This window comes from Mytilus galloprovincialis, chromosome 4, assembly GCF_965363235.1.
Source record: "Mytilus galloprovincialis chromosome 4, xbMytGall1.hap1.1, whole genome shotgun sequence".
Classification (NCBI taxonomy): Eukaryota; Metazoa; Mollusca; class Bivalvia; order Mytilida; family Mytilidae; genus Mytilus; species Mytilus galloprovincialis.
The window spans coordinates 1397817-1519712 of NC_134841.1; the positions used below are offsets into that span (position 1 = coordinate 1397817).

The 121896-nt window shown below is 33.0% G+C and overlaps 2 protein-coding genes across 2 annotated transcripts; both read right to left on the reverse strand.

Moving 5' to 3' along the window:
* Nucleotides 1–44028: 44028 nt before the first annotated feature.
* On the reverse strand, nt 44029–121658 carry LOC143071091 (structural maintenance of chromosomes protein 3-like). The gene is made up of 32 exons (XM_076245185.1): nt 121558–121658; nt 117914–117989; nt 117340–117378; nt 103276–103415; nt 98660–98739; nt 98140–98218; nt 97548–97665; nt 96674–96788; nt 96109–96169; nt 87621–87701; nt 86377–86541; nt 85604–85725; nt 84790–84934; nt 84213–84281; nt 82964–83067; nt 78260–78359; nt 77711–77871; nt 75765–75906; nt 73764–73914; nt 73048–73267; nt 71488–71569; nt 70693–70884; nt 69880–70063; nt 65407–65477; nt 63630–63719; nt 62977–63063; nt 61431–61574; nt 54957–55025; nt 47121–47210; nt 46441–46687; nt 45432–45538; nt 44029–44866 (listed from the first exon to the last, which is right to left on the reverse strand). The coding sequence occupies exons 1-32, from the start codon at nt 121570–121572 to the stop codon at nt 44795–44797; spliced, it is 3618 nt and encodes a 1205-aa protein (XP_076101300.1). The 5' UTR covers nt 121573–121658; the 3' UTR covers nt 44029–44794.
* LOC143071089 (zinc finger protein 862-like) lies at nt 48495–51002 on the reverse strand. Its single transcript, XM_076245184.1, has one exon. It carries the CDS (start codon nt 50868–50870, stop codon nt 49638–49640), a length of 1233 nt encoding a protein of 410 aa, XP_076101299.1. The 5' UTR covers nt 50871–51002; the 3' UTR covers nt 48495–49637.
* Nucleotides 121659–121896: the final 238 nt, after the last annotated feature.

Sequence of the window (121896 nt, forward strand, 5' to 3'; positions counted from 1 at the left end):
TCTGCTTTTTGTGTTTTAGCATCTTACACCTTTCTTAAATGTTCTCTGAAAGATAACTGTTAATAAACATATTATGGACCACAGTAATTATAAAGCCCTTAATATGACAAGTTGCATATACCATGGGTACCTCTATATGTATATTGTCCCTTAAACGAAATTCGTTGAAGAGATATCTTTTTATTTTTTTTTTGTTTTTGAGGGTGACATTCCTTACCGTGATTTTTCCTGAGTTTTATTGCCAGTTCCTATTGGTATAACCATTCTTTAAATGTAGTCGTCAGTTCAAATACATATGAAATAAATTTAACCTTTACAGTATACGAATAAGAAAATTGCGGTCTGATTAAAAATGAGAAAACTGTAGTAACTATAGGTCATTTCACAGCTTTCAAAAAAAAAAGCCAACCTAAAACTGAATTGAATCTATTCAAGGCCACGAAATGACAAATGTAGAACAGTTCAAACGAGAACAAATGAAAAACAAAACCAACAACTTTGATAACTATCAGCATACCCCAACCGCTTAATTACAGACCAGTATTTTATATTTCTTAAATATTATAAAGGTACATGTTTAGGCTCATGGCAATGTATTTCATTTCGTTTGAAATTAAGGTTTTCCCGTTCGCTATTTTTAGTAATTATTTATATATGGGAACTAGTATAACTTGTTCTGATATTGGTTCTGCAACAGTATGTTCTATTTATAAAGTTTGATGTTATGTGCATACGGCACGAGCAAAGTTTTTGCGGTTTCCATGGGTGGGGTTTAATGGTACTATATATAAAGTTTGTCATTTAAATGTATTAGTATCGAAGGTGCTCGCAGTTACGTCGAATTGAAGTTGGTATATATACAGTTGCTGCTATGTTTATTGTCCGTACAGTCGTACGAGGTATAAACTGAGGAACAACAAACGATGCGAAAGAGGAACAATGTTATGTGTCATGTATTTATATGCTGTTTGAATCGAAGAAATCTGTACAATAAAGTAAAATAAAATATTGTATCGCAAGAGAAAATAATATCTCACTGTAAAAAACTAAAGCATTATCTGTGTTTGTCTTGTTTATAGCCTATTGAATTTAGAGATTAAGTTCTTTAAATTCGGACGACGAGCAGGGCGAGGGAGAAAATAAAAATCTGATCCTTGTCACTGTTGTCATTATATAGATATGTACGTTTGTTGTCATTCATTATTACATTCATTTAATTTCAATTTCTGATTCATCTTTGGTTGGGTTATAGATTGTCTTTTTTACATATTCCCCATTTACATTCTCAGTTTTATTTCTTATATGTTGGTCTTTTTTTTAGCCATGGCGTTGTTATATTATTTTCAATCTTTTAGTTTTAATGTTCCATTGGTATCTTTCGTCTCTCTTTTATCATACTCGTTATGACGTTTTCATGAGACTGGTGACACTTCAAATACACATCACTGCACAATGTCAAATACACATCACTTAACATACGAATACAAATGCGGTAGCTACTTTAAACATATAATTGCACCCAAGCGGGACATTACACGCTATGCATTATAAGTTGCATTAATGTAAATATCTACAATATATACGATGACTGAAACTATTGCCAGCCTACCCTATGTGCATGTTTTCTGATATGACATATCAAGAAACTGTTTGAAACTATTCTGATAACACATTGAAATCATTTCAGAATAGTAAAAATGTAATTTTTAACAGTTAATCACTCCAATATTCAAGATTATATACTGTATTCAATCCTGCTTCTGTCTCCAGTCAACATCTTTCTGTAAATAGATATAGGAAGATGTGGTGTGAGTGCCAATGAAACAACTCTACATCCAAATAACAATTTATAAAAGTAAACCATTATAGGTCTATGTACGGCCTTCAACACGGAGCCTTGGCTCACACCGAACAACTAGCTATTAAGGGCCCCACAATTACTAGTGTAAAACCATTCAAATGGGAAAACCAACGGTGTAGTCTATATAAAAAATGTAAGCCTATTTGTCAATAAAAGTTCACAATTTTGTCCTCAAATGGTCAGTTTCGATCTCTTGTCACGGATGTATAATCTCCAATCATATAATTTAGCTCAAGCATGAACTAGAAGTGTTTATTCAAAGCCATATTTGCAAAAGTTGTATATATATATATGAAGATACCAGTCTGATAAAATTGAGAATGGAAATGGGGAATGTGTAAAAGAGACAAAACCCGACCATTGTGCAGACAACAGCAGAAGGCCACAATGGGTCTTCAATGCAGCGAGAAACTCCCGCACCCTGAGGCTTCCTTCAGCTGCCCCCTAAACAAATATGTATACTAGTTCAGTGATAATGGACGTCATACTTAACTCCAAATTATAAACAAGAAGCCAAAATTAAAAATCATCAAGACTAACAAAGGCCAGAGGTTCCTGACTTTGGACAGACGCAAAAATGCGGCGGGGTTAAACATGTTTTTTGAGATCTCAAACCTCCCCCTATACCTCTAGCCAATGTAGAAAAACAAACGCACAACAATACGCACAGTAAAACTCAGTTCAAGAGAAGTCCGAGTCCTATGTCAGAATATGAAACAACAGAAAATAAACAAAATGACAATAATACATAAATAACAACAGACTACTAGCAGTTACTGACATGCCAGCTCCTGACCTCAATTAAACTGATTGAAAGATTATGTGTTCATCATATGAATATCAGGCACAATCCCTTCTGTTAGGGGTTTAGTATTATACCATCATAAATATATGAGAAGAACATAACCCGTGTCATGCCAACAACTGGTTTTAGAATAAATGTATTTAATTCCGATGCAAAGATCCTATAAGTGAATCAATATTAAAGCCAAAATATGCAATCTTTAATGACCTGACAACAGTATCGTAACTATATCCCTTCTTAATAAGTCTGTTTAAAGGTTTTGTTAGCTTTGAGGTTAATACTGATATTTTTGTGCTTTGTAAAGAATATTACCATAAAAGATTGGATGTGAAATACCTGAACGTATAAGATGTCTGCATGTTAAGTTATATTTACGAATCATTCCCTTATACCGATGATAAAATTTAGTAAAAGTTTGACTAGTTTTTGAGATCGGAAACCCTGGTGTAATAATTTTTCAGTAATACATAAATTTCTCTCGCTAAAATCTAATACGTTGTTACATACACGAGCGAATCTTACAAGTTGAGATATATAAACACCATAGGATGGTGACAAGGGAACGTCACCAAAATCGATAGGAAATGAAAAATCATCTCTTTTATCATATTTTTTTGTATTAAGCTTCCCGTTAATGATATAGATATCAAGATCGAGGAAAGGGCAGTAGTCATTGTTAGTATTAGTTTTATTTAAAGTAAGTTCAACAGGATAAATTTCTTTAATGTACATACTGAAGTCGTCATTGTTGAGAGCCAATATATCACCCAAATGTCTAAAAGTATTGTAAAATTTTTGTATCAAATGTTGTTTCGATGGGTCTTTGCTGATTTTAGTCATACATTGTAACTCATAACAATACAAAAACAAAACTGCATATATTGTGGATTTACTTTGCATCCAGGGCTTTTAGTACACCACGCATACTGTGAACTGTGAATCTATGCTGAGTCATCATGGTTCAGGTCAAGGATTTTCTTAATTCAACGTTTTGATAGAACTAATTTCAGAGAAAGATCGAAATTTCAAAATTATCCAGACGTTATTTTAAGTCTTTCAGAATCAACATATGAATAATACCACTACGCGAGTAAACAGTTTCGCAGAATTTTGAAGACCCTTTTTCACTGCGCCCACAATAATGACTGGAGAATAGAAATATGGTCATTCCAGGTCTTCTTTCGAACCAGTAGAACCATGGCCGTAGATGGGCGTCCGTTTGGCTTGTTAGAAGCATCAAGTACGTCCGATCAGAATGAGGACGTTGAATCCAATACCTCGTGTAGAACACGTGTCACGCTCTCTGCACGTTAAGAACCCTTGCAACAACTCTTCGTAAGATCCGTAAGTAACCTGTTAGAGTAGTTTGATTTGTTTTCCTATCCAATATAACCTCATTTTTCAGTGGCAATCGAAAATTATCCAATCTTATCCCGGTCGGCCTCAATTACAAGACCTTCTTAATGTATTCATTATTAAGGTTTTTTCGTCCTGAACAAGCATGAAATTTTAACAACTGGACATTGAACAACCAGCAAGCAATTAATCATTCACTGCTGCTGAGAGAATTTTTGTCATTTAAATGGACGATCCCTTTGTTGAACATGGCGATGAGGTAATATACTTTTGGCATGGCTCGGTATTATACATTCCACCATTGTATCATCGTTTTATGTTTTTTTTAACGGTATTCTTTCATTTTCGCTTACATACTCTGCTTATGGAGTATCTATATGCAATTGTGTCGTCCTATGATGAATAATTTGAAACTCCTGCAATTTATTACTTTTTTAAATATTATGTATGTTTATTTTTCTCAAACATTGCTGTCATTTTAAAAGAAATTCTATGCAACTGTTATATTAATGTGAGATTTAGCTAGCCACTAAACCTTGTTTTATCCCGTATTTTCTACATATAAAGCAAATGCCTGTACCAAGTCAGCAATATGTCATTTATTCATTCGATTGATGTGTTTGAGGTTTAGCCTGATATTTTGTCATTTTCGAAAGACTTTCCATTTTCAATTCCCTTGGAGTTTGATATTTTTGTTATTTTTAAAATTTTCGTTTTTTAGATTCCGTTTGATAAAGTTTGCGCGATAAACAGAAACTCTAATTTATTTCAAACGAGAATGACAACTGTTAAGGAATAAAATCAGTTACGGATATCAAAATTTTCAGTTGCCATTATCATTACATATTTTTTGAACGGCTGATTTTTCTGCTTTGAACTATGGACAACCCTTTTGTATTTCAGTTTCCAATTTAGCAATACATGAGGTATGTTTTTAAAATTCGATTTATTAAGTTTAGGTAAGTATGTAAAAATATTAAAATCTTCCTAAAATAATATATACAAATAAAGGCAACAGTAGTATACCGCTGTTCAAAACTCATAAATCCATGGACAAAAAACAAAATCGGGGTAACAAACTAAAACCGAGGGAAACGCATTAAATATAAGAGGAGAACAACGACATAACACTAAAATTTAAATAAAAAAAAGAATATTGTTTATAAACCTATTAACAAGAAATTCCCCCAAAAAGGTAAAGTAGAATATACTATAACAAAAGAATCCTATTTATAGCAAAACAGGAAAGACAATTGACTCTGCATTTCTTTCAACATATATATATAAACCATGTTTGTTCATCTATACTGCAACGGTGTCGGCACCTATAATAATTTGATGCAAATTAACAAGCAAAAGAGCTTCTTCAGATAACAATAGATCGAGCCTTCAATATGCTTTGTATCTGATATAAAACTATATGCAAATAAATCAGACCTTTGAAATGCAATATGTTAGACAATTGAGTGAATGATAAGCTTATATTAAGATCTCTATCAGTTACGCGATTATAAGTAATTCATACATAGTATCATTAGTTCAGTATAAAAACAAACAAATATGTAAACAAACATTAGCGCAATAACACAATGACGGGATGTATGAGTACAGAGCCACGATATGTATGAAGGAAACTATTTAACACACACAGACAAAGTATTTTATCAAAAATGAAATATAACAATACACAAATTATCATATAACAATAACACAATGACATAAGAAGACATATCATATGAAAATATACATTAGATAGAAAATGTGTTACTTAAAGTGAAACATGTTGCCGTACAATATGTCATTATTAACGGCGAAAACTACATTAAATCTCAGCATCAACACGTGTATTTAATTAATAAATGTATCGCTTCAGATATCCTGACAATGTGATGCATATCATTAAGGGTAGCAGATGATGTTCATGTTATCAAGCTAATTATATTTTTAAGTTGGAAACTTCTCTTAATTTGGTTATGTTATAGTTAGTGTAAAAAAACACACAATATTAGTCAATTTAATGAAATACACTGTTAGCTCCTTACACAGAAACTGCTCCATTTGTCTTTGTATAACTAACTAAGGACATTTTTACCTGGTCTTAGATTGTGTTTGTTTTTGCCATTTATGTCGTTTGGTCTTTAAGTTATGGTTTGAAGTTGTTTTTCTTATTTTTTTATTTTCTGTTCGTATGTAAAAGTAAAGATTATTAATCACCCAATCATTTATAAAGTTTTAGTTTGGGCAACTAAATGTACACGATTTATTTGCTTTACAGTTTGATTTAGAAGAAATACAGACAAAGCTAGATAATACAATTAATTATGTTATTGCTAATCCATTTCTATATCAATAGTATTGTAATTGTTATAAAATACCTCAAATACTATAATTACAAACCTGATCTTGAATTATGTGGCGTCGATCCAATCGTGTGACGGACAATGTGTGGTCTGTTGTGCTGTCCTTGATTGTTTTACGGGTTCGTTTTTATTCTGTGGTTAGTCAGCACTTTGGTGTTGACATATATATCAATCATCTGGTAATTATAAAAAAATTACTGTTTGTTAAAGTATGAATTATTCTAAATACTAAGGATTTTCTTATCTCAGTCATAGATAACGTTAGCCGTATTAGACACAACTTTTGAGAATTGTGTGTAATCAATGCTATTCAACTTTATACTTGTTTGTCTTTCTTCACTATTTTGATATAAGAGTCACTGATGAGTCTTATGTAGACAAAATGTGCGACTGGTGTATTAAATTATGAGCCTGGTAACTTTGATAACTGGAAGCATGCCGAAATGTTCTACTGTATTGTTTATTTGTTTATTTCTCTGTCCTGAATGTTCTTGCATTTATTTGTACTGTAGTCCTGCAATGTAACTTTGTCATTTTAGTATTATGTTAACATCATCATTACAGCGCGAGGTTTGGCTAACCACAACACTATGTTCAACCCACCATATTTTAAAATATCCTGTACCAAGTCAGGCAAATTTCAGTTGTTATTTTATATATAAACAAAAAAGATGTGGTATGATTGCTGATGAGACAACTCTCCACAAATAACCAAAATGACACAGAAATTAACAAATATAGGTCACCGTATGGCCTTCAACAATGAGCAAAGCCCATACCGCATAGTCAGCTATAAAAGGATCCGAAATGCCAATACAAAACTAACAGCCTTATCTATATTAAATAAATGAACGGAAATTAAGTATGCAATACATAAACAAACGACAACCACTGAATTACAGGCTCCTAATTAGTTCTTTCTGTGTGTGTTGCATTGTCGTTTGTTTTTGTGTTGCACTTCAGTGTTTCTTTTTTCTTTTTATAGTTCATGTGTTTCCTTTAGTTTTAGTTTGTAACTCAGATTTGTTTTTTTTCTCAATCGATTCTGATTTTCGAACAGCGGTAAACTAATTTTGCCTTTATTAATGAAACATGCAGCATTTTGCTGGATTTAAATATTTTGAATTTTTTATTTGGTTAGGACATAAACATTAATCATTCATTCATAATACAATCAAGCTGATGTTTAACTCTGCAGTGATTAACTAGAGATAAAAATGATAAGAAAATTAAAAATGTAAAAAAACTGTCTTGTATCTGACACTATAGACAATTGATAAATCAAAGTCTTTGTCATTCCTAATCGGATATAAATAGGTGGTCTTCATGACTTGTTTCGATGCCACAAATGGCCAATTCATTTGTATAATAAAGGAAAAATGCGTAGATGACCGCAGACTAAAAGGCAAGGGTCATGCTTTACCTTGTTTTTTTATATATGAATCAATTCATATACTTATAAGGAAAATGTCAACATAAATCAACCATATGTCTTTAGTTTGTTAAGATGTTGACGCGCAATTTACATTTCGTTTGCGGTGTCCTGATGTAGTGTTGTAGTGATATCGTAAACCTAAGAGAGATGTCCCTCTCGTTTCATAAGATGGTATAAAATATCAAGATTATATTTACCTCATACTCATAACTCATATTACGTCCTGGCCCGATGTTGATGGAAGATAGTCGTTGTTATTCTGCAGTTTACAGGTTGTAGTGTACTATAGTATGTCATTTTATTTACGTATGTTTTTCTCCGTGCTGAGTGAACTTACGTTTATTTGAATTAAAATCCTGTCACGAAGGGTTGTCATTTGAGCGATCAGTTTTAACATTGAAATATAAGAGGAACTAGCATAAAACCTGCTTAAACCCATATTTGTTATGTACCTAGAGAGGAATATGGCAGTTCTATACTACTGGTACCTTTATCTCTGTTTTATTTTTGTAATGTTTAATTATATCATTTATGTATGTATTTCCCTGTGTTTAGTGTTCTTACTTTCTTTGTATTGTATTCCCGTCAAATTGTGTTGTCATTTTCATATTGTCATATAAGCAGTAAGTTTGGCTTGCTTTAAAACCAGGATCAAAAGTTGTTTTAGTTCATTAAGTTCATAAGTTAAAAAATGGATTTTCTCTGATAAAATTAAAGCAATAGAACCTATGCATCCTTTTCCTCTCTCAAAGTATTCATTTGCTTATATATCATCATATGTTTTATTATTTTATGATGTATGTTTATTTATTTCTGTATAGCAGCCTGTAATGATAACTGGTACGTCTAGAAGCAACTTTCTACTTTGGAATGTTCAAAATGGCTGCCGTTACACTGGCAATTTGGTGACGAGGGTGCCATCCGTTATTGCTAGCAATTACAAATCTAGTCATATTTGAATTTATACAGTTTGGACATTTCTGCTCGCTACAATAGGGATTTTGAGTTATCTAAAACGTTTTTGTTTCTCAATGAATACTACACCAACATTGCTCACATACACTTTGTTAATGAATAAATGAATTTCAGCTTATTCAATACTGTAAAGATCCTAAATCAGCAAATAAAATTTGTCTCGTTGGTAATCATACAACAAATATGTCTCGTTGGTTAATTTCAACAATGATGTCTCGTTGATAATTAAACAACATTGTTGTTCCGTTGGGAATTATACAACAATGTTCAAATATGTTGTCTCGTTGCTAATTATACAACAATTTTGTCTCGTTGGTAATTGTACAACAATGTTGTTTCGTTGGTAATTGTACAACAATGTTGTCTCGTTGGTAATTGTACAACAATGTTGTTTCGTTGGTAATTATACATTGTTGGTAATTGTACAACAATGTTGTCTCGTTGGTAATTGTACAACAATGTTGTCTCGTTGGTAATTATACAACAATGTTGTCTCGGTGGTCATTATACAACAAAGATGGCTCTTGATTACTGAATTGTTTTTCATCACGGAAAATGTAAATTTCCATTCTTTTGATTTTACGATTAAACTGCCCTGTAAAATTGAATATTTACAAAATATATATAATATAATGCAGCAAAAACTTATTTCATATTCGTTGAACGATTTTTTGTTTCCCATTTTTATCAAGTGTTAACATATAATTCAAAGACATTATCAGCATGATTGTGTAAATTTATAAACTGAATTGATTACAAAAGGTCACGATGACCAATAGTTTACGTATTTCTAACTGAAAATACATCTATAATATAATACAAAGAACACACCGGCTGGGACGTCGCCCGGGTTACCAAGGTCCTCTTTTGCAGCACGGAACACTGTAGCATTTGATTTGTGTGTTCCACGGAATATCCTCCAGGATACCCCTGATTTGACTTATGTTCAGCCAGAAAGTAATTTAACATTTAAAACATATTACATGTATACTAAATCTTTCGAGCCTGTTCCACGGACAATGTCGTGTACGGAATCTAATGTACTTTGTGTGGACTACTTTATGTTGGTTAAACTCGTCAAACTTTGCGTAAAAGAATGAAGCAACACCGGTCTGATAATAAGGATCCGCAATTTAGGGTTCTTTATAACCATTTTAATCAACCGGACCATAATAGTATGCATCATCGAGAAAATTTATCACCACACAAATAGCCCTGTACTAAGTACTCCTTTCCGCAAAGATAGAGAAACATTCTAGATAAGGGAATTAGGGATTGCAATGCCATATATTTGCAATTAAAATATCAAAGGGGTAGGAAATTTGTCAAGTCCTGCCTGCAGTGATGTCAATGTAATGAGTTTATTTGATACTACCTTACGACAACAACGTCTTCATGGGCAAAAACATTACAATCGACCTATGTAAAAAAAGAAAGTCTTCCAAGTCTAGATCACCCTCTGGGAGCTTTGATGACCTTTTTCACATGTTCATCATCCACTAACGTAACATTAAATTTGAACTATTCTCTTTTCACTGCCAGTTAATTTTCTAAAATGTTTGAGAGATTATGCACTTGACAAAGGAGGCACCAATACATTTTCTTCATTATACAGACTAGTCATATTATTTCTGATGTAGCTCTTTTTTGTCTTTTCAAACCAGTAAGATCGGAACCTTTACATGCGTAAAAGAGGAAATTTATTCTTGTTGGCTTTACCAATAGAGGAATTGATGCAATCAACATCTGCAACGTTCTACTTCACAAGGAGGTAACATCTGAAATCCCTATTTATTTTCAAAATCAATCTGTTCCTATTGTATCCTACAGTTACATCGAAACCATTGCACCTAAAATATTTAACTATAAACAAGCAGGACCTTGACTTAGAACAATACCTAAAATACCCTCCGAAATGTGACTGTTCTTACTCGCCTTATAATTACAGCCCCTCTGGTCATGTTATAACAGGGGATCTAAACATAATTCAACATGAAAATCTCCGAAAGGTGATTTCTCATGGTCCTAAGTTTAGAGAACCCCAACACATCAATTGGAACCGTAACTTCAAAATAATTATGGATTCCATTGAGAACTACGCCCGAGCATGGGCTAAGCGAGAAGAAGTTGAACGTGACACTTTGTCAGAATGGGTTTAAACTATCAGGTCTCTGATAAAACGTCGCATTCAGAAGTTGAAAAACTGTGTGAACGATCGACCAAAGTCCGTTTTCAGAGACAAAGAAGCTATGAAATGTCTATCATTTCTTCATGATAAGTATGTTGTTGTTCCTGCGAACAAAGCTTCAAATAATATTGTCTTTGTATGTAAATCGTATTACTACGAACGTCTTGTAAAAGAATTAGGTATAAATGAGCACTCAGGTAATCCCACATACAAAGACATATTATTTGACAAGGATGAGATGTTAGTATATCATAAGTCCTCCATGGCTTTAATAAACATTGCATTGAACACCAAATTGGAGAACCTACCTTGATTGTATTAGATACCAAAGCTTCATAAAATTCCGTACAAACAACGGTATATTGCTGGCTCATCTTCATGTTCCATTAGATTGACTAAAGTTCTGTCCGCAGTGAAAGAGGGTCTTCAGAAATACTGTGAAACTGTTAACTCGCGTAGCGGTATTAACCATATGTGGATTCTTAAAAATTCTAAAGAAATTCTAGACAATTTTAAATCTCGGTCTTTTTCTGTAATTAGTTCTATCAAAACTTTTGATTTTTCAACCCTGTTTACCACCATTCCCCATGTGAAATTGAAAAATCGCTTAAAGGAAATAATCCACAATGCCTTTCAACATAAATATGGCAGCATACGCTATAAATTTATTACTTTGAGATATCATAAGGCATATTTCGTTAATAGTGTCAAACAAAAAGATAAAAATACTACACAGAAGAACAAGTGGTCAGTATGCTGGAGTTTTTTATCGACAAAATATTTGTTCATTTTGGAGGTAGACTTTTCCAAAAAATTGTCGGCATTCCTATGGGAACAAACTGTGCGCCTCTTCTTGCCGACCTCTTCTTATTTTCATATGAATCGGAGTTCCTTCAGACACTTGTCAAAAACAACAGGATCAAAGAGGCCAGATTATTTAATTTCACTTTCAGATATACTGATAATGTTCTTTCCATAAACAATCCAAACTTTTCTAATTAGGTTCCTTCCATATATCCACCAGAACTAAAAATTAAAGAAAACAAAAGACACGGCTTCCTCCGCCTCATTGTTAGACTTATATCTCGAATTTGACTTACACAGTCATCTCAGTACCAGAATCTATGACAAACGAGACGATTTTGATTTTGAAATTATAAATTTCCCCCACCTTAGTAGCAATATACCAACTTCACTTGCGTATGGGATATATATTTCCCAACTTAATCGATATTTAAGAGCTTGCAGTTCCTACTCAGACTTTGTAAAACGTCATCAGTGTCTGAGTAGAAAGTTGATGAACCAGGGGTATGTCAAAGAACGTCTCGTCCTTTTTCTAAAAAAAAGTTCATCGGAAGGTACCAAGACCTTGTTGATAAATATTCCGTATGTTGTTTATCATCTTAACAACGTGTTATATTGTTCTTTCGTTTGTCCTTGTTCTATTATTTATTTTACTTTTACTGTTGGATTGTTTTGTGTGATATCCATTCAACGTGGCTCAGTACTTAAACATCCCGTCAATGTATTTGTATTTCATTTTTTGCTGGTGTGTTTTGTATATACAGTTCTGGTGGATATACAAAACCTCAGTCTAACAGTGTCCTGGACTCTAGACCACTCGACCAACTAAGAACCTCAGCCTAACAGTGTCCTGAACCCTAGAACATTCGACCAACTAAGAAAACCTCAGCCTAACAGTGTCCTGAACCCTAGACCACTTGACCAACTAAGAAAACCTCAGCCTAACAGTGTCCTGAACCCTAGACCACTCAAACAACTAAAAAAACCTCGGCCTAACAGTTTCCTGAACCTTAAACCACTCGACCAACTAAGAACACTTCAGCCTTAAAGTGTCCTGGACCCTAGACCACTCGACCAACTAAGAAAACTTCAGCCTAACAGTTTCCTGAACCCTAGACCACTCGACCAACTAAGAACCTCAGCCTAACAGTGTCCTGGACCCTAGACCACTCGACCAACTAAGAAAACCTCAGCCTAACAGTGTCCTGGACCCTAAACCACTCGACCATCTAAGAAAATCTCGGCCTGTCCTGAACCCTAGACCATTCGACCAACTAAGAAAACCTCAGCCTAACAGTGTCCTGAACCCTAGACCACTTGACCAACTAAGAAAACCTCAGCCTAACAGTGTCCTGAACCCTAGACCACTCAAACAACTAAAAAAACCTCGGCCTAACAGTTTCCTGAACCTTAAACCACTCGACCAACTAAGAACACTTCAGCCTTAAAGTGTCCTGGACCCTAGACCACTCGACCAACTAAGAAAACTTCAGCCTAACAGTTTCCTGAACCCTAGACCACTCGACCAACTAAGAACCTCAGCCTAACAGTGTCCTGGACCCTAGACCACTCGACCAACTAAGAACCTCAGCCTAACAGTGTCCTGGACCCTAGACCACTCGACCAACTAAGAACCTCAGCCTAACAGTGTCCTGGACCCTAGACCACTCGACCAACTAAGAAAACCTCAGCCTAACAGTGTCCTGGACCCTAAACCACTCGACCAACTAAGAAAACCTCAGTCTAACAGTGTTCTGGACCCTAGACCACTCGACCAACTAAGAAAACCTCAGCCTAACAGTGTCCTTGACTCTAGACCACTCGACCAACTAAGAACCTCAGCCTAACAGTGTCCTGAACCCTAGACCACTCGACCAACTAAGAAAACCTCAGCCTAACAGTGTCCTGAACCCTGGACCACTCGACCAACTAAGAAAACCTCAGCCTAATAGTGTCCTGAACCCTAGACCACTCGACCAACTTAGAACAGCTTTCATAAGTTTTAAATGCATGCATGATGTAGATATAGAAGACAAGGTTATGATTACGTAAAGTTTAGGATCAAGGTTCCGCGTAATGGTAGAAGTATGAAAAGAAGGGACAGGTACAGCGGTAAAAATTATTATTCTAACTATTTCTAATAATTGGACTTTTTGTTATCAATTACATTTAAAAAAAAAATTCACATATATTTTATCAAATCAGAGAGAAAAAACAATTTGTGTACCTCAGTGAAAAACAAGTTTGATTGATCATTATTTGTAAAAAAAAAAAAAAGTACATATTTCAAAATATCATTTTACTGTCGGTCCTCCATATTCAATGACAGTGCATACTCTATTCAAAATAGTTGCCTTGGCTGTATCAACATCACTAAATTATAGAGTCGATAATACAACGGTTATTTGAGCATAAAATTAATACAATCTTGTTTACCAAAAAAAATATTTTGAATAGCACAATTATGATTCGCAATGGATTCGCAATGGATAAATGTTAGTATGTGAAAAAACACAAAATAATGAACTCCGGTAAATATTCAGAAAAATAGAGTACTTATTGGTTGTGGGCTAATGAAATCTTTAAGTATATCAAATCTTAACCATTGTGCTTATGCTTTTATTTGTTACTTTACATATCTGGTTGGGCTTCAAAAAGAGAGGCGAAAGATAGAACAGGGACGTCCAAATTAATTAATTGAAAAACGGACAACGGCGGAAAAATTCCTGCAAACATTATACAAAACAAAACGTATAAGCGTATGAACACCACCATCCCCAACACGGAAGGGAAATCATGTGCTTTGAAAGGTTACACAAGTCTTTCCTGTACCCTTTGTCTCGACAGTAAGTTCAAATCCGCTGATATGTTTAATTAGGTAGGTCACACTCAAAGAAAAGAGGTCGACAATTGAAACTCATTTTTTTTGTAATCTTGCCAGATGTCCTAATATATCCTGAAAGGAATTATAATTATCTACAAATTAGAGAGGCGGAAAATACCACAAGAACATTCAAAATCATAGATCGAAAATAAACTGACAACACCGGGCTAAAAACGAAAAGAAACAGACAAACAATATCTTAAAAATAGGTATTTCATTTAAACATTATGACAAAAGACATTTTAAAAAGTATTTTAATATGGTTTGTTTTAAAAATATTAAATGGCAGTAAGTTAGTATAATGGTCATTTAAAGTGTTTTTGTTATTATAATTGCACATTGAAAATTTCGTTAAGTCTTCATTGATGTTTTATGTTGTTCCTATGGGCGCTCGAGGGTATAAATCAAATTATGTTTTTAACATAGCATTTCGCTATTTATTTCTACAAATGAACTTTATCATATACTTAATAGAAAAATAGGGTCACCGTTCATTTAAGCTCACAATCTGCCTTTGAAAGACGCATGCATTTTGAGGTATGTTTCTTCTGTTGAACTAATAGGGAAAATAGTGGTAACATCGAAATGAAAAAAGACATAAATTGTTTCTTTGCCTTATACGTTCTCCTATTTATTTGTGTATTGTAGTCCTGTGATATTAATTATGTTGTCATTTTAATATTATATTTAACAATGTCATTAAGTTGCGAGGTTTGGCATGCCACAAAACAAGGTTCAACCCACCATTTTTACTTTAAAAATGTCCTGTACCAAGTCAGTGTGTGTAACATTTTAACGTTGTGTTTCAGTTATATCGTTTGTTTTCTCCTATATTTGAGTGTGAATACACATTACTATAAGACGTGTCACGGTACTTTTCTATCACAAATTCATGTATTTGGTTTTGATGTTATCTTTGTTCTTCAAATCGGATTTTGTCAAATGCTTAGTCTGTCGTTGTGTGTGTTACATTTTAATGTTGTGTCGTTGTTCCCCTCTTATATTTAATGCGTTTCCCTTAGTTTTAGTTTGTTACCCCGATTTTGTTTTTTGTCCATAGATTAACGAGTTTTGAACAGCGGTATACAACTGTTGCCTTTATTTACAGAAATCGCTTAAGTTTGACAATTGTTTAATTTAAGTACAGCTTATTTGAAAACAATAATAGAAAATATAGGTCACTTATGAGTTAACAAGATATTTCAATTTAAATGCAAATTAGTGGCCTTTTTGTACCAACGGGAGATAATTTGGAACTTTTTCAATGATATAAACATATTTTAAGCCATTTAGGGCCAAAACGAATTGATTTGTTTTTTGTGTTTTTTTTTTTTTTTGTTTTTTTTTTGTTTGTTTCTTTTGTTTCTTTTTAACCATATCATAAAGCAACAACTTATAGTGTAATAAATAAAATTTATAATGAAAAAAAAAGTTTTAATTTTTGCTGAAATTTTTGTACCCACGATCCTCCTTAAGGAGTTGAGTGGACTTTTTCCTCTTTACAAAACTTTGAATTTTTCGAAAAACTTATGATTTTCTAATGCCAGGCAAAGATTACCTTAGCCGTATTTGGCACACCTTTTTTGGAATTTTTTATCTTCAATGCTCTTCAACTTTGTACTTGTTTGGCTTTATAAATATTTTGATATGAGCGTCACTGATGAGTCTTATGAAGACGAAACGCGCGTCTGGTGTACTAAATTATAATCCTGGTATCTTTGATAACTATTAAACCAAAGGAAACACATCAACTATAGGAAAGCAATAAACCAACAGAAACACTGAACTATAGCAAAAGCAAACGCCAACATACAAAGAAACGGACTATAGATAACAACTGCCATTTTCTTCACTTGGTACAGGACGTTTAAAGAAAACATGGTGGGTTGAATATTGTTTTATGACTAGCCAATCCGCCTGTTTTCGTGGCAGTGTTATATATTCCGCTTAAATGACATCACTTTTTGACAGTACAAACAAACACAAGAACACTCAGCAAATTATTCACAACAGCACACCAGGACAACACAAATGAAATATATAATAAAGATTCATATGATCGAACCAACATATAATATAAATACAATACCTGTTATATAAGGCAAGGTCATGTAAGACAAAACAGTGAAGACACATAAAAACAAACAACTTATAACAGAAACCCGTAGTCGAACCACAAATAACTTTGAAGAAAAGACAAAAACAGTCACAAAAAAAAAGAAAATAAAATAATGAGCAACAAGTACTCCAACAAAACCTGGGATGATTTTGCTTTCTCGGAAATGGTGAGCAGATCCTGCTCTAAATGTAACACCCGTCATGTTGCTCAATTTTGTACGTAAACCATAACGTGATGACGTCAATAAAATTTACAAAAGGATGATTTCGTCTTAATCACTTGGTGCTTTCCTTTTGATAGCATCCTTCTAATCAGCTACGGCTACCGTTAGTCAAAGAAATAGAAGCCCGGAATTATCATATCACTATTGAGATATATTTTTCTCACGCAGGCGCTGCTTGAATGTTGCTACATACATGTCTAAACTGTAATAAGCAACAAGAAAAATAATTTATATTCTTTTTGTCTATAAGTTGTATATGTTCGTCGAATTTAGTCTATGAATAAAAACAAAACCAAGTAAATAATGTCTCACCAGACTAATTCCAAAAGTTAATCCCTTTACTCATTCTAAACATTCTAAGCTAATACGGTTAGTTTGATAATTCTGAATAGGTTTGTATATCACCTATATTGTATACACAATGTGATTTACATACAAACGATAATAGCGAAACAATCGATGAAAGCTATAATGTTGATAAAATGTAACATATGTTCGAACACAAAATGTAATTTATAGATTAACTCATTCATTAGTAATGTTCTGAAAATACATAGTTTGGGTGAATATGTTTATTGTCATTTTATAGCTTGTGTTATCTGTGTATTTCGATAGTCCCAGAATTGTACTTGAAGCAAAATAATACAATGCATACACGTGAAAATCTAAATAAGAATAATCATCATTAGGAAACAGCATCTCCACGGTAGATTTTTGATAAATGTATAAGTACTTCAGCGTTAAGACTCAAAAGATACAACAGTCGGCAAAAATGTATTATATATGTTATCTACCTTTAACTCACACACATACGGTTTGGTTTGCAGTTGTCATTCTCTGCAGGGTTAAATATCTTTAACAAACATTTACGTAGTGTTGAGGCTCCCACAGGGTACCCCCTCATGTCGCAAGGTTGCTTTTAAGTTCGTCGAGAGGTCGTTTTTAAGGGAAATGTACAGGTCGCAGGTCGTTTTTCCTAACACAGAGGACGGAAGTTGGTCGGAGTTCGTTTTGTCAAAATTTCACAGGTCGCAGGTCGTTTTTAGAAGGCCCTCAGGTCGGAAGTCGCCTCTAAAAAGCCCAGAGGTCGCCGGTCGTTTTTGACCCTGCGGGAGCCTCAGTGTTCATCCAAGTGTGGGTATTTATCTAGAAAAACATTGTTGTATTTTTATCACATTAATTGTTCTTGTTCTTATATGCATGCGATATTTGCCATTCGACGTTAAATACAAATTCATCATCATCATAAAACTTTTAAACTAACTATAGATATTGGGTCTTGCGTTTTCTCGTTTGAATTATTTTATATTTGTCATTTCTAGGTCTATTATAGCTGACTATGTGGTATTGGTTTTACTTATTATTGAACGTTGTACGGTGACCTATAGTCATTAATTTCTGTGTTATTTGGTCTCTGATGGATAATTGTTTAATTGGCAATCATACCACATAGTTAGCTATAAAAGATAATGAATTGACAGTTCTTCTTGACTTATAAGTTTTGAATGACCCTCGGCATTGTCTGTTTTCTTGTTTAAATAATAGTTATCCCTCGATGACGCGGTTTGTCAGTGTCAGATTACCCCCGATGACCGGACACACCAAGTCCGAGTGGGATAACTATTTTAAATCCCAGCTGTTACAGATGAGATGACAAACCATTCACAGTTCATAAAATATAGTTTAGAACGCCACAAACCCTTATAATATACCTTATACATTACTATATAATGTATACCCTTAATTAATAATTAATTATCAGGTGACTAGATATGAACCATGTCAACTCGCCCCACTGGCCAATCGGCCCACACTAGATAACCATTAAATACAATAATCGCCCCATTCTTGTTTACCGACTCGCCCCACTTTTGAAAACGTGTTCAATAAAATTGAACAATCAGTTTGACAACACATTTATTGACGAAAAGGGTTTAAACCCCACTGAATACAGGTCTGCCAACTTGCCCCACTTATAAAAAAATCTTGCTTTCTTTAAGTATGTTAAATTACTGATCGTTGGTATCCAGTCGTCCTGGTGTAGTGGTATGTGTCGTGGGTTGATATGCTAAAGGTCTAGAGTTCAAATCCCAGGATAGACACTGGAATTTTTTTCTACGTAAAGTTTGATAGTCTTTTCCGTATAATTAATTATGAGTTTTATAGTCGATTTGATATTCCCACCAAAATGTCACAGAACAAAGGAAAGCATGCAAAACAAAGAAACTCAAGCTGTGGTGATCTTGATGGGGTGATCCAGCTCAGATCACCATTGTTAGAACAAAGGAGCTGGGATGTAAGGATAGAGTTAAGAACATTAAAAAAGGTAAACGTAATACTTACTTAAACTTACAACGATTAGGAGCTTAACATATTTCATAGGAATCACAGACTGTTGTTTGGTTTTTCATTGGATTTTTGTATGATTGAAGCATTACCGTTACTATTTTGAATTATATAAAATAAGACGATACAATCAAAACCAAGGAGTAAACAAAGACTCACAAGACTAAAGGACATTTACATCAACAGTTATAAATAATAAATAAGAAACAACACGAACTACACTAAAAACCGAGAGTAAAATCAGATAATAAACTAGTTCAAAATTAGTGTTAAAAGTTAATCACAAAAATTAGATTTTTGAAAAAAATCAATTAAACCTTAATTAATCATTAAAATGAAACGGTTATCAAATGAATACCATCTGATAGAAAAGTATTTCAAATAAACGAACTAATAAACTAGAAACGTGGTATTCCAAATAAACGAACTAATAAAATAGAAACGTGGTGATCTAAATAAACGAACTAATAAAATAGTAACATGGTGTTTCAAATAGACAAACTAATAAAATAGAAACGTGGTGTTTCAAATAAACGAACTAATAAAATAGAAACGTAGTGTTCCAAATAAACGAACTAATAAAACAGTAACGTGGTATTCCAAATAAACAAACTAATAAAATAGAAACGTGGTGTTTCAAATATACGAACTAATAAAATAGCAACGTGGTGTTCCAAATAGACGAACTAATAATATAAAAACGTGGTGTTCCAAATAAACGAACTAATAAAACAGTAACGTGGTATTCCAAATAAACAAACTAATAAAATAGCAACGTGGTGTTCCAAATAGACGAACTAATAAAAAAGAAACTTGGTGATCCAAATAAACGAACTAATAAAACAGTAACGTGGTATTCCAAATAAACGAACTAATAAAATAGAAACGTGGTGTTCCAAATAAACGAACTAATAAAACAGTAACGTGGTATTCCCAATAAACGAACTAATAAAATAGCAACGTGATGTTCCAAATAGACGAACTAATAAAAAAGAAACTTGGTGATCCAAATAAACGAACTAATAAAACAGTAACGTGGTGTTCCAAATAAACGAACTAATAAAACAGTAACGTGGTATACAAATAAACGAACTTATAAAATAGTAACTTGGTGTTCCAAATAAACGAACTAATAAAATAGTAACGGGGATGTTCCAGATAGACGAACTAATAAAATAGAAACGTGGTGTTCCAAATAGACGAACTAATGAAATAGTAACGTGGTGTTCCAAATAAACGAACTAATAAAATAGTATGTGGTGTTTAAAAAAAAAATAATGCAAAAGAAATGTGGAATTAAAAAGAACGAACTAACAAAATAGCTGCATTTTACATATACTAACTTCTATGAACATTAAGTGGTTTTGCAAATAAAATGTTAAATTAGTTGATCACAAACGCGACAATAGATTGAAAATATTACGTATTTCGACTATGTCATCTGTACAGTTTTAATAATAACTATAAATGTTTTTATAACATAATAAAGCTGTGAGAGCAACTGAAATCCTCAGTAAATATCAAACCTCTTTAAAAGACAATGTTTCATAAGGAATAACATTCAGGGCTACATCACTGTTACAATATAGCATATCACAAAGCTGAGTATCAATCATGATTGTATATCATGTCAATTCATATACGTTTAAAAAACCTTTAAATTACACTTATTTTAAAACTTCAAATCATAACACAAAAATTCACACAATATTATGAAAGACTACAAATTTCTATTTCAATAACAATAAACATTTAATATCTTACCTTTTGATTATGATTCAAAAGCGATTATTAACACATGAACTAAGTTATCCTTCAAATCCTCCGAGAAATATCGATCTTTCTGTATCAAAAATTATGATTTTTCAACCCAGTATTCCACCATTCCCAATGTGAAATTGAAAAATCGTCTAAAAGCAATAATTCACAATGCTTTAAACATACAAATGGTAGCATACGCTTAAAATTTATTAATTTTTGCTACCATAATACATTGTTTGTTAATATCGAACAAAAACATAAAACAAACTACACAGAGAAGAGGTAGAACTGCGCACCCCTCCTTTATTTTTTATTGGGTTCCATTAATTGTTCCTCAAGAACTAGAAATTTAAACAAAACAGACCCGGTTTCCTCCGTCTCATTTTTAGAATTATTCCTCGAATTTGACGTAAGCGATCATCTGAGTACCAAAGTCTATGACAAACAAGACGATTTTAATTTTGCAATTATCTTTTTCCCCGATATTAGTAACAATATACCAACTTTCCCAACTCATTGCAGCTCTACTCAGACTTTGTTTAACGCTACCAGGGTCTAAGCAAAAAGTTGATGAACCAATGGTTGTCAATCTAAGTAAGATCCAACATCATCAGGAAATATTAATTCAACTGCAGTTGTGTGATCAATGTTCTTCAAAGTTAACACTCCAAAGATACCTGAAGGAAACATTCATAATATAACTAACGCTACTTTCATTTCTTTGAAACAAACCGTTGCAATCTTAGGAAACAATAAAGTGCAGATCAAATCTTAAGCTACAAGTAAAGCATTTACGTATTTAAAAAACACCCTAGTGTTCCTCGCATGAACTGTTCGATCATTTCGTATTCGCATCTGCCCGCTTAATAACTTGTATATGCTGCATCATCTGCGTAAGGCGTTAGCTAGTTATAACTGAAATACATGTGGGTTGGTTTGCATACTGTCATACTGTACATGGCTAACTATCTCTAATCGGACGGCAACTATGAGTGCTAGCACATTGAAAAGAAAATAACACATATACCGAATTCCGAGTAAAACAGAGTTTCACTCTTTCCACATTAACTGTTATCGTTCTTATATGCATGCGATATTCACCATCTGACGTTGAATACAAATTCATCATCATCATTAAATTCTAAAACACTACAGAAATCGGCCCGTGAGTTTTTCTCGTATGAGTTGTTTTATATTTTATTTCGGGACATATTATAGATGACTATTCGGTCTGGATTTTACTTATTTTTGAAGGCCGTGCGGTGACCTATAGTCCTAAATTTCTCTGTTATTTTGGCATGTGTTATGTGGAAAGGTGTCTCATTGACATCCTACCACATAGTCAACTATAAAAACCACCAAGTTGACATATATATAAAACAATTGAACAGTGATTACGAGCTTGGCATATCATAGACACGAAATAAAGGCAAAAATAGCATACATGTACCTCTGTTCGAAACTCATAAATCGATTGAGAGAAAACAGATCCGGGTTACAGACTAAAACTGAGGTTATCACATCAACTAAAAGAGGAAAACAACAAAACAACAGAAACACTAAGATGCAACAAAAAGCAAACACGACAATGCAACACACACAGAAACGAAATATAATATAACAACTGCCATTTTTCTGACTTTTTTAGAAAAAATAGTGGGTTGAACATGGTTCTTGCGGCTATCCAAAACTCGTGCTGTAATGGTAATGTTATATATAACACTTAAATGACAACATTACATTACACTACAAACTGCTCAGAGTCTGAAAAGACCAGTTTTTGTGCTCGACCAGTAAAATCGAGCACACATTTTACTCGACTAGTCTCGACTTTGTCTCAACTGTACTTAACTGAACTTAAGTGTACTCGACTAGATCTCGACTTTACTTAATTAGTCTGATTCAGTACTTGATGATCGTAGTGTAGTCAGAAATGGTCTCGACCGATCTCGAATAGTCTCGACTAAGTCTCAACCAGTCTCGACCTGTCTCGACTAGTATTGACCTTCAAATTTAGTCTTGACTGGTGTAAATCAGCCCATCTTACTAAATTAAATATTGATATTACAAAATTTAAGCTTATTTGGTAGTTTGATTTATTGCTGTGAAATGAAAGGATTTTATTTTACAATAGGTAAAATAAAAAATGATTTAATTCAGATAGGCATCTTTAATTTTTTTTATAACTTTTTCATCAAACTATGCAGCTATCATAGATATAAATTAAGCTTACTGAATCCCGGGTCATTTTATTTTTTGTTGTATTGCTGTCAAATTTAAGAATTAAATTAATCTAGGTAAAAAGAAAGCTAGGATTTGCAATTTCAGACAAAATAGAGATAGTATATTTTAATTTTTTTAATAACTTTTTCAAATCAACTTTGATTTTCATCAAACTATGCAGCTATCTTAGCAATATATATTGATCTTACTGAATCACAGGTCATTATGTAGTTTGATGTATTGCTGTCAAATTTAGGAATTAAATTAATCTAGGTAAAAAAAACTAGGATTTGCAGTTTCGACAAAATAGTGATAGTACACTTTAATGTTTTTCAAAACTTTTTCAAATCAACTTAGATTTCCATCAAACTATACAGCTACCTTGGTGATATATTCATCTTAATGAATCCCAGGTTGTTATTTAATTTAATGTATTGCTGTCAAATTTAAGGACTTAATTAAGCTAGGTCAAAAAGCTAGAATTTGCAGTTCGGATTAAATTAAGATAGTACACTTTAATTCTTTTTTAAAACTTTTTTCAAATCAACTTGGAGTTCTATTTAACTATACAGCTACCTTGGTAATATATTGATCTTACTGAATAATAGGTCATTATGTAGTTTGTCGTATTGCTGCCAAAGTGAAGAATTAAATTAATTTAGGTAAAAAAGGCTAGAATTTACAGTTCAGACAAAATTCAGATAGTAAACTTTAGATTATTTCAAAGCAACTTGGATTTTCATCCAAATCTACAGCTATCTTTATTATATACTATTCTTACAAAAAACCGGTTATTTGGTAATTTAGTTTATTGCTGTCAAATTTAAATATTTAAATTATAGGTAGTTATCTGAATTTTGTCAAAACTGAAAATTTTATTACCCATTACCTAGGTCATTAAATTTGACAGCAAAACACCAGTACACAAAACAACCGGGGTTTTTGTATGATAAATATATAATAAAGGTAGCTGAAAAGTTTCATTACGATCCAATCTGATCTTAAAAATTATGAAATCTTAAAAAAATCTTTTGTGAAAAGAAGAATTTAATATCATGAATTTTCATAACAATCTTTGATAACCTTTTAAAAAAAGGAAATGTTTTCGAAAGTAACAGTAAAATTTGTTTTAATCAAATCTAAAAATATTTTTTTGTCAAATTTAATGACATTGTACTTTAACATGATTTAATTACATCAGTACAAGTGAGATTTACAGATAAAAAGAAAGTCCTACTTTTCTTAAACTCGTGTACTACTTATCTAGTGTATTCAAAAACCCTTGTGATTTAGACTAACCACAAAATTATTATTCTATTATTTCACTTTTATTAATGATTGAACAAAACGAAATCATATTTTTCATATCTCGTAGCAAATCCCCTTAAGGGGGCTCCTGGGTATAAATCAATTTTTTTTTCTAATATAGGATTTCGCTATATTTTTTTATAAATGAACTTTATCATATACTTAAAGGAAAAATGAAATAAAAAGATGGAGTCACCGTTCATTTAAGCTCACAATCTGCCTCTGGAAGAAGCATACATTTTTGTTAATGTCCTTTTTTTCTGTTGAACTAATAGGAGAAATAGATGTAATATCGAAATAAAAAAATAACCTAATTACAGAAATCGCTTAAATTTTACAATTATTTAGTTTATGTACAGCTTATTTGAAAACAATAATAAAAAATATAGGTCACCGTTGAGTTAAAAAAGTTATTTCAAATTTAATGCCAAAAAATGGCATTTTTGCACCAAAGGGAGATAATTTGGAGCTTTTTCAATGATATAAACATTTTAAAAGTCATCTGGGGCCAAACTGAATCAATTTTTTGGGTTGATTTTTGTACCATATCATAAAGTAATAACTAATAGTGTAATAAATAAAACTTATAATGAAAAAATAAAGGTTTAATTTTTTGCTGAAATTTTTGTACCCAGGAGCCACCTTAATGTCTTTCATGTCGGTATTTTTTCAATCTTTTCATCGTCGGACATTCTCAGATATTAATTTTATTCATTTCTATATTATATGTGACTCGATACATTGTTTGGACTTGGACCCGTCTCTGCACACTCTTCTTTAAGTACTGCTCTGTTTCTTTTATATCCTATTTTTTTTATTATTGCACGTGTCTAAAATACAACAAATCTATTCTACTTCTAAAAATATACTTGTGATAACACAAACGTCACAAATAGTACACGTCACTTTTTGTGACGTTGATTCGTTCGTGTGACGCACAGTTTAAACTTCTCTTGTGGTGGTCGTACATTTATTTGGTGTGTCAGTTGTTATTCTGAGGTTTTATGTTGGTATGTACTACTCTATCAATTATTCGTGTTTTTCTCTGTCCGGAGTGCTCTTACGTTCATTTGTTATGTATTCCTGTACCTTATTGTTGTTATTTAACGTTATTTTAAGATTACCATATAAGTGGGAGGTTTTGCTAGCTATAAAACCAGGTTCTACCATTGTTTCAAAAAAAATCTCCTGAACCACGGCAGTTGTTATCAAAAACTCGATGTATATGCATGGAGGCGTTTATTTTTTTTCTGCAATTCAGTGTTTCTGTCTTACTCTTATAGTTGATGCGTTTCTCACTGTTTTATTTTTTAACATAGATTTGTTTTTCGTTTAATCGATTTATGACTTTGAAACAGTCGTTTATTTCTGTTACCTTTATTTAACTGCCAACTGCAGAAACCAGTACTCTAATTTGGAATACCTACATAGCCACTACGTACATAGGTGATACATTTGTCATTGGTTTAGCGCATTTATTTTCTCAATTGCTCTCAGAATGATTATTCAAGAGCCTTTAATTGCCTCATAAAGTCGTATACGAAATAGACCCCAAGTTTGAGGTCAGGTTCTTGTTGTTCATTCTTTAGTGAAATGTTCTTTTGTTTGATAATAAGTTATACAAAAAATAAAAAAATAGTAGCAATAATTCAATGATTCTTTCCTGGTTTTTCTAACTTCTTGAAATTACAGTAAGCTATAACCAAATCAAACTTGGTACCTCTCAGCTGACAAAGTAAGTATTATTGATACCTGTCGTTAATGGTTCAATTACAAAGTAGACTGATTTGATCATGACTCAATAAAAAAGAATATACTATGAGTAATCTTGATCATTAAATGCATTAGTATAATTAACTTTTTTTTTTGGAATTTAACAAATTATTTTGATGTTTTTGATAAACAATGTGCGTTAAATTTTGTTGGCTGTTTGGACTTTTCAACTGCTCTACTGGAATTCAAGACATTTTTTTATACTTAAACCATATAGAAGACGCACGACTTTCAGATTCTTTTCAGTGGTTTTTTTGATAATCTGCCAAAGAGTTCCTAGGAATTTAATTTTTATATTGCATGTCTTTCAACGCACAAGAGGACGGGATCAAATAGTTTTGAAAGGGCACAAGTTAACAACTGTTTTTCCTCTTTTTTCCGTTGACAATTGTAAAGTTTTGAAATGTTTGTGGTTGTTCTTGTTTGAAGTCGTCCATCGATGTCACTATCGAGAACACAATCAAGATATGAAGCTGATCATTTACTTTCCGTAGAATCCTTTGTTTTCAGTTCGCTGGAAAATATGAGATGAAAGCAGTTAACAAAATTTATGTTTTTGAATCCACAAAACACAACATAGAAAACTGTAGTAACGACATGAGGAACATATTCGATATCATCTGTGAAACAATTATTCCATAACGGTCAACCAACAAGTGATGGCGTCTGTAAAATTTAAAAGGGATGATTTAAACTTCTCCATTTGGAACAACTAGCATCCTTGTGAGCAGCAATCCTCTCTCTAAGAAATCATGATAGGAAATACAAGCACGGCGATATCGTATTAATTGAGAGATATATACTCTGTATGCAGCCGCTGCTGGAATGTTACTACATAGAAATGGAAAGTTACATAGTTGTAACATAACATGTTATATAATCACGATGTTATCTCAACTGTTAAACTAAGATTTACGGTGTGGTACATTTTGTAAAAGCTGGTTCTTTTGCGTTTACTATACAGTATGAATGAAAATATGAACGAATGCAACGAAGAACAGATTATGACAAAAATCATATTTCATAATCAATACATTTTCAGGAAACGAGTAAAATTAGAACAATCAAATAAAATATCTTATCTTTTAATCTTTACCAAATACTTTTATTTTTTCAAAAATCAATAACACCTTTATTTATCAATAAATTGAAAAAAAATCCAAAATATGTTACAACTGATTGATTAGTTTTTCGGATAAACGAAGTAATAAAAGTTATGTTGCATTTGAAATAAACGAACTAAAAAATATATGTGGTATTTTAAATAGGCGAACACATAAAAGTTATGTGGTATTTTAAACAAACAAACTAATAAAAAATATGTGGCATTTTAAATAAACGAACTAATAAAAGTTATGTGGCATTTCAGCTAAACGAACTAATAAAAGTTATGTGGCATTTTAAATAGGCGAACTTATAAAAGTTATGTGGCATTTTAAATAAACGATCTAATAAAATGTATGTAGTATTTGGAATAAACCAATTAATACAGATGTATTGTGGTATTTAAAATAAACGAACTAATACAAAAGTAATAATGCATTTTGATATACTAATATATACAAAAAGTTATGTGCTGGTTTTTTTTACAAAAACCCTTACTGAAAAAAGGCATTACAAATGAAATACTTTTAAATTGTTGTTAACAAACACGATTATTAGATTAAATCTTATCTATTTCGACTTCATGACAATTTTGATGAAAACAATTAGAATAAATGTTTTTGTTAAACGATATAACCATGAATTCAATTAACGGCGAATTGTTTTTACAGAAACAATTGAGAGCTTTGTCTCTGTTGCATTTATACCACGCCGTAAATCTTAGTTTAACAGTTGAGATAACATCGTGATTATATAACATGTTATGTTACAACTATTTAACTTTCAATTTCTATGTAGTAACATTCCAGCAGCGGCTGCATACGGAGTATATATGTTTCAATTGATACGATATTCCCGGGCTTGTATTTCCTATCATGATTTCTTACAGAGAGGATTGCTGCTCACAAGGAAGCTAGTTGTTCTAAATGAAGAACTTTAAATCATCCCTTCGTAAATTTTACGGACGCCATCACGAGTTAGTTGACCGTTATGGAATAACTGTTTCACAGATGATATCGAATATGTTCCTTATATCCAGGGGTCGAATTTAAGCTTTTTATTGTACTGGCCAGCCGGACCAGTGGACTGAAAACTCTACTGGTCCGGCTCCAAATCTACTGGTCCTGCAAAAATTCCGATCTACTATATAATTCAACCATTTGTGATCTTTTTCCCATGATTTTTGGTATTTGCGTTTCCTTTTGTCAATTTCATATACTTAATTTCGATCGTCCTCTTGATTTTCACTTATTTCAAAATTTCCACATTTTATATTGTTGTGAAGGACGCTCACCCGAGATATCAATTAACTTGATCGATTGTAATACCCCGCAGTACGTGTAATTGATTTCACAGGCAAATTGTTTTGAAACAAACGGAGATTGCGATGCAATCAGTGATTTTTATCGACAAATTTCTACTTGTCCCGGACCACCGGACCAGCGCTAATTTCGACCCCTGCTTATATCGTTGTTACAGTTTTCTATGTTGTGTTTTGTGGATTCAATAACACTAGAACACACCCGCTAAATCGCGGGCAGTCAGAGCGTGGTTAAAGTATGAAAGAGTTATAGGAAGAATTTTGTAAAAGATTTAATGACTATAGAACTTCAGGAAAAGTATCAAAAGTCATCAGTCTTATGTAGACGAAACGCGCGTCTGGCGTACTTAATTATAATCCTGGTACCATTGATAACTATTAACACCACTGGGTCGATGCCACTGCTGGTGGACTTTCGTCCCCGAGGGTATCACCATCCTAGTAGTCAGCACTTCGGTGTTGACATGAATATCAGTTATGTGGTTATTTTTATAAATTTTTTGTTTACAAAACTTCGTCGGAAATTTTCGAAAAACTAAGGATTTTCTTATCCCAGGAATAGATAACCTTAACCGTATTTGGCACAACTTTTTGGATCCTCAATGATCTTCAACTTTGTACTTGTTTAGATTTATAACTATTTTGATATAAGCGTCACTAATGAGTCTTATGAAGACGAACCGCGCGTCTGGCGTACTAAATTGTATAATTATAAGAGTAAAATTTATCTTAAGATTTTGTGGAAAGGGCTACTGGTACCTTTGATAACTATATAGGTACTTGGGGACAGGGAAATGTTTTTTTTTCATTCCTCCTCCTTTATTTCTAAATTTCCCATTTTTCTTTTTCTATTAATTTGAGTATGGAAATACATTTAATATGTTATGAACATTCAAGCCAGGAGCCTGTAATACAGTGGTTGCCGTTTGTGTATGTGTTAACTATTTGTTTGTTCATTTTTTGTACATTAATAAGGCCGCTAGTTTTCTAGTGTGAATTGTTTTACATTGTCATTTCGAGGCCTTTTATAGCCGAATATGCGGAATGGGTTTTTTCATTGTTTAAGGCCGTACAGTGACCTATAGTTGTTAATTTCAGTGTCAGTTTGGTCCCTTGTGGAGAATTTTCTTATTTGCAATAATACCACTTCTTCTTTTTTTGTAATCAATGAATTTTTGTATAAGATTTAATGACTGAAAAATTTCAGAAAAGGTATCAAAAGTCATAGGTGATCAAAGGTTCTTTGGGACAGTATAATTATTTTTCTAGCCGGGCTCCTCCTTTTTTCCCCGAAATTCCCATTTTATTCTAATAATTTTAATAACACATGAATACTTTTCGTGCTTATCTGTATATTATGAAATAAAGTGTAGTTGCTTTTTACTATCAATTCCCAGTTTATTAATCGATCCACGGCGGTCATTGATATATAATTCAGACTCTCTCTATTTAATAAACTCTGTGACTGCAGTGGATAGTAAACTTGAAAATGATAGCAGATAAAAAATACACTTTATTCGAAGTATATGCATGTTAAAAGTATACAGAAAAAAGCTAAACCGGTAGTCTAGTCTGACTTAAAATTTCGTCCAATGACGGAACAATATCCGGATGCCTTATTTTTGTTTTTCGCCCAAAATAACTCAATCTGAATAATCATATGAATGACTGACAAATGCACTATGCACTGTACCTATATGATACAGAGGCTTAATGATTAATTTATTGTGGAAAGAAGAGAAGCGACACACAAAATGAGGTCTTCTCGTTTAATAGTATAAATATAAATTTTGATAACTGCTTTCATCTCATATTTTCCAGCGAACTGAACACAAAGTATTCTACCGAAAGTAAATGATCAGCTTCATATCTTGATTGTGTTCTCGATATTGACATTGATGGACGACTTCAAAAAAGGACAACGACAAACATTTCAAAACTTTCCAATTGTCATCGGAAAAAAGAGGAAAAACAGTTGTTAATTTGTGCACTTTCAGAAATATTTGATCCCGTCCTCTTGTGCCACCTATTGAAAGACATGCAATATAAAAATGAAATTCCTAGGAACTTTTTGGCAGATTTTTAAAAAAGTACTGAAAAAAATCTAAAAGTCGTGCGTCTTCCATATGGTTTAAGTATAAAACAAATGTCTTGAATTCCAGTAGAGCAGTTGAAAAGTCCAAACAGCCAACAAAATTTAACGCACACATCAAAATAATTTGTTAAATTCTAAAAACAGTTAATTATACTGATGCATATAATGATCAAGATGAGTCATAGTATATTCTTTTTTATTGAGTCATGATCAAATCAGTCTACTTTGTAATTGAACCATTAACGAAAGGTATCAATAAAACTTACTTTGTCAGCTGAGAGGTACCAAGTTTGATTTGGTTATAGCTTACTGTAATTTCAAGAAGTTAGAACAACCAGGGAAAGAATCATTGAATTATTGCTACTATTTTTTTATTTTTTGTATAACGTATTATCAAACAAAGAACATTTCACTAAAGAATGAACAACAAGAACCTGACCTCAAACTTGGGGTCTATTTCGTATACGACTTTATGAGGCAATTGAAGGCTCTTGAATAATCATTCTGAAAGCAATTGAAAAAATAAATGCGCTAAACCAATGACAAATGTGTCACCTATGTACGTAGTGGAGGAATTCCAAATTAGAGTACTGGTTTCTGCAGTTGGCAGTTAAATAAAGGTAACAGAAATAAACCACTGTTTCAAAGTCATAAATCGATTAAACGAAAACAAATCTGTGTTAAAAAATAGAACAGTGAGAAACGCATCAACTATAAGAGTAAGACAGAAACACTGAATTGCAGAAAAAAAATAAACGTCCCCATGCATATAAACCGAGTTTTTCATAACAACTGCCGTGGTACAGGAGATTATTTTGAAACAATGGTAGATAGTCCGGCCGATCGGTGAAAAAATTGCTCAAATAATGAGGAAAGCACCAATTTTTGCATGATGGTACATGTTTGTGTACTTAGCAATATTAGCTATGGACCCACCCTCAAAATTCAATATGGCGGCTTATTTCAAGATGGCTGCCGTACGTTCTAAAATATTTTCCAGTATTGCACAAACCACAGTGGATTTGATGCTGGAAGCACAAAACTAAACATATTTGAATGACTTGATGTACTTAGCAAGATTTTGTTTTGATCTTTGAAATACAAAAATGGCGGCTATTTTCAAAATGGCCGATTTTGAAAATAAGCAAATATTCATTATTGAGAATTGACCTGAATATACGCATTTATTGATGTAAAGTGTCATTTAGTTTCTGTCCCAGTTCTGTCCTTTTTGATTTTCCCTTGCTTGTCATTTCATACACACAGTAGTAGCTTTCATAAAAAGCTGCAGTAGTAGTTGTCATTAAAAGCTGCACTATTTGATGTCTTGGCTCACACATAAAAGCTGTGATTTGGGATTTATCTGCCTTAAGATATTTATAGGTGCTTATTGTATTTCTTGGGTCGCAATATTTTGCAATTTGAGATATTAAACTGTGAATTGAGAATCATTTAAACAGATATCATTGAAATGGCAGGAATTTAAGGACAACAAGGACAAGAACATTGAAATGGCAGAAACTTAATCACTTGGGGATATGGAGAAACCCACAGCTGAAAACGCTTTAGCAGAGGACAGCTCAGAAATGACTATATAACAATAGGACCAAAATTTTTAGCAGATAGTAAATCTAATGCTCAAAGAACAGCTGATATTTACCGCAATATAAAACAGAGCGTAGCGCGAATTGATAAAATATGTGTTGGTCTCATTACGTTTCAAGCTGAACAGAAAGAGGCAATGAATATTAATAACGAACAGATGAGACCAATATCTCAGCAACTTCAGCAGTATGAAGACAGGATAGACCACAAGGCTAGTAATAATTGCTTGGTGGAATTGATAGTCAGATCAATAAGATATTCAATGTTGTGGTGAGACGAATGGACAAGCTGACAACAACTAAGGAAGGAGACACAGTTCAATTTAAAAGTGCATTTGAACAGCAGGATAACTTCCAATACGGATTATCATAGAGTTTGTTCTATTCTATACTGCAGAAACACGATGTGTTGGGTCCTGGAGAATAGGCAAACGTGGCTGATAGGTACTTCCAGACATTCAGGCGGGAATTTCTCGCTACATTGAAGACCTGTTGGTGACCTTCTGCTGTTGTTTTTTATTTGGTCGGGTTATTGTCTCTTTGAAACATTCCCCATTTCCATTCTCAATTTTATTCAACATGAAATATGAGCAGTCCTTTGGATAATGAGGTGCATAACCTCACACAAATTGTCACAAAACTAGTTGATGTTATGCTTTCAACTAATCAGCATAACCGTGGATTGGCCGATCAATATAACCTCAGATCTTCTGATCAAATAATCATGGAAGATCACCAGTTCAATGGAAGATCACCTGATCAATATACACGTGGAGGATCTCCTGAGCATTACAATCGCGGTAGAGCGCCAGATAGAAATACACCAAGCTTAATGCCTATCGATCAGCAACACCCCCACTAAGCTAGAGATCATATAGTCCCTAAAGACAACGGTTAGCATCTCCACGGACAAACTCCAGAGATCCCGGTTATTTCAGACAACGGTCACCTGCACCAGCTGGATACGGAGCAATTGGAGTCTTTAAACAGCGAAGGATCGGGCCAGTAGGCCAACGCACGTTTCAAAAGTCTATTGTCCATGAAACATCACCTCATCACAAAATTGAACAGAGGCCCACGGCCTCGTCCGATATTGTCATCAGACGAACCATTTGTAAGAGCTTAGCAGTACGAGGAATTATACATGACCAGAATGTGTGCATAGTTTTGGACACTGCTGCAATGATAACAATAGTAAATGAGAAATTAATTCCACCAGAAAATTGAGATTTGGAGAACGTAACCCTACGTGGTTTGGGTTAACAGCTTGTTATTGGGAAGATTATAAAGAATGACCCTCGACATTAATAGAGTAAACATACAATGGGATGTTTGCAAAGAGCCATTAACAGACGATTTTATATTTAGGCTAGTTATTTTGGACACACTGAGCGTAGTGATAAACCTGAGTACTCCCACAATTACCATCAACAATAAAGTGATAAATGCGGCATTTGTTAACAGTGGAAACGAGATTTCAGCTCAGCAAGTTTGCATAAAAGGAACCATCACAGTTCCGCCAATCTCTAAAATGACTGTTACCATTAAAACTAATAAAAGTGCTGACCAGGAGTGCATTTTAGGACCATGCTCGCTGAATAGTTTCGAATTGGTTTCGCACGTAGTTGGAAAAGACAATAGTTGCCCCTTAACTGTTTTAAATGATGGTAATCGTCTTATCCACATGAAGAAAGGTACACCTATTGATTACATGTAAAAATTTGACAGTGTAGTGGGTACTGCAGATGAAAACGCAATAAGTGACGTAAGACGTGGCATTGAAGAGACACAAGACAAGGTGCCCTCGGCACTGCCTCAAAGTTCAGATGAGTTACCAACTATTCCACCATATTTAACCGACCTATATTAACGTTCAATCGACTCGTTTCAACCTGTTTCATTCCAACCATTAAAACTGAAAGCGTTTAAAGAACAATTACAACAACATGTAACATATTGATTAACATTTTGATTTTCACTATTTGTTTTTGTATTTGCAGCCATATTTGCAAGTGTATGTGTTATAGAAATAACCAATTTTTTTTTTATATTTTAAAATTAATTGATAGCAAATTCAAGAACATGAAGTTCATTTTTAAAGAATCATTACTTTAATTTCAGAAATTATATAGAATACCTTTAGGACAATCTTGATATTTATACCGTTTTTCCCCATCTTGAAAATGGCAGCCATTTTGGATTTTTCAGAGTGGGTCCATAGCTGAAATCAAAGGGTATATAACCAAGAACTACTATGTAAAGTTTCATGCTTTCCTCATCAAGTGAGCAATTCTGCTCTATATCTGCACCAATCGGCCGGACTAAGAACCTCGTTTGATAGCTAGCAAAACCTCCCGCTTATATGGCAATCTTAACAAAACGTTTAAATAACAACAATAAGGTACAGGAATACATTACAAATGAACGTAAGAACACTCCGGACAGAGAAAAAACACGAATAATTAATAGAACAGTACATAACAACATAAAAACCTCAAAATACAACTGACACACCCAATGAATGTACGACCACCACAAGAGAAGTATAAACTGTGCGTCACACGAATGAATCAACGTCACAAAAAGTGAAGTACTATTTGTGACGTTTGTGTTATCACATGTATATTTTTAGAAGTAGAATAGATTTGTTGCATTTTAGACACGTGCAATAATAAAAAAAAAAGATATATAAAAGAAACAGAGCAGTACTTAAAATGCAGTGTGCAGAGACGGGTCCAAGTCCAAACAATGTATCGAGTCACATATAATATAGAAATGAATAAACTCAATATCTGAGAATGTCCGACGATGAAAAGATTGAAAAAACACCGACATGAAAGACATTAAGGGGCAATTGCTACGAGATATGAAAAATATGATTTCGTTTTGTTCAATCATTAAGTGAAATAATGGAATAATACTTTTGTTTAAATAAGCAAATACATCGCTGATGAATTATTCACTTGTAAATGAATAATTCGAACTCATTATATTCGTAATCATGTGAATTTCAACTTATCTCTACATATAAATACGTTTGTTTACTATTTTTTTTTTAATATTATGAAATCTGACCTATAAAAATCCGACTGCACGAGGTCAAAATTTTTTATGTTTATGCTTCATCGGCTTATGTGATCATCGGTAGTATTCGGAAGTCATCTCCAAAGTCAATTAAATGGCGACTACACTAAAATACATTCTAATATATTTTATCGAGCACATGCTTTCTTAACTGTTTATTTCAGACGTATTTTTACACTTTTTAGTATGTTGTAGATTAAATATGAGAAATTGAGTCAAATCGATGAGCATGTATTTGAGAGCTAGGGTGCTGGATATCATGATTTTTATTAAATACGGGTACGTTTCGAATATTTGCAAGCAAACTGTTGTTTCTTGTTTTCTATCACAGGTATATTGATAGTGCTGGACAAGGTGTTATCAAATACAGGTAGGTTTCAGATAGGTTTCAGATATTTGCAAGCGAACTGTTCTTTGTTGGTTTTTTTTTTACGGGTATGTTAAGGGTGCTGGGCATCAGTGTTATCAAATATGGGTGCTGGCTAATCTGAAATGTGTTACTAAATATGGGTACGTGTCTGAAATCTGCAAGCGAACTATTGTTTGTTGTTCTATTATGGGTATTTTATGTGTAATAGCCAGCAGAAATGTGTTATTAAATATGGGTACGTTTCGAATGTTTGCAAGAAACCAGGTGTTTGTTGTTTTCAATACGGATACGTTAAGGGTGTTGAATATCATGACTTTTAGTTTAAACGTATTTATTTATTGTGGATTGGGAAACAAGTTATTGCAACTTATATTAATCCCTTTCCACTGCGCGGGAGCGACTGCTGCCTTGTAGTGCTATTAACCTGTTCTTCTTCGAAATCTAAAAGTGTGTCTTATACGTGCAAGAGATATGGATCTCTCATAACATGAGTCAGCCATTTATTGTCCTCTTTCGACGGACTATCATCGTTCCCTCAAGATCATACTCGCATATGGTGTCAAGAGAGAGCCAAAAATTCAGTAACCGTAATTTTCATCCCGGAACGGATTTCGAACCAGGAACCTTTGTGTTAGTAGTCCGATGCACTAATCACTACACCGCGGCTCTCTTTTTATGTAAAGGGTGATGACCATCAGGAATGTGTTATTAAATACTAGAATGTAAATGGAGCTGACCGGCAGGAATGTGTTATACTAAACTATAATCCTGGTACTTTTGATAACTATTCAAGCTAACTGCTGTTTGTTGTTTTCTAATACGGGTATGTTAAGGGTTCTGGTAATCGGGAATGTGTTATCAATATGGGTACGTTTCTGATATCTGTAAGCAAAATATTGTTTGATCTTTTTTAAAACGGGTGAGTTAAGGGTGCTTGAAATCAGGAATATGTTATTAAATACGGGTACGTTTCTGATTTCTGCACGCAAACCATTCTTTGTTGTTTTCTAAAACGGGTATGTTGAGGGTGTTTGACATCAGGAATATGTTATTAAATACGGGTACGTTTCTAATATCTGCAAGCAAACCGTTGTTTGTTGTTTTCTAATACGAGTATATTAAGGCTGTTGAACACCAGGAATGTTATTGAATAAGGGTACGTTTCTCATATCTGCAAGCAAACCGTTGTTTGTTGTTTTCTAATACGAGTATGTTAAGGGTGTTGGACATCAGAAATGTTATTAAATACGGGTACGTTTTTGGTATCTGCAGGCAAACCGTTGTTTGTTGTTTTCTAATACGGGTATATTTAGGCTGTTGGACATCAGGAATGTGTTATTAAATAAGGGTACGTTTCTCATATCTGCAAGCAAACCGTTCTTTGTTTGTTTTTTCTAATACGAGTATGTTAAGGGTGTTGGACATCAGCAATATGTTGTTTAAAACGGATAAGTTTTTGATATCTGCAAGCAAACCGTTATTTGCTGTTTTCTAAAACGGGTATGTCAAGGCTGTTGGACATCAGGAATGTGTTATTAAATACGGGTACGTTTCTGATATCTGCAAGCAAACTTTTGTTTGTTGTTTTCTAATACGGGTATGTTAAGGGTGTTGGACATCAGGAAGGTGTTATTAAATACGGCATGTTTCTGATATCTGCAAGTGAACTCTTGTTTGTTGTTTTCTAATACCGGTATGTAAAGGGTGTTGAACATAAGGAGTGTGTTATTAAATAGAGTTACGTTTCTGATATTTGCAAGCAAACTCTTGATTATTTTTTTCTAATACGAGTATGTTAAGGCTGTTGGACATCAGAAATGTTATTAAATACGGGTACGTTTTTGGTATCTGCAGGCAAACCGTTGTTTGTTGTTTTCTAATACGGGTATATTTAGGCTGTTGGACATCAGGAATGTGTTATTAAATAAGGGTACGTTTCTCATATCTGCAAGCAAACCGTTGTTTGTTTGTTTTTTCTAATACGAGTATGTTAAGGGTGTTGGACATCAGCAATATGTTGTTTGATACGGATAAGTTTTTGATATCTGCAAGCAAACCATTCTTTGCTGTTTTCTAAAACGGGTATGTTAAGGCTGTTGGACATCAGGAATGTGTTATTAAATACGGGTACATTTCTGATATCTGCAAGCAAACCGTTGTTTGTTGTTTTCTTATACGGGTATGTTAAGGGTGTTGGACATCAGGAATGTGTTATTAAATACGGGTACGTTTCTGATATCTGCAAGCAAACCGTTGTTTGTTTTTTTCTAATACGGATATGTAAAGGGTGTTGGACATTAGGAATGTGTTATTAAATATGGGTACGTTTCTGATATCTGTAAGCAAACCATTCGTTGTTGTTTTCTAAAACGGGTATGTTAAGGGTGTTGGACATCAGAAATGTGTTATCATATAGGGGTATGTTAAGGGAGCCCACCATCAGGAATGTGTTATTAAATACGGGTACGTTTCTAATATCTGCAAGCAAACCGTTGTTTGTTGTTTTCAAATACAGGTATGTTCAGGGTGTTGGACATCAGGAATGTGTTTTTAAATACGGGTACGTTTCTGATATTTGCAAGCAAACCGTTGTTTGTTTTTTTCTAATACGGATATGTAAAGGGTGTTGGACATTAGGAATGTGTTATTAAATATGGGTACGTTTCTGATATCTGTAAGCAAACCATTCGTTGTTGTTTTCTAAAACGGGTATGTTAAGGGTGTTGGACATCAGGAATGTGTTATTAAATACGGGTACGTTTCTAATATCTGCAAGCAAACCGTTGTTTGTTGTTTTCTTATACGAGTATGTTAATGGTGTTGGACATCAGGAAGTTGTTATTAAATACGGGGACGTTTCTAATATCTGCACGCAAACCGTTGTTTGTGGTTTCTAATACGGGTATGTTAAGGGTGTTGGACATCAGGAATGTGTTATTAAATACGGGTACGTTTCTGATATCTGCAAGCAAACCGTTGTTTGTTGTTTTCTTATACGAGTATGTTAATGGTGTTGGACATCAGGAAGTTGTTATTAAATACGGGGACGTTTCTAATATCTGCACGCAAACCGTTGTTTGTGGTTTCTAATACGGGTATGTTAAGGGTGTTGGACATCAGGAATGTGTTATTAAATACGGGTACGTTTCTGATATCTGCAAGCAAACCGTTGTTTGTTTTTTTCTAATACGGATATGTAAAGGGTGTTGGACATTAGGAATGTGTTATTAAATATGGGTACGTTTCTGATATCTGTAAGCAAACCATTCGTTGTTGTTTTCTAAAACGGGTATGTTAAGGGTGTTGGACATCAGAAATGTGTTATCATATAGGGGTATGTTAAGGGAGCCCACCATCAGGAATGTGTTATTAAATACGGGTACGTTTCTAATATCTGCAAGCAAACCGTTGTTTGTTGTTTTCAAATACAGGTATGTTCAGGGTGTTGGACATCAGGAATGTGTTTTTAAATACGGGTACGTTTCTGATATTTGCAAGCAAACCGTTGTTTGTTTTTTCTAATACGGATATGTAAAGGGTGTTGGACATTAGGAATGTGTTATTAAATATGGGTACGTTTCTGATATCTGTAAGCAAACCATTCGTTGTTGTTTTCTAAAACGGGTATGTTAAGGGTGTTGGACATCAGGAATGTGTTATTAAATACGGGTACGTTTCTAATATCTGCAAGTAAACCGTTGTTTGTTGTTTTCAAATACAGGTATGTTCAGGGTGTTGGACATCAAGAATATGTTTTTAAATACGGGTACGTTACTGATATTTAAACCGTTGTTTGTTGTTTTCTAATACGGGTGTGTTAAGGGTGCAGGACATCAGGAATGTGTTATTAAATACGTGAACGTTTCTGATATTTGCGAGCGAACTCTTGTTTGTTGTTTTCTAATACGGGTATAGTAAGGGTTCTGGACATCACGAATGTGTTATTAAATACGGGTACATTTCTGATATTTGCAAGAGAACTGTTGTTTGTTGTATTCTATTACGGGTATATTAAGGGTGCTGGCAATCAGGAATGTGTTATAAAATACGGGTACGTTTCTGATATTTGCGAGCGAGCTGTTGTGTGTTGTTTTCAACTACGGGTATGTTAAGGGTGCATGCTGGACTTCAAGAATGTGTTTTTAAAAACGGGTACGTTTCTGATATTTGCGAGCGAAATGTTGTTTGCTGTTTTCTAATACGGGTATGTTAAGGGTGCGTGCTGGACATCAGGACTGTGTTTTCAAATACGGGTATGTTTCTGATATTTTCGGGCGACCTGTTGTTTGTTGTTTTCTAATACGGATATGTTAAGGGTGCTGAACATAAGTAATGTGTTTTTAAATACGGGTACGTTTCTGATATTTGAGCGCGAAGTGTTGTTTGTTGTTTTCTAATATGGGTATGTTAAGGGTGCTGATAACAGGAATGTGTTATTAAATACGGGTACGTTTCTGATATTTGCAAGCGAACTCTTGTTTGTTGTTTTCTAATACGGGTATGTTACGGGTCCTGGACATCAGAAATGTGTTTTTAAAAACGGGTACGTTTCTGATATTTGCGAGCGAACTCTTGTTTGTTGTTTTCTAATACGGGTATGTTAAGGGTGCTGGCAATCAGGAATGTGTTATAAAATACGGGTACGTTTCTGATATTACAAAGCGAACCTTTGTTTGTTGTTGTCTAATACGGGTATTTTAAGGGTGCATGCTGGACCTCAGGAATGTGTTTTTAAAAACGGGTACGTTTCTGATATTTGCGAGCGAAATGTTGTTTGCTGTTTTCTAATACGGATATGTTAAGGGTGCGTGCTGGACATCAGGAATGTGTCTTCAAATACGGGTACGTTTCTGATATTTTCGAGCGACCTGTTGTTTGTTGTTTTCTAATACGGGTATGTTAAGGGTGCTGAACATAAGTAATGTGTTTTTAAATACGGGTACGTTTCTGATATTTGAGCGCGAACTATTGTTTGTTGTTTTCTAATATGGGTATGTTAAGGGTGCTGAACATCAGGAATGTGTTATTAAATACGGGTACGTTTCTGATATTTGCAAGCGAACTCTTGTTTGTTGTTTTCTAATACGGGTATGTTACGGGTCCTTGACATCAGAAATGTGTTTTTAAAAACGGGTACGTTTCTGATATAACAAAGCGAACCTTTGTTTGTTGTTTTCTAATACGGGTATTTTAAGTATCCTGGACATCAGGAAGGTGTTATTAAAAACGGGTACGTTTCTGATATTTGCAAGCCAACTGTTATTTGTTGTTTTCTAATACGGATATGTTTCTGATATTTGAGCGCGAACTATTGTTTGTTGTTTTCTAATATGGGTATGTTAAGGGTGCTGAACATCAGGAATGTGTTATTAAATACGGGTACGTTTCTGATATATGCAAGCGAACTCTTGTTTGTTGTTTTCTAATATGGGTATGTTACGGGTCCTTGACATCAGAAATGTGTTTTTAAAAACGGGTACGTTTCTGATATAACAAAGCGAACCTTTGTTTGTTGTTTTCTAATACGGGTATTTTAAGGATCCTGGACATCAGGAAGGTGTTATTAAAAACGGGTACGTTTCTGATATTTGCAAGCCAACTGTTATTTGTTGTTTTCTAATACGGATATGTTTCTGATATTTGCAAGCAAACTCTTGTTTGTTGTTTTCTAATACGGGTATGTTTAGGTTATTTGCCATCAGGAATGTGTAATTAAATACGGGTACGTTTCTGATATTACAAAGCGAACTTTTGTTTTTTGTTTTCTAATACGGGTATGTTTAGAGTGCTGGTCATCGGGAATGTGTTACTTAATACAGGTATGTTTCAGATATTTGCAAGCGAATTCTTTTTTTTTTTTGTTTTCTAATACGGGTATGTTAAGGGTGTAGGCCATCAGGAATGTGTTTTTATATACGGGTACATTTCTGATATTTTTGAAGCGAGTCTTTGTTTGTTGTTTTCTAATATGGGTATGTCAAGTGTGTTGGCCATTGGAATGATGTTATCAAATACAGGTACGTTTCAAATACTAGTATGTACAAGCGCACTGTGGTATGTTGTTCTGGAATACGGGTATGTTGAGGGGTCACCAAGAATGAGTTATCAAATACAGGTACGTTTCGTTTATTTGCAAGCAAACTACCTTTTACTGTTTTCTCAGACTGGTAGGTTTAGGGTACTGGGGTCGGTTTCACAAATAACTTACGACTTAGATTGGTCTTTAGTCATGAACAAATCAGTATACTTACGATTAGTCATCAGGACAACGTTATCAAATATGGATAAGCTTCAGATATTTGCAAGTTAACTGTCTTTATTTTTTTTTAATACGGATATGTTAAGGGTACTTGCTATGAGGACTGTGTTATCAAATAAGAGTATGTTTTATCTATTGGCAAGCAAGCTGTAGTTCGTTGTTTTCTTTTACAGGTAGGTATAGGATACTTGCCATTATATGACTGTGTTATCAAATACGGGCACAATTTTTATTGTTTTCTAATACAGGTATAATTTGGCATTTCTGGAGGAGCTGACCTTTGATAGACGAAGTTTTTAATTTAAGTTCATTTATATGTTTTGGAGTTTAGTATGACGTCCATTTTCACTGAACTAGTACACATTTTTATTTAGGGGCCAGCTGAGGCCCACCTCGGGGTGAGAGATTTTTCTCGGTAAGTTTAAGACCCATTGCTAGTCTTCGACTGTTATCTGCAGTTTGGTCAGCTTGTTGTCTCTTTGACATGTTCCCCGTTTATATTTCCATTCTAAATTTGACGTTTCAGATATTTGCAAGTGTTGTTTTCTAATACAGGTATTAAGGTGCTAGACATCAGGAATGTGTTATGAAATACGGGTACTTTTCAGTTATTGGCAAGCAAACGTGTTTTGTGGTTTTCTAATACAGGTTGTTTAGGGTGCTAGTCATTAGACATGTTATCAAATAGGGGTTTGTATTGTTGTTTTCTGATACAGGTATGTTTAGGGTACAAGCCATCAGAACCGAGTTATTAAATACAGGTACGTTTTAGATATTTGCAAATGAGCTTTTTTTTTTATTGTTTTCTAATACATGTAAGAGTATATTTAGGGTGATGGCAAACAGTATTCTGTTATGAAATTCAGGTATTTCAGAGATTTGCAAGTGAACTGTGTGTTATTGGTTTTTTTTCATACTAGTATGTTAAGACTGCTGGTCATCAAAATGTGTGATAACATAATGTTTTGTTTCAGATATTTTGGCAAATGTATTGTTTTGTTGTTTTCTTATACCTGTATGTTATTGGAAACTTATATACGGACTGTGTGATCAGAAGGTTTTAGATATTTTTATGTGGACTGTGTTCTAATACAGGTATGCAACATTTATACATTACATGGGCTGTTTTTCAGCTTCTTAATAATGGTATGTTTCATGTGCTTGTAATGGGTACTGGGTGTTTCACATTTCTAATATGGATATTGCACAGACATAAGTCTTTATAGGAACTGTGCTTTAAACTTTTCAAATATTTTTTTTATTGGGATTGTTTTTGTAATTTTACACATATGTTTTAAATTGATAAATCCAAGGTATTGCATTTAGAATTTTATAATAAGAATATGTTGATGATGTTTCTTGTCCAAACTGCGTGATCAGATAGGAAAATATTTTTTGTTTTTAAAACGATGCGTTTTTTTTCTGTTGTTTTTTTTTGCTATTAGTGTGCCAGAGGTATTTAAAGACAGATTTCTGATATTGATATGCAAGAAATATTTATTAGCACATTTCTAATATTGCCAATAAGACAACATTCCACAAGAGACCAAATGACACAGAAATTAACAACTAAAGGCCACATTACGGTCTTCAACAATGTGCAAAGGTCATACCGCATAGTCAGCTATAAAAGGCTCCAAAATGACAAATGTAAATCAATTAAGCTATTGAATAATAGATCAAAACACAAAAACTTAATCAGATTGACATATTACTTCTACAGGAGGATGCACCTAAACAACTAGAGGGTATTACACTGATAAGCAACACTTTCTCAGGTTTTATCTTTTATTGTTATAATTTTACTTTAAACATATGTAATTCTAATAATGAAAGATGAAAAATAAATGAACTTTACATGAAAATATAATACAACATTAAAACTCTGGATGACAATGAAATAATTTACAGGACAATGATATAAACATTTACAACATGTTTTCACAGAAGGTAAATTTGAACCTTGCGTACATTTGTGACTGTTTGTACATATGTGACTGTGTATGTACATATGTGTGATAATGAACTGTATGACACATGTGGACTTTCTGAGAACTACTATCAAACTGAATGAATCTTAATAAAAATTACACAATTCAAATTATTAAGCAATGAAGACTGCAGTAAATAATTCCACATTAAATTGTGTAATTCCATTAGTTTCTGGAGCTTTCATTCATCTAAATTTATCTTTTTAATTTTAGGACTACATATAATGGAAGATCCCAACTAATATAAATCATATGAACGTGTTGACCAGTATTGAACGTGTTGACCAGTATTTATTTTTTCAGCACATTTTTACATATCAGTTTTCAATTGCTCTGCTAACCACAAATCACACTAATTGTTTTCATAATTCTATGTTAAAAAGTTTTCTCAAAAATTCTGAAAACATTCTGATCTTTGATAAAAATGTAAAATAACCGAAGCACAAATTTTTCAACGAATAATTTTCCTCCAATACATAATCATCTGTTACAGATGTTTGGGCAGTGATAAGCTTCAACAGTAATTTAAGTTCTAATATCATTATTCAGCCATGTGTTGTGTCATCCTCTACAAAGTCCTCGGCTTCTTCACGACTCACACATTCAACATGACTTACCTACAAAATAAAAAATTCCTGTTAATTCACATATAATCTAATACATTACACCTCTCAAATGAATTTTAAAACCTTTTTTTTCTATAAATTTGGTGAACTTAATGTTCAAAATTTGAATCAAATCTTTATATTTTTTATAGAACTTTTGTGAGCATGCTCACAAATCCACATCCCCTCATTGTCACACGGCAAACAAACTTTTACCAGATTCATAAATTGAAAGACTGACATCACCTATGTTCAATTGATAGACTTAGTAGATATAGGAAGATGTAGTGTGAGTGCCAATGAGACAACTCTCCATCCAAATAACAATTTATAAAAGTAAACCAAGGAATGGACTGACAGGGTCAAAAACATTATACCCTATACATCATTCAATGACAAATCATTCCTAAAACAAACTAATCAATAATCATAACACAATTAAAAGAGTACTCTAAATGTGGATATTTTCCTATCTCAATGTATAAATTTCAAACTATGTTCTCTCATCATGAGGAAGATAAAAAAAAATAAGCCTCTAGGAAGATTCATGTTTTCTAAATCATATAAGTATACATACTTTGTTCCTAAATTTGACACCATAGAATTTATCTGCATGCTCTAATAATTCTGGTCTGAAGGTTGTAGTGATGAACTGGGCATCCTCTGATAACTCATTAATCATATCTAAAACCAAAAGTTTAAGTCTAAATATAGCTCATTTATCATATCTAAAACCAAAAGTGAAAGTTGAAGTATAGCTCAATAATTGTATCTCAAACCAAAAGTAGAAGTTTAAAGGGGCACTAGCTACGAGATATATCAAAAATATAAATTTGATTTATTTTATTCAATCATTAATGAAAGTGAAAAAGTGAAATAATAATTCACTTTTAGTAGCCAGTATGGTTCAATGTTGTCAAAATAAGCTTAGAAACATTGATGATGAATTATGTACTTGGAAGTGAAAAATTTGACCTCATTAAATCATGTGAACTTCAATTTAATTTCTTATGTAGAGATGGATAACCCATGAATCGTGTAAGTGTTAAATTATTAAAAAGAAAACTATGTAAACAAAGGTAAATTGTTTGATTGAAAGATTGGATTATACAGGTCAAATCAATGATTAACATATATATTTAATCAATAATATGAAATTAAACAGACCTAGAAAATTCAAGTTCCAAGAGAGTACTATCTATATCTATATTTATGTTTATATCGCATCCCTTATACGGTCATCATAGGTCAACTCGATATTTAATTAGATATCTAGACTTAAAATTCACAGGAAATAAAGTTACATATTATCAAGCCTGATGCCCTGTAATTTGTTCATTTTAAACTTTTCATAATTTGGATAAATGTTTTACATAGTTTTAAATCAAATATGAGAAATTAAGTCAAATTGGTGAACAAGAATTTGACAGCTAGTTCTCCTGTAAGTATAGCTCAATAATTGTATCTCAAACCAAAATTAGAAGTCTTAGTAAAGCTTATTAATCATAAATAAAACCTTAAAGATTTATGTAAGAAGCCACGGAATAAATCCTTAAATCCTAACATTCTACTGCCACTGATCTTACCAGCAACAGCTTTCCTATGGATAGAATCTAAAGCTTGGTCAATCTCATCAAACAGATAGAAAGGAGCAGGATCACATTTCTGTATGGCAAATATAAGTGTAAGAGCAACGAGAGATTTCTGTCCACCAGACAATTGCTGCATGTCTCTCATTTCTGCCTTGTTTCCAGTGAAGGATACTTTGATACCAACTCCTGTGAACTGTTCAACTAAAGGTACTTCCTGAGATGATCCTTCTTCATCGTCTCCCTAAAATTACATTGTATAACTTAAATATCAATCTTCTCCCTAAAATTACATTGTATAACTTTATCATCAGGTTTAAAGTTCAAGATAAAAATACATTGATTATATGGCATTATACAAGATTCTTTAAAGTGAAATCAGAAAATGCCTCAGCAGTTATAACAAGAACACTTGCAGGAAAATATTGCCTATGTTATCAAATATGACTTGGATACTTTGAAAAACTATGAGATCATAGTCAAACTGAATTTGTCAAACATAAAAGGCTAGTGGACATGTTGAGGCTCACATGTTGGAATCTAATGAATTATAAAAAGACAAACAATTTTTTTCCAACTTAAAATGTTATTTTAAAGTCATTAACCAACAGATATGTACTAAAAAAAGGGGATCTAAAAACTGATCTGCATTTTAATTATATACTTCTTTTTCTTACATTTTGATCCATATCCCCTTTCTTCATCACCAATACAGCATGACCCTGGGGCGCTAACTTCTTAAAGATTTCACTAAAATACTTAGACACCTACAATATAAATTCTTTTTCAATTAAAATACTTTAACAATTAATGACATCATTTTGTGGCTATTGTTTCACCTATATTGAAACAATGTTTTAAAAAGATGCGGAATCAAACTGCTAATAATATAAACCAGGTTTTGTTGTTTTCTGAAATTGTTTAATATTTCGCAGCGGTATAATACTTTAATTATTCATCCCTTATTTTATTGATTTTGTGTTTACATTGTGTCATACATCAAATTCATTTGTTCAGTGTATGTCATTTGTGTTAATATGTCTTTTGATTGAGTAAGGCCATTTTAATTGATATTTTATAGTGTGTCTTTCTATGTTGTGATATTACACTATTGTTTCATATAAGGGTGAAGGTTTGGTACCGTTAAAATGTTTAAACCCCTTTGTTGATGTGGTTCATAATTGTTCCTTGTTTTTTATATAGATTAGACCATTGGTTTTCCCTTTTGAATGGTTTAACACTAGTTATTTTTGGGTCCCTTTATAGCTTGCTTTTCAATGAGAGCCAAGGCTCCGTGTTGAAGACCGTACTTTGAACTATAATGGTTTACTTTTATAAATTGTGAATTGGATAGAGAGTTGTCTCATTGGCACTCATACCACATCTTCTAATAGCTATAAACAATGGAAACAAATGAAAATTCACAACTTTGCTGAACAAGTTTAAATCAAAGAGCTGAAAGCTCTGAGGAAAAATGACGCCACTGCCTCTAATATTGGGATATTTTTTATGCAAGTCTTGATTTTCACATACCGTAATAAGTTGAATATTGCAACATGTCTCGTAAGCATATAATTGATATTCGTATATGAGTGTGTGAAGTGAAGATGACAACTGACTGGTTATTTTTTAATACAAATGAATAGGTCAAGAGTCAAGACTACCTAAATGATCTACAGTATCCAATGACTACTGGCATGTTTTTTTTTGTACAAATAAATAGGTCAAGACTACCTGAATGATTTACAGTATCCAATGACTACTGTCTGGGTTTTTTTTGTACAGATAAATAGGTCAAGAATACTGGAATGATATACAATATCCAATAATTACTAGCTGTTCTTTTGTAATAATAAATAGGTCAAGACTATTTATATGATCTACAATATCCAATGACTACTTGCTGTTCTTTTGTACGTACTAAATAAAGACTACCTGAATTATCTAAAGTATTCTAATTAATGTGTATTTTTTTTTCTTGCAATTACATTTTTCTAAATTCAAGAGTACAGACTACTAGTATCCTTTCAAACCAAATGATTATGAGAGCCTGTTGTAATAAGCTCTTATACCCCACTAGTCCTATAAACATATGACTTCACATTCTTATTCAATTTTTAACGTTTTTATACTGATATTTTCATTTTTTTTTAATTTTTGAATGCGAAGTGTGACACATTGATAGTAAAAAAAAATTTATCAGAACAGTAAATAGAAATAGTAAATAATGCTCTGGAGGTCATATTTTATAGGACTAATTACCCACATACTCATTAAATAAGTTACTAGTGACATACACAAATGTAGTTATTTCTGTTACTTGAAGCAAATTCTATTTCTGTACATTTACACAATATTGTTATACTTGTTTTATTTCACATTGAAGATTAGACAAATAGGGATACTCCTTTGATTTTTTTATTTCATGTCAGTCAGGTCCAAGGATCCGGAAATTTTTCCATGTCATTTCGGTCATTTTTTTTTTGTGATGTAATATTATCATGATGCACAAAAATGCATGTTTCTGAGGGTGACAAGTCTTGCAAAAGGACAAGTAAAGACCTTTTCTGTGAAATATTAGTTCAAACAAGTGTAACTGTACCTTGAACTATCAGTAACAGTGATGTATTTGAGGTACAAACTACACGAGGAGACGTTTGTTGTTGTGTATTGCATCTCTGAGGTCATATGCATAACCCTATAAATTTGCATAAATTACAAGAGGAATAATTACGTACGGCATGTTTCATCATTTTGAAATAAAGTTATATAAACCAATTAATAAACTGTGTTATGTTTCTTTTTGTATGTACATATATCGTTTACGTTGTTCAAATTGTTGCTGTTTGGATGAGTGTAATTGATTACTTAATACACAACAAGATAAATGTGTATTCACCTGGTTTACGATATGAGGATCAAAAAGGGGAAACTTTTCTGTGAATAAATAACTCAAGTCTGGTATAGTGATAACAATTGAATTTAATAACAAAATTCATGATTTTAAATAAATAAATAATTTATCTGAATGATAGTTTGTAAACAATAACAACAATTCAATGAAACCAATTACATTGTAATACTCTACGAATGACAGTCTATAAATAATCAATACACGATATTAGCAGTCTATCAACGGTAACACATAAATACATGTACACAGAGTTAATATTAGTCTATCTAATGTTCATAAGCTATGAGAAGGCATTCTGTTTATTACTTTGGTATACTTGTCTTTGACGGTTAGACTGCCACTGACGGAGTGCTGGTTTTGGGTCGAAGTCTTTTACAGGAACACCCACTAATCCTATGCGCATCAGCTGATCTAAAGTGTCGGTGCTGGTCTTACATCGGAGCTTTGTCTTTATGAGGTTTTGCCTAGAAAACCCACGCTCACACTCTACACTTGAAACTGGTAGGACACTGGCGATCTCAATTAAGTTCACAATGTTCACGAATTGTTCTTTCATTGGAGTCACTTCTGTTAGTAGCTCAGCAGGGCTCAGATGTCTAAAGTTGTTGAAAATAATATACTTGATAGTACTCCATTCTTGTAAGGTGGAGTCTTCGTCGAAACTGGTGTAATGACTAGTCAGTGTGGACAGTTGACTGGTTCCGTAGTTGGGTAAGTCTGAAATGTTGACTGGAAATGAGGCTGGTTCAAATATAGTAAAGGCCTCAAATATCTTAGAGTCTGGAAATCTGTCTTTTATGTTGTCAGTCAGAGTTGATACCAGATGGACAACTTTGTCAGGAAGGGTGGCATCTCTTGGTGAGCGGCTGAAGTCGATACCTTTGAAGTTGTCTTGTTCACTTGTTGTTAGGATGAACTGGGACAGAAGTGGCCCAAAAGATGGTTCATCAGTGAGGTACTCGGCTGATAAGGCAGTCAGGAACCCGTCAACTTGCAGTCGGACAGTGCTGTAGGATAGCTCTCTCTGTTGTAGTGCCTTACTAAGGATGTTAATCTTGCTGAAGATGTCACTCAGGAAGTGGAGCAGGAAGAGGAACTTGTATGATGTCATGTGATGGACCATGGAACTGGCAACAATATCACTGTCACCTTGGTCTGATACCATATGGACGATGGAAACTAGGGATCTTCTCAAGTTGTCTAATGCATGGCCCATGGACAACCATCTGACTTTGTGTACATCTAATGGATTCAGCTGTGGATCATCTAGAATGGTTTGCCAGGTACGGAGCTCAGATAGGTTGGAAGGTGACCTCTTAAAATAGGTGTATACTGTTTTGATGATGCTCTCAACAAACTTTATTTCTGGGATCTCTTTGGATAGGTCTACACATGCTAGGGCCAGTCGATGAGCAACACAATGCATCTCTATCAGATATGGGCTGTTCTCTTTTAGGAGCTGGGATACACCTGTGTGTTTACCGATCATGACAGCTGCACCATCGGATCCCATGCCTTACATCTTAGAAAGGTCAACATCATTTGCTTGTAGGTAGGCTATAAGTTGGCTGGTTATGGCAACACTGTCGCAGGCAGTCAGGTTTATCAGTTTTGAGTAGGTGATGGTAAGTTTGGCATCTTTCAAATAGCTCAGATACAATATCAAGTGTTTCTGTGTAGATAGGTCAGTGGACTCGTCTATCATTATGGAGAACGCTGGACTGTCTTTTACATCTTGCAAAACCGTCTGCTCAATCTGGGATGAAATAATTTTGATGAATTCAGAGCAAGCCGTATCTTCTTGGTACATTGTCGATGTTATAGGTGCCCCATTCATCTTTGACAGCTCATTCAGGGACTGGTACTTGTCGATGGGTAAGTTTTCTTTGGCAATGTAGTAAGCATTTCTAAACAGTGTTGTCATGGCATCATCTGTTTTCTCGTAAACCTTCTCTACCATCGTCTTAAGTTTGTTGTCTTTGGCTGCTTCATCAGACTTTAAGGCTTGAACATGATCATTGGAACTTGCATGGTCTACTAAACTGGACTTTCTGAAGTTGGAGGCCCCGGGATATACAAAATTGTTTTTCTTTTTGTGTTTCTGGCATATGGTGCAGAACATAGCATTACGTATACTGTCAAAGGTAAGCCATGCGAACAACTGCAACCATTTGGCATTGAAAGATCTTGCATTTTTGGCAGGTTTCTGGTTTTCATCTGACGAGTCTCTTTTACGCTTATTCATTGTTGGATTTGGTTATGAGTTCATATTTAATATTCAAAGGTTTTATACCAGCAAAAAAAAATATTAAACAATTGAAGAAAAACGCCCATGAATTCTGTTGGCCTTCACAGTGAAGATGTATGGCTTCGACCGGGTAAAAATCGGAAGTTTAGCAGAGAAAACAAAAGAAAGGATAACGCCCATTACATTCTGTGAGTAGAATGGTTTCAAAAAATCGGAAGTGCAAAAAAAAAAAATCTAGATTGTTCATTCGCCGAGATATTTCTTTTAATAAATAGGCTGTATGGCTTCAAATGTAAATTACGTTATTTATTTTTAATTCTTATTTAAAACTTTTTTTTAATTCTTCATTTCTATAAACTATATGCTTTACCACTTTTGCAAATCTTTTAATATCTTTAACTACCATTGCCGACCGAAAAGTTAACAGTAAAATCAATCTCTCAAATAAGATAATTATCAATTAACCCATGTTGATCATTGTTGATCCCCAGTTTTCATGCGCAAACTCAGTAAACATAAATCTATATTTAACCAACAGTGTCCAAATCAGCTGATCGACTATAATGGATTATAAATGTTTTATTGGGATAAATATAGAAAGATTCTCTAGTCAACAGTGTCATTTGTCTTCTTTTATGAATAAAAAAATGACAAAATCTAGGTCAGAATGGTTAAAACGTTAAATTTGATGCACAGGAAATCGCCATATTGTTTTTATTTCTGAACAGGTGTTTCCAGGTGAGATTTGTGTACATCGCCTTTATGGCTTTAATCAAGACAATAACGACACCCAAGCCGAATTCAAACTTCCTGGACATTGATTACTATCCTCAAGTGGTGATAATTACTATGTAAACAAACCTAGTGGCTTCAACCCAGACTTACCCCACGCTGTGACTCGACAGAGTCCTGTTCATTGTTTTCACTTATATTATAGAATAAACAACCAACTAATGATAAATATTTATTAAAACACAACTCAAATCAGCAAACAGTTTATTTTGTCTCAAACAAATCTATTTTTCTTGATGACCTGAAAACGAAAATAAGTTCAAAATGGCGACCGAAAAATCCTGATCGTAATGAAATGACCGAAATTATTTCTGTAAAAAAAAAAAAAAGACCAAAATCCCAATAAATTATTTCGGTCTTCTGAGTTTCCAAATCAGTCATGACTGGCATATATGACCGTTTCCGGACCCTTGGTCAGGTCCCTTTATATGAAACTTGAAACCACTTCTCTGCCATATTGATATTGTATAACAACTCTGCCCATGACCCATATAATTTGATATTCATTCTTTAACCATATATTATAGAAAGCTAGTCTTTTTTAATTTTACACTAATCCACAATCTTTCATGTTAAATTTTGTCTCCTTTTAAGTTTATGCCATTGAACCATCATGGTATTAAACACAATCCCAAGTAATTATGCTGTTATAGTGGGTCACCATATATTCAACTTGGGTGGCATTCCAGTTATTGAAATTTGTGTCAAATTGGATAATGAACTAGACCTTTAGGAATTGATCTTATAATTTAATATGGAGCCATCGTATGCGACCCCTACCCGGTAACAAAAATAAACATGTCAAGCGGCAATATTTATCACCAGAGATTACAAGTCAAAAGAGGAAGGATAAGTCTCCAAAATGCTTGCCAAACTGGAACTACAACAAGATCTCCAGACAAGGACAAACAAAACGTTCAAGCCAAAGTTAGTATTTATGTACAAAGAAGTTGAGGGACTGATTCACGCTATTGCACCAGATGAATTCCTCTTAAAGACATGTCCGAAGAGAACCATAACTGCCGAGAATTTCAAAGAATACCACGAAACAATTGTTGTGGAAAAGCAAGTAAAGAATAACTCTTACTGTGAGTGTATTGACATTCCGCCAAGTAAAACACCGTACAATATTCAAACTTACTTTAGGGCCTTAATAATATGGTACAAGTCTGTCAAATGGGCACCTGGTTAAATCGACATCTAGTCAAATCGGTACCTATTTAAAGCCAATTAGGTATCCAATAATAAATATAAATAATTCAACCTTTAAAAATGTGAATAAACATGATAAAATTAGGTTAATATTTCTGGCCAACCCCTTCCTTATCTACCTTTTCTAGGGTAAAATACTGTAAAATTTCTGGACAACCCATTCCTTATTTTTACTGTTTTTGTTTAAAGTACTGTTAGAATATATATTAAACAAATCTAACATGGGTGCCGAATTGACTATATCAAGTGCCGATTTAACCAGGTGCCAATTTGACTAGATGCCGATAATTGAGTATACCGGGTGCCGAATTGACCAGGTGCCGATTTGACTAGAATTCCGTAAGACAGTGATCGCGCCGATCAGGGCGAACGATCCCACCCCGCCAATAAAATCGTTGTATTAAAGCCAGCATCGATATCGACAATTTATGCACATGTCATACAGATACAGTCTGTTCCAGACTCTACTGTTGTAACTTTGTAAACAAAGATTGAGTCGGATTTCCGGTACTTCGATCTGTCTTATAACCAATAGAAAGTGGACCAACACGGACACATTATATTTTCTTATAAAAAAGGCAGTGGTTTGTAAAAAGAAAAGACTATCAAGTTTTCCCCGATTAATTATAGATTTTTAATGTTTTAACAATGTTTTAGTTTTACTTCACATAATCAATAAAGTTATAAAAATAGATTTATGAGTATCTTAACAACATTGGTTGGTACACTTCGATCTTTTTGGTAATAAGAAGGACCGGAGGTATGTAAACTGGTTCCCGGTTGATTACTACACAAAAATCATAATAAAAGCAAATTCCAGTTTAAATGTAAAATAGTAGATACAAAACCAAGAGCAATAGACGGAGAAATGTAATGGAAAGTAAATACGAACCAAGCGCGGTAGGCAGAGAAATGTAATGGAAGTTCAGTTCACTAGTATAGAAACATGCCGCTGAAAGCGTCATTTTTCAAAAATATCTTTTTACAGCATACCATTATTATAAGAATTTTTATTAAATCTAGATTATTTAGTTCTACTCATATTACTACAAAATTAAGTATTTTTTTTAATTTACACAATTATAAACAATTCTCCTCAGAGGAGACTGATAAAAATACATTGGATATTAATAAATTGAGTCCACACTATGAGTTGGGTTTAACCTTGTTACCATACATCATACTGCTACACCAATGAGAACGTCTTAAATATAATTTGTGTTTAAGCAAGTTGCACCTCATGAACATTTCAACTCCTGGCAAAAAACAACATGGACTCAAATTTCATAAAAATTTGATAGTGAAGAAAATGCCATTGTTGGTGGGAGAAATAAATAACATCTTTACCTGTTTAAATGTTAACTGTATTGCTTCATACTTTCTGTGATCCAAAGCATTCATCAAATCTAAAATGGACTGAAACATAAAAAAATATTTGTCATTAAAACTGATTCTCTCTCTATGTTTATTATAACAATTATATTAGCTTGTGAGTCCATAAGAATGAGGCACGCTCTCTATGTTTATTATAACAATTATATTAGCTTGTGAGTCCATAAGAATGAGGCACGCTCTCTATGTTTATTATAACAATTATATTAGCTTGTGAGTCCATAAGAATGAGGCACGCTCTCTATGTTTATTATAACAATTACATTAGCTTGTGAGTCCATAAGAATGAGGCACGCTCTCTATGTTTATTATAACAATTACATTAGCTTGTGAGTCCATAAGAATGAGGTCTCTCTCTATGTTTATTACAACAATTACATTAGCTTGTGAGTCCATTAGCTTGTGAGTCCATTAGCTTGTGAGTCCATAAGAATGAGGTCTCTCTCTATGTTTATTACAACAATTACATTAGCTTGTGAGTCCATAAGAATGAGGCACGCTCTCTATGTTTATTACAACAATTACATTAGCTTGTGAGTCCATAAGAATGAGGCAGACTCTCTATGTTTATTATAACAATTATATTAGCTTGTGAGTCCATAAGAATGAGGCAGATTCTCTCTCTATGTTTATTATAACAATTATATTAGCTTGTGAGTCCATAAGAATGAGGCCTCTCTCTATGTTTATTATAACAATTACATTAGCTTGTGAGTCCATAAGAATGAGGCACGCTCTCTATGTTTATTATAACAATTATATTAGCTTGTGAGTCCATAAGAATGAGGCACGCTCTCTATGTTTATTATAACAATTATATTAGCTTGTGAGTCCATAAGAATGAGGCACGCTCTCTATGTTTATTATAACAATTACATTAGCTTGTGAGTCCATAAGAATGAGGCACGCTCTCTATGTTTATTATAACAATTACATTAGCTTGTGAGTCCATAAGAATGAGGTCTCTCTCTATGTTTATTACAACAATTACATTAGCTTGTGAGTCCATTAGCTTGTGAGTCCATTAGCTTGTGAGTCCATAAGAATGAGGTCTCTCTCTATGTTTATTACAACAATTACATTAGCTTGTGAGTCCATAAGAATGAGGCACGCTCTCTATGTTTATTACAACAATTACATTAGCTTGTGAGTCCATAAGAATGAGGCAGACTCTCTATGTTTATTATAACAATTATATTAGCTTGTGAGTCCATAAGAATGAGGCAGATTCTCTCTCTATGTTTATTATAACAATTATATTAGCTTGTGAGTCCATAAGAATGAGGCCTCTCTCTATGTTTATTATAACAATTACATTAGCTTGTGAGTCCATTAGAATGAGGTCTCTCTCTATGTTTATTATAACAATTACATTAGCTTGTGAGTCCATAAGAATGAGGCCTCTCTCTATGTTTATTATAACAATTACATTAGCATGTGAGTCCATTAGAATGAGGTCTCTCTCTATGTTTATTATAACAATTACATTAGCTTGAGAGTCCATAAGAATGAGGTCTCTCTCTATGTTTATTACAACAATTACATTAGCTTGTGAGTCCATAAGAATGAGGCACGCTCTCTATGTTTATTACAACAATTACATTAGCTTGTGAGTCCATAAGAATGAGGCAGACTCTCTATGTTTATTATAACAATTATATTAGCTTGTGAGTCCATAAGAATGAGGCAGATTCTCTCTCTATGTTTATTATAACAATTATATTAGCTTGTGAGTCCATAAGAATGAGGCCTCTCTCTATGTTTATTATAACAATTACATTAGCTTGTGAGTCCATTAGAATGAGGTCTCTCTCTATGTTTATTATAACAATTACATTAGCTTGTGAGTCCATAAGAATGAGGCCTCTCTCTATGTTTATTATAACAATTACATTAGCTTGTGAGTCCATTAGAATGAGGTCTCTCTCTATGTTTATTATAACAATTACATTAGCTTGTGAGTCCATAAGAATGAGGCCTCTCTCTATGTTTATTATAACAATTACATTAGCTTGTGAGTCCATTAGAATGAGGTCTCTCTCTATGTTTATTATAACAATTACATTAGCTTGTGAGTCACAATTACATTAGCTTGTGAGTCCATTAGAATGAGGTCTCTCTCTATGTTTATTATAACAATTACATTAGCTTGTGAGTCCATAAGAATGAGGCCTCTCTCTATGTTTATTATAACAATTACATTAGCATGTGAGTCCATAAGAATGAGGTCTCTCTCTATGTTTATTATAACAATTACATTAGCTTGTGAGTCCATAAGAATGAGGCACGCTCTCTATGTTTATTATAACAATTACATTAGCTTGTGAGTCCATAAGAATGAGGCCTCTCTCTATGTTTATTATAACAATTATATTAGCTTGTGAGTCCATAAGAATGAGGCCTCTCTCTATGTTTATTATAACAATTACATTAGCTTGTGAGTCCATAAGAATGAGGCCTCTCTCTATGTTTATTATAACAATTATATTAGCTTGTGAGTCCATAAGAATGAGGCCTCTCTCTATGTTTATTATAACAATTATATTAGCTTGTGAGTCCATAAGAATGAGGCCTCTCTCTATGTTTATTATAACAATTACATTAGCTTGTGAGTCCATAAGAATGAGGCCTCTCTCTATGTTTATTATAACAATTATATTAGCTTGTGAGTCCATAAGAATGAGGCCTCTCTCTATGTTTATTATAACAATTACATTAGCTTGTGAGTCCATAAGAATGAGGCCTCTCTCTATGTTTATTATAACAATTACATTAGCTTGTGAGTCCATAAGAATGAGGCACGCTCTCTATGTTTATTATAACAATTATATTAGCTTGTGAGTCCATAAGAATGAGGCACGCTCTCTATGTTTATTATAACAATTATATTAGCTTGTGAGTCCATAAGAATGAGGTCTCTCTCTATGTTTATTATAACAATTATATTAGCTTGTGAGTCCATAAGAATGAGGCCTCTCTCTATGTTTATTATAACAATTATATTAGCTTGTGAGTCCATAAGAATGAGGCCTCTCTCTATGTTTATTATAACAATTACATTAGCTTGTGAGTCCATAAGAATGAGGCCTCTCTCTATGTTTATTATAACAATTATATTAGCTTGTGAGTCCATAAGAATGAGGCCTCTCTCTATGTTTATTATAACAATTACATTAGCTTGTGAGTCCATAAGAATGAGGCCTCTCTCTATGTTTATTATAACAATTACATTAGCTTGTGAGTCCATAAGAATGAGGCACGCTCTCTATGTTTATTATAACAATTACATTAGCTTGTGAGTCCATAAGAATGAGGCCTCTCTCTATGTTTATTATAACAATTATATTAGCTTGTGAGTCCATAAGAATGAGGCACGCTCTCTATGTTTATTATAACAATTATATTAGCTTGTGAGTCCATAAGAATGAGGCCTCTCTCTATGTTTATTATAACAATTATATTAGCTTGTGAGTCCATAAGAATGAGGCCTCTCTCTATGTTTATTATAACAATTACATTAGCTTGTGAGTCCATAAGAATGAGGCACGCTCTCTATGTTTATTATAACAATTATATTAGCTTGTGAGTCCATAAGAATGAGGCACGCTCTCTATGTTTATTATAACAATTATATTAGCTTGTGAGTCCATAAGAATGAGGCCTCTCTCTATGTTTATTATAACAATTATATTAGCTTGTGAGTCCATAAGAATGAGGCCTCTCTCTATGTTTATTATAACAATTACATTAGCTTGTGAGTCCATAAGAATGAGGCCTCTCTCTATGTTTATTATAACAATTACATTAGCTTGTGAGTCCATAAGAATGAGGCACGCTCTCTATGTTTATTATAACAATTATATTAGCTTGTGAGTCCATAAGAATGAGGCACGCTCTCTATGTTTATTATAACAATTATATTAGCTTGTGAGTCCATAAGAATGAGGCACGCTCTCTATGTTTATTATAACAATTATATTAGCTTGTGAGTCCATAAGAATGAGGCACGCTCTCTATGTTTATTATAACAATTATATTAGCTTGTGAGTCCATAAGAATGAGGCAGACGTCTCTCTCTATGTTTATTATAACAATTACATTAGCTTGTGAGTCCATAAGAATGAGGCACGCTCTCTATGTTTATTATAACAATTACATTAGCTTGTGAGTCCATAAGAATGAGGCACGCTCTCTATGTTTATTATAACAATTATATTAGCTTGTGAGTCCATAAGAATGAGGTCTCTCTCTATGTTTATTATAACAATTACATTAACTTGTGAGTCCATAAGAATGAGGCACGCTCTCTATGTTTATTATAACAATTATATTAGCTTGTGAGTCCATAAGAATGAGGTCTCTCTCTATGTTTATTATAACAATTATATTAGCTTGTGAGTCCATAAGAAAGAGGCACGCTCTCTATGTTTATTATAACAATTATATTAGCTTGTGCGTCCATAAGAATGAGGCACGCTCTCTATGTTTATTATAACAATTACATTAACTTGTGAGTCCATAAGAATGAGGCACGCTCTCTATGTTTATTATAACAATTATATTAGCTTGTGAGTCCATAAGAATGAGGTCTCTCTCTATGTTTATTATAACAATTATATTAGCTTGTGAGTCCATAAGAAAGAGGCACGCTCTCTATGTTTATTATAACAATTATATTAGCTTGTGAGTCCATAAGAATGAGGCACGCTCTCTATGTTTATTATAACAATTACATTATCTTGTGAGTCCATAAGAATGAGGCACGCTCTCTATGTTTATTATAACAATTATATTAGCTTGTGCGTCCATAAGAATGAGGCACGCTCTCTATGTTTATTATAACAATTACATTAACTTGTGAGTCCATAAGAATGAGGCAGACGTTCAAATCTCACAATTCATAAAGAAACTTACAATTTAATGGTAAAACCAAAAACAACAACAAGATAAGTAAAAAAAACAATATCATTAAAAAGTTTTGGAAAAGTCAAGAGATATAAAACTGCATCTTAGGTTTTTGTTAAGTTGCATTGCATGCAAGTAACAACTAGAAATAAACAGTTCACATTCCACCTGATCAATGATAAAGTTAATATAACAGACTATCTTTAAAAATATAATACACATTAAAAAAAACCATTTATTGATATAATGGAATATAACCCTCATCTTTTTTATTACTCTAAAGCAATATCTGTGCTATAATGACACTGTATCCACAACAAATGTAGAATTAACAATGATTTACCTTATTAACAATGATTTACCTTATTAACAATGATTTACCTTATGTGCACTATCTAATTCCTCTACACTGTATCCACAACAAATGTAGAATTAACAATGATTTACCTTATGTGCACTATCTAATTCCTCTACACTGTATCCACAACAAATGTAGAATTAACAATGATTTACCTTATTAACAATGATTTACCTTATTAACAATGATTTACCTTATGTGCACTATCTAATTCCTCTACACTGTATCCACAACAAATGTAGAATTAACAATGATTTACCTTATGTGCACTATCTAATTCCTCTACACTGTATCCACAACAAATGTAGAATTAACAATGATTTACCTTATGTGCACTATCTAATTCCTCTACACTGTATCCACAACAAATGTAGAATTAACAATGATTTACCTTATGTGCACTATCTAATTCCTCTACACTGTATCCACAACAAATGTAGAATTAACAATGATTTACCTTATGTGCACTATCTAATTCCTCTACACTGTATCCACAACAAATGTAGAATTAACAATGATTTACCTTATGTGCACTATCTAATTCCTCTACACTGTATCCACAACAAATGTAGAATTAACAATGATTTACCTTATTAACAATGATTTACCTTATTAACAATGATTTACCTTATGTGCACTATCTAATTCCTCTACACTGTATCCACAACAAATGTAGAATTAACAATGATTTACCTTATTAACAATGATTTACCTTATTAACAATGATTTACCTTATGTGCACTATCTAATTCCTCTACACTGTATCCACAACAAATGTAGAATTAACAATGATTTACCTTATTAACAATGATTTACCTTATGTGCACTATCTAATTCCTCTACACTGTATCCACAACAAATGTAGAATTAACAATGATTTACCTTATGTGCACTATCTAATTCCTCTACACTGTATCCACAACAAATGTAGAATTAACAATGATTTACCTTATTAACAATGATTTACCTTATTAACAATGATTTACCTTATGTGCACTATCTAATTCCTCTACACTGTATCCACAACAAATGTAGAATTAACAATGATTTACCTTATGTGCACTATCTAATTCCTCTACACTGTATCCACAACAAATGTAGAATTAACAATGATTTACCTTATGTGCACTATCTAATTCCTCAATGTAGAATTAACAATGATTTACCTTGTGTGCACTATCTAATTCCTCTTTTCTTTTGATGAGTTTTTCTTTTTGGTCGGAGAAGTTAACAAACTGATCTAGAGCTTTCTTGTTCACATGACTGTATTTCTTTAGTTCTGTATTGCACTGTTCTAATTTCTTAAACAACTGAAATCAAAGGAAAATTTGTTAAAACCAAATATGTATTGGTTTAAAATGGAAAATGTTGGTTTAATGTTAGCTTAAAGTAAATGAAAAAATTGCAACAAATGGTGTAATAAATTTACCCAAATCAACGAGTTCAGCTGTCAGCTTCAGTTCACTAATAGATTCCTCAACTATATTCATTTGGTTCAAAAAATTGATAAACTTTGGATGTTAAAAAACAAAGAGCGCTTCGATCCAAAAGAATTGTCGTATAAGAATTAAAAAACATCACACATTCTAACATGACGTCCTTCAAACACTTTGAGTACACACCCGTGGTAAAATATGAATATATTGCCTGGGCTGTTCCAATCATACTCCCCAGTCATATATGTTTTTATGAATGAGCTTCCCCTCGTCATAGAATAATGATGTAAAAATATAAGCATTTTACAGGAAAATACACCCTTATGAAACCTAAAAATCATCACAAGGAAACGTAAACAAATGATGCTAAAATGTGTCATAAGCTTCTTTTTTCTTTTTAAACATTTTAGACATTTAAGTAAATTATCATTTAAATTCATCCAAAGCTATCTTAATACGTTATTGTATTTAAATTCATCCAAAACTATCTAATTACATTATTGTAAACAGTTTAAGCATGTCACCAATTCAGTTTGCTCCGTTCTTTTACACCAATTTAATAGTGCGTTTATTTATAGGAACAGCAAATATTAGCCTCAACCTTGAGCGATTCGATCCAAAAGAATTGCAGTATTTGTCCTATTTGTCCTGAATTATTTCTTAAGTATATCATGCTTAAATCAATCTTGATACCAAAGACTCTGTGATTTAATACATAGATTATAAGAATATACCAGTAATCAAAGTAAAGGAAGCTGACATTAATTAAAGCTATTATATCTTTGGGATTGTATTGAAATATTTTATTGGTTAAGAACTCATTTCTTAAACAAAGAAGTGTATTTATTTACAACAAATGTAGCCAATTTTAAGGGCAAAACCGAAATTACAGAACAACTTAGATTGTTTCCTCAAAATCAGGCCCTGATGAGTGTTGCGAAGGACTGAGACAGTCACAAAAATTTTATCAGTATTCCTCAACATGAAATTGTCATCACACACTTCATCAAACACTTTTACCCATGTTTTTCTTGTTTTCAAAACAATATAATCTGTTGGACTTTACAGGTTTTGATTTGAATCAAATTTTATTTAGGAGACAGTAGACTAATGTTGTCAGGCTCTTGCATCCTTATTAATTAAAACCTATTACACATAACACAAATTGTCATGTGATGAAGCACTCTCAGATAGGATCTGGTTATTCTATGCAACAAATTAAAGATGAATATAGACAAGAAAAAAGCTCCGTTTAAAATACTTATTAACTGCATACCTGTTTTGAACTCAGATTCTGGTATTTTTCGAATGCATCACTTGGCAAAGATCCTAATTCTCGAATCTTCTTCATACACTCATCTTTCTGAAAACAAAAATTATATCTATTTTAAATTGTGTAAAAAACTCAAGCTTTAGGTATATAATTGACTCACCACAGAAATCTTACAAGAAAGTTGTCCATATTTTTAACAAAATTGTACCTACAGGTAACTGTAACTTTGTTAAAAATTAAAACATGTATCAAATGAAAGTTTCAGAACTTTGGATCACTGCAGAACTCTTGTTGAAAGTTTCTCTTGAAAAATAAAATAAATTTATGACATTAAGATAGGTTGGCTTATTTGCCCTGTTGCTATGATCAGAAGTACCTGTGTTTGTACTATCAAACTTTCAGGAACCAGTGTAATATGCAATTCAAGGTATGTTGAATTTTTCAGCACAAGTATGGCTAACGTATAGTTTTCTATGAAATGAAAGCAACTTTAAATGAACTATCTTTTCCTATTTTTGTTAACAGTATATGAGATTGAACATTCAAAATAATCACTATCACTCTATAGGAAGTCTCTATTCTCTTTGTAGTTTATCAAGTACATGTGTACATTAATATATCAACATACAAGTTGTATTCTAAAAAATAAATTGTACCTTTTTTATAAAAAGACTCTGTTTATTTGTCATTTTATCCAGTTCTTTTGCATCATCACTAATCTTGTCTTGAAATTCTTTTTCTTGAGCCTGGAATATATATGTATAACTAACTAAGTTATTCAATATTTTCATTTTTTTAATTCTTATTAGATTTGTCCTTTTTCTGACCTTCTGATTATTTTTATTTAATCAACACGTGCTACATTTGATCTCAGTTCTTCATTAGTCAAAATTTGATTATGACAAGTTTTCATGCTTCCTCCGAAATTCTTATTGAGACTTTATTAAACATGAATGTGTCCATAGTACAAGGATGCCCCTCTCGCACTATCATTTTCCATGTTCAGTGGACCGTGAAATTGGGGTCAAAACTTAAATTTGGAATTAAAATTAGAAAGATCTTATCATAGGGAACATGTGTACTAAGTTTCAAGTTGATGTGACTTCAACTTCATCAAAAACTACCTTGACCAAAAACTTTAACCAAAACTTTATTCTGATCTTCGCACTATCATATTCTTTGTTCAGTGGACCATGAAATTGGGGTCAAAACTTTAAATTGGCATTAAAATTAGAAAGATCATATCATGGGGAACATGTGTACTAGATTTCAAGTTTATTGGACTTCAGCTTCATCCAAAACTACCCTGACCAAAAACTTTAACCTGAAGCGGGACAGACGGACGGACGGACTGACGGATGAACAAACAGAAGGATGCACAAACCAGAAAACATAATGCCCCTTTACTATCGTAGGTGAGGCATAAAAAGGTGATGTGACCATGTCTAAAGATGTCACATATAAAGAACACATTGTCAGTCATAAAGAAGGATTAATTGCATATTGTCCAATTTATATGAATTACGCGTTCTATAATATATGAAATTGACAAATTCAAATAACATTTATGAATCAAAATATGCTAAAAATAGTGTTTTTTAACTTAGTAGGTAAAGCAAACAATTGTATGATCTTTGGTTATATCCATATTACTCAGAATGTTTTAATGCCATATGGGTTGTTATTTTCTTTGTACAATGTAAGTTGTAAATTTTCTATCTATCAGCAAAAAGGTAGTGGCTTAAAATAAAATCATTCCCTTCAATAAGAGCAATGAGATATTAGACGAAAATTTTCCCTGTACATTGATCAGTCTTCATGCTTTAACCACAAGATCACCAGACCAAGCTTGGAAAATTAATTTCAGGCTAGTGGAATTCTACTCTACAAGCCAACAGTATCCAACTAAAAATTTTGTAAAATTGAGCTTAGAGTTTGTGGATTCAATAGTTTGTGGATTCAATAGTTTATCCTGAAGACTGCTGAATGAGTCTAAATATTAAATCATTTTCTTTCATAGAAGTCAAGAAACTTTTAATGAAAGTGTCCTTCCTGTTGTCTTTTGGAATGAAGGACAAATGGAAGTAAGTCCAGTGTTTACTATACCTGTTTTCCCGACAAATGAAAGGAAAGAGTCCAGTGTTTACTATACCTGCTTTCTCATGTGGCTACACAGGTAAATATAGTACACATTTTTGCAGTTATGTATCAAAGGTTGATCTTTGGTAGGGAATATTTGATGATGGTATAAGATATTTAACAATGGTATTGGGTCATAGAGACACCCAATGGTTTGTTTAACAAATATTTTTTCTCTTTGGTATTGAGGTATATCACACACAAATCTTCTGTTACCTTTCTAATTCTAGAACAATCTAATGGAGAGAAGATACATATTACAATTTGTCTATTGAATTGTTCAGTTGTTCTTACCTTCCAATGCTCCATATTGTTCTGTAAAGATTTCTGTTCTTTGTTCATTTTCTCTAATTGTCCATCTAATTCTGCAAAGCAAATACGTCAAATTTATTGCATGTTACCAAGTGAAATAAAAACTCATTATGAAACAGAGTACCTAAGAACAAGGTCACCCCTATAAATAACAAGAGGCTGTAACAACGACAGCAAACCGGATTTATTAATATTTATTTGTGTCCTGGCAATATCACAAGAACCATTACTGATGAATGGTGAAAGTGAAAATCGTCAATATCAAGTTTGACCTCCATTTTGTCATCAGTATCAACATCTTAAAATTTCAAAAGCTTTGGTTGAATGGTTCATGAGAAAATGCAACAACGTGAATGGAAACGCCATTTCACAATCTTTCAAGAACCATAACTCCTGAACGGTAAAAGTCAAAATCGCCATTATTAAACTTGACCTCTATTTTGTCATCAGTAACAACATATTAAAATTTGGGAAGCTTTGGTAAAACAGTTCATGCGTAAATGCATGGACACGACTGGAAACACCATTTTTCAATCTTTCAAGAACCATAACTCCTGAACGGTAAAAGTCAAAATCGTCATTATTGAACTTGACCTCCATTTTGTCATCAGTAACAACATATTAAAATTTGGGAAACTTAGGTAGAACAGTTCATGCGTAAATGCACGGACACGACTGGAAACTCCATTTTTCAATCTTTCAAGAACCATAACTCCTGAACGGTAAAAGTCAAAATCGCCATTATTGAACTTGACCTCCATTTTGTTGTCAGTAACAACATATTAAAATTTGGGAAGCTTGGGTAGAACAGTTCATGCGTAAATGCACGGACACGACTGGAAACTCCATTTTTCAATCTTTCAAGAACCATAACTCCTGAACGGTAAAAGTCAAAATCGCCATTATTGAACTTGACCTTCATTTAGTTGTCAGTAACATCATATTAAAATTTTAAAAGCTTTGGTTGAACGGTTCATGAGTTAAGGTGTAATACCACCAAATCATGGTACGTCACATCCGGTTGCATACGAAAGTAGGCCTAAAAAAATATTCCCTTGAATTTGACAGTTGTAGAAAATTAACCCTGCATTTCAGTGCACTTAAATTTTTCTGAGTCGTAAATATGTATGTTGGATGTCTGAAAGCAGCATTCTTTTTTTATTTGATGGTCTTATAAAATATTTTGGAGCGTTAAGGTTACATAGTTACCAAAGCAGGTAACCAGTAAATAACAGTGTAAAAATTGGGTTGTTTACTTCCGGTGCTGGTTACTTTCTTATATGCAATGAAATGTAGTGTGAAATTTTCACTGTATCACTGGAAAGGATTAAACTTTATACATGCAAAGTATTTCTTTGGTTGAAATAAAGGTAAATACTATACAATTTTTTTAAAAGTGCCAATTTAACAAAGACTAATAGGGAAAAATCAATGGTGGTATTACACCTATTTAGGGAAACTCCATGTGCACTCGTGACCTTATTGTACTTTCATTTTTAAAAGTTATTAATAAACCAGTTCATGCATTGTAAACATGGACCATTCGGAGTGGATTTAGACACAGAAAGCACGTCTGAGGTAAAATTGCCTTGAAATTGGGGTTTACGGGTGTTTTCTAAGTCAAATGGGTGGACAGACGAGGCTGTATTTAGTTTACTGTGTTAAATTTTAAATTGCCCTTACAATTTTGTTCATACACCATGTGAATTTTTTATTTCAGTGTTAACCATGTTCTGAAGAGCATTCTGTTGAAAAATCTTATATGTGAATTGGTCGGCAGATGACACTTCAGTATTTAAGTATGTATCAACTATTGTCATGTTATTTTTTGTTTTGACCGCAAAAGTTTACAATTTGCCAGTGTGCCGTCTACATTTTGCACAGACAATAAATCATTTAAACACTTATTTGCCCTGGATTTATACACATCAGAATCCAGTTTCACATACTTAAACTTTATAATTCTTACCAATTTATTTTTTGTACCAGCATTCCAAGGGACATAACCCTTTTTAAAAACATTTTGAGGTATTTTTTTATTACTCTTTCTCCCCATTTTCTAATGTAAAATACAAGAAAGTGGATTTTTGTGTAAATCTATTAGAATTAAACTGTTATGAGTAAATAAAAAGACTTTAATACCAGTAAAAATAATGATTGACTGAAAGGGAACCATTATTTGTCACACTAGGGGAACAGACCAAAAACTCAAGTTACACATAAGGGCTTATAGAAACTTCCGTGTAGACTGTTAACATTTATAGAGACAGTTCTTTCAGCTAAAACACTTAAATTATTGATTTAACATTACATTTATTTCATTTTTGTAGGAAAGTAATCACATTTATTTTATTTTTTAGACAAAAGATATTAAGTTTTGATGAAAAAGGAAGGAAGGAAGAAAAATGGACCAAAACAGACCTTCAAATGAACTCTAAAAGGTGCAATAAAATTGTTTATCATCTTAAAATTGTCTTTTGTATTCTATTTAATTGTTTGAATGCATATATCATGAGTTTATGATCAGATATTAGTCAACACTGCATTTTATTATGATACACTGAAATTAGGATTTTTCGAAGAAATTAGACTGAAATTGCCGTAGGATATGGCCTTACATTATAGTGATTTTCTCTGAAACAATAGCTCTGACTGAGACAAAACTTGACAGTTATGCTAGAAATAACTTGCAATTGGAGGGAAAAAAATTAAATTAAGTTTATTTGACATTTAGGTGTTCTTTATGCACGGACATTTGATTGCCGCCCGCCCGCCCGCCTTACATCCCCAAATCAATAACCGACATTTTTGTCACAAAAATCCGGTTAAAAAGTGATATTGATTTTCCATATCATTTTTTTATAATTATCTTGTCAAAATATGTATTCAGTAAGGGCTATTATCGCTATTTTTGTGCATTTTTCCTTTGATCTTTTTTTGTGATAATTTTCATATCATGCTACTCGCTTGAGATGGAAAATTATAGCTAGAAACTAAGCAGGTACGTGGTGTTGCTAACGAAATTAACATGAAATTGACAATGTTGTCATAGGTAAAATAGCAATAAACAGATCATTGATCATCTCAACTCGATTGCCTTTCTCGTTTGAGTCAGGACGGTCAACGATAATCTATAATTCCATAAAATTCTACATGTGACCCAAAGAGGGTTCATTTTATATATCTACTATAGGTTGATGTCAAGAACAGTGGAAATTTACTACTCCAGAAATAAACAGCTGCGTCACAAGTGTATGATACGCCCTTCGTCTTGTGTGTGAAGTTATATGCAATAATCATAAATGGTTTCTGAGATACGGATACGGTGTGACATGTGATACCCCCCCTTTTTTTTTTACAAAAAAATCAATAACCCTAAAATAAAATTTTGAATCATCACCAAAAAGTATACAGATCTTTAGATTAATATAAATAAGAAGTGTGTACAGTTTTAAGCAATAATCATTAATAATTTTTGAGATACGATGCAACATGTGAACCTACCTTTTGTATGAGATTTGATTTCCTGTACTCATCGTCCACTGTTTGTAATTCCTGATTGAGAGATTCTAGTTTATTCTTTCTATCTTACAGGATAAAGAAGCCTACCTTTTGTAATGAGATTTGATTTCCTGTACTCTATCGTCCACTGTTTGTAATTCCTGATTGAGAGATTCTAGTTTATTCTTTCTATCTTACAGGATAAAGAAGCCTACCTTTTGTATGAGATTTGATTTCCTGTACCCTATCGTCCACTGTTTGTAATTCCTGATTGAGAGATTCTAGTTTATTCTTTCTATCTTACAGGATAAAGAAGCCTACCTTTTGTATGAGATTTGATTTCCTGTACTCTATCGTCCACTGTTTGTAATTCCTGATTGAGAGATTCTAGTTTATTCTTTCTATCTTACAGGATAAAGAAGCCTACCTTTTGTATGAGATTTGATTTCCTGTACTCATCGTCCACTGTTTGTAATTCCTGATTGAGAGATTCTAGTTTATTCTTTCTATCTTACAGGATAAAGAAGCCTACCTTTAGTATGAGATTTGATTTCCTGTACTCATCGTCCACTGTTTGTAATTCCTGATTGAGAGATTCTAGTTTATTCTTTCTATCTTACAGGATAAAGAAGCCTACCTTTTGTATGAGATTTGATTTCCTGTACCCTATCGTCCACTGTTTGTTATTCCTGATTGAGAGATTCTAGTTTATTCTTTCTATCTTACAGGATAAAGAAGCCTACCTTTTGTATGAGATTTGATTTCCTGTACTCTATCGTCCACTGTTTGTAATTCCTGATTGAGAGATTCTAGTTTATACTTTCTATCTTACAGGATAAAGAAGCCTACCTTTTGTATGAGATTTGATTTCCTGTACTCATCGTCCACTGTTTGTAATTCCTGATTGAGAGATTCTAGTTTATTCTTTCTATCTTACAGGATAAAGAAGCCTACCTTTTGTATGAGATTTGATTTCCTGTACCCTATCGTCCACTGTTTGTAATTCCTGATTGAGAGATTCTAGTTTATTCTTTCTATCTTCCACAGACACTTCTTGTAGATCATTGGTTAGTCTATCTCTTTTCTTCATTAAGTTATTGTGTAGTAGATTCTCTAATTTGTTTTTGTCACCTTCAAGCTACAATCAAACAAAGATAGATATTTAACTTACTCTACATAAAAGTGAATTTAAATATTATTTTTATAATCTAATAAATTGCTTGTAGTTATATATTTGACACGTATTAGGTTTCTGACACAGAATAACTGTTGTGAAATAACTTAGAATCGGTTATATGATCTGAATTGATATTCATTTTAATGCTTTTGTGCAATACATTGTACATTGTGCACCCACCCCACCCCACCCTCTAAAAAAATTCACCTCATTTTTTTTTTAACTTTTGTGCAATACACTATGCTGTTGCTTGTTGACCCCATCCCCTTTTTTTCCAAAATATTTTTTTTTGCCCTAAGATATGGTCACATTCTCAATTCAAATTTCCAATGGAGTTTGCAACCATCAATCCACCATTTTCTACATTTGAAAATGCCTGTATCAAGTCAGGAATATGACAGTTGTCCATTTGTTTGATGTGTTTTATCATTTGATTTTTGCCATTTGATTAGGGACTTACCGTTTTGAATATTCCTTGGGAGTTCAGTATTTTTTCTCTTACACTGCTTTTAAATTGTGCATTAACAAGGAAACTTATTCCAACTTTAAGAAACTTGTTTTAGCTAAAATATTTTTTTTATCTTTCCTACCCTGATTCTTTCTGTTAATGCCTCTTTATTTTGCTGAGTCAGCTGTTTAATTGTATCGTTTAATTTGTCAACTTCTCCCTGGTCCTCTACACTGAGTTGTGATAATAAATCTGAACCCAATTCTTCATTCAGAGACGCAGCTGACCCTTGCATTGCTTCTAAACTAGAGTGTAAACTGGCAACACTCTTCTCCTGTTTTATAAATAAAAATTATGTTAAATTAAAGCACTGAGGTACTGAAAGGAAAGGTAATGAAAACATTGAGCTTAAGTTGTATAAAGATACTGACATGACTTTTTTCACAGTTTATCATAAAATTATTAAAGATACTGTGAATACTTTAAAACTAAGGATTTTATTCAGTGTAGAAAAAGAAATTAAGTATAAACAGGTTTTACAACCAAAGAAAATAGCTAGTCGGTTTGTTTGAGGATTTTGTTCAAAGTAGAAAAAGTCAATCAACAGGTTTGATTACCAAAGAATATAGTTAGTCCCATTAAATCAGTTTAGCTGGAATATGATTATAGAATTTAAAGGTTGACAAAACAATATAATACTATGTCAACAATTATGAAGACGATCAGTGTTACCTATAATATGAGCTGCAGCAGTTAAACTCATCCTTATGAATTCTGTTTGAAAAATGACTTTATAGAAGAACCCTCAAAAACTCATCTTATATTTCTTATTTGAATGTTCAAAGTGTTATACATGATCGTGTATATGTGCACTTGCATAAGGTCGACCTGACACAGCTCCTATATCGTTTAACACAATTGTAAAACCTTTACATACCTTTGGTGACTTGGACTTTTCTATAGAATTCAGTTCTTCAGTCATTAATCGTAAATCTGCTCTCATTTTATCAAAGGTATCTCTGTAATATAAATAACATACTTGAAAATATAAATTATTGTGAACTTACCATAACGGCAATACTTTAATATACACAGTAGTAGCAGGATGAAATTCATGCTGAAAAGTTAAACTTGGTACCTAGGGAAGGCACTTCAAAAATGGGATAACTACCTTCAAAAATACCAAAATTTCACTGACATTTCCAGTCAAAGCTTAGAAATTTGTTCAATTTTATAAGAGTTATATATGATTGGATTCTCTTAAGGTGGTACCTAACACCTTTACTAAAATTAATTTTGCTCGTTTAATTTTCTTAAAATTTTGATAAAGTATTTACTTTGAACCTTTGACAAAAATATAAAAATTTCAAAAAATTTTAACCAACCGTTTAATCAGAAAAAATACACTGGTTATATAGCAGTTGACAAAAGCTTGTTTTGATCATTGAGAAGCTTAATATTCCCTTGAGAACACAACGTCATTAAAACGTTCTGCTGATTTTACAGAGTTATCTCCCTGTAGTGTTAGGTACCACCTTAATTAACTTTCTCCCTCCTCTGTCCTATTTTAAGGTCTTCCATTTGATACACACTGCACATTTTTAACATGTAAACATATTCATGTATTTCTATTATATTCTTTATTTCCCTGACATATGCACCTTTGTAATATTGTATAATATCTATGTTCTTCTGTGTACCTTTGTATTACAGCGGTTTATCAGAATAAAGTATATACATATTATATACAATACTACAGATGACACCCACCCATAGTTGAGATTTGGAAGTGCCTTTTCTAGGATCCTTGTATGTTTTTATTTAACACCCTTGTAAAGCTTGGAATGAGCATATAACTCACCAGAGGTTGACAAACAGAACTTTTAAAACTGCAATGTTAACTCAATGGAATATTCGATTGTTATAAAGAAATAATTTAATTTTGGATGTAACACGTCTTCTGATTGGGTGACGTTATTTTGTTATCAGCCCATAGACATAATTTAGTCATGTGACCGTGACGTCATCAACATGTTTTCATGGTTTTCTATGGTTTGAAATGGAATTTAGAATTAAATTATATGAAATGAGTGTAATATTTTTTCTGTCTATTCGAAATAACATAAAAAAATATGGTGCACACTGTTAAATAACCTGCTACGAGTGTTATTCAGTGTGCACCAAATTTTTTATGTTATTTCTTCATAGACAGAAAAAATATTACAGTCATTCCTTAAATAAATTGAAAATGTGTCCATGGGACACTGATGATGTCCATGTTACATGTATAAAGGGATATTACTCGAGATCAATAAAATTCAACTTGATGTGGTAATAAGCATTGTGTAAAAGTTTCATAACATTTAGTGGAGACAAATTATACCAATGATTGGGACATCATATGTACGGACATACACACAAAAGGACGTAGGTACAAAAAAGGGGAACACTTAATGCCCCTCCACTCTGGGGTATAACTCTATTAATTAGTACTTACTTATTTTTACTATTTCTTGTTTCAGTTTTCTGCATTTCACTAACTATATTGTTCATTTTGCCTTCTAATGTTTCTAACTTTGATTTATGTTCAGCATATTCTTTTTCTTGGTTTTCTAGTTTTTCTGTCAACTCTAATTTACTTTTCTGGAGATCAAGTCTGGATCGTCGAGTATCATAAAAACCTCCGGTTAAAGCACCTCTTCTACTCACTTGGTCACCTAGAAAACATTTATAAACTTGTGTATGCTTTAGGACAAATAGAATTTGTTGAAGGTATTGCCTACCATGAAGTCAGGAAGTACTCTCACAAATAATAATTAAGGAGTTGTACAACACAAGTAAATTTTGGAACTTATCAAAATAAAAATTGATTCCATAATGGTTTCTGAAGATGAGCCTTCTTCCCTGCCCATCAATTTATTTCTATAATTACTGAATGAAATATTTACTCTACTTTCTATACATATAGATAATATTAAAATTAGTTATATTTTTTGAAAACGCACAATATTTAACCTTGTTCATTTGGTTGAAATTAAAATAACTGCCGCACGGTAGATATCAAATAATGGCCTAACACAGCTACACTGTTTAAATACATTCTATTTAAAGTAACACAATCTTAGTGTTGAATACATACCATCTAAAGTAACACAATCTCAGCGTTGAATACATACCATCTAAAGTAACACAATCTTAGTGTTGAATACATACCATCTAAAGTAACACAATCCAAGTTTTGTGTTCTAGCTATCTGAGTCCCTGTTTCCATGTTCCGACAAATCAAGGTTTTACCAAATACATGTTTTATGGCACGATCATATTCTTTCTCATATTTCAGTTTAGAGATCATTGGAATAGCATCCTATCAAAACAAATAGAAATATTTTAACAAATTCATCATGTTCATAGTACATCATCATATTTTTTGTCTTAAATAGTTGCATTTATTATTTATCTTACCTCCTATACATTTCTAGGAATGTGATTGGTTAAAAGCGACCTCGTGGAAACCGTGTATATTTGATATTCGGTTAGTAGGGAGGCGGGGCTTATTTCATACACGGTTAGTAGTGGAGTTACGTCCCTTTATATTCCATATAAGGTAGTAGGGAGGCGGGGCTTATTTCATACACGGTTAGTAGTGGTGTTACGTCCCTTTAGAAAAACAAAACAGTACTGAGAAAAAGTCTTAAAGGTTTCAACAGACGAAGAAATTGATGATTAAGATTGAAATAAATTCATAAAACACATTTAAATCTAACAAGTTGTCATTGTTGGCATCTGTTTTTGTAGGATCAATGGAGTTAATCATGTTAATGCTAACTGTATTGAAGACTTGCTCATTTTGATAGGTCACTGGTCTAAATTTTACACGTAAAGATAGTCGGTAAGATAAATTCGTTACATAGTGTGCTAGTGAGGTAATACAGCTTCGCTCTCACCCCATATGGAATTTACTGACCCCATATATACCGTATTAGGTCACTAGCACACTATGTAACTAATAATACTTAGTAGTAAATACAGATAAATTGTATGTGTAATACAATCATTGGCAAGTGTGCTGTATCAGCCACGTGATGATATAGACATCATCACGTTTGCAAAAGCTTTATCACACCTTTAATCTGTATGACTCACGTCATCGATTGCAGTCACTGTTGCAAAGGCTTTATCAAATCCCTTATCTGTATGACGTCATGTCAAACCTATAATCTGTATGACGTCATTTCAAACTTCCTTATCTGTATGACGTCATGTCACATTAAACAAGAATGTGTCCACAGTACACGGATGCCCCACTCGCACTATCATTTTCTATGTTTAGTGGACCGTGAAATTGAAATAAATTCTCTAATTTGGCATTAAAATTAGAATGATCTTATCAAAGGGAACATGTATACTAAGTTTCAAGTTGATTGGACTTCTACTTTATCAAAAACTACCTTGACCAAAAACTTTAACCTGAAATTTGCACTATCATTTTCTATGTTCAGTGAACCGTAAAATTGGGGTCAAAACTCTAATTTGGCATTTAAATTAGAAAGATCATATCACAGGGCACATGTATACTAAGTTTCAAGTTGATTGGACTTTAACTTCATCAAAAACTACCTTGACCAAAAACTTTAACCTGAAGCGGGACAGACGGACAGACGAACGAACAGACGGACAGACAGACGGACGGACGGACGGACGAACGGACGCACACACCAGAAAACATAATGCCCCTCTACTATCGTAGGTGGGTATCGTAGGTGGGGCATAAAAAACATCTACTTGAGGTATATGTATATAATAAAGTGTATATGATATGGCTTTTTCAATATCACACACCGTATCAACCCGCAGAGCTCTTGGGATTATATTGGTGTCTAGGGTTGATATGGATGCGATATTGAAAAAGCCATATGATATTCTCTATGTAACATATATTAAAACATTGTAATAACAACAAAGATTCAAAGTCTACAATATTTTTTCCAACCAACGTTTTGCATGGAAAGTCATGCTAAGCATACACCCACTCATAAACCATTGTATGAAAGAACAGGAAGATGGTGTCGGACAGATCAGATAAGGGCTTACCAAGTCGTCCCTGTCAAGATATGACATTATTTTGTTCAGTAGCACTGTAGGAATGTGTGATGAAAATATAGTTCTACTGCTACTTAATAGTTAATTCAGCATAAGCTGAAATTTTTTACTTACATTTGTGTCTGGATAATTTGTATCCCTTGCGTCTAATCTGTTGAGGGGCATAAAGGTTACCTCCCCTGGCAATCGTAGTCTATTCATTTCTGTTAATATTTTAGTTCCAGTCTTATCTGTATCAACTACATGATGAAATAATCTGTAAGGAAATTGAACAGTATTTATAGTATTGTACAGGTTTTTTTCTGAACAAGAGTGCACACGCTGAAATGTCTCGCCTTCTATACTAATCATTGATATTATGTTGATAGTCCTAAGTATAGAGCTAAGCTTTAATACAACTGTCACATAAACTTAACATTAACCAAGATAACTAAACAAAGACCAATGAACCTTGAAAATGAGGTCAAGGTTAGATGAACAATGCCAGGCAGACATGTACAGCTAACAATGCTTCTATACAACATATAAAGTTGACCCATTACTTATAGTTTAAGAAAAATAGACCAAAACACAAAAACTTAACACTGTGCAATGAACCGTGAAAATGAGGTCACGGTCAAATAAAACCTGTGCGACTGACATAAAGATCATAAAATATTTCCATACACCAAATATAGATGGCCTATGGCATATAGTCAAAAACTTAACTTTAACCACTGAACCATGAAAATGAGGTCAAGGTCACATGACATCTGCCCGCTAGATAGGTACACCTTACAATCATTCCATACAACAAATATAGTAGACCTATTGCATATAGTATGAGAAAAACAGACCAAAACACAAAAATTTAACTATAACCACTGAACCATGAAAATGAGGTCAAGGTCAGATGACACCTGCCAGTTGGACATGTACACCTTACAGTCCTTCCATACACCGAATATACTAGCCCTATTGCTTGTAGTATCTGAGATATGGACTTGACCACCAAAACTTAACCTTGTTCACTGATCCATGAAATGAGGTCGAGGTCAAGTGAAAACTGTCTGACAGACATGAGGACCTTTCAAGGTACGCACATATCAAATATAGTTATCCTATTACTTATAATAAGAGAGAATTCAACATTACCAAAAATCTGAACTTTTTTTTCAAGTGGTCACTGAACCATGAAAATGAGGTCAAGGACATTGGACATGTGACTGACGGAAACTTCGAAACATGAGGCATCTATATACAAAGTATGAAGCATCCAGGTCTTCCACCCTCTAAAATATAAAGCTTTTAAGAAGTTAGCTAACACCACCGCCGCCGCCGCCGGATCACTATCCCAATGTCGAGCTTTCTGCAACAAAAGTTGCAGGCTCGACAACAAAATGGACAAGTTAAATGTTGACTGTGTATTGCAAGTGAGAGTTTAGCTAGCTATTCAACCAGGTTTAATCCACCATTTTCTATATAAAGAAATGCCTGTATCAAGTCAGAAATATAACAGTTGTTATCAATTTGTTTGATGTGTTTGAGCTTTTGATTTAGCCATTTGATTGGGGACTTTCCTTTAAAATTAAATTTTCCTCCAAGTTCAGTATTTTTGTGATTTTACTTTTAACTTCACTAATTGGTATATAACAAGCAAAACAAAATCAGTGTTATCTTGTCATATTTAAAGTCAGCTCGAACTAAATAATTATCTGACAGACATTAATTAATAATAAATATAAAGATTATTGGTGAGTTTATGCATTTTGTTTTCCATCAAGTCATTTGTGACTGACAACAAGTAGATACTTTAAACAAGCAGAAAGCATACCTACTAATACTTGAAAAAAATATAAAAAACAATCACTGAGAGCTGTTGTGTTTGAACATATAAGGTTTCAAAGTGTGGTTTAAAATGGAGTAAACACCTATGTAGGTATATTTAGAATTTCTCTTTCATTTCCACTGTCCACAGTTATACCCTGGGTCACATGTATCTTTTTAACCAATCAGTCCTGGCAAAGTTTTAACAAGTAGATGAACATGTGGAAGGGTTTAGCTAAAAGTGGGAGTTTTACCTATTTCCTGCTGTTACTTCAACACAAGTGAAGAATGTTTTCTCTGTGTCTAAGTTTTCTATCAGGATTCCCCTGTATCCATTGACAACATCACTATACTTCCCCTGGTCAGTAAAGGATTGCAGAACCTTCTTCACACTATCTATACCATTCAATATTCCCTGGGAAAACAATATTACAACATAACATAGATATATGGCAGTGGTTTACATGAATATTAGTAATTAAGAAAAAATTTCCCACAAATAAACTGATGATACAGAGATATGCCTGTACATTATTTTAAAGTAGAAATGTTTTTGAGCCATCTAACTTGCCCTTATCAGTAGGATTAGCAAAGTATGATCAGCTTAGAGTCAAAATAACTGTGTTCATATCTTCCTGCTTCTGTACCCTAAGCTGGTATGTTAAAACTCATGACTCAGTGTGTTAATCGTGTACACAGAGAATATCAATTATTCATATCATGTTCAAATGTTGACATTATGAATACACATTTTTGTCTACTTCTGATGTACTTTTCCCTGTATTATTTGTCTAATTACTTACTTTTCCTGTCATTGATCGTAAAGCCTGTTCCTTTTTACTTAATTCTTCTCTTGTACTGGATATTTCTTGCTGTAGTATGTTTTCCTGTCGCCATAATGCACTGAAAAATATAAAACGTGATTAAAACCTGTTATTAAAGGCTAATATCTTTTCTAAGAAGTCAACCAACTATTCATGCCCTGATTTTAGATTTTATTCTGCTAATCTTTTTCACAATATCAAGCTTCTGTTTTTCTTTAAGTTTTCAGGATTTAAATAGCATACTCACCAACCATTGGTAATAATCAAAGAGCAGAATGCTCTGAGGGATACGATTGCCATAGTTTTCATTGACACATGTATAGCAGTTCTGCCAAATTTTCATTAAACAAATGCATGAGATTTGGCCAAAATTCAAAAGATCAAAAAGGAAAGAAATAGATCCAAGAATACTGTTGCAAAAAAAGCATGAACATGCGCGAGTCTCAAGCATTTTTGGCCGGTAACCCTGGTACAGCTGGATAGTATTATTCTCTAAACTAATTCAACTGCACATGCAAAATGTAACAATCTGAATAGTCACTCAACTTAAAGAATAGCCAATCCCCGTTACAAGTGTATGAGCCATGTACTTATTGTGTTTTATCGAATTATAGTTATCCTGTACCATTGTAAACTCGTACCATTAAAAAAAAAAAACTTGAACCATTGCTAACTCGTACCAACTTATTTAAATGCATTCAAATGGTGTTAAATGATGAATATACATGATATACGTTACTTTCACCCAATACCTCTTAAGTCTGTAAAATGTATATAATTTGATAGTACAATGACCAATTTGTAGCTTATGTTCCTTGTATATTGGATAGAAAATACTGTGGCAGATGTAGATAATTAAGGTATATACAGTTTCACCCGAAGAAAATTTTTCATGAATAATAAAATCTTAGCAGTTAGTCAAAATGATTGCCAAAATTATTTTTACTGTCTATAAATAAATGTAACAATGAAATTTAACTGATTCCTGTTAAGGGGGTCCGCATTTTCCCCGCAAAAAAAGCACATGGCTTTCAACAATTGTAAACATAGCATTCAATTTGTGATCATGGATTACAGCTTTAATTAACTTAAATTGGATATATACATATTCAACATGTTCAATTTTAATAAGGTACAGTTAAAGCAATGTTTTAACTTTCCTCTGGATTAAGTTCTACAGTGGCGGATCCAGAACTTTTCCTAAGGGGGAGCCCGCTGACTGACCTAAGAGGGGGCCCGCTCCAGTCATGCTTCAATGGTTCCCTTTATTATCAACCAAATTTTTTCCACAAAAAAAGGGGGGGGGGCTGGATCCGCCTATGTTCTAGTTTGAAAGATCAGTTAAAACATTAATGCTTTAAAACATTCTTTATTTTTGTCTAAGTTTTCATTTAACTCCTGTGTAAAATTCAAGTAATTCAACTTTATTTCTATTAAGTTTACAAACAGAAACCCATAAAACATCATATTTTTTATATATTTTTCTGAATGTTACGACTTCCCAGTAGTACAAGTTAACTTTTTTGGTTCCAATGCCGTGGTACGAGTTAACTTGCTTCCGTATCTTATCACCGTAATTCTAGAAGGAACCCTAAACTGGACCCCTATCATATTGTGTTCACTTATCGCTACACTGACCTTCGGTGCGAAGCTATATATAGAACGGCGGACCAGTTTAGGAGGAACCCCATTTCTTACTCTTTAATTTTTGAAGTTCCTTTGGGTCAGAGGGCATGACTCCTTTCCGTACACACTCCTCTGTTTACATTGAGATCGTTCTTAATATAATACGACGTTTACCGGCATTAACGAGTTAATTCTTCTTGACGAATACTTCGAAAAGGGAGACAACTCGAAACGATAACATGGAAGATTCCATTTCTGCTGAAGGGGTGTTATAGGTAATTTTTACGATGAAACATTTATTTTAATTTAAATTATGCATGTGATTTAAAATTATGCAACAACAATAGCCCTCCATATGCAGACAGACAAAGAAAGAATCCCATGAGTTTCAAATTAATCAATGAATCGGGGAATCACTCAATCTGATACCCCTTGAAATCAGGAAAACTACACGCATGTGGGGTCTCACTAATTAGCGACAAAAAGCGTCAAGAAGCGACAAGAAGAAAAATAATAAGTGACAAAAAGCAACAAGAAGCTATTTAGCGACAAGAATACATTTTGTTATCACATACATTAAAATATTTTTTAGGATTATATTGAAAGATGAAGAAATTAAAAAAAATTCGATGAAGAGATTGTGTACTTTTTATTATCATATTGATAGATGTAGAAATTAAACATGTGTAAGAGCAAAGGAAATGTAAACGCTATAAAATGAAAATAAAAACAAAGATTTGTCACCTTCCTTTTGAAGGATTTAATAAAACAAAAACATGAAATATTATTTCCTTCCTAACTGTACAATTAATTTTTCCTCATAGGACCAACATTAGCTGTGGCTTCACTCTAAGGTAATACACAATTAAGAGCAACAAATGAGATTAACTAGGTGCGTGTCCTTTGTTTTATTGCAACAATAACATCCATTAACACCTTCATCAATTACACGCACCAGAATATAAAATTATTGTACCGAATAGTGTACACCTGTTGAAAACTCAAGATTGTCATCAGTTTCCTTTAATCTTCAATCTATATGCATAAACATGATAAATATCGTTAAATGAGACAATACACTAAATAAAATGATGAAAAATATTCACATTTTAACCCTTTCAACGCTATACACGGCATATGCCGCGATGACATACGCCGTCCGCCACTGCTATTCGCGGCATATGCCGCGATGACAACGGATTTTTCATAAGGACTCTTAAACCATTCAGTTTTCATTCGGGTCCTCTCTAATTTTTCCTTGTATGAATCGAGGATATGCAAGGTCTCATTTGCGCTTGAAATCCCAGCAATTTCTATTGTAAAATCATGCAGTAGAAGGAAAATTGAAGGAAAATAAAAACAAATATTTTGACAAATGCAAATGGCGGAAATCGGAAACGAAGCTGTAAATATGGAAATATTTCAGCATTTCTATGGCGAAACTGATGACGAGGATTAGTTAAAAGGTTTCTTGTTATCTCAATGTGTTTATTATATTCAATTCGTGTGGGAAATATGATTTGATCGATCATTACGAGACGTAGAAAAAGGGGGGAAAACGGAGGTTGACTGAAAATTTTGAGGACGGAGCCACTGATTTGTGCCATGATTACATAATACGTTGTGTATGGTGCAATACGCTACGGAATCGAGCAATTGGTGTCTTCTTTGTTATATGGCAGATAAAAAACAAAATAGATAAAGACGAAAAGTAGTTTTTATTCAAAATTCAACACAAATGTAACAAATTACACCTTTTACCTGTTAATTACCTGAAAATGCAGGTAACCTGATAAAAATTTTACCGAAATAACTGCCTAACATTACAGTTCATACTCTCCTGAGCAATTTTCATGCAATAACTTTTTCTGTATCTCTTACAATAAAAAAGATACAGCAGTCTGAAAAGGAATATACTGTTCTAATGAATGAACACAAAAAAAATGCAGCAGCAGCCATTTTTCTATTTTTTTGTGTAGCGTTGAAAGGGTTAATTATGTTTTCCTCTTGTTTGATTTCAGTTCTTAATTTGTATTTCACAATTTGTGTATGAATTTTCTGGACAATTATGCACAAATAATGCATTTTGCAAGTTAATTATATATTGTACAAAAATGGTTTTAAAAACAAATAAAAAGACAAAATATACTTCCTGTGATACCTTATAAAATATCATGTAAATAAATGTAGCAACTGAATTAGATTTACAAGTTTCATTCCCCCCCCCCCCCTATCAAAATTAACTTTCCTGTCGTTGAAATTGTTTTCTTTTGCATATTTTTTTAATATTTATTTCGAATAAGTAATATAAATAAAAAAATGTTTTCTTGTCGCTAAATAGTTTCTTGTTGCTAATATTATTCTTCTTGTCGCTTCTTGGCGCTTTTTGTCTCTACAATTCTTTTTGTCTCTAATTAGTGAGACCACGCATGGACATTAATACATAAACAAACCGCGACTTGCGATTTGGAACAAGAACGTTTATTAAATGATATGATGAATGGTTCTCCATTTCTTTATGAGAGTACAGTATCAAATATCAGTTTCATAACGGTAAAATATAGAAATACTCCACTTCAGTTCTTGTGACAGAAATAGAATTATCGATCGGCTTTCAGAAAACTCTCGCAAGTTATCAAAATTTGGGAATTCCCTCTGACCTGTTTCTAAATTTATAAAAACACTAAATATAAATACTGTTTAATTCTGATTTTCCGTATTGTTAAAAACACGCATATAAGTCAAGGAAAATATCATACATGAAGATTATGAGTAAAACATTACAGGAAAGTTGTTTATGTTCAATTGTTTTGCTTGTTTTTACCTTTTAAAGCAAGACAATCATAAGAATCTGAGATGTTGCCGAATGTTTAGAATAAAACGAATGACGTGAGGGAGTGTGTCATAGGGTCAATGGTAAAAGTCTACAGATTGCTTGACAGCAATCGTATCCCAAAAATCGTTGGAGTAAAAAAACAAACTAAGTGAAAAGAATAGTGTCATTTGAGCTTTATTTGTATAAATAATGATCATCTAAAATCTTATTTTGTAACTTACTTTCTATCATTCATTAAAACATCTCTTTCTCTTTTCATATCAATGCTATTTTTGTCATTCTGTCCAATAATGTCTTTGTTCTGGTCAATCTTTGTTGAAACTTCCTGAAAACATTTCATTTATATTTCTTAGTATGGGTTTAAAATTATGAAAACATGAATCATCCCTATTCATGGGATATTTTATAAAAGAAATTGGTAAAGTGTAATAGTTCTGTTTGTCTATTTACATATAAAACAGTCTGCAGCTAGCCTTCTTTACAAATTTAATATCTATTATACATTTCTTTTTGTCTATACTTCATAGATTTTAACCTCTCCTTGTGAAGGTGTGTGATTCAACATTATCGCTATTTTCTAAATTTTAATTTGATCTGACTGACTGATAATTTTTTCTCAGCACAGTCCAATGATATGAAAAATTATCCCTACAGAGCATGTGCCGTTGTTAATGAAATTAATTAAGAACATTGTCAATGTAAAAATAGCGATTAAACAGATTATCATTGGTCATCTCAACCGTTCCGCCTCAAGTGAAAAAATCGCTTTATCACGGCCAAAGCTTAACGCTGCCTTAGCGCAAGAGGTTTTATCACGGCCAGAGCTTAACACTGCCTTAACGCAAGAGGCTTTATCACTGCCAGAGCTAATCAAAATATGCTTAACGCTGCCTTAGCAAGAGAGGCTTTATCATGGCCAGAGCTTATCAAAATATGCTAAACGCTGCCTTAGCGCAAGAGGCTTTATCACGGCCAGAGCTAATCAAAGTATGCTTAACGCTGCCTTAGCGCAAGAGACTTTATCACGGCCAGAGCTAATCAAAATATGCTTAACGCTGCCTTAGCAAGAGAGGCTTTATCATGGCCAGAGCTTATCAAAATATGCTAAACGCTGCCTTAGCGCAAGAGGCTTTATCACAGCCAGAGCTAATCAAAATATGCTTAACGCTGCCTTAGCGCAAGAGGCTTTATCACGGCCAGAGCTAATCAAAATATGCTTAATGCTGCCTTAGCGCAAGAGGTTTTATCACGGCCAGAGCTAATTCAAATAATTTAACAAATTAATATATGCATCACATTGAAAGAGTATTTCCACACAGTGAAATATAGATATTTTAACAAACAAAAAATATTGTATCAAAATACTAGATTTCATCACTTTTAAAAAGATTTGTATACAATTACTGGATAGACGTACAAGCTTATTGCTATAGACCTTGCACCAATTAATTTTCAGGACACTTAACTAACCTCAATTTGTGTTCTCAGATGTTCTGCTCTTTTGTCGTCATTAACCAAATCTTCTCTTAATCTTTTAATCTGCAATAAAATATGAAACAAAATGTTGGAATTTAATATAAATTATATCTTTAGCTAACAATATCTAGGAAATAGACCGTACAACAAAAAGTTGAACAATGAAAATAAGGTCATGGTCAGAAGAAACCTGCCAGTCTAATGTATGCCTTACAATCCTTCAAATTATCAAATACAGCTGACCAGTTGCTTATAGTTACTAATACAGACCTGATTAGGAAAATCTAATCTTAGTGACAGTTCCATAAAATTAGGTCACGGTTAGGTGAATCCTGTCAGAGAAAACATAGACCATGCAAGGATCTAATATATCAATTATAACATTCTACAACTTTGATCCACACCAGACAGATATAATTGACAAATTATTAACTAGCAATCTAGAAATATGTAAAGTAACACTACCAATTTTACCAACAGACTCTAAACTGATGTATGTTTAAATTGACACAAACATTACTATCTAAATAACAACCAAACATTTAGTAGAAGTCCATTACAACATGTTTACCTGTTCTTCTTTGTCTCTGATTGCCCTGTTAAGTGATTTTAATTCTTTCTTGATCCAGGCATCCCTGTCATCACGTGATGTAAACTGGTTCCCTCTGCCTTGTTTTGCATAAAGTTCTTTCCTTCTCTGTTCTGCCATTGATAATCTAAAACAAACGATTAAATTTGTATATTTTTTTTAAAATGCAGTATTATGTAATGAACACGCTAACACAATCAAATTCCTCTTTATTACAGACATTTACAAATACCCTAAATTAGTCAATGATCACTTTGAACAGCTTAAGTTTCCTTGTCAGTTGGAATTTTTGTTTAACTGCCCGACTTGTAAATCATAAGTTGTCTCCCTTATATCATATTGATGTCATTTGGCAAGCCAGGTTAAACAACTTTCAATTTTTTTTTGTTATATTAAAAATCTCCAACAATAAGTATGCCCTGACATTAAGTCAGTTCTTTGCAATATACTAACAGATGATAAATGCTCTCGTAACAAGTAATGAAAGGAGAATACACATGTTTTAGTTTAATATAATTACTTTTGTAGATATTATGATAAACTATAAAAATATTTAGAATTTTATTATTGCATATGAAAAAGGAATCTATGTCTAAAACATAGCTGAATTCTCATAAAATAATATCTGAAATATATAGGATAATTTTATTTTTGAGTGTTTTTACTGGTTTATTTACACGAACAACCAAAGGGTTTACTGCCAAATTCATAAAGATCACAACTAACAATTAGAGATAGTTCTATAAGCCCCTTTTATTGTCTTTCTACTATAAAATGATTGATCCCTCGGACTTACTGTCTTGTACATTCTTCCTCCTTCCTTTGTTCAGCATCATATTTAGGAGTGATTTCTTCAAGCTGATTCTGGGTTTTTACTATTTTATCAGAAACCTTTTTCAACTCTTCTTCAGCCTTTTTCTGCAAAGGAAGCATGTAGGTATAAAAATATAATCCAATATGAAATGTAGCAGCCCTTTTGATTAGATGATGTCTCCAATCATTTCCATCACAGTTTGACTGTGGGAGTCATTGACAATAAATTGGCCAACCACAGTGAATCTTCAAACATTTTTATTTTAAACGAGTCAATAGTACTGGATCAGAATCTCCCAACAGATATTGATCCTTCTAAACAACTGAACTTATCATTTCTTTCCTTAAATCTGGTCACAATCCTTCTTTTCAATTTATTTTTCTCTTCTTGTGATCTGTTTTTGAAATGAACTTTAAAATACTAGAAATTCAGAAATTTCAGAAGCATTATCAAGTGTATATAATCACTGATATTTCTCTTTATCGTTATTTAACCAAATTTTCTTTGATTTTACTGACTGATAATTTCCTCTCTCAGCACAGTAAAGAGAAATGAAAAGTGATCGCTAGAAACTAAGGGTGCACGTGCCATTGTCAATGAATTTAACAACTTCCTCATAGGTAAAATGGCGATAAAAAACTTACAATTGGTCACCTCAAGGAGATTGCATTTCTCCATTTCTCCGTACCGGCTCAAGCAAGAAAATCCATCTGGTTGAGATGACCAAAGATAATCTATAAATATTACATAATTACCCTAGCAGATTTATCTCCTTCCAGCTCATCTTGAATATCTTTAATGTTAAGTTCTAGTTTGGCTTTCTTCTTTGTTAAGTCCTGGTTTTCTGAAGTTAACTGTTCTTTCTCATCATGTATGGACTGCATTCGGGATTTCAAATCTCTTAAATCTTTATTTATTGCCTGAAAATCAATCTTAGCATCATTATTCATTTTCATGTTTGATTTCACAGGGAAGTGGATATAAACTTAACATTTAAATTGTCACATTTGGTCAATTTATAAAAAAAAATGTTTAGTTATCAAAATATAGTTTAAGAGGCACTAGCTGTCAAGATGTCAAGATGTTCACTGATTTTAATCAAATTCTCATATTTGATTTATAACAATGTAAAACATTTATCCAAACTATTAAAAGTCTAAAATAAACAATTAACAGGTCACTGGCCTGAAAATATGTAGCATTGTTTCGTGTGTAATTTAGTCAAGACGCCATCTAATTAACTATCGAGTTGACCTCTATCAAGTCATCCCATGACCATATAAGCGATGTAAACATAAATATAGATATAAATAGATTTAGCAAACTTGTGCTTTTGGACTTTTCTAGGTCTTTTTAATTTCATATTATAGATGAAAAATAAATGTTTATTATCGTTTTTACCAGTATAATAATGATTGTTTGTTGATCGAACCAGTCAATCAAATGATTTACCTTTGTTTCACTTTCAATGTTGACATTCTTTCCTTAAAAAAACTTTACACAAACAATTCACGTGTTATTCATCTCAAGCTAAGGGGTTAAATTGAAGTTCACATGAATACGGATTCAATGAGGTCGAATTATTCACTTGCAAATGAATAATTCATAATTAATGTTTTTTGATGAAATTGAACCATACTGGCTACTAAAAGCGAAATTATTATTTCACTATTTGCATTTCTTTAATGATTGAGCAAAAAAAATAAAGCACTGAAATGAACAACAATGAATTGTCTATATATTTGAATGTTTTTAAAAAACGCAAATATAACGAGTTACAGGAATCATACTATTAATATCCTTGGTTAAACAAGTTAAACAAGTATCATTTCTATTTCTAGGACAACAGAAGCCTTGAGGCATAATTTCAAAGTGACATTGCTTGTTCCAAGAAATTTTACCTACATTTCATTGGTGGAATTCCTCAATATTTTAACATTATCTTTGGAACTCTTCTAGATTACTTTAACTTTACCAGTGGAATTTTTCTAGATTTTACCTTAACTTTATCTGTGGAAGACTGCTGTAAATCTCTTATTTTCTGTGTATTAGTACCACTGTTCTCTCTTTTGTCTTGTAACTAAAAATACAACAATAACTATAAATCATGTCTTCTAACTGGAACTCAATAACTTCTGTAGTGTTAAGTGTATTTCTTTTAAATGATTTACAGTAAAAAACAAAAATTATTTTCTGGTAAACTTAAACATATATTTTGTAGTGTGTCTTTCTATGTTGTTTTGAACAGATAATGGAGGTTTAATATTATACCATTAAAAATGTTTAGTCCCACTGCAATTGTTTGCACCTTGTTACGGCCAGAAATCGCCTTTAAATTGTAGCCAACAAAAGACACAAATCAATAGTAAAATTTAACAATATTTAATATACAAAAGTTTACAAAAGGTATTACACAAATATTACTGTTAACTTAACTGTCAAAATATAAGTCCAATCTGTTATCTTTATCTGTATCCGGAAATCTTTCGGAATCCAATTTGAATATTATGTTCACTACTAATGTCACAATCCAGTATGATATTGTTTGTAGAATAAAAGTGTCAATCCAAATGCTGTGAATACTAATGTCTATCAATGTCTATGTCCAAGTTTAATTCTGAGAGTTTAACTTTAGTGTCTGTATATATATAGTGTTGTCATGGAAAATTCTAGAACACTCTATAATGGAACATTGTGGAAAATCCTGGAAAGTTACAACGGAAGTTTCTGGAATAACGTAGAAGTTTAAATTACGCATCTTTTATAAGGATCATTCTAGAAAGTTCCAATCATTCTGTGATTGTTCCAGTGATTCCTAAACTGCACAGTTATAAGATTATTTGGTAAACAACTATCAGGCCATACAACACAAATTAGGCCAACATAAATAAACATAATAATTACAATATCATAACACCTCCCCCCTTAAAAGAAGTTTTAGTGTAACAAAAACTTATCATGAACAAAAATACATAATATATACAAAGTGATTTAATAAGCTCTAGATAAAGCATCAGCTATTACATTATCTTTACCCTTAATATGTTTTACAATTACATCATATTCCTGTAACAATAAACTCCACCTAGTCAACCTCTGATTCTTGTTTCTCATTTTATGCATGAAGGTGAGAGGATTATGATCAGTATAAACAAGAATAGGATATACAGTGGGATTCAAATATACATCAAAATGTTGAAGTGCTGACAACATTGCAAAACACTCTTTTTCAATAGTTGAATATTTTTTCTGATGTTTATCTAATTTCTTAGAAAAATATGATATAGGTTTTTCAACATTATCATCTGTCTCTTGATATAAAACAGCTCCTATTCCTACATCGCTTGCATCAACGGCAAGTTTAAATTGTTTTTCAAAGTCTGGAGTAATCAGAACTGGACTATTAATTAAAAGTGATTTGCTATTTTCAAAAGCTTTTTGACAATTTTCACTCCAGATAAATTTAGAATCTTTTCGTAAAAGATGAGTCAATGGTTGAACAACAGTAGCAAAATTTGAACAGAATTTCCTGTAAAATCCTATCATGCCTAAATATCTCATAAGTTGTTTTCTATTTGTAGGAGGTGGAAATTTGGAAATAGCTTCCACTTTAGCCATAATAGGTTTTACTTGACCTTGGCCAACTGTATGCCCTAAATAATCAACAGTGGCCTGACAAAATTCACTTTTACCAAGATTAACAGTCAAATTTGAATGTGACAATCTATGAAAAGTATCATACAAATGTGTTAAATGCTGTTCCCAGCTATCACTACATACAATAAGATCATCAATATAAGCATAACAACAGTCTAAATCTTTTATAACATTATTGATCATTCTTTGAAATGTAGCTGGAGCACTTTTCATGCCAAATGGCATTACAGTATATTGAAATAAGCCATCTGGTGTAACAAAAGCTGATATTTCACGAGCTCTCTGTGTCAATGGAACTTGCCAATAACCTTTCAATAAATCAAATTTGCTCACAAATTTTGCTTGACCAATATTGTCAATACAATCGTCTATCCTTGGAATCGGATAGGAATCAGATTTTGAGACTGAATTTACTTTTCTGAAATCAGTCACGAAACGAAAAGTTTTATCTGGTTTTGGCACAAGGAGACAAGGAGAGCTCCATTCACTGTTACTCGGCTCAATAATATCATTGTCAAGCATATATTTAATTTCTTTTCTCATAACTTCAAGTTTGAGTGGATTGAGCCTGTAAGGATGTTGCTTAATTGGAGAAGCATCTCCGACATCAACATCATGACAAACAGCAGTGGTTTTGTTTGGCACATCTGGAAAAAGATTTTTAAAAGAAAATGCCAAAGTTTTTATTTCTTCTCTACGATCAAAAGACAGATGTGCAAGTTTTGAATCTAAATTTGACAAAATTTCTGAATTTTTCAATCTAACTGTCTCTTCCATAGTTTTACAACTAAAAGTTGGTTCAATTACATCTGGTTTGTCATGATTGTTCTCAAAGTTAACCATGCCTAAAGTGGCAACTGGTTTACTATCACATAGTACATTAGTACGCTCAAAATATGGTTTTAACATATTAATATGACACACTCTATTTTGTTTGCGCCGACCTGGAGTTTTTACAATATAATTCAAATCATTAATTTTATTCTCTATTGTATAAGGACCACAATATTTAGCCTGTAAAGGATGTCCAGGGACAGGCAGAAATACAAGTACCTTATCACCAGGCTCAAAAAAAACTCTATCCCTGGCATCTTTATCATACCAAATTTTCATCTTGCTCTGTACATTTTTTAAGTTTTTCTGAGCAATTTGACAAGCAGTATACAATTTTTCTTTAAATCTAGATACATAGTCTAAAAGATTCAAGTCAGTATGTTCAGTAAGCCACTTTTCCTTAATCAATTTTAACGGTCCCCTTACAGTATGGCCAAATACCAACTCAAAGGGACTAAATCCAAGGGATTCTTGAACAGCCTCTCGAACTGCAAAAAGTAGAAAGTGAACTCCATCATCCCAGTCTCTGTCAAATTGAAGACAAAAAGTTCTAATCATGTTCTTCAATGTTTGATGAAAACGTTCTAAGGCACCTTGAGATTCTGGATGGTACGCACTTGATCTATACTGAGCAATCCCTAACTGGTACATGACTTGCTGAAATAGACCTGACATGAAATTTGATCCCTGGTCGGACTGTATAGACTTAGGAAGTCCTACTAATGTGAAAAATTTGATCAAAGCTTTGACGATAGTAGGTGTCTTGATATTTCTGAGCGGAATAGCTTCAGGAAAGCGGGTAGATGTACACATGATTGTCAATAAATATGCATTTCCAGTCTTGGTCTTTGGTAAAGGTCCAACACAGTCAATTAGAACTCTGCTGAAAGGTTCGTCAAAGGCTGGAATAGGCAGAAGTGGTGCTGGTGGTATTTTCTGGTTAGGTTTACCAACAACCTGGCATATATGGCATGATTTGCAGTATTCTGCGACATCATTTCTAAGTCTGGGCCAGTAGAAATGTTGCAATATTTTTAGGCAAGTCTTCCTTATACCTAAGTGCCCAGCCAAGGGGGTGTCATGGGCAAGACCAATAATTTCTTGCCTATAAACTTTAGGCACCACCACTTGGTATAGCACTCTCCATTCCTCCTCTGGGGTGGCATCAGGAGGCCTCCACTTCCTCATTAAAATGCCGTCCTGATGGTAATAGCATTCGGCCACTTTGTCTGCTTCCTCCTGTGGTTGAGCTCTCTGGCTGAGCTGAAGAACCTCAGGGTCTTTATGTTGTTCTTCAGATAAATTCTTTCGGTCTAATGAATGGCTGTTAACGTCTGGCCATGGCATAATAACATTCTTGTTAACACTAGGTGGTCTTGTAATGGCCTTTTCTGAGCTACCAGGACCTTCAATGTCAGCTATAAAAGTGTCAGAAAGGTCCATGTAATCAAACTTGTCTTCTTGCAAATTCTGATTTTGTTGTTTTCTAGCCATCGCCCTAGTAACAACACAAGCTGGATACAATTCAGCATCATCTTCAGGTGATTTAACATCCACCACCGGTTCACTGGTAACAATTGGTTCAGCAACCACTTTGTTCCTAGCTAGATCGTTTCCTAGCAATAAGGTAACACCCTCAACAGGGAGATTAGGACGAACACCTACAACAACTGGTCCAGTTATTAAATCTGACTTCAGATAAATACGATGGAGAGGAACATCTATACAACCCAACTCTACACCTTGTAACAAAACGGAGGCACCAACAGAAGTCTTCTCTGACAAAGGCAACACACCTTCTAACAATAAAGACTGAGAAGCTCCAGTGTCTCGTAAAATCTTAATAGGCTGAAGAGTGGTATCATCAACAATAGAAATAAACCCATCAGACATAAAGGGTTTATATTCCTCCATGTAATCACAAAAACTGGACTTAAAAGCCTGACTCGCAGGACATTCCAACGTACTGGTAATATAAGGTGTCGTACAAGCACTGGACTTCGGCTTATTATCTCGTTCATTCTTCTTCTGGAGTCTAAAACAATCAGCCATCAGGTGACCATTTTTCTTGCAATAAGCACAAATCAGTGACTTCTTCTCAAAAGTATCAAATTTTGGACTAGACATATTATAATTGGACTGACTCTTATTCTGTGCAACAGACTTACTATCAGTACGCTCATTGCTTTGATTTTTGTAATTTCCACTGGAAGTATTGACATTTTGACCCTTGAAACTTCTTTTATGTGAAAGAGTATAATTATCTGAAATGACAGCTGCATCATGTATCGACTCAACAGTTTTGTCGTCTAAATGTGTTTTTAAGTCTAAATGAACACATAGTTTGAACTCTTCTAATAATATCAATTGTCTTAGGTTATCAAAATTGTTATCTGTTTTCTTTGACGTAAGCCATTTGTCAAATAGATCTTCTTTTTCCCGAGCAAATTCCACATATGTTTGTGAATCAAACTTTTTATAAGATCTAAATTTCTGTCTATATGCTTCTGGTACTAGCTCATAAGCTTTCAAAACTTCCTGTTTTACCGTGTCATAATCAGAACTTTTTTCTGATGGAAGTGCGGAGTATATTTCAGCGGCCTTCCCCTCAAAAACACTTTGCAGCATCGTAGTCCAATACGGCATAGGCCATTTCAAATTGTTAGCAATTTTCTCAAACTGTGGAAAATATTTATCAACTGTTTTTTCACAAAATTTTGGAACCAAACGTATGTTTTTTGCTGCATCAAAATAATCTGATTTCGAGTGAACTTTAGTGTTGCTTTCTTCTTTGACCATTTCAATTTTCAGTTTCTCCATCTCTAGCCTTTCCCTCATTTCAAGTTCTTTTAATTTCTCCCTCTCCTTCATTTCCAGTTCTTTTAATTTAAATTCATCTTCTTTTTCTTTTTTCTCCATTTCTAACCTTTCCTTCATTTCCAGTTCTGCCTGTTTTAATTTAAATTCATCTTCTTTTCTTTTCTCCATCTCCTTCAATTCCAGTTCTTTTAATTTAAATTCATCTTCTTTTCTTATCTCCAGTTCTTTTAATTTGAGTTCATGTTCTAATTCAAGCTGTTTTAATTTAAAGGCGTCAATATTTTCGACCTTAAGTTCAAGAGCCTCTTCACCTAAAATTTCTGCGTCAACTAATTTGTCTATAACCAAATTTTTTATAATTTGTTTTCTCATAGATACTTTAAAATCTAATTTCAGATGTTTAGCAAGCAACACTAATTCCTCTTTCTTTAAATTATCAAACCCCTCCAGGTCTGGCGTTTTCAAAAATTTACCAGCATCAAATGCCATTTTGTAGAATTTTGTTGGCTAGTTATAATAAAAATATTAAACAAATTTTGAATAAAATATGTTCAGTCTCCCGGACGAGCCCCCAATTTCTGTTACGGCCAGAAATCGCCTTTAAATTGTAGCCAACAAAAGACACAAATCAATAGTAAAATTTAACAATATTTAATATACAAAAGTTTACAAAAGGTATTACACAAATATTACTGTTAACTTAACTGTCAAAATATAAGTCCAATCTGTTATCTTTATCTGTATCCGGAAATCTTTCGGAATCCAATTTGAATATTATGTTCACTACTAATGTCACAATCCAGTATGATATTGTTTGTAGAATAAAAGTGTCAATCCAAATGCTGTGAATACTAATGTCTATCAATGTCTATGTCCAAGTTTAATTCTGAGAGTTTAACTTTAGTGTCTGTATATATAGTGTTGTCATGGAAAATTCTAGAACACTCTATAATGGAACATTGTGGAAAATCCTGGAAAGTTACAACGGAAGTTTCTGGAATAACGTAGAAGTTTAAATTACGCATCTTTTATAAGGATCATTCTAGAAAGTTCCAATCATTCTGTGATTGTTCCAGTGATTCCTAAACTGCACAGTTATAAGATTATTTGGTAAACAACTATCAGGCCATACAACACAAATTAGGCCAACATAAATAAACATAATAATTACAATATCATAACAACCTGTCATAAGTCAGGAATCTGATGTTCAGTAGTTGACGTTTGTTGATGTGGTTCACAAGTGTTTTCTCGTTTTTTTATATAGCTTAGACCGTTGGTTTTCCGGTTTGAATGGTTTTACACTAGTAATTTATAGGGCCTTTTATAGCTTGTTGTTCAGTATGAGCCAAGGCTCTGTGTTGAAGACTGTACCTTGACCTATAATTGTTTACTTTTATAAATTGTGACTTGGATGGAGAGTTGTCTCATTGGCACTCATACCACATCTTCCTATATCTATGAATTATAAACCAATCATTCAATACATTCTTAATTCAGTAAATTAATAAAAGGTTACATTCTGCTGTCACTGTATACTGATGAAATTGAGAATGGAAATGGGGAATGTGTAAAAGACACAACAACCCGACCATAGAACAGATGACAGCTGATGGTTGTTTTTATGATGAAGAAACGTCTGTCCAAAATTTCGCAAAGTTATTGAAGTCTGACCAGGGGTTTATCTGAGTATTTTGGGAAAAAGGACCCTGGCCAGTTTTGGGAATTTTTTGACGCGGTTTTCAATGAAATTGGGAAAAACAACCAATATACCAGATGTTAGTTTTTGTGTGTTTTGTTCATTAAATTTTGTTTTGTTGGTGAAAATAAAGTAAGGACTACCTACACCTTCTTTGTTTTTAAATATAACAACATGGCATTAAAGTTTATTTGAGTAGCAAAATAATGAGTCTTTAAGGTGTTATGATATTGTAATTATTATGTTTATTTATGTTGGCCTAATTTGTGTTGTATGGCCTGATAGTTGTTTACCAAATAATCTTATAACTGTGCAGTTTAGGAATCACTGGAACAATCACAGAATGATTGGAACTTTCTAGAATGATCCTTATAAAAGATGCGTAATTTAAACTTCTACGTTATTCCAGAAACTTCCGTTGTAACTTTCCAGGATTTTCCACAATGTTCCATTATAGAGTGTTCTAGAATTTTCCATGACAACACTATATATACAGACACTAAAGTTAAACTCTTATAATTAAACTTGGACTTAGACATTGATAGACATTAGTATTCACGGCATTTGGATTGACACTTTTATTCTACAAACAACATCATACTGGATTGTGACCTTAGTAGTGAACATAATATTCAGATTGGATTCCGAAAGATTTCCGGATACAGATAAAGATAAAAGAGTGGACTCATATTTTGACAGTTAAGTTATCAGTAATATTTGTAAAATACTTCTTGTAAACTTTTGTATAATAAATATTGTTAAATTTTAGTATTGATTTGTGTCTTTTGTTGGCTACAATTTAAAGGCGATTTCTGGCCGTAACAAAGGATTGTTACATTTTTTATTTTTTTTGATATAAAAATTTGTGAACTAAAATATTTTGAGTTCTGTATAAAATATATCCTGTTTCTATTTTCTTTTTAATATATCTTTTGGTTTTGCAATTTTAGTGTTGCTACGATAGCTGTCACATGTTTGGTTCTTTTCATTTTTTATTTACTGTATTTGATTGACAAACCCGGAGTTATATACTTGTCCATTTCCGGATTTGATCTGGTTTTAGTATTTTCCCACACTTCCTGTTTATTTATGGCAGTCATTGTTTGTCAATGTTGTTTGTCATTCAATATGTTTCAACTTGGATTTACACATTACGTGTTGGCGATTTTTGGCATAAAGCTAGCAGTTGAATAAAATAAACATCTCTGGCATGAATAATAAAGATGAAAATGAATTTTGTGATTATTTGGGAATTTTACTCCCAAAATTGGGAAAAATGTAGGGTTTTTGCCGTTGGATATGGGTCCGAAAAAATCCATGCTGACAAACTTAAATCTTAAACTGTTTCTTAAATCTTTCTTTCAAAAAAAAGAGACCTTTCATCAGTAATATTCTTAATAATGCAAAAACATATATTTCACAATTTTGCTCTGGAGTAACCATGACAATTACATGTGTGTATGATAACTATACAAACCTCGTCCAACTTCTTTCTTGTGTCTCTCAGTTCATGGTCATGTATTGTGTATTCTAAGGATCTATAATGAATAAAACTCTACACTTTCAGTAACAACACTCTAACTCAGTAAAATACCAATCTTGGTTACCCCCTGCGTGTACTGCAGCTAAAATATAGCCTCTATACCTCCTTATAACCACCTCATATAAAGAAGTGTTCAATATTTACTTGACACCCTAAAATACAATTCAATCCTCTCCATTCAAATGCAAAGTCAACAATACAGTTTCAACTAGTAATGTTTAATATTTAGGTGTGGAAATTAAATTTATAGAAAATTCAGCAAAATATGTATTTGGCACAATTTGATGTCATAGCTGGCCCCTAAACAAAAATACTCAAAACACTTGAAGTTGTCCAATCTAAAGTTATTACAAACCAATTACATTAGAATGCTACACCTAAGAATATTTATATAAATTAAAGGTTACAACTATAAGAATTTTCCTATAACTCTTGTCCTGTAAGAGCCCATGCTCAGTCTTATTTACATTATTGATAACTGTGTAAGTTCTCACCATACCTTCTCATTTTATCCCATTTCTGATATTCTTTTAACTCCTCTTTCTCTTCTTCCAGTGTAGCTAATCTTTCCTCTATATATTTTAACAGATCATTTATCTTTTCCCTTTTACCCTCTGCAAAGAAATAATATCCACTATAACAAAGTATAAGTCCTTGATATCCACTATAACAAAGTATAAGTCCTTGATATCCACTATAACAAAGTATAAGTCCTTGATATCCACTATAACAAAGTATAAGTCCTTGATATCAAATATATCAAAGCTGATTCAGAAAAAAAGATGATAAATGACTGCAAGGTCTTAATTACAATGTGAAAAATGCAACTGTGTGAGTATCAGAAAAATAATAACTTGCATTCTGAATTCAATAGATATATCTGTTTGCAACTTATCCTGAAATTGCAATAATTGATTTACTTTTTTGTCCATTCTTCAAAAATTGCATTAATTAATGAATGCAATAATTTCTGATTTACAGTTTAGTGAGTATACATTTAAACGTAATACTGTAGATTCATTATTATTTGTTGGATACCAATTTTTGTGGGTTTCGTGGTTACAGGTGAACCACGAATTCAAATGTTCAACGAATTACACATTTTCAATAGGCTCTGTATACAGTGATTGGCAAAACCATGAAATTAAATATCCACGAAAATGCAAGTTGTCATCAATCCATGAAAATTGATACCCACGAAAATAACTGAATCCACAGTATGTGCCAATAAGTTCTACATTTGTTCACCGGTGGTCAAATGGAATAGTGCTGGGTGATACCGTAACTCGCTGATATTAACATTGTAGCAAACACTGTATTCAAACATTTCATTTTGACATCAATAAGATAACCACTATAGATATTTATCTTACCTGTTTCTCGAAGAATAACTTTACTTTCTTCTTTTCTCTCATCATACACTTTAGTACCGGCTACTTCACGAAGAAGTTTTAATCTCTGAGAATCAGGAGCTGTGGCCATTTGGTTAATCTGAAGTAATTATCAAAAGTTGTACTTATTCTGATCGTAAACTTTTAATTTATTGAATTATTTGGACAATATTTGTACATTTTTGTTTCTCCTGACAACTAGATTTGAATATTGTAATCAGCTTACACTGCCAGTTGGGAACCATACTAATATAAGTCATCTATACATACTGGAAGATGAAAGTAATATTTTCTTGTAGAAGTAAATTAGTAAGATTTTAATCATCTTTTCAAGGTTTGAATAATACCCCTGTGCAAATATTTATTCATACAAGTAATGCATTTTATACTATCTCTAAAATTGCATCCTTTCATTGCAAGTTTTTATCTTCATAACTAAACAACAAAATCCTCTGCCCACAGATGTTGTGTAACAAGTAGAAAGATGAGAGGGATGACCCATTAGAACGTACCTTTACTTGTTTGACAATGTAATGTAACAAGCTGACATAAGAGATTACCCATTAGAACGTACCTTTCCTTGTTTGACAATGTAATATGGATTACTCCTGGAAAAGCCAGCACTCTCTAACAAATTCATAACATCACCTTTTCTGCAAATACCAAAAACATCACAGATTAAAACTTTATTTCAAACCATAAACACTACAGTTTGTAAGTAAATCATAAATATATACATATATTCACTAATTAAACATTTTATCATGACTGTTGTTAACTTTGGTTTGACGAAGCATCAGATACTAAGTGTATAAAGCTTAAGCCGCCTCAGGGTATGGGATTTTCTCACTGTGTCAAGAGCCATTGGTAGTGTTAAGCTGCTGTTTTCTGCTAGTTGGTAGGGTTGTTGTCTCTTTGACACATTCCCAGTTTCTATGACAATTTTATAACCCACATGTATGGTTTGTTTTATCATTACAGTGATGTCATACTTAATCCATTACATATGCATTTGTTATAATGATTATTGAAGGTACCTTAAATGCTTTTATTCAACACAATGAAATTTGTTAACAATTCTAACAATTACTTACGTGACCATTTTCTTATCCAGAAAATACTGATCTTTCTTGGATCCAATGACTCGACGTAAAACAACTTCATCTTTTTCAATCTGTCAATATATTTATACATTAAATGCTATACTGAGAGAGAGAAATTTAATAATGGGAACTAACGTTATTTCTATGGAACATTTAATGGAGGGACAAATGCTTTGTTTAAAATCTGAACCAGATGCTCCGCAGGGCACAGCTTTATACGACCGCAGAGGTTGAACCCTGAATGGTTGGGGCAAGTATGGACACAACTTTCAAGCTGGATTGGACTGTGATTAAATAGTTGACACAGCATAGGTTTCTGACACAGAATGAATGTGGTCTAATGAACTTAAAATGTTTGTTTTGCCTTTGAGCAATTCACTATGCTGTTCAATATTAATCCTCTCAAAAAAATTGAAGAAATAGCAATAACTACTCATTTAAATACATCATGAAATATTAAAATGTAAAAAAAGTGCTTGTTATCGCTGAATGGTAAAGATTGTTTTAATTTATCAGTTGGTAGTAAAAGTGAATATACATTGTATATTGTATAAAACAATGATTTAAGTTGATTCAACTACTATTCTGGACAAAGAAAGATAACTCCAATCAATTGAAAATTTCTTGCTATTGCACAATATTGTGCAATTTGATATTTCTTGCTATTGCGCTATACTGTGCAATTGAAAATATTTGCTATTGCACAATATTGTGCAATTGAAGATTTCTTGCTATTGCTCAATACTGTGTAATTGAAAATTTCTTGCTATTGCACAATACTGTGCAATTGAAGATTTCTTGCTATTGCTGAATACTCTGCAATTGAAAATTTCTTGCTATTGCACAATACTTAATATAATAATTTTGGATCCTGATTTGGACCAACTTGAAAACTGGGCCCATAATCAAAAATCTAAGTACATGTTTAGATTCAGCATATCAAAGAAGCCCAAGAATTTAATTTTTGTTAAAATCAAACTTAGTTTAATTTTGGACCCTTTGGATCTTAATGTAGACCAATTTGAAAACTGGACCAAAAATTAAGAATCTACATACACAGTTAGATTTTGCGTATCAAAGAACCCATTTATTCAATTTTTGATGAAATCAAACAAAGTTTAATTTTGGACCAACATTTGGACCAACTTGAAAACTAGGCCAATAATTAAAAATCTAAGTACATGTTTAAATTCAGCATATCAAAGAACCCCAAGGATTCAACTTTTGTTAAAATCAAACTAAGTTTAATTTTGGACCCTTTGGACCTTAATGTAGACCAATTTGAAAACGGGACCAAAAATTAAGAATCTACAAACATAGTTAGATTCGACATATCAAAGAACCCCAATTATTCAATTTTTGATGAAATCACACAAAGTTCAATTTTGGACCCTTTGGGCCCCATATTCCTAAACTGTTGGGACCAAAACTCCCAAAATCAAACCCAACCTTCCTTTTATGGTCATAAACCTTGTGTTTAAATTTCATAGATTTCTATTTACTTATACTAAAGTTATGGTGCAAAAACCAAAAATAATGCTTATTTGGGCCCCTTTTTGGCCCCTAATTCATAAACTGTTGTGACCTCAACTCCAACCAGGTGCTCCGCAGGGCGCAGCTTTATACGACCGCAGAGGTCGAACCCTGAACAGTTGGGGCAAGTATGGACAAAACATTCAAGCATGATACAGCTCTGAATTTGGATTGTGATCAAATTTTTGACATTACATGGGTTTTTTTTACACAAAACAAATGCCAAGATTTTACAAATCAATTAAAGATTTCTTCTTCAAACTTTTTAAATCTAAAATTAAATAGTTGACACAGCATAGGTTTCTGACACAGAATGAATGTGGTCTAATGAACTTAAAAGGTTTTTTTTGCCTTTGAGCAAATCACTATGCTGTTGAATATTAATCCTCTCAAAAAAATGTTTAAAGAAATTTTCTTTTTATTTATGAAATCTGAAATGAGAAAAATTTAACCCCCCCCCCCTTTTTTTTTCACATCCCCGTTTCCCTTTTTCAAAACTGATATCAATTCAAATTTCTAATGGAGTTTGCAACAATAACTACTCATTTAAATACATCATAAAATATTAAGATGTAAAAAAACTGCTTGTTATCACTGAATGGTAAAGATTATTTAAATTTATCAGTTGGTAGTAAAAAGTGTATATACATTGTATATTGTATATAACAAAGATTTAAGTTGATTCTGGACAAAGAAAGATAACTCCAATTAAAAAAAATTCTTGCTATTGCACAAATAGGATATTTCTTGCTTACTATTCTGGACAAAGAAAGATAACTCTAATTAAAAAAAATTTGCTATTTCACAATATTGTGCAATTAGATATTTCTTGCCATTGCACAATACTGTGCAATTGAAAAGACTTGCTATTGCACAATACTTAATATAATAATTTTAGATCCTGATTTGGACCAACTTGAAAACTGGGCCCATAATCAAAAATCTAAGTACATGTTTAGATTCAGCATATCAAAGAGGCCCAAGAATTCAATTTTTGTTAAAATCAAACTTAGTTTAATTTTGGACCCTTTGGACTTTAATGTAGAATTTGAAATTTGAAAACAGGACCAAAAATGAAGAATCTACATACACAGTTAGATTTGGCATATCAAAGAACCCCAAGGATTCAATTTTTGATGAAATCAAACAAAGTTTAATTTTGGACCCTTTGGACCTTAATGTAGACCAATTTGAAAACTGGACCAAAAAAACTTCAATAATCAAGAATCTAAGTACATTTTTAGATTCAACATATCAAAGAACCCAACCGATTCATTTTTTGTCAAAATCAAACTAAGTTTAATTTTGGACCCTTTGGACCTTAATGTAGACCAATTTGAAAACGGGACCAAAAGTTGAGAATCTACATATACAGTTAGATTCGGCATATCAAAGAACCCCAATTATTCAATTTTGATGAAATCAAACAAAGTTTAATTTTGGACCCTTTGGGCCCCTTTTTCCTAAACTGTTGGGACCAAAACTCCCAAAATCAATACCTACCTTTCTTTTATGGTCATAAGCCTTGTGTTTAAATTTCATAGATTTGTATTTACTTATACTAACATTATAGTGCGAAAACCAAGAAAAATGCTTATTTGGGTCCCTTTTTGGCCCCTAATTCCTAATCTGTTGGGTCCTAAACTCCCAAAATAAATACCAACCTTCCTTTTGTGGTCATAAACATTGTGTTTAAATTTCATAGATTTCCATTTACTTAACCTAAGGTTATTGTGCAAAAACCAAGAAAAATGCTTATTTGGGCCCTTTATTGGCCCCTTATTCCTAAACTATTGAAACCAAAACTCCCAAAATCAATCCCAATCTTTCTTTTGTGGTCATAAACCTTGTGTCAAAATTTCATAGATTTCTATTAACTTAAACTAAAGTTATGGTGCGAAAACCAAGAAAATGCTTATTTGGGCCCTTTTTGGCCCCTTATTCCTAAAATGTTGGGACCAAAACTCCCAAAATCAATACCAACCTTCCTTTTATGGTCATAAACCTTGTGTTAAAATTTCATAGATTTCTATTAACTTTTACTAAAGTTAGAGTGCGAAAACTAAAAGTATTCGGACGCCGGACGACGACGACGACGACGACGACGACGACGACGCAGACGCCAACGTGATAGCAATATACGACGAAAATTTTTTCAAAATTTGCGGTCGTATAAAAATCAATCCCAACCTTCCTTTTGTGGTCATAAACCTTGTGTTTAAATTTCATTGATTTCTATTTACTTATACTAAAGTTATTGTGCGAAAACCAAGAATAATGCTTCTTTGGGCCATTTTTGGCCCTTAATTCCTAAACTGTTGGAACCAAAACTCCAAAAATCAATCCCAACCTTCCTTTTGTGGTCATAAACCTTGTGTCAAAATTTCATAGATTTCCATTCACTTAAACTAAAGTTATAGTGCGAAAACCAAGAAAATGCTTATATTTTGCCCTTTTTGGCCCCTAATTCCTAAAATGTTAGGACCAAAACTCCCAAAATCAATCCCAACCTTCCTTTTGTGGTCATAAACCTTGTGTTAAAATTTCATTGATTTCTATTCACTTTTACTAAAGTTAGAGTGCGAAAACTAAAAGTATTCGGACGACGACGACGCCAACGTGATAGCAATATACGACCAAAAAATTAAAATTTTTGCTGTCGTATAAAAAGTAAAATCTTATTAACTGTAATCATTTTTAGGTTTTATGATGATTTTCACTGGCTATATATCTATTTCTGCTTTACAGTATTGTATAAATAGGATATTTTTTTATAATTTTAGAAGAAATGGAGATTTACATGAAAATAAACACTTATTTCAAAGTCACAACAAGCTGTTTATTAACTTTTCAAAGGACCTTCAATTAACAAATCATAAAAAAGAGAAATGATGTGATGCCAAAGACAGTTACATTTATCAACTCATCAAATGTTCCTTCTAATTAAGGAAATAATCTCATCATTACAGGACTAAAATACTTCAAGTTTAATTTCACACAAATTTCTTCATACATAAATTTTTTAATTATAAAATGTCTAGTTTCTACATTTAATAAAATTTTCTAAATCTTACTGGAATTCTGTTATCTGAATTGTCAAAGATGATTTCCACAAACGCTGATATAACCCTTGGTCCTGTTCCTTCGTGGAGTAACGCTTGTCTCTGTTCAGGTCTCAAGTGACTGAACTCATCAGACAATACAAACTGTATAGCTGTAAAGTAATATCAAAGTAATATACAAATGATTATTATTTTATTTGACAAATCTTTACCAACTTATGCTAAATGGATTAGTATAGGAAACAAAAGGGTAAATATAGCCAAGAAACACCAGAGATAGAAAAGATGATGAATCAGCAGGGATATAGTTGTAGTACACAAGATAAGCTGCAACATAACAAATCATTGGAAACAGTTAGTTTATAACATCACAATCAGAGCAAAAACAACCAGATGCTCCGCAGGGCGTAGCTTTATACGACCGCAGAGGTTGAACCCTGAACGGTTGGGGCAAGTATGGACACAACATTCAAGCTGGATTCAGCTCTAAATTTGGATTGTGATTAAATAGTTGACACAGCATAGGTTTCTGACACAGAATGAATGTGTTCTAATGAACTTAAAATTTTTGTTTTCTCTTAGAGCAATTCACTATGCTGTTGAATATTAATCCTCTCAAAAAAATGTTTGAAGAAATTTTCTTTTTTATTTATGAAATTTCAAATGAGAAAAATTGAACCCATTTTTTTTAATCACATCCCCCTTTCCCTTATTCCAAAACTAATCTCAATTAAAATTTCTAATGGAGTTTGCAACAATAGCTACTCATTTAAATACATCATAAAATATTAATTAAGGTGGCTCGGGACTATTCGACTGCGCATAATTTCACGCATGAATTACAAAAGTATTTGTCGTAAATTCGATATATTTTTTTTAAATATTTTGATTGATTAGAAATGTTAAATCATTGTAGTTATGTGACTAATAGAATATTTTCGTTATTATCCGTATTTGTTAAAGGCTCAAAATGACATTTCACCCATTTTCACCATTTTCCCGCCAAAATTTGGGTTTAAAGGCAAAATATTTTTTTTTCCTTATCCGTGACCTATATTTTTTATTTGCTCATTCTTTGAAGCTATAGTTCAGCTTTTTATATTACAGTTTTGGACAAAGTCTCATAGAACGTTTTTTGATATTCCGATAAAAATATGTCAACACCTTTATTTTCCCTATCAAGAATCTAAGTACATTTTTAGATTCAGCATATCAAAGAACCTAACTGATTCATTTTTTGTCAAAATCAAACTAAGTTTGATTTTGGACCCTTTGGACCTTAATGTAGACCAATTTGAAAACGGGACCAAAAGTTAAGAATCTACATACACAGTCATGACAGTTAGATTCGGCATATCAAAGAACCCCAATTATTCAATTTTGATGAAATCAAACAAAGTTTAATTTTGGACCCTTTGGGCCCCTTATTCTGTTGGGACCAAAAACTCCCAAAATCAATACCAACCTTCCTTTTATGATCATAAACCTTGTGTTTAAATTTCATAGATTTCTATTTACTTATACTAACGTTATGGTGCGAAAACCAAGAAAAATGCTTATTTTGGTCCCTTTTTGACCCCTAATTCCTAAACTGTTGGGACCTAAACTCCCAAAATCAATACCAACCTTCCTTTTGTAGTCATTAACATTGTGTTTAAATTTCATTGATTTCTATTTACTTAAACTAAAGTTATTGTGCGAAAACCAAGAATAATGCTTATTTGGGCCCTTTTTTGGCCCCTAATTCCTAAACTGTTGAAACCAAAACTCCCAAAATCAATCCCAACCGTTCTTTTGTGGTCATAAACCTTGTGTCAAAATTTCATAGATTTCTATTAACTTAAACTAAAGTTATAGTGCGAAAACCAAGAAAATGCTTATTTGGGCCCTTTTTGGCCCCTAATTCCTAAAATGTTGGGACCAAAACTCCCAAAATCAATACCAACCTTCCTTTTGTGGTCATAAACCTTGTGTTAAAATTTCATAGATTTCCATTCACTTTTACTAAAGTTAGAGTGCGAAAACTAAAAGTATTCGGACGACGACGACGACGCCAACGTGATAGCAATATACGACGAAAAATTTTTCAAATTTTGCGGTCGTATAAAAAGGTCTTTTAACGAAAACTAGAGGCTCTAAAGAGCCTTTGTCGCTCACCTTGGTCTATGTGCATATTAAACACAGGACACAGATGGATTCATGTCTTTTTGACAAAATTGTGTTTTGGTGTTTCTAGATCTTACTTTATTGAACAAACTTGCTGCTTACAATTATATCTATCTATAATGAAATTTGCCCATAAGTGACAGTGGAAAATATTTTGTTACAAAAATTTACAATATTTACGAAAACTGTTAAAAATTGACTATAAATAAAGGACAAGTTTTAGCTTTCCAAAAAGCGATGGACTGCTTCGCTCTTCACTTTTTTAAGGTTATATGTGTGCATGTGGTATTTTTAGATATTGATTGATATAAAATGGATGTACTTTAAGAGTGTGCATTATACACCCATGCTTTTAAAAAAATTTAAACTTCTTGTTGAAAATTTAAACAATTATAAATTTAGACACAACTCTTGAGGTGTGCCTACATGTATATTGTCAGAAGTTATAAAATACAGATAATGCATTTTTGTAAACATTGTATAGGAACATTGTTTAGCAAAGCAAATCGTGCAAATTGCAGAGTAACAAAGCAATTGAACACGTATTAATAATTGATATTTCAATATTGAATTTATCTGTGAAATGTTTGCATAATAAAACGAACATGAATTAATGACAGTTGATCAGAACTGAAATGCACATAGTTAATTTTCTGGCATTTGATGTCTTATCCTGGACGAGAAAAGCCTGTAATTCTTTATCTCATTTAAGCCAAGAGCTGTTGCTGTATCTCAGCCTCATTATAATGCAACCAATCAGAATCTACACATGATAAGTAATTTATTCAAGATGGCGTGTATATCAACTGAAACAAGAAGTAATTGTAACAGGATGCTGTTAAGAAGTCTCCCAAACAAAGCTCCCATAACTCGCCATTCATATGGTCCCATGTTCATTTGATTTGATTTTTTGTCCCATACAAGAATATATATGGCTTACGAAAAGGGATCTCCACCACTTACAAGTATTCAAACAGGAGGGTGTGGTGGTGACCCCCAGGGAATTTACCTACATTTCATTTCATTTGTTTTATTGTCCCCTACAAGAATGTATATGGTGTAAGGTTGGGGATCTGGACCGTTTACAAGATAATAGCACATTCTCAAATTGAACGGGGTGGGGCAACCCCCCGGAACTTCCCTTTAATTTCACTTGATTAGCTTTATTGTCCCATACAAGAATATATATGGTTTAGGGGTGGGGATGTTGACCGTTTACAAGTTTTCAAAGAAGAGGGGGTGGGGTGACCCCCTAGGGACTTCCCTCTTATTTCATTTCATTTGTTTTATTGTCCCCTACAAGAATATATATGGTTTAGGGGTGGGGATGTTGACCCTTTACAGGTTTTCAAACAAGAGGGGGTGGGGTGACCCCCTAGGGACTTCCCTCTTATTTCATTTCATTTGTTTTATTGTCCCCTACAAGAATATATATGGTTTAGGGGTGGGGATGTTGACCCTTTACAGGTTTTCAAACAAGAGGGGGTGGGGTGACCCCCTACGGAATTCCCTTTTATTTCATTTCATTTGTTTTAGGCCTAAATTAAAATATTGTTTGTTTGCCCTTTTCCGACCCTATGTTTTGAAACAGGGTAGGTAGGTAGGTAAAATATTTTATTTTTTTCCCCAAAAAAATAATTTGGCTCGGTATATTTTTTGTCATGGGTAGGCAGGTAGGTATAATATTTTATTTTATATTGCAAAATAACATGAAGCCCTGACGAGTTAAAATGCAAACATAGTACATTGTATACACAAGTGACAAGAAACATAATATACAAAATCTGCATAATGTCATTTTTGTCTGTTTTGCTTTTGCTAATAAGTTGATGGGACTAGTAGTATAATAGTCCCAGGAAGTTTTGAAAAAAAAAATATCATGTAGAATGTGAAGTTAATTCATATGCAAGACTACTTTGTTTTCAAATATCAAAATATAGAGCTGTGCCGCATATTTTCAACGTGTATATGCCTGGAACTTTGAAGAGTTTTAACTTGCACTAATATTCTGTACTACGTACCTTGTACGCTGACCTCTACCTAAAGGTTTTCTGTATATTATAAGCGATTACTTTGTCCTGGTAAAATATGTCCGGGCAGAGATACATTACTAGTAGAACCAGATGCTCTGCAGGTCATAGCTTTATACGACCGCAGAGGTTGAACCCTGAACGGTAGGGGCAAGTATGGACACAACATTCAAGCTGGATTCAGCTCTAAATTTGGATTGTGATTAAATAGTTGACACAGCATAGGTTTCTGACACAGAATGAATGTGTTCTAATGAACTTAAAATTTTTGTTTTCTCTTAGAGCAATTCACTATGCTGTTGAATATTAATCCTCTCAAAAAAATGTTTGAAGAAATTTTCTTTTTTATTTATGAAATTCAAATGAGAAAAATTGAACCCAATTTTTTTAATCACATCCCTTTTTCCCTTATTCCAAAACTAATCTCAATTAAAATTTCTAATGGAGTTTGCAACAATAACTACTCATTTAAATACATCATAAAATATTAAGATGTAAAAAAAACTGCTTGTTATCACTGAATGGTAAAGATTATTTTAATTTATCAGTTGGTAGTAAAAAGTGAATATACATTGTATATTGTATATATAACAAAGATTTAAGTTGATTCTGGACAAAGAAAGATAACTCCAATTAAAAAAAAATCTTGCTATTGCACAATATTTTGCAATTAGATATTTCTTGCTTACTACTCTGGACAAAGAAAGATAACTCTAATTAAAAAAAAATTGCTATTTCACAATATTGTGCAATTAGATATTTCTTGCCATTGCGCAATACTGTGCAATTGAAAAGACTTGCTATTGCACAATACTTAATATAATAATTTTAGATCCTGATTTGGACCAACTTGAAAACTGGGCCCATAATAAAAAATCTAAGTACATTTTTGGATTCAGCATATAAAAGAACCCCAAGATTTCAATTTTTGTTAAAATCAGACTAAGTTTAATTTTGGACCCTTTGGACTTTAGTGTAGACTAATTTGAAAACAGGACCAAAAATGAAGAATCTACATACACAGTTAGATTTGGTTTATCAAAGAACCCCATTTATTCAATTTTTGATGAAATCAAACAAAGTTTAATTTTGGACCAACATTTGGACCAACTTGAAAACTGGGCCAACAATCAAGAATCTAAGTACATTTTTAGATTCAGCATATCAAAGAACCTAACTGATTCATTTTTTGTCAAAATCAAACTAAGTTTAATTTTGGACCCTTTGGACCTTAATGTAGACCAATTTGAAAACGGGACCAAAAGTTAAGAATCTACATACACAGTCATGACAGTTAGATTCGGCATATCAAAGAACCCCAATTATTCAATTTTGATGAAATCAAACAAAGTTTAATTTTGGACCCTTTGGGCCCCTTATTATGTCGGGACCAAAACTCCCAAAATCAATACCAACCTTTCTTTTATGATCATAAACCTTGTGTTTAAATTTCATAGATTTCTATTCACTTATACTAACGTTATGGTGCGAAAACCAAGAAAAATGCTTATTTGGGTCCCTTTTTGGCCCCTAATTCCTAAACCGTTGGGACCTAAACTCCCAAAATCAATACCAACCTTCCTTTTGTAGTCATTAACATTGTGTTTAAATTTCATTGATTTCTATTAACTTAAACTAAAGTTATAGTGCGAAAACCAAGAAAATGCTTATTTGGGCCCTTTTTGGCCCCTAATTCCTAAAATGTTGGGACCAAAACTCCCAAAATCAATACCAACCTTCCTTTTGTGGTCATAAACCTTGTGTTAAAATTTCATAGATTTCCATTCACTTTTACTAAAGTTAGAGTGCGAAAACTAAAAGTATTCGGACGACGACGACGACGACGACGCCAACGTGATAGCAATATACGACGAAAAATTTTTCAAATTTTGCGGTCGTATAAAAAGTCCCTAGAGTGTTTAAATTTTCGTGTGTGTCTGGGTTTCCAATAAAAATGCTACAAGACTTGAACTCGATTCTGAATCTGAATAAGTACGTTGCAGGGCCAGTATATATGGCATCAGTGGCAACGGGAGAGAGGCGCTGGAAAATTAATCCAACGTTGTGAGAGCAACCGAAGTTTAAAGCTCTCAATTGTCTTAGCACACACGAGATTGTCTGGTAGTCTATTCCATTCGGGTACGTATTCTACATCGCAATTTATAAGGCCTTTTTTTTTTAATTAGTTGGTTTACGGATCCGCCGACCCGATTTTGTTTAAAAGTGAAATAAAATTAAAATTTTGATTTCGTGTTGTTTTTTATTCCGCCGACCCGATTTTTCGAGTGCTGTGAATAAAAAAATCCGAGGCGTTCCAAAACGTTTTGTCTGTGTCAATAAAGCGTTTGTAGTGAACAGCGTATTTTGAAAAGCTTCGAAATGACGCAGACGAATTCAAAAACCCAACGAGGGAGGACCATGGAGTCTGACGGCTTCATCTACTTTCAGTTGAATATTAACTTTGATGGTCAACGTACTGAGAGCACTTTTATCAAATGCAAACCTAAGCAAACAATCGGCGATGCCATATTCGACAATATGGCTGATGAAAATGTTGCCATTGTCAAGGTACAAACAGTTTCGCCACCAAACAAAACTAGGGCAGACACCCCTACCAGTACACCCGTAGAAGTGCTTGCGTCCTTTGGGGCAAAAATTATATTTGTTTCATTTCTCATTATCATATTCTCATCCTAATTATGCATCTGATTAGCCACTAGACATTAAACAACAATTGACCATCCATCCATCAAATGCAAAGCATATCAAGATAAGAGCTAAACTATTTCTCCTCCTCAACCCCTGTAATGTCATGAATGAACAGCATTTTTTTTTTTTTTTTCCTCCAACTCAAATTTTTCAGAACAGTTATACGTGAACAAAAAAAAAATCTAAGATTGCTATTTTATTTTTATTTTTTTTACCTCCTCCGACCCTAACCTTTGACACTAGTTGTCCGTAAACCAACTAATTAAAAAAAAAGGCCTAAATGATCTGTTTGGAAAACTTGGGAGCTTTTACTGCCAAATATTCTCCACTTTACAGGCTTTTGCCACCTTTGGTTCATGTCAGATATAAATAATACAGCAATGCTGGTCGAAGGCATCTTTAACATAATCATCCTGATCTACGGATCACAAAAGGCCATCCCTACTGTACATAGAATACAACGTCCGTTTACAAAAAAGTTTGTACACACGTTGATTATTTTGTATTAAACGAAATTTTTTGTAAGTGAACCCTGCTCTCCAAGTATAAAGATACAGAGTAACGTACGTCATATCTAGCTGCGAAAACGTAGCTCTATTGTCCTTTGATTTTTTTTTTGCCATAGATCTATGGTCCGCAAATATCAAAAATCATCAAAAGGACCTTAAGAGCTACGTTTTCGCAGCTAACGTCATATCATCATGTTTTCTCAAAGCGGTCAACATTGATTTCAAACAAATGCTTTGAAACTCTATATGCAAGTGTTCATGTCAAACGCTCACGAGATACCAAACGGACTAGACCTTATACGGTAAAGATAAAACCCGAGGATTCCGGTAAAAAAGTTTTGAGCGGGAAATACAAATATAAGATTTTTGGTAGGAACGAAAAGATAGAATAAAATAAAATCTTGCTGGTAAATACAAATAAAAGATTTTCAGGCGGAACGAATTGACAGGGTCGGTTGGTAAAGGGCAAACAAACAATATTTTAATTTAAGCCTTATTGTCCCCTACAAGAATATATATGGTTTAGGGGTGGGGATGTTGACCGTTTACAAGTTTTCAAATGATAGGGGGTGGGGTGACCCCCTAGGAACTTCCCTTTAATTTCATTTCATTTGTTTTATTGTCCCTACAAGAATATATATGGTTTAGGGGTGGGGATGTTGACCGTTTACAATTTTCAAACAAGAGGGGGTGGGGATGACCCCCTAGGGACTTCCCTTTAATTTCATTTCATTTGTTTTATTGTCCCCTACAAGAATATATGTAGTTTAGGGGTGGGGATCTGGACCGTTTACAAGATAATAGCACATTCTCAAATTGACTGGGGTGGGGATGACCCCCCTGGGACCTCCCATTAATTTCATTTGATTTGTTTTATCGTCCCATTCAAGAATATATATTGGTTAGGGGTGGGGATCTGGACCGTTTACAAAATATAAGCATATTCTCAAATTGAAGGGGGTGGGGATGAACTCCCAGGGACTCCCCCTATATTTCATGTGATTTGTTTTATTGTCCCATAATCAATTCTGAAGACTGCATGTATCTATCACTTACAGTTTTCAAGTTATATTTGTAGGATTCTAAAGTGCGATGGGGACGCTAAAATGTGATGGTCACGCTAAAGTGCGATGGCCAACGCTAAAGTACGATGGTTTGATACGCTAAAGTGCGTTTTTCTGCAAATACATCGACGTTATAAACGTTTGACAGCATTATGACGAGGATTTTTATTACACGAGAAAAGAGAGAAGAGAAGAGAAAAACAAATGATCACAATTTGGAATTTTTGGTCGTTGCTGGAATAGGTTAACTTAATTTGTGAAATTGTAGAAATAACTTTAATCAAAACATTTCCTTTCTAATTGAATTATTCAATACAAAATAACAACTATATGGTTTGTTATTTCTGTTAAATAATAAATACTAGCATATGTCAATTAGACAGCAACCTAACAAACAGATGTGTAGTATCATCATACTATATGATTGCCAATATGACAACTATATATCTTCGACCTAATGTCATTGAAATATGCAACTTTAAGTATGACCTTTAACACGGGGCATTGTCTTATAACATATCATTTTATTAAAACACGACTTCCACTACATTCCAGATGTACTAACAATACTTCAGTGTAACCATAACACCTTTTGAACAACTTTTATACTATAAATAAACTTAAGAAGATGTAGAATAAACTATCCATTCAATCCCAAATGCTGTTCATGTATGCAGCTAATAATCATACGGCCATCATCGTAAAGCATTGGTCCATGCCGATACAAGCTATATATGGTTATACAATGACCAGTGTAAAACAATTCAAAAGATAAAGACTACGGCTTGACACATAATCAAAACAATAAACGAAAATGTAATAGGAACTCAGCAACAAACGAAATCCATTTTCCAAACCACATTCCCGTTACACCATCGGACTTTAGCATGTCATACCATCGCACTTTAAAGGGATTTCTGATCGCACTTAAAAAACAAACAACCATCGCACTTTAGCGTCCGATACCATCGCACTTTAGCGTAGACCATTGTACTTTAGCGTGACCATCGCACTTTAGAGTACCATCGCACTTTAGAGTCCTACATATTCATTTGAAAATTTTAGAAAATAAAATCCCATAGGGTTCTATAGTAAACCCCTTCCTCCTTTCTACCCCCCAAAATACCCCTTAATAGACCCCAATGCACAAACGAAAGATTGATGGCTCACCTAGACATATTAGTCTACCATTTTATGAAATTCTAAGTCAATCTGACAAGCGATTTGTGAGAAACGCTGCGGACAAGTTCATTTTTTAAAGTGGCGGAAGAGGAAGAAGAGGAAGAAGAATAATAAAAATCAAAAACCAATTGTTCAGAGAACAATTGAAGGTCTTTCCACCAGTTAATATCTATTTTGATATTAAAATATAAAAAATCAGTCTAAAATGTCAGTTCATTTGGCTTTATGATGTATAGATATGAATTTAAAGCAAAGGTCAAAATCTAGAACGTCAAATTAACCTATGACCTTGACCTCAATTTCAAGGTCACAAACTGAGGATTTTAAATCAAAAGACCCTAGTCTCTAATATGTATGGTTAATAAGTTATATCACTTTAAACATAATTTAAGATATGATAAGGGCTAAAACTCCCATTCATTGTTTACGCACCCTTTCAACTAAAATTATTTAGTTACCACATGTCGCAACTAACAATTTATACAAAATAATTTGTCGATATCTTATAAGGTTAATGAAAATGAGTGAAAATAAGACAAATTCAAAAATTAGAATATGACCTTGACCTTTGACCTTGACCTAATTTTCATTTTTTTGGACCAAGGACCTCAAATCAAAAGATCCTAGGTCTCTATCACTTATGGTGTTCCAGTTTAAAATACATTTCAAAATTTCAAATACAAATAAACAGCTGCGCCATGAGCGCATGATACGCCCGACGTCTTGTGTGGAAGTTTTATGCAATAATCATAAATAGTTTTTGAGGAAGTTTTAAGCAATAACCATTTGTTTTTGAGACACGGCGGGACATGTGAAACCCCCCCCCCCCCCCCCACCCTGTTTTTTTTTTACAAATATCACTAAAATAAAATTTTGAATCAAACCAAAAAGTATACAGATCTTTAAATTAGTATAACAAAGAAGTGTGTACAGTTTCAAGCAATAATCATAAATTGTTTTTGAGATACGGCGCGACATGTAAAAAAAACCCTCCCCTTTTTTACAAAATACTCAATAACTCAAAAATAAAATTTTGAGTCATCACCAAAAAGTATACAGATCTTTAGATTAATATAACAAAGAAGTGTGTAAAATTTTAAGCAATAATCATAAATCGTTTTTGAGATACGGCACAACATGTAAAAAACCCCTCCCCCTTTTTTACAAAATACTCAATAACTCAAAAATGAAATTTTGAATCATCACCAAAAAGTATACAGATCTTAAGATTAATATAACAAAGATGTGTGTAAAGTTTTAAGCAATAATCATAAATCGTTTTTGAGATACGGCGCGACATGTAAAAAAACCCTCCCCCTTTTTTACAAAATACTCAAAAACTCAAAAATGAAATTTTGAATCATCACCAAAAAGTATACAGATATTAAGATTAATATAACTAAGAAGTGTGTAAAGTTTTAAGCAATAATCAAGAAAAGTTTTTAAGATACGGTGCGACATGTGAAAAAAAAAACACACCCCTGTTTTAGTTACAAAGTGCCGTAACTCAAAAAGTTTAAATCTTATTTTCACCAAAAAGTATACAGATCATTTGACCATCATAAGAAACAAATATATGAAGTTTCATGAAATTTGGATAAGTCGTTCTCAAGTTACTGTGCGACATGTTTACGCCGGACAGACGGACAGACGGACAGACGGACAGACAGACAGACGGACGGACACCGGACATTTGTATACCATAATACGTCCCGTCAAAATTTTGACGGGCGTATAAAAATGAAATTAAAGAACCTTAGTGAGCACGCTCACATACCCCACGTCCCCACATTGTCATTGGAGAAATTAAATAAGTATAAGAAAAAAAAATTGTATAAGAAAAAATATTGAATAATAATTTCCTGTCAATATACATAGTATGTCCTTATTATCTATAAAATTTCATGAAATTCTGTTGTGTTTTTTCAGAGGAGTTGAGAAGTACATTGAAGCAAATAAGTTCAAATGGGCATAACTCCTAGAAAAAAAATTGAACCGTAATTTCCTGTTGATATGCACATCTACATAGTATGTCCTTATTATCTACAAAGTTTCATGAAATTCTGTTGTGTGGTTTGAGAGGAGTTGCGATGACAAACTGTTGCAGTAGTACATTAAAGTAAATAAGTTCAAAGGGGCGTAACTCCTAGAAAAAAAATTGAATCGTAATTTCCCCTCGATAAGCACAACTACATAGTATGTCCTTATTATCTGAAAAGGTTTCGTGAAATTCTGTTGTGAGGTTTGAGAGGAGTTGCGATGACAAACTGTTGCAGTAGTACATTAAAGTAAATAAGTTCAAAGGGGCGTAACTCCTAGAAAAAAATTGAATCGCAATTTCCTGTCGATATGCACAACTACATAGTATGTCCTTATTATCTGAAAAGGTTTCGTGAAATTCTGTTGTGTGGTTTGAGAGGAGTTGCGATGACAAACTCTTGCAGTAGTACATTAAAGTAAATAAGTTCAAAGGGGCGTAACTCCTAGAAAAAAAATTGAAACGCAATTTCCCGTCGATATGCACAACTACATAGTATGTCCTTATTATCTGAAAAGGTTTCGTGAAATTCTGTTGTGTGGTTTGAGAGGAGTTGCGATGACAAGAAACAGAACTGATGGACTGACGGACGGACTGACGGACGGACGGACGGACTGACGGACGGACGGGTCAAAAACATTATACCCTCCGCAACTTCGTTGTGTGGGGTATAATAACTCTCATATGGAGCGTTCATATTGCTTCGGTCGAAATTGGACAAATCATGCGAAGGATATAACGAGCAATTTTATAAAATAATTTTGTCGTAATCTTTTACGGTTGCGAAGGAGTTGTGGACACAAGGAAAACAGTGTTTGGGGAGATAACTCCTACAAAGAAAAGTATTCGGTTACGCAGGGTAAATTTCAAAAGCGCACAAACTGTTCGATATCATATACCAAATATCTAAGCGACATATTGCGAAACAAATGTTTATCGCAAGAACAAAATTTGGCGGAAGAAAAAAAAAAAATAATCAGAAGAAAAACAATAGGTCTTTCCACAGAAAAGTGGAAAGGTCGACCTAATAATAAGAACTGAGCAAAAACAATAAGTCTCCAAACTTTGTTTGGGAGACTTAACTAATAGCTCCGCACCGTGATGCGAAGCAATAACTCCTGAAGGGGTCGATTGACAACTTTGGTCAAGTTGACTTATTTGTAGCTCTTACTTTGCTGTACATTATTGCTATTTACAGTTTATCTTTATCTATAGTAATATTCAAGATAATAACCAAAAACGGCAAAATTTCCTTAAAATTACCAATTTAGGGGTAGCCACCCAACAACTGGTTCTACAATTCATCTGAAAATTTCAGAGCAGATAGATCTTGACCTAATTAACAATTTAATCTGCATCAGTTTTTCACTAAATGCTTTGGTTTCAGAGATATGAGACAGAAACTGCATTTTTCCCTATGTACTATTTTAAGCCATGTCCGCCATCTTGGTTCAGGGGCGGGGTCAGCGGACACATTTTTTGAACTTATACCCTAATGATGATTGTGGACAAGTTTGGTTAAATTTCTCCTAGTAGCTTCAGAGGAGATTTTTGTAAAAGATTACAAAACAAGAATGTATCCCAAGTACACGGATGTCCCACTCCAATATCATTTACTATGTTCAATGGACCGTGAAATTAGGGTCAAAACTTTAATTTGGAATTAAAATTAGAAAGATCATATCATAGGGAACATGTGTACTAAGTTTCAAGTTGATTAGACTTCAACTCCTTCAAAAATTACCTTGACCAAAAACTTTAACCTGAAGCGAACGGACGCACAGACGGACGGACGAACGGAGGCACAGACTGGAAAACATAATGCCCCTCTACTATCATAGGTGGGGCATAAATATGTTAAAAATTGACCATAAAGGGCAATTACTTCTAAAGGGGTCAACTGACAATTTTGGTCATGTTGACTTATTTGTAGATCTTACTTTGCTGAACATTATTGCTGTTTCTTGACCTGATTAACAATTTTACCCAAAGTCAGATTTGCTCTAAATGCTTTTGTTTCAGAGATATAAGCCAAAATCTACATTTTACCCCTATGTTCTATTTTTAGTCATGGCGGCCATCTTGGTTGTTTGGCTTGGTCACCGGACACATTTTTTAAACTAGATAACCCAATGATGATTGTGGCCAACGTTTGGCCCAGTAGTTTCAGAGAAGACTTTTGTAAAAGTTAACGACGACAGACGACGATGGACGCAAAGTGATGAGAAAATGAGTAAAAAATTTCTGGATCCTTGCTCAGGATAGTAGAAACCAGTACCGGACTGTAAAACATTATTCAGACAGAAAAAAAATTGAACCAAGAAATCTCATTAGTATTACACATACTCTGTTATAAATAATATATATAAATTATTTACCATAGAAAAAATTACTCTTTCCTGATCCATTTCTTCCAACTGTAAAAAAAACATAAATAAAAGTTACAAACAATGTAAAGAATTATATACCACTCACATGCTCTATTGAATAATATTAAAATATTAAAGTGAATACCTGTTATTATAGGTACCATCTTTTGTTGTGTATTTTACAGATTTCTGGAAAGGGAGTGTATCATGTATGGCTACTGTTCTTCAGACTTTTTTAAAAGCCAAATTCATAAAATATGTTGTAGCAGAAACTTGATTGTTGTTATATTTTTCATGTATATTTGAACCTTTTTGTATCTAATTTGTAATGTTATATGCATATAAAAATCATTTAAATGCTTTAGAAGTTGTTATTTTGTGTTTTCTTGAGTTCTCCATTGCGGCCCATAAGTTGCTTTTGATCATGTCCAAATTAGAGATTAAGGATTCTGTCAATAGTCAAATGGCGGTGAGTTGTCTTTTATAACAATCTGGTGACCAAAATTCAAATTTACTCTTATAACTCTGTCTGTATCAAATACATTATACAATGTTACATCACCAAAATTTGTAATATACAAACCAATGACATTATGTTTGGAACTGAATGGGTCTACAACTGTCTGATCTCTGTAACTTCTAAACCCTTGAATGATAACCTACAATGATAAATATGTAAATGTGCTCATAAGTACAGTGTCAGGACAAATAAGTTTAAGATTGTAAGTAATAGGGTCTAAAATATGAGTGAAACAAAAAACATGATTTTCCAGTTATGCTGCTCATCTTTGTTTTATGTTTTTTTATTGATAAAAATTAGGCAATTAGTTCTCTCAAATGTTTTTAATTGTTTCATATTTTTTATATCAGGGCCTGTGTATTGTCAACTATACAGTATGGATTTTTTCACTGTTTATTGCTGTATGGTTGCTTATAATTGCTTACATCCACTTCATTTGAACTTCGGTGGATAGTTGTCTCATTGACAATAATTCTGAATCTCTTTATTTTCATTGATTTTCATAACACGGAAAAGTTCATATGGTTAAAGTAAAATGTGCAATTAGCTATATTTGTATTACATTTTCATTCCTGATTCACATGAAGCAAATTTGTACCCCTGACTGTTGGTGACGAATCAAATTATAACCAAACTCTAGATCTAATGACTTTAAAAGTTTAAATATGTGCAGATTTGACTTGTATCTATTTTCACCATATACTGTTACCAACTCTGTGCCTCATTTTCCATTACAAATCCATGAAAATTGTCTTGCAAGAAAGGAATCTCATCCCTGTAATTTAACTAGTTGAGAAATAGACCTTATCCCTTCTTCGCACAAGAATTTGCATCAGTTCAACTATTGACGTCATACATCAACTCTATTCTTTTAATGTTAGCAAATTTTGTATTTGGTAGTCAAAATCTTACTTGGATGTTCATGATGTCCAGTAATGGCAGACAAACATTACTAAAAAAAGTAATAGTTTAAAGATAGTGTCCCGCTTCCCGTTCTAATTTTCACAAAACCTCAAATGTCTGAAATGACAACTTTTCAGACTACATGCAGGCTTGGGATCAGTTAATCTCCTTAAACATCAACATTTGGACAATGTCACCTTATCGTAGGTTTTCAAAAGGGTAAGGAAAACTTAAAAGTTAAACAGTAAGGGGACTTATTGAAATAAGTGATTTTTAAATCACTTATTTAAGTAGCAAATTCGAAATTTTGTCATAAATTGTGATTTTGTAGTTTTACTAAAATTTTAAACACATAGGTTTAGATAATATCTTTTCATTAGTAAAATTGAAAAAAAATGAACTTTTTGCTTCTTTTAAGTAGCAAGGTTTGTGCCTTTGATGCTATCATTTAGCTGTAAATTCTATTTTATTGGAAAAAATGCTATAATAATGGTTTAACTTAATGAACTGATACTTTCTTAACAGATTTTTCCCAGCAGTGGGACTATTTTTCCTGTAAAGTTCAAGGTTTCATCTTTCAGATTATGTAATAAAATTCTACTGTTCGCGATAAAAATTTCACTGTTCGGGGGTGTTGAAAATCACTCATTTAAGTAAGTCCCCTGACAGTTAAACAGAATGGGTCATGGCTGAATTTTTTCATTTCGAAATCTAATTACCATCACATTTGCTTAATTCAGCTGGAAACAAATCTATCTTTGTGCATAAAAATTGTGACATGGTACACATTTCCACATTCATGACATTTAAAATACATCAGTGTTTTAGCTACAAATTTTGAACAGGGTGCAGTGCCCGCCCTTTTTCATTGGCTCCCTGCCGTTTTTATGGCGTAAATCGCAGAATTTCTACCTTTGAATAATACTTTAGAATAACAATGAAAACATATCTTAGAAAAGTAGACAAACAGGGCCGTAACTACCTATGAGGCAGGGGAGGCAGCCTCCCCTGAATTTTCTACACCAAAATTTTTTTTTGAAGTAATAAAATGCAATATTGACAAGATGTACATGAAGAACTTGAATTTGTATTATAAACAACACAAGTTTACAGTTTTAACAGTTATCAATCATAATACGTGATATATCTGTCATTTTCCGGAATTTTTTATCAAAAGTGAACCATTTCAGTATTTGTTTTAGGTCTTTTTTCGTGTGGCCATCCATCTGTTATTCAGTATTTCCCATGTAATACGAGAACGCTTATGAAACTTTGCTTTCAACAATTTTAAATAAAACCTCACTAATCACATTTATTTAGGGGCTCAAGTAAGCAGAGGAAGTTCCCTTTGTATTGTGAATCTTTTATGATATTGGAAATTCGTTACCAGCTGAATCAGCTGTTGGTAATTTTTTTTAACGTGTCTAGTCAGACAGTACTTCTCCCAATCATACGAGAACATTATGGTCATTAAACATTAAACACTCCCATTCGTTGTAGTTCTATACATGTCTGTTCAGCTTTCAACAAAATTGAAATTCAAGGTCCTCGATAAAAAAAAAAAACATATCTTGCATTCTATTCTCTTGCTTTAGATGGTTTTTTTTTAACTTACCAGTTTGATTTCTAACAAAAATATCTTTAAATACAGATAATAATTGTTTGCAAAACAAATTGCTTCTAGGTTCAAGCATTACTGGTGAGGTCTTTAAGTAAGGAAATAGAAGGAAAACGGATAATTTTTAGCCATTTTATTGAGAGAGAAAAATCGGCGGTCACAATGTATAATAATGTAATGTTAATAATTATAGTTCAAAGTACGGCCTTCAAGACGGAGCCTTGGCTCACCCGAACAGCAATCTCAGTTTGTTTTTGCATAAAAATTGCTTCAAGGTTCAAGCAATACATATGAATTTAAAAGAAAGGAAATCGAATGAAAACGGGTAATTTTTAGCCATTTTACTGAGGAAAAAAAATCGGTGGGGGGGGCTATGCCCCCCCAAACCCCCGCTCTCAAGGGGCCTCAATCGGCGGCCCCAAACCTCTGCTTCCCCTGAATTCGAACCCTAGTTACGGCCCTGACAAATGTATTCGTCACAAATTTTGTACGCTGGTATTAATGTACTAACGTCAATGCAGAGTTTTCCTGTGTCATATGTAAAATAACAATGTCCGACATACCAACAAGATGACAGATTAATGACTACAGATAGTAGACATTACAAAAAGAAATCTAAAAGTTCAATTTATAATTTTCATGTGACACTCTCTAAGGCAGCAACCATTTGATTTTCTGGGTGGGGGGGGCTATGGTTTTTTTTGGAAAAAAAAGTTTGTTTCCACATGGTTTTTGGAGAAAAAAATAATTTGTTTTTGATTCTGAGAAAAAAAAATTGTTTGTTTCACCCTCAGCTGCCACTATATGTAATGCTAAAATTGAAAGAAAAAAATTGTTTTCGACTTGTCGCAAAAAAAAATTGTTTTTCGCCGCAGGCGAAAAAAAAACATTTGTCCAGAAAAAAAAAACATAACCCCCCAGAAAATCAAATGGTTGCTGCCTAATGTTATGATAGCTCTGCAGCACAGACAGTTATTTATCATTATTTCGTTTACTAACCGATTAATACCAGGAATACCAATGCAATTAAATGCCAACATAAGTATATATTCAATTTGTGCTAAAATGTACAAAATTATAGGGATATGTCAGGGACGCGGTTGCAATATTTATAGCTTAAAGGGAGATGCAATCGGACGCATAAAAATAGTATCATTAAATGCATTTCCATAGCATCATTCATTACCTGTTTTATATACATCGTACAGTGAATTAATTCATAGTTAATAAATTAACATAAAATTTCGCGGTCTGCTTTGTTTACAAATTGCAAATGGCGGCAAAATTTATGTCGCTTACGTCAACGCAAAATTGCCTATTTTTACCCGGTTTTTATATTTTGATTGGTTTGATCCATAGTTTATTTAAATAGTCAAAAAGAATTTCATTAGGTATACGGTTTTTTTTTCATTTCATTGTGATTATTAATGTTTAAAATGTTATAAGCACTTGATGTACTAGAACTGTCTAAATTAAGTACAAAAATCCCGTTTCAGGACCTAAACTCCGTGTATCTTTTAGTTTT

Excerpts from the sequence above, each read along its gene's own strand:
- LOC143071089 (XM_076245184.1), bottom strand. The coding sequence starts at position 50,870 with ATGGGATCCGATGGTGCAGCTGTCATGATCGGTAAACACACAGGTGTA.
- LOC143071091 (XM_076245185.1), bottom strand. Across the intron at positions 117,379-117,913 it reads TTCCAAACATAATGTCATTG|TTGGAAGAAATGGATCAGGA; the intron begins GTTTGTATATTA and ends TTTTTTTTACAG. Across the intron at positions 84,282-84,789 it reads TCAGAGACAAAGAAGAACAG|ATTAAAAGATTAAGAGAAGA; the intron begins GTAAACATGTTG and ends ATTTTATTGCAG.